General features: G+C 42.6%; 1 protein-coding gene across 5 annotated transcripts; it reads left to right on the forward strand.

Annotated features, from left to right (window-relative positions):
- Positions 1-264: 264 nt before the first annotated feature.
- On the forward strand, positions 265-107831 carry COL12A1 (collagen type XII alpha 1 chain). Of its 5 annotated transcripts, none has more exons than XM_036916189.2 (66): positions 265-293; positions 2897-3004; positions 9686-9802; positions 11546-11689; positions 12101-12160; positions 14348-14611; positions 14787-14951; positions 16075-16248; positions 18238-18528; positions 18729-19331; positions 20473-20748; positions 23856-24128; positions 25821-26093; positions 34173-34445; positions 39068-39334; positions 39785-39977; positions 40972-41093; positions 42818-42967; positions 43049-43168; positions 43268-43432; positions 44015-44161; positions 46395-46534; positions 47051-47180; positions 51711-51853; positions 52150-52279; positions 54121-54257; positions 55342-55471; positions 57588-57727; positions 57974-58106; positions 58212-58238; positions 58581-58723; positions 61082-61211; positions 61617-61756; positions 62182-62311; positions 63492-63634; positions 64703-64832; positions 65463-65605; positions 67248-67377; positions 67912-68031; positions 69112-69258; positions 71597-71713; positions 71836-71982; positions 72512-72586; positions 74245-74384; positions 75954-76077; positions 76238-76381; positions 77846-78010; positions 79324-79362; positions 79464-79602; positions 81534-81676; positions 81930-82039; positions 85477-85626; positions 86992-87069; positions 88329-88415; positions 89833-89886; positions 90875-90970; positions 92171-92224; positions 92555-92608; positions 96615-96668; positions 98090-98161; positions 101245-101280; positions 101388-101454; positions 102510-102698; positions 103576-103644; positions 104590-104760; positions 106907-107831. In XM_036916189.2, the coding sequence occupies exons 2-66, from the start codon at positions 2932-2934 to the stop codon at positions 107029-107031; spliced, it is 9315 nt and encodes a 3104-aa protein (XP_036772084.2). In that variant the 5' UTR covers positions 265-293; positions 2897-2931; the 3' UTR covers positions 107032-107831. The 5 variants fall into 5 exon arrangements, with proteins under 5 accessions (XP_036772084.2, XP_057350143.1, XP_036772083.2 ...); XM_036916188.2 differs by lacking the exon at positions 265-293 and adding an exon at positions 359-538; XM_036916191.2 differs by lacking the exons at positions 265-293; positions 106907-107831 and adding exons at positions 359-538; positions 105764-106181.
- Positions 107832-144179: the final 36348 nt, after the last annotated feature.

Raw genomic sequence — 144179 nt, forward strand, 5'->3', positions numbered from 1 at the left:
GCCATTGTTCTTAATTTAGAAAAATTAATTCGTTAAAGAAAATCGCACGCCTGGGGAAACCCGAGCTCGCGGCCCGCCCCCTGCGGGGGAACGCGCGGCTTCCCTGGGCCCGGAGCCCGGCGGCCGCCCGCCCCCGCGCCGCCCCCGCGCCCCCGCCGCCCCGAGGCCCCCGCCACCTCACGCCGCAGGAATGCTCCAAGTATGCACACGCTCCCCAAGCAGACCTCCTTCGCCGCCGCGGCGCATACATCACCCGTGGCAGCCGTCCACCTTCTCAGGCGTTTCGTAACCGGGTAAGCTGAGAGCTGGGGACGGCCCTCCGTTAAGTAGCCCGCGGCGCCCCTCTCTTCCCACTCGGCCCCGCGCGCCGCCGCCGACGAGTCCGCGCCCGCCGCCGCCCGCTCTCCGCGCGTCCCGCCGCGCCCGCCGCTCCGGACCCGGCCGCCGCGGGGCCCCGCCGCGGCGCGCCCCCCGCAGCCGCCAGGTGCTCCCGGAGCGCGGCGCCGGCTGCCGCCACGCCGGGGAGCCGCCGCCTCAGGTGGGTCCGGCTCCGGCCCCTCGCCCTGCTGCCCGGCCTCGCCGGGGGCTCCGGGGAAACCCGCGCCAGCCGGTCCCTGCTCAGCCCTCAGCCGGCCCGGCGCGGGGGCGAGGGCACGGGACCTGAAGCTTCCGAGGGGAGGCAGCTGCACGTCTCCCAAGGCGGATGCGCGGCGGCCGGCGCGCGCGGGCTCTCCGGTCAATGTTTGCAGAGTTTCATCGACTTCAGGGGGCGGCGCTCCAGTGTGAGGGGCAGCCGTCCCGCACCCCCTCGCCCGCCCGCCCCGCGCGGTGGCACCTCGGTGGCGCCCGGCGCGGACCTCTCCGGGGGCGGGCTGAGTGCTCTGCAGCTCCCGGCTGCGCCGGGCTGTGTGGCATCGAGGCAGAGCCCGGGCCCAGGGTCCTGGCCCTTCCCCTGCTCGTCAGGGCATCCGAGACGGTGGGTCGGCCCAGCGCCCGGGGACGCGGCCGGCCAACCCTCCCCCGCCAGCGGAGTACACTGCCTCTCCGGCCTTCCCCCCGGGCGCCGGCCCGAGGTTCGCTGAACCCCAGGGTAGCGCGCACCCTGCATTCTCGGAAGGGTGGTGATCGGAGAGCTTGGGGCTCTGTGAGGAGCCGGGACCGTGGGCAGGGCAAGGGGCAGGAGAGGCACCCCACACCGAGCATCTTCGGGGACCCTCGGCGACCGTTTCCGCGCCTTCCGGGACCCCCTCCCCGCCTCCCACCTCAACCGGTAGCAGGTGGCTTTCTGAAGTCCACTGGAGCTCTGGGGAGGGGTCGTCAAGGAGGGAAATAAGCGCAAAACTCGTCCTTGGCTAACCGACGTCAGGGTGGCAGCGGGTGAAAGAGGAGGTGGGGACGGGCACGGGATCTGGAGGGACGGTTTGGGGTGCGGGGAGGTGTACTGTCCTTTTTTAGCTTGACGCTGGGGGGTAGGGAATTGGTCTCCTCCCGCGGGGTGAGGGAGGGGGCGAGTGGGCGAAGACCAATCCCTTAAGACCCCGAACCCCCCTCCCCCATTCTCATTCATGGTTTGAAGGGAGGGAACCCTGGCTGGCGCGTAGGGTCGGCCGTTTTCAGGCTTTCATGGCCGAGAATGCTCAATGAAATACTGAACTAGCTAAGCATTAGCATAAATGTTTCGGCTGAAAGGAGAGAGAACTTTATTTTGAACGTATGGACGGAATGCCTGGCTCGCTGGGTCAATTGGCTGACTGCTCCGGTCCCCGGACGCGACGGGACTCCTTCTTGCTGCCGACAGGTGGCGCTCTAGACCCAGGCAGGAGCGCGTCCGCTGCTCAGGTTTCCGCGAGGAGTTCAGGGGTTTAAAAACACTCCCCGCACAGATTTTCGGCGGGTCCATTGTCAGCCTTCAGTTTTTCGGGAGCACGACTGCCAACTGAGTTGGAAATGACTGTAGCAGAGGTCAGGCCAGTTGACGGGAACAGCGGGCCAGTTTCGCCTTCTCACCGCTGTAGGAGAGGGTTAGAAGCGTCAAACAGCTGTTAATTAGGAAGAAGGAAATGGCGGGGGTCCTTGGATCCCCAAGGCAGCGCCAAAATTTTAATCTTCGCTCCATAAAAAGAGATCCGGGCAATTTGGCACCGCCTGCTCGTCCGACATTGAAACGCACTCTACACTCAGGTCTAGAAAGATGCCAGTATTGTGCCAATAATGCGGAAAGACGTGTCCGTTTCTCTTCTCCAGGGGCTTGACCTTTGGCTCACTGTCGGATGCTCACGCACGATTTCGTTTTTCCCGGGGCCCAGCCTGTCCCCTTACAGTGATGTGTGTTCCGCAGAGCCCACTCTCCTCTATACGCCGCCTCCGGCAGCCCCCCGGGTCGGCTTCTTGTCGGCAGCTTTTGTCTCTGGGTTGGAAGATTCTCTTCTGCCGACATGGGTTAGGCACCTACTGTGCGCTGGGAACGAAAGATGCGCAAAATTCTCTCTTATGTGTAGACAGAACAAAATAGAGAAAACAGAGCGTGAAAGCGCTTTGTTAGCTCTTCCGCGCGCCCGGGACCAGCAGTGCGGCCCCGCGGCGCTACGCGGCTAGGAGGGCGCGCAGGCCGCGCACGTCCCCGCGGGCAGCGGCGTCCAGTGGAGTCTGGGCCACAACGACGCCTGAAAACCCTCCCCGGGCCGGATGAGGGACGCGGGGCCCGGGAGGCCTCCGCTGGCTTGCGGGCAGGACCCGCCTTCGGGAAGGACGCCCCTCAAGCCCGACGCCCCTACTGCCGCGGGCCCTGCGGCGCCTGGCCATGCCGCGGGGGCGGGCAGACCCGGGCACGTGCAGGCCCCGGCCCGGCTCGGTTCCCGCCGGGCCGCTGCTGAGGCCTCGCCGCTTGTCTCCGCAGGTCCCTTCATGCGGCCGTGAGCTGGGAGGCCGAGCATGCGGACCCGGCTTCCCCCAGCGCTCGCCGCCCTGGGCGCGGCGCTGCTCCTCTCCTCCACCCAGGCGGAAGGTAAGCGGCCCCGGTCCGCCGCCCGCGCGGACCCCGGAGCGCCAGCGCGGTCGCCGCTCGCCTCTGTCGCTTGCTCTGTGTCGCGCTGTCTGGGCTCCTCCTGCCGAGGGCCGCCGCTCTCCTGAGCTCGTCCGCTCCGCTGTCCTGCGTCCCCGCCGCTCGGCGCTCTGTGGTCTGTGCTCCTGTCCGCGGCGTGCTGTCCACGCCGCCCTCGAACCTGTCCGCGGCGTGCTGTCCACGCCGCCCGCGCTCCTGTCCGCGGTGCGCACCTGTCCGCGGTGCGCTGTCCACGCCTCTGCCTCCCCGAGGACCGGCGCCCGCGCTCCACGCAACACTGCGGGCGCCCCGAGCGCTGGTCTGTGGCCGGACGGCGACCCCAACGAGAGGCTCCACCGCGCCGGCGCTGCGCGTCCCCAGGCTCCGTGCGGGGCCCGGCGTCCGGCGGGAGCGGAGAGGCCCAGGTCTAGCCCCGCAAAGCCGAGGGTCCAACCCTGTCCTGCACCCTCCGCCTCCCCCCCGACCACCCTCCCTCCCTGCCGCCCCTTCTGCCCCTTCCTACCCCGCCCCTCGTCTCCTTCCTCCTCCCTCAGCATCAGCTGAGCGGAGTCGGGGCGGGGCTCAGAGACGCATCCTGGGGCCCCAAGGGCGGCAAAACAGCGCTGCGTGGCCCCGCCCTCCTGAAAATGAAGGGCTTTGCTGGATTATCAGCCTCAGTTTTGTTGTGTGCACTTGACGCCTTCGTTTCTCAGTTTTTACTAAACAAGCCATTTCTATGTATTAATCCAATGGGAACTGCCGTGTCCCTTCGGTCATTGAAAACCTGACAAACTAGAGTTATTGCTCTGCAGGGTGAATGGGGTACTACCATAAACAACATCTTAAAAACAGTTTTTTTTTTTCAATAAAAAAAATGCACCTGATGGAGTTAAGGGAGAAAAGAAGCACTTCTCACTGGGACAGCTGTGGGAGCCCCGGGTTGCGCCCTCAGTCTGCGGTTGTGGGAAAGTAGAGCTGTTCCATGACAGGCTGTTTCAGAAACTTCCTATTGTGTTTGATTTTCTGCTTCAAGGTTGCAGGTACAAAAAAAAATAATAATAATAAAATTAGGAAAAGCAGAGAGTCTCCAAAATGTATGGTCTGTTTAGAAAAGTGCCAGGAATTTGGTGCTCTTGTCTGATGAATATGTTGTGAATGTAGAGGCTTTTCAGGGTGGCCTTTATGAAGTAATACTCACATGGGGTTGCCCTTAATGTTCCTTTCTATGTCGTTGGTAGGAAGGAATTTTATTTGAGGAACTTCTGGAAGTCCTACTAAAGATACTTTTAGACAATTCACTGAAGTGGCCTATTTATTGCTCATTAAGAAAACAGTTATTTGAAAATCAGAAAGACTTGAGAATTCTTTGGAAAAGAATTTGGTTGGAAATGATATAAGTGGAAAAAAATCAAATCTGAATTGGATAGTAGCTGGGTAGCAAAATGCAGTTAAAAAGACGTTTTACTGTCCACATTCTCCTATTTCTGTATTTCTCACATTTTATCTTTTCAGTTTGTATGCATTTTCACACAATGCAGGTTTCTTAAGCTGCATCTTGTCTCCCAACCCCTTAGGTCAGCATTTAATAATTATATTTTAATATGATTTTTTCCCTTATTCTGTAGTTTGGTACCGTCAAATAGAAATATATGCAACGGCAAGCCACACATGTAACTTCAAACTTTCTGGTTGCTACATTAAAAAAAGGAAGAAGAAACAGGAGAAATGAATCTTTATAATATATTTAACTTAAACTAATGTATCCACACATTATCATTTCAGCATATAATCAATGTGAAAATTATCAGTGAGATATTTTACATTTTTTGTACCAAGTCTTTGAAATTGGATGTGTAGTTTACACTTGCAGTACGTTTCACTTTGGATTGGCCGTATTTCAAGCCCTTGACAGCCACGTGTGGCTGCTGGCTCGCCTTTTGGGCAGCATAGCCTGGGTGTTAACTACCAACTAAGTGGTCCCAGGAGCCTGTAAAGGGCTAACAAAATTTGTGGCTAAGGCCTTTCTGGGGACAGTGGGCTGGAAACAGAATTTCTTTGAAATATTTCTGCTGGGGGCTTTTCAGAATTTCAACTTTTGCCCCTATTTCCTGCTATGCCATTTTGGTCTTAGTTCAAAAGTAGCCATAGTTGTTTTTCTCTCCCTTTGGCCACTCACACATGTGCTCATGTACCCATACTATTTTCCAATCAATTTCTATTTACCTAGCATCTTATATGTTGAAAGCAATAGCTTTTTTGATATTAATTAAAAGGTTTTGGCATCACCTTTTGCATCTCCTATTTTATAGTGGTACCACCTTTTTCCTGTTGTTTTTCTTCTGCCCTCATATACAAGGAACTTAATTTTGTCTTATAGAATTAAGGGTGAAAGTCATTTATTTTGCCTTTAGTATTTGTAATTTTTAGCCTCAGCATAGACTCTGTGACCTGTGTTCTGAATGTGTGAATTGCTTTTGGTTTATGGGTCACATAATACATTAATTGCCATGTAGAAAATTCAACACTTTACATTTAAAGCTTAATGACCAGTATTTCCTGAGAATTAGACACCATTCCAACTAATCTAGAATTTCAGATGAACACAAGTTTTGTGAAAGAGTTGTAATTTTGGTAAGTCTGATAGGTAGTTTATAGTATATAATGAACAATTGGATATTATCGATTCAGTGAAACGAAGCCATAAACTTTAACAGACTTATATCTAGGTTAACAGGCAATTAAAATATATTTCTATAATCCCATGTCTAACTTAGAACAGAAATTTCAAACTAGAAGGGAACTTATAGATCATTCTAATTATCTCACTTTTCAAAGGCAAAAATGAGGACCAGCAAGTTGGAATAACTCAGTCAGCTAACATGGGCACTTAGGACCAACGCACCAGCAGGATGCGGGTCTCCCAGTCCTGGTTTAGGGCTGGGTTGCCCGCTCTGTGCTTCCTATTTGCTCGAGCGCCAACCAAGCCAGTGGGTTAAACAATTGCAAAACAATGTGCACAGAACAGTCCAGGACTAGTTTGCAATACTACCTTTTCAACTGGTATCTTATAAACACACATGAAATGACTGTCAATATCACGGCAAAGATCATTGAGCTCATAACTAGCTTTGGATAGAACATGTAAATGAATGCCTATTGGATATAGTAAAACCATTCTTTGCTTACTTCTAAAGGTCACTACCATTAAGGTAGTATCCTTTTCAGTATTGTTATCACAAAATCAGATGAAAGGTCTTATTAGTTCATCAAGATGGTGTTTGAGTAGTGTGTTCTCAGTTCTGCTTTGTCTGTAACACATTTTATACAGTTACCAGATCTTATTCTGCTCTTATTCTGCTCCCACCTGTCCATCTTCCCAACTACCCATCCATCCATCCATCCATTCATCCTGCACAGTTGGTAAAACTCTTGGGCATAACTTCCTTTTAGTGTTCTCTTTTTAACATATCTCCTTTTTGGGTGCCACAATGAAAAAAATTGTCTTCTTAATTATGCATATCAAGATAGACACATTTGTTTTAAAATTGCTTGAACGAGTGTGTCAAGTTAATATACCAAATTCTACCTATAACTGAATTGGAGATAGCTGAATACCATATATTTATTATTGATCAGGTATCAAGTAAGGTTTATTTTTATAGGATAATATATGGGTATATTTAATAGGCAAGTGTGTATAAATATTACTTTCTAAAGTTAATCTTTCACTCAAATATTATTCTTTATATTTAATGCTCTAGGGTAAAAAAATTGTATGCTCTGGAGTTAGACTGTGGGGTCAAAGTTTTGCTGCTTATCAGCTGTGTTAACCTCTGACTTTCACTGGTTCACCTGTGAAATGGGAATTATAAGGCACACTGTGCTGGGTTGTTCTGAGAAGAAAAAGAAATATATCAAGTGACTAAGACTGCCTGTAACAGAGCAGACAACAAATGCTAGCAATTAACATTCCCCAAAAGTCCTAAATCCTGCCGATTTACATGACAAAAATATCATCATAATGCAACTTTCATGTCATAGATTCTTGACAACAAAGCATTGATCATAAACAGGAAATTAGACTACTAGTTATGAATACTTAATATTTTAGTTTCTTCACTATCAGTATTCAGGTTTTTGAATATATATACATATGTATATGTATATGTATATGTGTATATATATATATGATATCTTACTATTAATAATTTAAGTTCTGTTTCTCTTGGCTCAGATTCTCATTCTATGCAGCGTGGCTCTTTGCAATCACAGTCCACATGTAGACAGTTCATGTTTGAAACACTGTTTCAGGGAATGCAGATGCTGCTTGTGACAATGCAAGGGCTGTTGTTAATTATTTTTTTGTAAAAGGAAAGGTTTTCAAAGCTTGTGAAGATACATTTTGCATTGATTGAGGCTGACATGGGTCCACATTGACACCTGCCTTGTTATCTTTCTCCATGAAATGAACAAAACAATGTGTAATCGGGATGGGAAGCCTGAGGGCTTTTACGTATGAGGGAAGCAGACGGGCCCTCTGCCTCTCGTGCTGGTCAGCCTCCCTTCCCTTCTTTTGATTCCCAAGAACCACGTCTGAGTTTCTGTGAACACCCTAAACTCCTCTGAAATGTTAAAGACTTTTCCCAACAGTCAATTTTTCAGTTTTTCTGGAATCCTGGTCATTTGGAAACCAACAAGGGTGGCCGCCGCTGCCCTTCAGCGGTTTTAGCCTAATGCCCGCTGCTTCAGGTCAATTTCCTTGCAAGGTTGGTGGTACTGTTTTTCCATGTACTGGATTTTTTAAAAGCATGCTCAGGCCAGTTGTGTCTGCCTTTGCATTAAATTTGTCCTGAGCCATTGCTACTGGAACAATATTTTATAATGATATTCTTAATACCTACGGTGCTATTAACAGTCGTTGCATGCTTGTCCTACTAAGTAATGACTACATCTACACCTTGCCGTATGGTTACAGACAGCAGAATGGTGAATAATTAAACTATGCATGTAGATTAATAGTCTAATCTCACTGCCTGTGTATGGATAGTAAGAAAATAACATTCATTCCATTACTAGTGTATCCAATACAAACGAGAAGCCATCTTCTACAGTTGGAAGCAGCACTTCATTAAGACGAATGTTTGCTTAATTTAAGTTCCATTAAAATGTGCTATTAATATTACATAAGTCTTTAACCCAAGTTAAATTCTATGACGTGTATCTGAAAGCTACTACTGTATTTCAGTTGAGCTCTGTGAAAACGTAAAAGGAGATTGTAATCTCTCAAAACATGCACAAATTCTGACTCACAGGGAATACTTTGATACTTAAACACCTCAAGACGAGTATGGCTGAAAGTCATCTTTGTTGACCTGCTTCAAGAGTGATAATTTTGAATGCATTGACCATGCACTGCCAGTGAGTCAGTACGATGCTGCATGATGGAGGCGTGCACGTTGCAGGGAGAATATCATTATAAAATATTTCTGAAACGTCTTTGTGGAATGACTATTGTACATGGAGGCTTTTGTTCATTGTGGGAAACTAAAAACAAGTCAACATTTTATTGACACATGCATGATGCTGTACGGTTTTGTATGTGAACTATTTCTTTCTGTACTTTTTGATTCTGCCTGTTGTCGACTTCTCCCAGTTTTTATTCACAGTCATGTCTTCAGATTGCTGATCCTTTTCACTGTTTCCTTCAAGTTCTGTAAATAAATGTCCATAAATATACATTGATGCTGTCTTTTCATAATTAACCATTGTTTTGTAAAGGACCATACTGGCATTTTAGTTTAAAATGCCGCTTCTAGTATGGAGAACACCTACCACAAAGGAAAATAACAGTGTTGGTTTACACCTTGCAAACACACAGCAAATTGGTGTAAACAGGCCAAATATTAGCTTATAAACATCTGTACATCACTATTTATCTATCCTAATTTATTAACATCCCTTATTACTATTTTTGAATATTTATCTAATGAAGATGAATATACATTTAAATGTATATTTTCTTGTGAGATGTAACAGTGCTTAATTTCCCATTATTCCTCCTTTTCATTAAAATACACTTTTCATCTCTGCCACAGATTGAGATTTATTGAAGAGAAATTAATAACAAGTGATGCAGAGGATGAAACAAAAACATTATTGATTCTTTTCCACATTATGGGAAAAAGTATTATATCACTGTTCTAAATTAACTTCTGTGGTTGTGAGCAGGTTGTGACTCGGCATGCTTATTCAAAATGCACTCGGCATGAATTGAGATCCCCTTAATTGTTATGTGAATTGTTTGCATATGTGGTTATTACATGTGATTTCACTGTACTTGTATGTACCTATATCCAAATATGTTTCTATTTTGCTTGATTTTGCTGGCCATTCTTGGATGGTCTAGCAACTCAAGAATCCAAAGTGTTTTGTGCTGTCGTCTGTAACACGTATACTCTCTGATGTTTTGTCATATCTCGTCAGCTTTTGATTTTATTCTTATCCAACAAGATATCTTTATATTTGTTGGAAACAAATTTATGCAAAGACAATTTTAGTAAGCTTTGCTCAACATATTTCATTATTGATTAAATTGACCATTTCGTGATGTTGGAAAATGTAACTGATATTAACTTTCTTTTGCAGTTGACCCACCTTCAGACTTGAATTTTAAAATTATAGATGAAAATACTGTTCACATGTCATGGACAAGACCAGCTGATCCAATCGTGGGTTACAGAATAACAGTGGACCCTACAACAGGTAAGTTTTGAAATTCTGGGGTTTTAGGACAGAGACATCACAGATGATGTAATCTTCTCTTCTCCGCTCCTTCCATTTCATTGTGGAGAAGCCAAGGCTTAGAAGACATGAGGGTTTCAGCAAATGTCACCAGATATTTGGTGGATTCAGGTCTGCAGATTTCCAGCCTAGTACCTATTGTTACATTTTTTATAGTGTTGAGGTTTATTAACATTACTTGCTATGCTAGGCTATTGATATTAAAAATCAGAATATTACTGCTGATCTTTGATTTTGTAAAATAGAATTCTCAGTTCTTGACATTCTTCTTGAATGACTTAATCCTTTCCATCGTTTAAAGTGCCAGGTGGTGCAGTGAGCTGGGGCACCTTACTCAGTGTCCTACACTCTTCACTGCTCAGGGAACATTATTTTGGGCTAACGGTGAGCTGCCATGGGGGAAGACAAGCATTTACCCCGGCTCTGTGGATTCTGAGATTCTAGGCTAGGAGTCTTTGTGAAAATAACTTGCTTTGGTTGTTCTCAAGAGCTGTCTTCAGTGATGTTCCCCAAATGTGGAAACCAGTCTCTGTTGATAAAATTTTAGTTCTACCATGGAATGGGAAAATAACCATTTCCATGAACAATGGCCGAGTGGTAGGGAGAAGTGTTGACTGGCCGCCGATAGGGGTGGATCATGTCAGCGTGAAGTTTCACCAGAGCTTGTTTAGATATTTATGGCCTGTATAAAAACCAATGATTTTCATTGCTGATTCATCAAGAAATTGGAAGGCTTGCTCTGAGAACTTAAGAAGGGGTCAGGAATATACTCTTTCCTTTTTGAGCTTTTTTCCCGAATATGTTTGCAGTTGATTTATTCATTCCAAAGTGGAAAAGCTGTTGAAGAGGAGTCCACCCATGGTGGAAATTACTGACTCCGGTACTCTGCGCAGGGGTCCGGGGACCACACAGCCCATCAGAACCCCGGGGTCTTGTCGCCCTGGGGGCCTCCTTGGTCCTGCATCTCCACACAGAAACAAGGGACATTTCTCAGGGTTCTACACCTGTTACCTTTCTTGATTATGTTTTGATGGAAATTTAATATAAGCAAAAATATTAGCAGGCAGTTTTTAGGAACTACTGTTTCCTACTTGAATTGAAAATTGACATAATCTAGAAGGAAGTGCATAATAGTATGTAAGCAGACAGTTTGTGGTAGCTTGACATGTTTGCTATCTAGTTAAGTCACTTTGGGGGCCCGTGGTCACCTATTAATGATGCACCCATTCAGGTATGGAGGGTGCCATCATGTCCACACACATTGTTGCCCACTAGAGCTTAATTTTAGCCTATGGTGTTTGTTTTGCTTGAGCTGATTTTCATTGTTTATTTCTCTTTCTCTGCTCTCCTTCAGCGCATAATTTAAAATTAAGTTATTTTCTCCTTTATATCTCATTCATATGACAAAAATTTTGTTATTTACCATTCCTATTCAAAAAATGAGAGAATTTTTATTGATATTCTGGCATATCTTTAATCTAGAGGAATCCTTGATTATTGAATATGATTATAGCAAGTAAGGACAATACCAATCCATTTATTGAATGTCTAGAATTCAAAGTTTTGATTTTGAAAGATGGTAGAAAATAATGTATGGAGGTTCTAAAAAAATGCATCTATCGAATTTTTCATTAAGTTGTATTGCGTTATATTATTATATGAAAATTTCCTGTTGAATTAATATTTCCCTCTCTGTATTTCCAGATGGGCCCACTAAAGAATTTACCCTTGCAGCCAGTACCACTGAGACGTTGTTATCAGACCTCATTCCTGAAGTAGAGTATGTGGTGACGATTGCTTCATATGATGAAGTAGAAGAAAGCATACCAGTGATTGGCCAACTGACAAGTAAGCACACAGCTGACGTGCTTTTATACTTTTTATTTTGCAGAAGATTTGCTCCAACTTTCAGATTTAATTTGTTAAATTAAATGCAGAATTAATTTGCATCATAATTAACTTATTTTTAATGATCCTGGTTATTAATGGATGATAATAACTCATTACTGATTTATAACCTTGGTCTCTAGAAGCAGCAGGAATTTTACAAATGAAAACTATTAAAAACATTCAAGTTTTCCAGGGAGTAATGTTAATGTCTCTTTGAAATAGATCTAAAAAAAATCTCACAAAAAAAAAACTAATGTGCAAGGCAAGGCTTATTTGGCAGTATTCTTTGACCAGCTGGGCATGGACCGCATATTTGGAAAGTATTTGTATGGATTCATTTCCTTTTGTAATAATCATATTTTGACTCAGTTCAAACAGGTGGTCCAATGAAGCCCGCCGAGAAGAAACCTGGAAAGCCAGAGATACAAAGTAAGTATTTGCTTAGATTTGTGAAAGTCTTAAGTGTAATAAAGGAGATGTTCCAGCTATTTATATATATATATATATATATTTGATCTTATTCCTCTCTTCATTTCTATAAGCTTTATCTGGACTAAGTATAGACAATATAATAGAATATATGACTAAGTATACCTACGTTATGATTTTCTAGCCAATTTTCCATTCTGTTTACTAAATATTCTTTTTACTGGAAATATTTTGAATGTGTGCGCATCCAAATTGTCCCCTCAGGATTTCGGCAGTAGGTGAAACGCAAGCTCATCACTGGACTTAACCCATATCTCCAAGACAAACTGATAGAAATGGAGGGTAGCTTAGGGATATAGGACGACTGGAAGTCTGGAACACGAGAGAGATGCCCTTGAAGTGTTCGAAGAAATTCAGTTTCTGTGAAAATGTATTTCTAACTACGTGTGTATGTTTTATGCTCATCTCTGGGGTATTTACATGGCCCTAGTTCATGGCAGTTGTAACCATCTCCACAGTGTGTTTAAGACATCTCTTAAAACATTTAGGTCTTAACATACCTGAAGAATATGATGTATTTCCCAGGGCTGTTGTCAGGTGGTAGCTTCTGGGAATCAGGGGGGAGAGATTGGCGTGGAGACTGTCGCAGTTTGGGTCACTCTGATAGGTTCTTGCCCACTACAATTGCCCTTCCCCCACAAAGGATCATGGAAGCAGATTCAAAAGGAGGGCAATGAAAACGCTGCTTACAATGTTCTTTGGAATGCACAATTAGGAGCGAACCCCAAACAATGATATCCCATGATCCTTGGTGGTTCGTAATCAAACCGAAGCAGTTTTACTTAGTCTAGGTTTTATAGGTTCCAGCCTCTTTTGTCTTACACTGCTTGGTCCTACTGGGATGGACCTTTCACAAGTTTCTTGGATTTCTAATTTTTCCACCTGATAAAAGCTGGATTTATGACCCAGGATGACAATGAAAAGCTTATGAATATAAAGACCCCTTTGCCTGGAATTTGGCCCTTTGGATCACTGATTATCATTCTTTTTGATGTCTAACACTCTGCATGAAATTTATACTGTGCAGTTCTAGTGCTACCTTGAGCCATTGATATTTGTTCTAAATCAAAGCATCATGCTAAATATTGACTTCTCAATTGACTTAAATTGGTCCATTAAACAGTGTGCAAAAATTATTTAAATATGCAACTTGTATTTGGCTAGCAAATTTTGCAGAACCCTTTCCTCCTCTTCTTTTAGAAAAGGAGGAACTCAGTGTAGTCAAATAGTTCTTTTATTATCCACCAACTGACTGCAGGGACAAAGACATCCTCAGAAATTCTCTCAGTGTTGTATGAATATGGATTCTCATGAAAGCTGACCTGTGCCCCCAACCAGAGAGCAGGAAAGATATGGTGCTGGGCTATGAAAGCTATGGGCTATGATTTAAGGATACTATGTACATTTATACTTTTGAATTAGAATGTCTTCTTTCCCTCTGTTCAGTAAAAGTAGGTTTTATATGTCAAATTTAAATAGATTGTTATTTAGGATAGTAAGATATTCTGGCTACCCTGCATCATATTTATGCTAGTTTCTACTTCTGTTAGACTCCATTAACCCTTTAGACTGACCCACTGCAAACTTTAGACAATCACATTGTAAAAGGCAGGAGAATGCCCACCGATTTGCTCTTTTCTTCAGCTCAGCTGCACCTGCTTGAATAGTACAGCAATTATTTTGTACATATCACTGAATATCAAGGAATGAAGACACTTTGCTTTTATTTCTTTTGTATGTCTCTCAGATGTTTGTATGATTTTTACTCAAAGGAAAGAGTGAGAATATAGCTTATAAAAACAGAAAGGTTGGTAGGATAAATAGGTCACATGCTCTTGGAGAGCAGGTCTTATGTCTATCTCTTCTTGCATAGTGTCAGGCAGCAATTTACAGACATATAGTTCCATACAGACATCTTCATGCAGGCACTGAAAATGCTTATATGTATGCTAATAAAATTTCATATTCTTTTGTACATGTCAGTTGTGGGTGAAGAACAATGTGAATGTGTTCTAATGAACAAAATGATTTAAAAAGCCAACATTTTTTTGCACTGTTAGTTTGTATCCCTCAATGATGGACAGATTTAATAATGCATTATTTAAAAATACATCCAATGTATTTCAGAATGCTCTGTCAGTGCCTGGACTGATTTAGTGTTCCTCGTGGATGGCTCATGGAGTGTGGGAAGAAATAATTTCAAGTATATTTTAGACTTTATTGCTGCTCTTGTGTCTGCTTTTGATGTTGGGGAAGAAAAGACAAGGGTTGGAGTCATTCAGTACAGCTCTGATACCAGGACTGAATTTAACTTGAATCAGTACTACCAAAGGGATGAGCTTCTGGCTGCAATTAAAAAAATTCCGTACAAAGGTGGCAACACAATGACAGGTATGTTTTACAAACTTTGTTATTGTTTAAACTAAATGAAATACCTGTTCAGGAGAGGGATTAAGCATTGCACAATGATCGCATGTTAAATAATTTTGAAATTAATCACATGGTTTTTGACTTTGGCACAGTTGTGTGATGAGGGGTGAATGAACAGGTTTCTTTTTCATTTCAGGGGATGCCATTGATTACTTAATTAAAAATACTTTTACGGAATCTTCTGGAGCAAGACTTGGGTTTCCTAAAGTGGCAATTATTATTACGGATGGCAAATCCCAGGATGAAGTGGAAATTCCAGCCAGAGAGCTTCGAAGCATCGGGGTGGAAGTTTTCTCTTTGGGTAGGTCAGGTTTGATTAATTATTTTCACTTTAGAACTATTTCAGTACTTAATGCTTAGGAAGATGAAGGGTTGATTCCTCCAGGAAGGATGCTATGAGAAGTAGTTACTGCATTTTATAGTGTACTGTTAAGCCAGTCATCTTTGAGTAGAGAGATTCTACTTATCTATTTCTCCTGTAGAACTAACTCCCTTAGCATATGTGCTAAGTGAGGTGGTATTCACATGCTTTGCCAGCCCTCTACTTTTCAAAAATGCTGGGCCAATGATTCTAATAAAGATCCCCCTTGTATTATCATTAAGTGTTTTTATGTGTTTCCTGTATTATGTAATCCTTGAAGAATTCAGAGCCCAGCTCATTCAGGACTCTCTAATAAAAAAGGATTATCTTTACAGATGGCAGGGACAAATGATGGCATGGTCAGATGAGAGCCCACTCTGTTTTACTGACCAGTCCTTTTCCTCTTTAGCTGGCCACTCTATGTGAAGTTATAAAATGCCTTTGTCATTTGAACAGTTGCACATTCGTTATGAAGCAAAGCAGTTCTGGTTTGTGACTGAATGAGAACTTGGAAATGTCTTCAATTGTGAAAGACTGAGAAAGCAAAAAACTTTCCCAACCCAGCACATTTCCCTTTTTAATATATCCTTGTCCTTTTTTAAAATTAAAGCGTCATTGATACACAATCTTACTTTGGTTTCAAGTATGTAACACAGAGGTTCAACAGTTCCCCACATTATTAAACCCTCACCCCCCACTAGTGCAGTTGCTATATCAACATAGGAAGATGTTACAGAATCATTGGCTACATTCTCCCTGCTGTACTACCGTCCCTGTGACCAACTTATATCATGACTAAGAATTTTTGTGCCCCTTTATTCCCCTCACCCTCCCTACCCACACACTCTAGCCCCTCCCCCATGGTAACCACCAATCACTTCTCAGTGTCTGTGAGTCTACTGTTGTTTTGTTCATTCTGTTTCGCTCTTTTATATTCCACAAATAAGTGAAATCATATGGTATTTATCTCTCTGCCTGGCTTATTTCACTGAGCATAATGCCCTTTAGGTCCATCCATGTTGTTGCAAATGGCAGGATTTCTTTTTGTCCTTTTGTTTTTAAGGCATTAAAGCTGCAGATGCAAAAGAGCTCAAACAAATCGCCTCCACACCTTCGTTAAGCCATGTTTTCAATGTGGCCAACTTTGATGCAATCGTGGATATTCAGAATGAGATCATCTCTCAGGTGTGCTCAGGTGTTGATGAACAGCTTGGTGAATTGGTTAGTGGAGAAGAAGGTGAGTGAACTGTTGAGCATCCCCATGTGTCATCCGTTTCCACTTCTTTGCAGGTACCCTTAGAGTAGACACAGTCACTCAAGCATATCCCCCAGGGACTCACCATTTCATGTACCATTGGTGCTGTGTTTCAGTAACTCAGCTTGCTGGTATCACTTGTGTTTTTCTCCCCCCCCCCCCAGGAACATGAAATAAAGTATTTATGTTATTATAAAATTCTTAAAAAATCTTTTTTGAACAAGTTGGACTTGCTGTTTTTCTCTAAGACCATTTTGAGCATGTTGGTTGTCCATAATTATGCTACTCAGGTGCTTGCTTCAATGCTCTTACACTCTGATTTAGATATTGGCAGGCTAGGGAGACATTTATTTTAGCATTCTGCAACTTAAACTAAAAACAGCCTTTTTCTATTAAATGGTGAGGTGAAAGGATTTTTTCTATCATCATACTCTGCATAATGTTTTCAAAGCTTTCAAGAATATTTCAAAGATCAGTCATTTGATCCTCCCACAACTGGAAAATTTTTCCATTTTATCAGTTATTGCCTCTAAATACATGGGAGAAAGAAAAGACATTTCAGAAGACATTTCATAAGCATGCTTTTGAGCATTAAAAAGTCAAAATTTCCATGGTTGTTCTCCCAGTTGGAGAATTGACAAGTGATTAAAGATATGTTTGAAATAGCTGCATCTTCAGTCATATAAACTCTTTCATCTCCAAGCCCCAAGTATTTCGGCAGTGTTCACTGGCCCTAATTCTGGTTCAGAACTGCTGCTTGTAACTTTATGGGCTCCGAATCCTTCATTGTCAGACTGCCTAATGTCTGACTTTTTGCTCCGTATGATTACAAGATCCAGCCCCTGCCCCACTTTGCTCGGATTAATCTCTCTTTACTCAATCTTTCAAAACATTCAAATTGTTCTCTGTGTTTGCTGGGGCATGTGCAAGACAAGCCAAACTTTTGTCCTGCCGCTCCTTGAGCTCTCCCTGCGTGGGCCATGGGGACGCACTGCAGGTCCACGCTGAACAAGGCCCTTACTTTCTCCACCGCTGGCCTGTGACCTCTGCTTCCTGTGCTGTCTCTGTGTCACTTCAAAGGTTTGGCTGAACTTCCTGTTGGCACTTCCTTTGCTTCTCCCCTACACTTCTGTCTTCTTCAGATATCATTTTTATGTGGTACATCTGATAGCCTTTTTAGGAGGCCATGAATAAACTTGTGCCTGTTTTATCATCTCCTTCTTGAAGGCTGACTTGTAAAAAATTAGAACTGTATCTTCTGGGAAATAGATTCCATTAATGAATGTAAAAGTTTGAAGATTTGGTCTGAAATACCTTAAAATATTTTATGTTATCTTTTAAATACATGACTATCCTCTACTTTGAATAAGGATGGAAATGTTTAGGTTATCAATATTTACTTGCCAGTATGCAAGTTGTACAGCATTGTTCCACCTCTTTGGTGACCTTATGAACATAGTTAAACTTTTTTCTTACCTGAGTGGAAATAAAATTGCTTAAAATCAGAAGAGCCTGTCATTTAAGAACTACTGAATTCTTTATCTTTCTTTGTATACTACCAAGTCTTTTAAAGTTTACATTTTTATTATTCTGGTATGATTAAAAAAGAAAAAGAATTAAGTCATTGATTTAACAAGTATTTATCAAGTGCTTACTTTGGGACCTAGAATAAAGGCAGTGAGTGAAATACTGAAACCAGAATGGAAATCTTGGTCCCCAAGAAGAATCTGGCATCAGATGTCTTACTTGAATTTCTTCTGAGGACTTTCCTTTCCCCCTCGCCTCTCAGCTCCCTGACTAAAAGTCGGGCGCTGAGCCCCCTTGGTGTGATGGTCCAGGAGGAAGCGGAGGGTTGGGACTGTCAGCTTTGGGGATTCATTCATAATTAAGTCAAGTGACAGAGTTGAAGGTCCAAATCTGAAGGCTTGCACCCCACTGTTTTTAATTGCCGTTCTGCGTGTTACTCTTTAGTTATTGAACCTCCTTCAAATTTGATTGCCGTGGAAGTCTCATCGAAATACATGAAGCTAAGCTGGACTCCATCTCCTAGCCCAGTGACTGGCTATAAAGTCCTCTTTACCCCCATGACCACGGGGCGCCGACAGCACGCGCTGAGCGTGGGGCCTCAGACGACCACACTCAGCGTTCGCGACCTGTCAGCAGACACGGAATACCAGGTCAGCGTGGCCGCCATGAAGGGGCTGACCGCCAGTGAGCCCGTGTCAATAATGGAGAAGACTCAGCCGATGAGAGTGCAAGTGGGTGAGTTAGCAGGTGTATCACAGGATTTGGAATGTGAGGGTCCATTTGACCGTCTGCCTTAATGGCTCAGATTTAGTGTTAAAACACATTTACAATAGCTTTCTTTTAAAGAAGGATGTTTACTAAGAAAACCTAATATCTGTATTTTAATGATAAGTTCATATTTGTGGAACTTTAATGGGCTTTCTTTCTTTTTACAGAATGCTCACGTGGTGTGGATATAAAAGCCGATATTGTGTTTTTGGTTGATGGTTCCTATAGCATTGGGATTCCAAACTTCGTTAAAGTTAGAGCGTTTTTGGAAGTTCTTGTAAAAAGTTTTGAGATTTCACCCAATAGGGTACAGATAAGTCTTGTCCAGTACAGTCGGGATCCTCACACTGAGTTCACTTTGAAAAAATTCACCAAAGTTGAAGACATAATTGAAGCAATAAACACCTTCCCCTACAGAGGAGGATCTACGAACACTGGGAAAGCGATGACTTATGTCAGAGAGAAAATATTTGTGCCAAGCAAGGGTTCGAGAAGCAACGTACCGAAGGTCATGATTCTGATCACTGATGGGAAATCCTCAGATGCCTTCAGAGATCCTGCCATTAAACTAAGGAACTCAGATGTTGAAATCTTTGCAGTTGGCGTAAAGGATGCGGTACGCTCAGAACTGGAAGCAATCGCCTCTCCTCCTGCCGAGACCCATGTGTTCACGGTGGAAGATTTTGATGCTTTTCAGAGGATATCTTTTGAACTCACACAATCCATCTGCCTTAGAATAGAGCAAGAATTGGCAGCTATAAAGAAAAAAGGTTAGTACGCTTTGCCACTTTGCAGAATAAAAGTTCTCTCCAAGAACAAAGCATTTTGGTTTTAAAATTGTCAATAACATGCTTCTTTTAGTCTTTTTATATACAGAAAAAAATTTAACTTTTCTATGTAATTGAAAACTACTGAGCTTAGTTTGTTTAGCTCTGAGATACAACTTTCTCCTGGCTTAGGATCATGTATTTATTGGTGAAAAAGATGTTTACTATGAAGTCATGAGATGTTTCTGATCCTCGACCCTTAAGCAGGGCAGGGAGCCGGCCTCACCACACCTGTCTGTCACATCCAGTTCAGCAACCATGAACCGAGTGTCCCTGGGGGCTGGATGCTGAGTTAGGTCGTTTGAATTAAAGGTGACTAGGCAGTCCCAGTGCCCCGAGTTCTCTGGAAGGACCGCTTCGGGGCATCCTTCCTCACATCTGGAATTCCCTATCCTCTTCTCTTCATTTGTCCAAATTCTGTTTTTCAACTTTCAGTTACCAGTGCCGTCTTGTTTATCAAGCTTTCCGTAACTGTTCCAGTGCTGTTCTGGTTACCACCCCTTCCAGTCACTTGGCATCATGTCTGCCACTGTGTTTGTTAATGACCTCACGCTCTCTTGTCTTTCCAATGTGATTGTCCTTGAGGACAGGCAGTGTGCCTTAAACATTGTCTCTTCCTATTATTTAGTTTAATAACTATTCTGCGGGAAAGTTCCTTAATTATTACTTTGAAATACTTACCTAGCACCGGACGCCAGTCTCTGATGGCCAGGGATGAATGGGAGAGCTCTGATGGATCACTTGAAGTTCCTGTTTAAATATTCCACTTGGGGCAGGATCACTCCATTACTCCTTTGTTTTTAGAAACTCAAAACTTAGATTCAATTTTAATTAGTCACTAAAACACCATTACTTAGTGTTATGAATGGTCAAGGCACATGGTCAAGGCATCCTTGTAGGGCTTTGAGTGAGAGGCCTTCTCTCGTGCCCACGGGCAGACCGTTTGCTGAGTACAGTGGTCCCCACGGCCACCCTCCCAAATGGACAGATGCCATTTCAGAGACGTGTAGTCATTAGGCCCATTTTTTGCTTTATGGATTTAACATTTTAAAACTGCATCCTTCTTTTCTTTTTTTTTAATTAGCTTATGTGCCTCCAAAGGATATTAGGTTTTCTGAGGTGACCTCTTACAGTTTCAAAACCAACTGGTCTCCTGCTGGGGACAATGTGTTTTCCTACCACGTCACCTACAAGGAAGATGCTGGGGATGAGGAGGAGGTCACGGTGGTGGAGCCCGCGTCCAGCACCAGCGTCCTTCTCAGCAACCTGAAGCCAGAGACCCTGTACCTGGTCAACGTGACTGCGGAGTATGAGGATGGCTTCAGCGTTCCCTTGGCCGGGCAGCAGACCACCGAGGAAGGCGAGTTTCTGCCACCCCCTTCCCAGCACCAGCAGTTTACTGTAGAACAAAGTTACTGTGTGAAGTGACCATCTGCTTTATTGCACAGATGTTGTTATAGGTCAGCCTTTGTAAGTTTGGACATCTTTGAAGTATAACTATTCACATGTATTTTTAAAAAGAGAAAAAATTTCTCTGGGAAAAAACCCTAGATTTATTTTGATGAATTTGAGGTTAAGAGACATAGAAAACTATTAAGAATTATGGAATTTACTCTTAAAATACTCTCTATCCAGTTTTTTTCTGCCCTCTGTTTCAGCAGTGCTATGTCCAAATGCTTCTAAAATCGCCTGCCTTTATGGAGCTGATGGCAGATATGTATTACAACATTTTTATCTTTTTAAAAATCATGGTGAAATACACATGACATAAAATTTACCATTTAGGTGTACATTTCGGCGCATTTCGTACAGTCACTGTTTTGCTACCATCACCACCATCATCTTCAGAACTTTTTTCATCTTGCAGAACTGAAGCTCTGTACTCATTAAGCAGCAACTCTCGGCTCTGCGTACTCCCCTGCCCCTGCCCGTTTCTGCGAATCTACGCACTCTCGGTACCTCATACAGGGGGGACTGTACAGTGTGTGGTCTGTCCTTTTGTGACTGGCGTATCCCTTATGCTGTCCTCGGCACGCACCATGGGGCCACCCGTGTCAGGGTGCCTTTCCCTAGGGCTGGGCGATATTCCAGTGTGTGCATATGTCACGTCTTGTTTATCTGTTCACCCATAGGTGGGTGCTCGGGTTGTTGTATCTGTACCTAATTCTGCTAAGAACATGGGTATAAAACATCATCAAATGTCTTCAGTGCCATTTGTTTAGATGTGTGCTTTTTACTGGATAGAATGGAATACTTTCTGATCCACGTCACTACATTTGCCATTTAAAGGCATGATTAGGGTAGGAGAAGACTAAGACCAGGAAATTACTCCTTAAGGTACATATATGAATATTATAGGAGATATGTACTATGTGAATATTACAATTGTTCTCTGTTACTGGGGATAGAAGAGGTTGAAACAGCAGGAGGAGAAATTCACGATAGTTACAAAGAAGGATTTGCTGACAGGGAGGCACGTGGTGGTGAACCTTGCTGAGGAAAGCTGGAGAATCTTTTTTCTCTGAAAGCTTTTTCAAGTAAGAGTAATTTTTTTTCTTTTGTGCATGGCTTAGGTGTATTTCTACCTGAAAACTGGTAAATAAACAGGACACCTTCAAGGTGACTTCTTACCTCATGATTTTTTCAATTGTATGACCTAGAAATCCATATTTAGATATTTATGATTTTCTGATCATTTCTCTGCAAGGCCCACACTGCCGCTTGCCAAACTGGCCCTTTTTCTTCAAAACTTTGGGATGGGAATGAGAATATATCTCAAGAAGAAGTTTCAGTCTAAAGGGTTTTTGGGTACAGCCGACTACATTCATAGACACTCCAGTTCTCCATCATCGGGCTACCACAGGAGAATTTGGTGATGCCTTTCCGACTCTATTGTCTGTAGTGAAATCTGAGATTTAAACTTTCTTTAGTCTATCAGGAGGCATCTGATTCGGGACATTCACTTAGCATTCCTGAGCTCCTGCTGTGTACCAGGTACTATGATAAATGCTTTCATGGGCTCTCTTATCTAACCATGTCAATAATCCTATGAGTAGTCAGGTTTTTACTATTGGGGAATCTGACGCTCAAAATCACACGGCTGTTAAGCTTCAGATCGTCCCAGTACAGTCTCCCTTATCCACACCTGGGGACCCTTTCCCACAGGCAGCAGGAGGCCCTCCTTCCGCAGACGGTCAGAGGATGGCAGTAGCCGAAGGCTGCATCACCCTGCCTGCAGCATTCACCTCGCTTCCCCTCATCACATAGCGTTTAACCAGCTCACATTGTCAAAAGAACAGTGAGAACATTATAGTATGATATTTTGAGAGAGAGTCCACATTCACATAACTTTGATTACAGTTACTGTTTTATTCTAGTTTATTATTAGTGATTGTTGTTAGTCTCTGTGCCTAATTTATAAATTAAACTGTATCTTAAGTATGTGTGTATGTATTGGGAAAAACATAATTTATATGGGGTTCAGTGCAACCCTCAGTTTCAGGCATTCATTAGGGGTCTTGGAATATATCCCCCATGTTTTAGGGGGGGCACTGTATTTGAACTCATCAGTTTATCTGCCTCTCTGTTCTCATCTATCTGCCTTGCAAATGAACCTTGGGTGTAAGTCTGCCAGGTGGCATTTGTTTCTTTTCTTAAGAGATATACTTCCTTCCACCCAGGAGTGACCTATTGCTGGATTGGATGTTTAGGCAAACTTCTCATTGTATGTAAGGTGTGTGCAGGCACCTTTAGATCTTTCCTGAATGTGTTGTCCATATGGACAATTTGCCCCTTAAATAAATCGGTCCTTTAAGCATGTTTACTAACCAGAAAGTCAAACAAGGCTCTTACTTGGGTTTCATGAAAATTTCATTTAAGACTATGAGTCTTTGGCTGTTACCCACACTGCAGTTTAACCTCAACATTTAGATCCAGTTAGCATTTGTTAAGTGCTGATAATGTGTTAGGTCTCAACATGTATGGTCTAACTATTCTCCAAGTCAGATGACTGTATACATAAAAAAGTTAGTTGTGAGACTGACTAGAGAAGACAGTGTATTCAGGTGGGGAGATAGGGCAGGAATGGTTGTTTTTATCAGTTTTCTACCTGTCTGAGAAAAATCTAGGAAGTGTGGAAGCTTTGGTTACTTACATTTGAACAAACCAGTTGTTTTTATTCTTAAGTTTTATGTCAATACAATTTTTCCATTTAATGGACTACTAATGATTTTAAAAGTTTACTATTATATCACTCTTTATTTGATTAAAAAGTTAACTGTACATAGCCTTTTTCTGGTATTTGTTTCTGTTTCAGAATCTATTTAGTATCTGGCTAAATAAATGCAGTAACCAGGATGTTTGTCAGAAAACTGCTTGTGAATTTGTTTAGAGAAATGCTATCATTTAGCGATCAAAAGCTAGTTCTGTGTTTTTCAGATAAAATCAAAAATTTTTTTTAAATTTCAGTAAAAGGAGCACCTCGAAACCTAAAGGTGACAGACGAGACGACAGACAGCTTTAAAATTACCTGGACTCAAGCTCCAGGGCGAGTGTTAAGGTACCGAATTACCTACAGACCAGCTGCTGGTGGAGAAAGCAAAGACGTTACCACCCCAGCCAATCAGAGGAGGCGGACGCTGGAGAACCTGAGGCCAGACACCAAATATGAGGTCTCGGTGATCCCTGAATACCTCTCAGGACCTGGCTCTCCGCTGACTGGCAGCGCAGCCACTGAAGAAGGTAGAGGAAATATGCTGGCCATTTGGTAACAACCAAAATCTTAGGCCGCAGGGGAAGCCCTGGGCCACGACCCAGGTACTACAAGCCACGAGACGCTTCGTCTCACTTATCTGAGTATCTTGGGCTGCAGCCTATTTAGACTGGAGTGACTCAAATTTTACTCAATTTGAATTACTCACATTCCTGGCTTACTCATGACAGCTCTCCTTTGTGTCAGTAGGACTAGAATGCTATGACATGGAAAATAGTCTTTAAAAATAATACTATTATGTGTTCTAATATAAATTGAAGGATACTAGCAATTAAAAAGGAAAACTGCTCTGCATCATCAAAATAGATTATATATTATTTCTTTAGGAAAATTAAAAAATACTCACCTGTTTTTATTTAAAAGGGATGGTTAGGCCACCAGGGTAGAGTATGCTATTTGTGGCAGATTATTAATGTTTAATATATTATTTCATTAAGAAAAATTGGGCATTCATAATTTTCATTTTACTCCCCATCTTTAAGGTAAAAAAGAAATGTTAGTAATATGAGCAGTTATTGAGCACCTGTTTGTGTCAGGTTCTGTGCAAAGAGCTTTTCTGTGCAAATGAGATATATTATCTCATTTAATCCCTGCACAGACTACATAAATGTGGAGTTGAATCATCCTAGTTTTTTAAGGAAATCAAGGCTCAGGAGACTGAATAATAGCTCAGATCATGTTGCCACAGGCGTGGATCTGTCTGTGGGCTTCCCGCCCTTCTGCACACACCCACAGGGCAGGCCCGCTCCAGCCTGGCTGACATGGGTCGCTGCTTCCTCCGTGTGCAGCCCAGCCAAGGGGCCTTCCCTGCAGAGATGCCCCTCTTTCCCCTGCTTTCTTGTCCTGGCCCCTCTGGCAACCACGACTTCCCATTTTCCCTTTCTAGGCAGGGATCTAGGCTCTCTGTTCTAAGCACCATGAAATTACCCAGGGACCCTCCGTCATTGTTTTCTGGAGTAATGCGTCTGGGTGTTGTGTGTCCTGGAGAGTGTTGTGGGGACCATATGGCCACACTCCCAGGGAAGTCAGAACATGCCAAACATCATGGTGGCCAGGCGCTGGGCAGCCCCTGGGGTTCACCCCACGTGAGGCGTCACGTGGGCTGTGTCCTCTCTTACACTTTTTCTAGGGACAGCATCATTTTGTCACTTAGTGCTTTGATCACATCGTGTTTCTCTTGTCTGCTACATTTCGATGTTCACAGCATCACACCAGTAAATCCTTTTCACTGAAGGTTTCCTAAGCAGTTAAAACCCACACTGCGATCCTAAGCACCGTGTGCAGCTTGCAGGGCTGTGCCTCTCTTTTAGGGAACATACTGTAGTTTTTTACATGAAAGATTCCAACATGAACGATTTTAACCTGTGTGAATGCAGAGGAGGAACTGGGGGTCTTTTGCTTTATTTCCACTACAAGTAAGGCCCGGTTTGGAAATGCTTAAGTTCTCTTGGCCAGTCGGTAGTTAGAACTGCCAAACTCTTACCCAGATGGTAATACACACACACACACACCACACACACACCACACGCATACACACACACACACCACACACACACACACACACACACACACACACCACACAAAGCAATAATGCATTTTCCAAGTCATTTAATTAAATAATGAATCTCGATGCTTTTGTTTTGTTTTGTTTTTAAATGAAGTTAGAGGGAACCCAAGAGACTTAAGAGTTTCCGACCCCACAACCTCAACTCTGAAGCTGTCTTGGAGCGAGGCACCAGGAAAAGTGAGGCAGTATCTCGTCACATACAGCCCCGCGGCAGGGGGTGAGACCCAGGAGGCCACTGTGAGGGGCGACACGACCAGCGCCGTGCTGAGAGGGCTGCGGGAAGGGACACGGTACTCCCTGTCTGTGACGGCCCTGTACGCATCCGGGGCCGGAGATGTCCTCTTTGGAGAAGGAACCACGCTTGAAGGTAATTACTGTCCTGTTTTACAGAAACCCCTGAGCTTGTCTGTGATGACATTTAAGAAGCTGAAGCCTAGAAACGTACAATTCTTTCTCTTAAATGGAATGTGTACTGAACAAGCTGCCTCTTCCTCAGAGATGTAGAATGTAAGCAACTGAAAAAGTTAAGCTTGATCAGGACGAGGCGTACCGGGGAGCTGGTGCCGAATGAGGCCGCAGCCGTGTGCCTGCGCTGCCGTGGCTTGGTGACCGCCGCGCAGGTGTGCGGCGTGAGTGGGGAGGGGCCGCGGGAACCCTGTGGGTCGGGGGTGCAGACAGGGGCCTCGTCTGCCTCCTCGGTGTCTTCGCGTTCCCTGTGCATGGAAGCATCTGGAACAGCTTCAGGAGAAGCAAAACCCCAGCTTCCGTTGGTTTCCTACATGGCTTCTAAAATGCAGTTCTGGGCTCAAAGTTGATGCAATGCTTAATAGGAACCGTGGACAAGGCTGGGGCGGCTGGGGCGGCTGTCGGAGGGCTTCTCAGTTCCCAGGAGCTGCTGACACCCAGGGGCAGCTTGGTGGCCGTCACCACGTGGACGCAGGAAGTTGCGTAGGAGAGAGAAAAGGCACATTTGCGTTAGCGGCGAGGAGTTGGACTGCAGCGTGGGGAGACGCACCCATGGGTGGCAGGGTGTGGAGTCAGAACCCACGGGGTGCACCTGCTTTCTCTGGGTCACGCCGTCCTCCACGTGACTGGCTGACACTGATTACGGGAACAGAACGGGTCTGCGGCCTCCTTTGTGCTGTGAAGGCTCAGTGGTATTAAGGCAAATATCCACCGAATTTGGAAGCTCAGGAGTTTGGGGGATACATGTTGTGATCAGCAGCGGTGAGGCCCCACAAGGGCAGTTTTGATGAAAACTTCAAGACTTAGTCAAGTTAAAAGAAATTAACAGGAAAATATCTAATCAAACTTCTATCTCCGACAGTGGTCAAGAGTTTAATTCCAATGGTCCACTGAAGTTTATTTTTGGAAGTGGATTTAATGAAAGACTGGTACTGGTTGCCGAGGGCCCCGGTTTGGTTGCTCGACCAGGTGACCTTGAGGCAGGCCCTTCGCTCTCCAGGCCTCAGTTTACCCATCCATAAAAAGGGGGCGATCACGGGCCCCCTTCCTCCCAGACTTACGGTGGGGACCGAATGGGAGACTGTAAGTTAAACATTTTGAGAACTGTTAAATATTATATGTATACAAAATTCATCAAGAAGAAACAGCATTAGCTTCAGAACTGATACCAAAAATATCCAGTTTCTGTAAGTATTGCTGAGATAGTGATCAGCTATACTGAAGTTTTAAAAATAGAAGTAGAAACAGAAATTGTCTTAATTACAGAGACATAATCTAAATAATAAAAGCATGTGATCTTTATTTCTTTATAATTCCTGAGAAGTTTGCCCTTTTCTTTTCACCTTTTGAAGTTTTTTTCTCATATGCTCTCTGTAGGCTTCCAACATAGATTGTTCACAGGGTTATTTTAAGGGTAAACTTTTGAGCTTTAATTTTTTACAAAATAGCTGTTGATTATTTATATTGGTGAAAATTTCTCCCTTAGAAGGAATGTCTTGGAGATGATTTAATAGTTTACTTCTGTTAGTAACTCCTAATGTTCTGATATTCTGTATTTTCTTACTTTAAAAAAACATATTCACACTCAGTCAAATTCTTCTTGATTCTAAAAATTAAGGCATTTTTGCTAAGAATAATATATGAACAATCTTTAGAAAACAAAGTACACATTTTAATTTAGCAGCAAACACACCCTATTGGACTGAGATCTTTCTAGGCCAGTTGATAGCTAAATTTTTCATAATTCTATAGCTTTGTCCAAGGGGTACACACAGACATGTTTGATCAGAAATTGTCTCTAAGGGAGATTCACAGGTAGTAAAATAAATTTTAAAAATTATTGTCCCCCATTTCCTGAGGAGGAAAACCAGATGATTTTCAATTTTACTAAAAGTATGGTTAACTTATAACTGAAGTGTAATATAAATGTTTTTTTCCATTTACACCGAAGCTCTTTCCTACAGTGAAGGATTACATAGAATGCCCCCCGTGTGATTTTGTTGACATATTTATCCCAGTTCATTATGTGTGGTAAACTTAACAAATATGTGAAGCATAGTTGTGACTAAATTAAGATAATAGAAGACTTCTGCCCCTGGTTATTCCATTTCATTTTATTATATTAACTCAGCCAAATCCACACACCATATACAGGCACAGGATACGATGGTAAGTGCAGGGAATGGAACGCCCAGAAACAGAGCCAGCCAACGGCTTCTGAGGGCTGCTGTTTTTCTAATCTGTTTTTCTCTTGGGAGAGGAGGTGGTAAGAGCAGACTTTGAAGGAATGTTTGTTCCATCCAGACACATGGCTCAGCCTGCAAGAGCATTGTGTAGGTTGAAAACCTTATAGATTGCCTAAGTGCGTTCTATTCAATTCAAAAATAATTTTAAAAAGTAGTTCATGGGGTGTGCAACCCTCTAACTTGAATCTGTTTACTAATGCTTTTTTGAAATGTAGCCAGTGATCAGAAAATTCCCCTATTCCTGGAAGAGATTTATTAGCATTGATGCTGGGAAGTCCGTGGGTTGCACTAGTATTGTATGAAATAAAATCACAAAGGCAGAGTTTAGTGCTGTTTCCCACCCAAACTTCCAAGGAGTCCTGAGCACACACTGTTAGGCCTGGTTTACTTTGTTTCTTTTCTCCTGTTGTTACTGTTCAAGTAGATTTAATGTAATTACTAAAACACTTCTGTACATGTAAACGCACTTTCAGTCTTGATAGAAATTTTTGTGGCCACTGTTAGTGTTTAGGGAGAGGAAACCCTGCTCTTATAAACCTTGAAATGAATCATTTTAATTCAGAGATTTACCACAAATGAATGAAGATTTCAGTTTGGGAATAATATGGCTCTTTTTATTTTTGAGTGTTGTTTTTGGCTATGGAAAGAATGACTTTTCAGAATTTCCTTTGTTTTGGGGTTGCTATAGCAAACTGCCAATGTCCCAGACATGAATGGCTTCCTGTACATCAAACTAAGCTAACTCAGCTGACATTTTGGTACAATGAGGTTTTTAGCACATCCCAGGAATTCTTTATGATGTTGAGTGAGTTGGGGCTTCTCCAAGATGGACTAAATAAGGCCTCTATGTTTAACTGCATTTACTGTTGTCTCATAATTTGAAAAATCATACATTCTGAATATAAAAACTGACATTTCCAGGGAACTTTAGCAATCACCAAACAGTAATTCCTATTTCCTTTTCTGTGAATTAATGGCTCATCAGAGAAAAATCTAACTCAAATCAGGGAGGTAACAATTATGGGAGAAGTTTCACACAGGCTTTGAGGTTGAAGGGTGATTTAATTGTTAAGAGGTTTTTAGCAACTATAATGCTTGAAGTAATTAAGTTAACTTATCAATAGTGAACTTTGTCTCTTGAAATGGTGGCTTTAACTCATTGGTTGTAAATCAAGTGTGTTTCCCCAGGAACATTATCCAGAAGCAGGTCTTCTGTATTCGGTTGTGGAAAGTGAGATGACTTGTGAGTTGAGTTCTAACAGAAAAGACAAATTGATTTAGGGGAGAGTGTGCATTGCGTTTTCAATTTAGCTTCTATTTTTGAAAGTGGTATTCGAAACCCGATGAAAGCTGACTGGAACAGTCTATAAGGTGAAATACCGTTTCATTTCATCATGATTAATTTTTCAGTTATCGTCATTGGCTAATTTGTGTTATAATTATGTTTGAATTGGATGATGATTTGCTTTTCAGAAAGCAAATGGAAAAGGGGTAAGAAAAGTAGGAAAGTTACTTAAATGGGGGAATTTGTTCTTTGGCCTTGTGTGTGGAAAAAAGTAGACATCAACCCCTTGCGGATGGTCAGATCATGAGAAAGACACCTGTTTTCCCACAGCAGCAGAGAAGCGCGCAAGCAGGCGCAAGAAAAATGCCTTTCTAACATATGTGAATATATTTTATAACCAGAGCAGAAATGCTAAGTATCAAAATCTCAAAAACCAATGACTTTTATATGATCAAATTTATACGGAAAAGCACTGCTGTTCCCCACACTGGTGCTGATGCTATGCTGGACAGAACAAAGAGCATGGAAAGCTATTGAGAAGGAATCAAAGGAATACAGATGAAGGCAGATACCATCATTATAGAAGGTGACATGTTTGAAACAATTGCCAGAAATTCTATTAACCAGAGATAAAATGAATATACAAAGTATACATATAGTTCAGAATGGCAGAAAACAAGTACCATAAGATTAAGTATTATTAAAAATAGCACTCCTTGGGTAAGAAACCTAGACAAACCAAAGCTTCAGAAACAGATTTGTTAAGTCTCGGGGCAGAGGGAGATGACGGACCCAAGGAGGGCTCTGCTAGAGCAGAAGCGGCTCCTGATTTGGGATAGTCGTTGCCAAGGGGCAAAAAGAGGTCTCCTAGGAGCTTGTTTCTGTTCACGGCACCATTTCTGTGCCTTCCCCTTTTGAGGAACAGTAATATTTCCTGGAAAGAGCCTGGTTTGCTGACATTTTCCCTTTCTTATTCCTTTCTCTGTCCTCATCAGTCCCACTAAAAAGAGAGTCTCTCACAGACCCAATCTAACCAAACCAAGCTAAGTAATCTCTTCCTGTAATTACTCTTCATGTCTGACCGTCTCTAGTTTCAGGACAAAGCCTGAAATGTTAAACCAAAGCAAATGCTTGGCTAGGTAACACTTGGGTTGACCCTTGTTCTCAGGAAAATGTCATCAACTCTTGGATGAGAGGCACGTGTTGAGAACCATTTCCTTTTGAGACGGGATGGAGAGGAGAGAGATGTGGGTGTCCCATCGTTTTATGGGACGGAAAGGTGTGATGAGAAGCTTCCACTTCCCAGTTCCCTGAGGGTCAGCCTTGAGCTCATCCCACTGCCCAAAGGGTGACTTCCTGCCCACACCAGGGCCCCATACTGCACAGACCACCAGGCAGCCCTTCCCGGGGTCCCGGAGTCCGGCTAGCCTGGCCCGCGTGCTTTCGCCACACCTGTTGTTCTGTGCAGGGCCCAGTTCCAAGTGAAAGCAAGTATGAGCAACCTTCCCACACTGACCATGGACACCTTCCAAGTAAATAAAAAGAAAGAAATGAGCAAAGAATAAAGGACTGTGGAGGAATTGGCATCACAGAGGAGATTTTAAAGGGTCTGGGGACGCTTCAGTACTTAGGCAGGCCTCCAGGAAGTCCAGTTTCACTGAGGCCTGGCCTGGCCTCCGGCGCCCAGTGATCCTGTGTATCTGCTCCGGTCCAGTCCAGTGGCTTTGCTGCTGAGCACTCCAGAGCCCCAAGGGCGACGGTGCCTGCAGGCTGCCTGCTCAGCCAGTTGCGCAGCTTGTCCAAGGCCAGCATGGCCGCTGGGCAACATGCTGGTTATATCACTGGGGAAAGTCCAGTTGCTTCATTTTTTTTGTAATCCAGTATTTTGCCAAACTGAGATTCCATTTTTAAAAATGTCAAGGATTACAAGTCTGATAAAATTTACTTGTCATGAGTATATCATATTCTCAAAATTCCGGGTTGTCCTATGAAAGCTAGAATACCCAACCCTCCTCCTTTTTTGAGGAAAAAATTTATCACTATATTTGATAACAGTATAAACTTAATATTCAGGAATATTCTTATGAAACTGATGGACTGGCCTCTGCGAAGCCCATTGAAGCAGCCAATCTTTTCCATATGGGCTCCTAGTTGAGGCATCCTCTTTCTTTGGATTCCATATTTCTTGTCACTGATGCAGAGTGTCGCAATGCAGTGCCTGTAAATGATGCCCTTATGATACTGGCAGCAACTATAATTTTTTGAGGACCTTTTTTTCCTAATTAAGAAGTTTGTGTTGTCATTACTTGTGTTGTCAGGCCATTAATTAGAACTCAGAAATATTTTCTAGTTAGTAATTCATTTGTATCTTAAAAAGTGCCTTTATAGTTTCTTTTCAGGACATTAATAAACCTTGCAAAGGTCTGTATTGCAATTTTACTAGTATTGTGTTCTAGCTTTACAGCTCCTGAGAGGGTTAGAGTAGTTGATTAAAATCCACAGGAAGACATGTCTAGTAATCTGGGCTCCTTCGTGTGTAGCCCAGAAATGTCTTTATGAATGTATTTTTGCTTCAACCACAATTGCCTTCCTATTATTTTCTCGCACTGAAGTCATCAGCCTATGTTTGTGAGTTTGATGTCTGTTGTCATGGAAATAAACAATGTCACAAATCGGTGCTGAAGAAAGTAGGGAGGACAACAGGCTGAGAAGCACAACCTTGGGGGAAACTAGCAGCTGAAATTTGTTTATGAAGTACTCCAGTGCTGATCTGGAAGACAATCCCCATGTTCTAGCTAAAACTCTGTCTCATGCTTTTTAAAAATGTTACTAATGCAGTTTTTTAGCTCATTTAAGTTCAGTGTTGCTTTCAAGCACAATTCTTTCACAATAACTGTTCCTAACTGCACATTAGGAAATTTAGTAGAAGAGGCACATAGGAAATATGTGCCATACATTTAAAACTTAGAGACCAGTTGTTGGAATATAGATGATCAAAACAAAATGAGAAACACAAACAAACAAAACAACCAAATCAAAAAAACAAGCAGTTTGTTTGTATTTCTGTAAGTAGAGAAATTGTAAAGATGTGTGCCATTTAAGTAGCAAATACAGTTAAAGACCTTCAGGTGAGAATCAGCCTCAAGTACTGAGGGCAAAAAAAATGACAGTTTGTTCTTGAAAAAGTGTTTTTGATTGCAGTGAATTGTGCACCTAATTTCCCCCCGGAGACTAGATGTCCTGTCAGCAGTTAAAGTTATTTCTCATGGAGTTAGGTTTTCCATTTGGGCTTGGGATCTGGTAGGACGCTCAGCTCTTGTTTTATTTAAATTATAAATTTGATTCCCTCTAATTCTAGATTATGATATTCTAAAATATGATAGGTTTTTGTCCACCCAGATTTCTTTTTCATTATTTAATTATGTCATTGTTTAATTATGAGTATTTTTAAGATGCTCATTTTTATTCTTTGTTTCAAGTGAAATAATAGCTTTCAAAACTCTTGTAATAGCATCATGTATCATTTGTTTGAATAGACAACAATTACTGGTCAAATGTATGCTGTAGAAGCAGAGAGTTTCATATTTATGTCATCCTGTGGCATAAACCCTGGTTCAGACAGCCAATGAAAAGTGACCTGTATAATTATCTTACATTTAAATTATGGAAAGTGAGGGTTTTATTGGGAGACATCTGTGCCTCCTATTAAGTTGAGGTTTCCACATTTTTCCATTTTGGTTGTACAATTTTATTGTTTTTTTGGAATCAAAGAGCCAAAATTTAGTAGCAGACATTTTCAGTCAGCTAGAACAAGTGGTGTGTTTTATTTTGATGACTAATCGCTTTTAAGTTTTCCAGAAGGATTGGTGGTTTTTTGTTTCACTAGGGTTAAGCTATATTGAAAGTTTGCTCTTCTACTTTGTTAACTACAAGTATTTTCCACCAAAAAAATCGTTGTTGGAATTAAGATCTGTAAGTGATACAAGATGGTTGAGATCATACATTGAAACTGAGGTTATTTCTGTTGGATCAGAGAGGAAAAGATGATGGTAAAGAAGTAAAGATCTTTATGAACAATGGGCTACGTCATAAGGTGGACTGAAATATAAAATATTGTGAGTTAGATGCATTATGTTCATTTGGAAATTTTTTTTAGACATGAACTCCTTTATATTTGGATGTCCTCCTTGTCTTGTAGGACCTTACAGTCTGGCTGGCTATGTGGGTGCCAGGGTGATAGGTGATAGGCAGGAATCAGATATAATTCCAAAGTTTTATTTCATCAACCTGTTCCCCTGACAGAGCAGGACAGACAGCTAAGAAAGAGGAAACAGGCAACTTCAGACAAATCGAGTTGGAGTTCATCAGGTCAGGTTGTTTACCAGGGTGAAGGAATGTTTATGTATCCAGTAGGCATTAAACAGTGATTCCCCTTTAATGTCTCTCCTAGAACGTGGCTCACCTCAGGATTTGGTCACTAAAGATATCACCAACACATCGATTGGGGCGTATTGGACATCCGCGCCAGGAATGGTTCGAGGTTACCGGGTCTCATGGAAATCGCTTTATGACGATATTGAGGCTGGAGAGAAAAGGCTTCCTGGAGATGCAATTCACACTGTGATAGAAAATCTGCAGCCAGAGACCAAATACAGAGTCTCGGTATTTGCAACTTACAGCAGTGGAGAAGGAGAGCCCGTGCAGGGAGAGGCCACGACGGAATGTAGGTGACACGGCCAGCGTGCTTGGGTGTGCGCTGGTCCTGCCTAAGGACTAGCAGCTCAAGTGACTCACCGCTTGCCCTTGCTTTTCTTTATATGATAAATGAGGACTGAAAAATTAGGACCTTTAAAGAATGCAGTTTGAATTCAGGTTTGATTAATGCCTAGAAATCATATCAAATTTTGAAATACTGAATCTCTTCCTACTATCTGTATTTGTCTCTTTTTTGCTGGAATAATCACCAGAAAGAAAATCAACGAGTGAAAGATCAGGAACTATGGAGACAAAGCAAATTCAGGGACCTTTACAGCTCTTTGACTTTGGGCAATTTACTTAATTCTCTTTGAGCCCATTTCCTAATCTGTGGGAAGCCATCTCTTGGAGTTCTCCGGGGCGTGAGTGAGGGAACAGTGCGCAAAGCCTGAGCACCGTGCCTGGTCATAGAGATGATGGTAAATGGTGGTAGCTATTGACACTGTGATCATTTTATACCCAGAACTACTCCTAGATTCTTTACTTTATCCCTACTGTGTTTGGTAAGGTTCAATCAAAAGTCCACTCAATTTTCTGGTGGGTCAGATTTACCTTAATCTCACTAATATTCTTTCTTGTAATTTTGAATGACCTACCATCATTTATTACCAGCTGGCTGATGAAAGTTGTGTCAATGTTTCTTAATTCACTTTCCTAGAAGGTCATTTGTTAAACATGGGCATTTCTAAGAATTTAGGAGAAAAGATGATTCCTTTTGTTTTGGGAGGATGATTTTAGGGAAAGGGGAAAGAACAGGGGATTCTTGCATTTCCTTTTATTAGAAAGAAGTGGATGAATTGAGTGATTTTTCTGGCAAAGGAGGAGAGAGGGAAGTTCCATGAGCAGTTTCAGTTAAGTCCTACATCCTGATTTCAAGTTGTCCTTAAATTAAAATTTTTTGGTCTGAGTCATCTGAAGAATTCATCTTTTTTTTTAATCACTGGAAAACTCAGTTGGATATGTCTTAAGCTTAAATTTGTGTCAAAACTAAAATAATCCAACTTCTTTTAGGAAATTTAAATATATGAAAAGGCATATTTCTCAGATACTCACATGATTGGTTTCCACGGTAGTAAATGGAATAGTGTGTCTGAAACATCATCTAGTTTAAGAACCTGGCAGAAATTCATTTGTTACTAAAGAGAAGCCATGTTATAAATTTAGACCAGATCTGACACAAATAGCTAAATTTATTTCTACGAGTATAGATACAATTCATGTGACTAAGAAATTATAAAAGTATCTATATTTCGAAGGAAACTTTTCAACAATTCTCCTCCACCATGTCTTCTTCCAAAGACAGCCTTCAGATATTTACTTGGCATTGAAAATCTCCAAAACGGACATTTTTCAGTCAAAAGCAAGTATGTTAGCAGAAATCCTAAATAAACTTTTCATCTCTAAGAAGCTGAGCATCTTAGAACTTCTCAGTATTTCTTGACTAATTGATTGATTTAAAGGTGTGGAAAATTGGTCTGAGAATTTTGTATAAGAGAGAAATGTTTTGTTCCAGAGAATAAACACTTAAGAGAGAAGCAAAAGGTCAGTAAACACTTTAGCACAACCCTTTCTAAAGAAGTGTTAGAGACATCAACTTATTCAATATATGTGACATTTGGTAATAATAATAATTATTATTATTGTTATTGTTCTTTTATATACTGTTCTTAACCATAACCCAGATAGATCTTTTTCTATATAGTGTTATTTCCCATACTATTTTCACAAGCCCCACATATGGTCTTTACATTTTTTTGTTTGGAAAAAAAAATGTGTATGTTTTCTTTTAATAGCTTTCTTACCTGGATAATAGTAAAAGGCAACTGATCTGAATTAATTTAATATTTCCAGAGATTAATGGACTTGGCTAAGAATTCTCTTGGTTTCTTTAAACCCTAACGTAAAAAATTGCCACCAATTTATTCAGTTGAAATTATACTTTTGCAACTCTCAGAAACATAATTCATAACCATATATTGAATTTCTTTACCTATTTTTGCCATTCTTATCTTTGCCCTATATACATAATTGTTCTTTTGTTTATATGGTTGCTTTCAAAATTTTCTTTTTATCACTAATTTTAAGCAGTTTGCTTATGATGTCCCTTGTTACAGTTCTCTTCATTTTTCTTGTGCTTAGAGTTTATTGAGCTTCTTGGATCGTGGCTTTATAATTTTACAAAATTTGAAAATATTTGGGCCATTATTTTTTCAAATATTTTAGTTGAAATTATAGTATTTCTTACAATATTTATCACATGCTCTTCAGGTACCCCAATTATACATATATTAGTCTGCTTGAAATAATCACACAACTCACTGGTGTGCTGTTTGGTTTTTCAACTCTTTTCTTGTGCTTCATTTTGGAGAGTTTCTACTGTCATGTCATCAACATCTGATCTTCACTGATTCTTTTTCCTGCAATTTCAAATCTGCTGTTAATACCTTCCTGTGTTTTTTTCATCTTAGACATTGTGTTTTGTTTCTAGAGTTTGATTTGAGTCTTTTTTATATGTTCTATGTCTTTAACATGCTTAATATTATTCCTACCATCATTGCATAGAGTGTGGTTATCATAGCTGTTTTAGTGTCCCTTTTAAATAATTCTGTAGTATTTTCTAGTTTGTGTTTCCACTGATTGATTATTATTCTTATTATGGGTTGTCTTAGCTCCAGATATCATAACAAAATGCCATCAACTTGTGGCTTAAACAACAGAAATTTATTTTCCCATGATTCTGGAGTCTGGAAGTTCAAGACCAAGTTCTGGCAGAATGCGGTTTCCAGAGAGGGCGCTCTTCCTGGCTTGCAGATGGCCGCTTCTTGCTCGGTCTGCATGTGGCCTTTCCTCCACCTGTGTGTGTGGGGAGAGAGGGAGCTCCCCTCTTAAAAGGATCCCAGTCCCATCAGATTAGGGCCCTGCCCATTGACCTTATTTCACCCCAATTACTACCCCAAAAGTCACATCTCCAAATACTATCTCACTGGAGGTGAGGGCTTTAACAGGTGAGTTTGGGGGAGACAGAATCATGTAGTCCATTCCTAGGTCACATTGTTTCTTTCTTCACATGCCTGGAAATTTTTATTAAATGCCAGACATTGTAAAAGTTTTTTTTTTGTATTCTTACACATGTTTTTATATTCTTATAAATATCCTTAAACTTTGTTCCGGGATGCAGTTAAATTATTTGGAAACAGCTTGATATTTTTGAAGCTTTCTTCTAGGCTCTGTTAGAAGCAGATCAGAGAAAACTTCAGGGCTTATTTTGGTGCATTACTGGGACAATAACTTTCTGAGTACTCTGGGTGCTGTTATGAGAACTTGGGGGTTTTCTACTCTGGTTGGGGGGAGCATTCTGGCCTGCATGAACTTCAGGAATTGCTTCCTCTCCTCCTTCTGGATGGTTCTTTCCCTGGTGTGGGAGCAGTCTCCTCATACATATGCACTCATTAGTATTGGCTTGAAGATTCAAGGAGGACTTTCTGCAGGTTTTTGGAGCGTTTCCTCTCTAACACTATCTTCTCTAGCCACTCTGCAAGTTCTAGACGCCTGGGCTCTGCAGACTTGTGAAACCTTCTCCACAATTAAGGGAGATCTCCAGGCTCCATCTGGGTTATTCCCTCTGAATTGAGGCTGGAAACTCTCCAAACAATAAGCCTGGGCAATCATAAGGTTCGCTTTCATTTGCTTCTCATTCTCAGGGATCCCTGCCCTGTGCTGTCAATGTCCACTGTCTGGAAAATGTTGTGTTCATAGACTCTATAAATATTCTTTCCACTGTTTCCTCCAGCTTAGTCTCTTTATATAGACAATGCTTATGACCTTTGGATGCTAAGATTACTGAATTGAATGAAATGCTTATAAACTCTGTGTGTAAGAAAAGGGATGTGCTGGCTCTTTTTGGATGTTTCATGACCTATTTCTGATCTAGTTATTAATAATTGTGAAATATTAGTAAAAGGTAATTTAATAAATAATATTATCTATCAAACTTCTTTTTTACATACAGTGCTTCCTTTAAACAGTGTATATATACCAATTTATCCTTATAGCCCTTGGGACATTTTTATGTGTTAGAGTTTCCCACTTGTGTGCAGTCTTCCATGTTTGTAGCCATCAGTGAGAATGGTGTAACTCTAGTCACTCTGGCTAGTCATTTATGGATTATATCTTTTCCTGCAAAGACCCAAGTAGTATTTCTGACCCTGCATTCATGGATTTTAGTATCCTCCACAGCGTGATTGCTACAGGAATTCTTTACAGATGGAAATCTAATAAAAATTCTTAAAGTTTATCTCCGGAAATGGATGTTTTCTTTACTAAAGTCTCCAGAACGCAGATAGGAAATCCATGCAATATGAACTTTCCTCTCTTAGTGATTACCAGATAAAGAGAAAACATCTAACCGTGATCTCACTGAGATCAGGCCCGCACGCCATTGTGCATTTATGAGAGATCACAACATTCAGCAAGAGTATTGTGTACATATTTAAGAAACCACAGATGGTGTCTTTTCACATATAAGGGAAATGGACATGTATATTTTCTTTCAACGTGCTTTATACTGTAATCTTCCTTTCTATTTCACAGTATCCCAAGATTCAAAAGTCTTGAAAGTGGATGAAGAAACTGAAAACACAATGAGAGTTACCTGGAAGCCAGCCCCTGGGAAAGTGGCCAACTACCGTGTGGTGCACCGCCCACGCAGGGGGGGGAGACAGATGGTTGCAAAAGTGTCCCCCATGGTCACCTCAACAGTGTTAAAGCGACTTCAACCCCAGACCACATATGACATCACAGTTCTCCCAATTTACAAGGCAGGAGAAGGAAAGCTTCGGCAAGGATCAGGAACAACAGGTACAAAACAGTAATTTTTTTGGAAGAGTGTGGAATATCCTAAAGGAAGACTTTAAGACAGCTACTTCCTTTGGAAATGTGTAGAAGTAATTCTGTAATAAATTATAATAATTAGATAGGATGCCTAATCTGCATATTATTTTTACCAGTGTGGTTCCTGGTAGAATGATTCTATGTATTTATGTTCTGCTGGACTCATATGCTGACCTGTGGGAGTTACTTACATTTCCACTTGGGTGGCATTCCCTTATCAAGATTTTTATTGGGTGTTACATCTTGGGCTATTAGACTTAACTGTTTTTATAAATGTACATTTTGAAGCATCAGGTCTGTGATGATTCCCACTATCACTCAGATATTTCTAATTTGATGGTAATTGTAGGAGCTAATAAAAAAAAACCCAGAGCCTTGTCTTGTGGATAATATTTTAAAATCTTTGTATCTTTACAGCTTCTCGATTTAAGTCACCCAGAAACCTCAAAACATCTGACTCCACCATGTCGAGCTTCCGAGTGACCTGGGAGGCCGCCCCCGGGGAAGTGAAGGGTTATAAAGTCACATTCCACCCCACGGGAGATGAGAGAAGACTGGGGGAGTTAGTGGTCGGGCCGTATGACCACACCGTTGTCTTGGAGGAGCTGAGGTAGGGGTGAGCTGCGCTCGGTTTGTGTCAACAGGCCGAGGCGCTGTGAGTCGGTAGGTCCCGCGCGAATAACCACTCACGCGCCTGTTTGCCAACAGGATGTTTAGTCAGCAGAAGTTGGTTTCTTATTCTTGGTGCTGCCGAAGTTGAGGTTAGGATTCTGAGCCTAGCAACAGAATGTAGGCCTGAGCAGATTTTTTTGATGTTTTCATGATTTTTGCTGTTCAGTGATCAGAAATGGCACTTTTTACATGAATACCCTACTATGAAAACAGTAACTTCTGTCTTACATGATTTCACCAAAATCAGCCTTTCCTAGCCAGCCCTGTGGAAATGTGGGGGTTCCTGAGTCTTCCAGGTGACCGACACTGCGAGGCGGAGGGGGTGCCAGTCCTCTCCCGGGTCTCACTCTGGGCTGTGCAGCGGAGAGCGAGGGGGCCTGGGCTTGAGTGGGGCCCTGCATTCACGGCAGTAAAGGACGCACCGCCGTGTGTCGCCTTCCGAAAAGTCTGTTTCAACCATCCACTCAACAATGTTAATATCTATATAAATGCTCACAATAATTAATTTTATCAGAGTAGGGGGGTGACGTTTATCGAGCCTTCTGGGAGCCACGCATCATGCTCGGTCCTTTATGTGGCCTCTCGAGGTACACATTCAGATTATTTTCCGAGAGCCCACCACTGAGAGGCAGTGGGACGAGGGCGGCTGGTCCTGCGAGGCCTGCTCGGTGCGCGGTGGGGATGCGGCGTCTGCAGGAAGACGAGGCGGGGGCTGGTGCTCGGAAGCCTGGCTTGTTCATTAGTTCCCCTGATGCCTCACTCTGTACGCTCCAACTAGAGTGTGGTGGAAGTTATTTTTCTTTTCTTGTCGTGTTGTGCCTTGTAAGTTCCTCTGTGAAAGTTTGCAAATCAAGATGAGTATCTGTAACAAAGCAAAACATGCTACCGCTTGAGCGGATTGTACCTATAGACGACCTATGTTAACATTGCAGGGCAGGCACCACGTATAAAGTCAATGTCTTTGGAATGTTTGATGGAGGAGAAAGTTCCCCACTTGTTGGACAAGAAATGACAACCCTCTCAGACACGACTGTCACACCCCTTTTATCCTCTGGTAAGAAATTGGGTTACAGTCCCCTTGGGAAACCACATACTATGAAACTATTTCAGGTGTGAATCATTAGGTTAATCACACAATGAGATGTGACTATAAAAATTTTACACTACTGTGTATTTAAGTAATTTATATACTTAAAACAATTTCTTCAAACACCCAGCTAAGCATACTTTTGACAGTATTTTTTTAAGGCTTTTCTTCACGGCATTGCATGAGTTGCATGGCACTGTATTATTTAAAGATGAGTTCTTACAGTGGTAGATAATGTACATTTTCTCCCTTTTTAATGACTACAATGTAGTTTTATTTTGTTAGTGTAACTGCAGAGATGGTTTGTTTGGGTGGAGCAAGCAGAGTCGGGTTACATAAATAGGTGGGGAACCACTGCTTGGGAAAGAAAATGGTAACATCAGCCCTTTAGATTTTTCTGCTCCTGCCATGATCACATGAAGGTAGAAGTGGGGGGTGTAACTTATTTCTAAATATTTCCCATCATTTGTGAACAAAGAGAGTAGCTCTGGGCAGAGCAGGAAGAAGCTTTGCCAAGGTTCTCCGAGTGGCATTTGGAAGCCCTCAGCCCTGACGTGTACGATATGTAAATGATGCCTTTAGCCTAATGAGCAGCACTTAATTTTTCTCAGTGAGTTTTTGTTTTTTTTCTGTAACGTAAAGATCAGATGTTAACATGGCAAGAAGTTGGAAAATTCATAGCTGGTAACATAAGCTCCTGGAAGAGAGAGCATTTGAAAATAAGGATGTGGGTAAAACAAATGAAAGTGTCTATTTTTGCTATTTTGCATTAATGTTCTGTTGTTTCTCCTATGACGATATTAACTGACTCATATTTTTATTTTGTAGCTTGTGCACTGAGGATATTGGGATTGCTCTCTGCCCAAAGCTCCCTAGCTTTGATATTCATGTTTGTGCTTGTTGCCTGTACAGCTCTCAATTTGTGTTTTTGTTTGCAAACTTTTTCTAAACTGCCTTCCTTCTCTCGATTTTTTCAATGTGCACACTTCACCATCTGTATTTACCTGATCGTTTTACGTAGTAGATGATAAATAAGTAAATGTCAACTAACTAGTAGTTACTGGATTCTGAAACAATGTATATATCTTTAATTTAAGAAGGTCTCACTTAAGTCATGTGTGTAATCTGTCATAATATGTGTTATCATTACCCAGGAGCTTAATTATTTTAAAAGATATTTTTGGCTCACTAAAACATCTAGGTTACACAGTTTGTCATTCATCTCATATTCGTCTTCTAATGACCATTAAACATTAAAGAAAATTGCAATATCTATCTTTAGATCACTGTAAAATTTTATTAAAATTATTAATGTAGTTAACAGACAACTGTGCATTCTCCCTTTGTTTCAGCTCTTGGGTCTGTGAGCCCATTCAAATTTACAATGATGGTTTAATTTAAGTCTCCAGGGTCCACAGCTATGGCCAGGAAGTATAGTCATATGCGAAGGAAAGATTTGCCAGTGAAATACTTATGGGAAGAATCGATACTTTCTAGGACTGCTATTTCAGCTTAGTGAATCCAACAGACCTGTCTTCAGGGTCTCGAATTGCCAGTCACTGAGCTGAGCCTACTGAGTGGAAATAGTCAGGCAGTGTTGAGCAGCCAGAGGGTGGCAGGGGCACGGCTGGGAAGTGACCTCGCTGAGGACTTGCCCCTCACTCTGTCCTGTCTCCCAATCGCTGTGTCAGGCATGGAGTGTCTCACCAGAGCTGAGGCGGACGTGGTATTGCTGGTCGACGGATCGTGGAGCATCGGCCGGACAAATTTTAAAACCGTGAGGAGTTTCATCTCTCGTATTGTGGAAGTCTTTGAGATCGGCCCCAAAAGAGTACAGATCGGTAGGTCTGACGATCTCGGGCACATTCAGACATTCTCCCTGTACTTCTGTACATATGCTGATGCCGGCCGTGTCCTTTCAGCCTTGGCCCAGTACAGTGGGGACCCCCGGACAGAGTGGCAGTTAGATGCTCACCAAGACAAGAAGAGCTTGCTGCAAGCGGTGGCGAACCTGCCCTACAAGGGTGGCAACACGCTCACAGGCAAGTCAGGATGGGCTGGGGCACTTTCAGCTCTGGCTTCTGGTCCAAGCTGGTGGCTGAAGGGCGCTACGACTGATTCTCTTTTAAAAACCCCACTAGGCATGGCTTTGAATTTCATTCGCCAACAGAACTTCAAGGCCCAAGCTGGCATGAGGCCTCGAGCTCGAAAAATCGGCGTTCTCATCACCGACGGAAAATCACAAGATGATGTAGAGGCACCTTCAAAGAAGCTCAAGGACGAGGGTGTGGAGCTGTTTGCTATTGGTGAGCGCTCAAAAGGCTCGCGGTGCCCCGAGGGCTGTGGAGGCCGAGCGTGCTTTTGTAGCTGAAATAGTTTCTGAAGCATGAAACAAATGCACACACACATTTTCCCTGTCACAGGATTTATCAAAATGATGTGCCAGTAAGTCAATCCTTTTCTTCTTCTCTCCTTGTAAATGAGACAAAACTATAAAGCTTCTTGGGAGAAAGTAATGGATCAAGAAGACAAGTGTACTATTAATAGTATTCAGGGAAATTCCACTTTGGTTTTGCACAGCACCATGTTTATTTTTGCTGTCCATTATTTTGCTTTCCAGATAGAAACACTCAGGAGACACACTTTGGTGGGAATTGGTGCTAAAAGCATTTAGAAGAAGCTAATTCCAAACAACCTTCAGTTTATATTATTTCTTGTTTGTTTCTACTGTATAACTCTAGATAATAACTTTATTATTGAGGAGAATCATGTATCTATGCTCTAGTTTATGTAGGATATATAAGGGTTAGTCCATAAAATAGTTGCTTCATTCCATTAATGTTTTTTTGAGAAGTGTTCTGATTCTATATTTACCTATTTTTTCCAAGGTATTAAAAATGCTGATGAGGTCGAACTAAAGATGATTGCGACAGATCCGGACGACATCCACGCATACAATGTGGCAGATTTTGATTCGCTCTCCAGGATCGTGGATGACCTGACCATCAACTTGTGTAACAGTGTCAAAGGTCCAGGTAAGGTTAGCCTGGGGTTTCTCACCCTCAATACTTATATTTTGGGATAGATAATGTTTTTTGCTTGGGAGGAGGGGACTCGCATGTGCTCTGTGAGATGTTTAGCACGAGGCCAGGGCTCTGCCTGCCGGATGCGGTAGGCATTCCCTAAGCTGTGACGAGTGCAAACACCTTCAGGGGTTGGAACCGTCTCCTGGGGAGGACACTGCCTCCAGCTGGCATCAGGGCTTTGGCCTCTGATTTTTTTCCTGATGTTTGTGCTGGACCCAAACTAGAAATGACTTCTAGCTTTTCTGAGGTTCCATGTAGTTTATATGTACCTGTACAACACACACACACACACACACACACACACACACGTAAGCATAAACTGGGGAGGAAGAGAAGGAAAGGGGCTTTCTTTTCTAGTGTATATATGCTCTCTTGTAAAGTGTCTTGTTCTTTATAATTATTAAGTTGCTCTTAAATGATTCTTCCCAGACTTGTTTTCTAAAGCTCGGTACTTCTTCTTATTAGTAATGGAAGAGGGGGTCTTATATCTGATTGGCTTTGCCTCAACTATAGATGATCAGATTTGATGCTTTGTACTTATAACCCTTAAATAGAAAGAGAAATTACAATTTTAGAGTTTGGATTCTTAGAAACTACATAATCTCTTTTTACTAGTAAATAAACCGATGTTTAGAGAAGTGAAAGTATTTACTCAGGGTCAAACGGTTAAAGATGTTTTTAGAGGTCTTTGAAAAAAAAAGTAGCTATTGATGAGAAATTAAGATTCAGAAATGAAATTATAGAACTCAATTTGTAGTGATAAAGGGTGGTGCAAAAATAATTAATATCTGTATAAATTATAGAACGAAACATGATAAGCACCCAAACTGAAGGTTTTTGGAAAACTAGTGACAGAAATTATGGTCTTTATTAATGCAATAAAACTTTCTTTTCAGTGCATGTAGATTACGGTAAAGATTATCTTTCATTAATTTATTCTGATTTTGGAAACAAAGTAATGACTTTAATAATAACATGGTGGAAATGGTCCCATACTTTTGGTGCAGGAGAGACATTTTTCTGACTGTTCCTCCTTGAGTTTTTCCTCTTTAAGCTTTTGCAGATTTTTTTTTTGGATTTTGAACAACAGACTGACCTTTCCCTGGAGAAATAGAACAGCCAGGAAGCCAGAATTTGTAGGCTTCTGGCTCTGGATTAGCTGAGAGAGTTGTAGTGTTACTTAGTTGGAGAGAACTTTGGGGATGAAAACATCTTTTATCTGTTTTCACTTATTTTTTTTTTTATCAACTGTGTAATAGTTGTGTTCATTCCACTTTCCCAGACAGTAAGCTTGCTTGATAATTTTGGAGGCTTGATTATGACCCAAGTACAATAAAGGTTAGAGGACTAAGAATAGAAATGCTCTCCCAGCGTGGTTTACCCAGCGAGTAGGAAGAGTTTACATGAGATTGGGTTGCCATGCTTAGGGGTCGTGGGTCAGCTCTCCTCCGGTTATTATTTGGGACATCTTTCCAGTGGGCATACCGAGCTTAATAGTTCTTTTTTCATTGATATTTATTCCAGATATTGTCCTGTGTCGGCCAGTTTTACCTCTGCCCACTCACAGAGAGCACAGTTGCAGGCCGCAGGATGTTCCCAAATTTTAAAAGACTTGGTGGTTTTTCCTTTCTCTTGAGTAAGAAAGTGCTTAGCGTCTCTTCCACCAAACTAGGTCCTGTAGGGGAACAACACGGGAGCGAGAAACCAGTGTTGTCCTCAGGGTGTCTCCCCTCTGTTAGGGAGACAGGACGTAAATGTAAATAATCAAAGTGACAGTGAGGGCAGGGAACTCGGGCGGTGCCAGTCGTGAGAGGCGGTGGAATCGTCAGGACCCAGGTCCTCAGATGGTGATTATATGTATGAGGTTAGAAAGGAGAGAAAGTATCGAAGGCTGATTCCGGGGTTGGTGAGTCCAAGGGACTGCAGACTGGCGGTGCCACAGGAGGCGCGGGATCGAGCTGTAGCGAGAGACGAGGGGCTCAGCTGTGGCTCTCCTGAGGCCCAAGGACCCTTTGTCCAATGTTCTGGGGCGTCTCATGGACAAGGGCCCCAGGACTGGTTTATGGTTGCTATTTAGTATGTAAAAAGGTGTGTACAGTTGGAAACAGTGGAGAATCTGATTTCAAGCTTCATCACCTTGCCATAATATTGAAAAAAGTGTCTATTTGATTTCCACCCACAGGAGACTTGGAAGCACCTTCTGACCTGGTTATTTCTGAGAGAACCCACCGCTCTCTTCGGGTGAGCTGGGTGCCGCCCGCGGACAGTGTGGACAGATATAAGGTGGAATACTACCCAGCTTCTGGAGGGAAACGTCAAGAGGTGAGTGCCCAGCATCCAGAACCCACTGCTTCCTGACAGTGAGAAGGGCTCCCCTGCCGCTGGGGGTGGAGCAAGGGGGGTGCAGAGGGAGGTGGAACTGAGTCCACAGTCGTGCTTCCTGTTCCCTGTGAGGCAAGCACTTCCATTTGGGCTTAATTAAACAGAAAGGGCTTTGCCCAAATTCTTATGGCTTCTAAGAATTTCAGAATATCAATATGATTTTTAATTAAAATATAGTTAGAGGATGATTGATTTATTCAGGAGTTTGTACCAGAGTCATAGAGTTGGAGGACAACATTCAAGATGATCTAGTTTATTTTACAAATAAAGAAACAATGGCTGGGAGAATAAGTTATATGAATTGTCTAAGATCTCACTGTAGTCTGATAGTTTCCAAAAGCAAACATTGAAATATAATTTCCAAGCTTTTTGCAGTTGACTACTTTGTAATTAGAGTAGAAAAGAGGGAAGTGATTATAACATTTGTTGTTACTGTTTTTCAATTTTTCCCCCTAGTTTTATGTGAGCCGACTGGACAGTAGCACGGTATTGAAAGACCTGAAGCCTGAGACTGAGTATGTTGTTAATGTGTATTCTGTGGTGGAAGATGAATATAGTGAGCCTCTGAAGGGTACAGAGAAAACCCGTAAGTCAGATTGAACAAAAGCCTTCCCATTGTCTTTTTTTTTAAAGGTAGAGAGGTGACAGTCCACGTGGGATTTTTGTCAGCCCTCCAGACCATTCGACAGATACTGAGCTCATTCTTTGCACAGGGCCTCAGTAAATACCTAGGGGTTTTCTGCTCTTACTGGAACCCCACTGGTGGAATGGGTAGTCATGATCAGAGATAACTTAAAGGGAAAAGTACCTTTTATAGGGTAATTCACTTCTTAAGGAAAGATACCATGTCAGGAGTGGCACTAAGATCAGGAAGAGGAGCTGTGCAGAGTTCTGCAGAGGCCCATCTTCCTGCTCGCAATGACATTTCCCCTTTTCTTTGCCTTTGCGGAGAGAGGTTCCTCCCTCCTAGTCCTGGGAGGATTTCTGAATCCATTTGAAAATACTCTTTCTTTCTCTCATCTTCTCAGCTGGGCTCCAGGGGGAAGGAAGGCTACTTACACGAGGTAAGAGTGGACCACCCGATCCGAGGCAAAAACTGCCTTCACTCCCTGCTCAGTTCCTTTGTCCTTTTCTCTTCTCTCTTTTAAAAAAATTGTTTGTTTCACGGGTACAAATTATAATCTGGCATCTGCACGCACTGCACAGGTGAGCCCCACAAGAGTCTAGTCACCCTCCACCGCCATACAGTCGGCTCTCTTCACCCTTTTTGGCTACCCACCCCCCCATGGTAACCACAACCTGTTCTCTTTATCTAAGACTTTGTTTTCTTCCACTAACTTTGGACTTTGTTCTTCTTTTTCTAGTTCCTTAAGGTGTTAGGTCAGATCTCTTACTTGAGAATGTTCTTGTTTTTTGAGGTAGGCCTGTACTGCTATGACCTTCCCGCTTAGAACCACTTTTTCTGTATCCCGTAAATGTTTGGTATGTTGTATTTCTGTTTTCATTTGTCTCTAGGCATTGTTAAATTTATCCTTTGACTTATTTGATGACCCATTGGCTGTTTAGTAAATTATATTTTATCTCCATGTTTTTGTGGTTTTCCAGTTTTCATATTGTGATTTGTTTCTAGTTTTATACCATTATTGTCAGAGAAGATTCTTTGCATACTTTCTATCTTCCTGAATTTATTGAGATGTTTTGTGGCCTAACATGTAATCTATCCTGAATAAGGTTCCACGTGCACTTGAGAAGAATGTGTATTTTGCTGCTTTTGGATGGAATGTTCTATATTTATCTATTAAGCCCATCTAGTCTAATGTGTCTGTATCAGTTTTCTGCCTAGGTGACCTGTCCATTGCTGTAAGTGGGTTAAAGTCCCCTTCTGTTATTGTTTTGCCTTCAATTTCTCCCTTTAGGTCTATTGATATTTTCTTTATTTATTTTGGTGATCCTGTGTTTGGTACATGTATATTTTTAAATGTTGGATCTTCTGGCAGGATTGACCCTTTTATTATTATGTGGTAACTTTTGTCTTCTATTACAGTCTTTCTTTTGAAGTCTGTTTTGTCTGATATGAGTATGGCTCTACAAGCTTTATTTTCATTTCCATTTGCGTGGAATATTTTTTCACATTCAGTTCATGTGTATCTTTAGCTCTAAAGTAATTCTTCTATAGGCAGCATATAGATGGGTCTTGTATTTTTGTCCATTCAACTCCTCTATATCTTTTAATTGGAAAATTTAGTCCACTTACTTTTAATATAATTATTGATAGGTATGTACTCATTGCCATTTTATTAATTGTTTTCTGGTTGTTTTTAAAGTTACTCTTTCTTCCTTTCTTCTTCTCTTTCTCTTTCCCCTTGTGGTTTATTGTGACTTTCTTTAGTGTTATGTTTAGATTCCTTTCTCATTTTCTTTTGCGTATTTACTATCAGTATTTTTCTTTGTGGTTACTGTGAATTACATATAATGTACTATGTATATCACAATCTCTTTTGAGTTGATAACAAGTTAAATTTGAGCACATTCCAAAGCTTTATACTTTTAACACTTCCACACACACATTTCATATTTTCAGTAACACATTTCCCATCTTTTTATTTTATGCATCTCTTAACTAATTATTGTAATTTTAGTTAATTTTACTACTTTTGTCTTTTGACCTTCATACTTGCTTTATAAGTGATAGATCCACTACCTTTACTATATGTTCACCTTTTCCAGTGAGATTACTACTTTCATAAGTTTTCTTTTTATGAATTAGTGTCTGTTCTTCTCAGCTTAGAGAAATTCCTTTAACATTTCTTGTAAGGCCAGTTTAGGGATGATGAAGTCCCTCAGCTTTTACTTATCTGGAAAACTGTTAATCTGTCCTTCAATTCTGAATGATAACCCTGCCAAATAAGCAATTCTTGTTTGGGAATTTAATCCTTCCAGCACTTTGATCATGTCATGCCATTCCCTTCTGGTGTAAAGTTCTCCCCAAAAAAATCTCCTAGCCTTATGGAGGTTCCCTTGTATGTAATACATTGTATTTTCCTAACTGCTTCTTTTAAGATTCTTTCTTTACTTTTAACTTAACCCATTTTAATTATGTGTCTTGGTGTGGTTCTCTTTGGGTTCATCTTATTTGGAAGTTCTGGCCTTCCTGGATGTCTACTTCCTTCCCCAGGTTAGGGAAGTTTTCAGCCATTATTTCCTTGAGTAAATTTTCTGGCCCATTCTCTCTCTCTCTCTCTCTCTCTCCTGCTGAAACCCCTGTCATGTGCATGTTACTCCATTTGATGTTGTTCCAGAGGCCCTCTAATGTAGCCTCACTTTTTAAAGCTGTTTTTTCATTTTGTCGCTCTGTCTGGGAGATCCTGTGCTTCTGCTTCTTCCATTCTGCTACCGAAGTCCTCCAGTGCATTTCAGTTCGTTATGATTTCTGTTTGGTACTTTCTTGTATTTTCTCTCTCTTTATTGAAGTTTTCATTGTGTTCATCCATCTTCTCCTGAGTTTGGTAAACATCTTTATGACCATTACTTTGAACTCTTTATTGGATAGGTTGCTTATATCCATTTCGCTAAGGACTTTTTCTGGGGGTTTGTCTTGGTCTTTGGTTTGGAATGTATTCTTCTGTCTCCTCATTTTGCCTCGCTCTGTGTTTGCCCATATATTTGGTGAAACAACTACCTTGCCCAGTCTTGAAGATCTTGTGTAGGAAGATGATCTATGGAGTCCAGAAGTGCCATCTCCCCTGGCCTCCAGAGCCAGGCCCTCAGGGGCATCCCTTGTGTGGACCACATGTGCCCACCAGCTGTGCACAGCCACAGGGGCAATGTGGGATCAGCAGCGTGTGGATCGCTTGCCTGGCTGCTGCTTGGCATGGGCCAGTGCCAGGAGGCTAGGGGCTGGGCACCAAAAATGCTCTCCACCAGCTCCAGCTCTGAAAGTTACAGTGAGAGTGCAGAAGTGGTTCCTTCCAGTGTGTCCATCCCTGAAGGAAGCCCTGGAGGCTCCTGCCTCTCTGGCGGCTGGTTTAGAGGTAGTAATTGGGTCTCCTCCCCTGTCACCCAGAGTGGGTGGGTCTGCATGTGAGCCCTTTAAGAGTAGGTTCTCTGTTTTCCACGTTGTTGGAATTTAATCCTTGTTGATTTTCAAAACCAGGCATTTGGGGAGCTTATCTTTCTGGTGCCAGACCCACGGGTCAGGGGGCTGATGTGGGGCATAGTCTCTTCACTTCTTGAGGAAAATTTCTGTATTTTGGAAATTCCTTCCTGACTGTGGGTCACCATACCTGGTGTGGGTCCTGGGTGAGACGAGTCTGTGCCTCTCCTCCCTGTCTCAATGTCTCTTATCTCTGGGTGTGAAGGTTCTGTTCATCTAGTTCTTGGGGCCTTAGGAAAATTATTCTATATATAGTTGTAAATCTGTTGTGTCTATGAGAGGAGGTGATCCAGCAGCTCCCTATGCTGCCATCTTGAACCCTGTCTTCTATCTCTTCTCTTCATATTAAACCACAGAAGGTGGGAAATAATGTATTTCATAATGGACAGGATGATCTGATGATTAAAACTATAGACTCAATCTTTGGACAAAAAATGGAAAATTATATGGGTGTTAAGTGAAGGGGACACTGTAACCCTTTTACTATTTCTCATAGGCTTGTCTTTAAAAATCCCCGTAGATCCCCTTCATTTCAGTTATTTATGTATGGCACTCTCACTTGAAATTTCTTTTTAAAGAAAAATGAAATAAAATACTGTGTTAGTTACTTAGGTATGAAATTCTGTGATCAAAGAATGAAAACAGTCTCCTTAGAGATGCTCCAGAAATAGAGACTGGAATCGCAGGAGCCTGATACTGACCTTGGCCTGCATGCGGACTCACTGGAATACCCTCTGAAATTCAAGCTTTCTTCCTCTGTGCAGTATTTGTAACATGCAGTACTAGCAATCAACAAGGAGAGTTAGCTTTTGGGGAAAGGAAAAGGTTTTATTAATTCCTATTGTTCTCATAGCAACCCATTGTCTAGCATATGCAAATATTGATAATTAACTAGGAAACAACAGCTAAAAAATGAGTAGAATGACAGGGGCTGGCCTGACGTCTGCTCCTGTATTCTGACAGTGCCGGTCCCTGTCGTCAGCCTGAATATTTACGACGTCAGTCCTACCTCCATGCACGTGCAGTGGCGGCCAGTGGGCGGGGCTACTGGCTACACCTTGTCATACGAGCCCATCAATGCCACGGAACCAACGAAACCCAAAGAGGTGGGAGATGTTCGTTTCTTTATTACTGGGTCTTCCTGAGACTTTACAGTCGTAGAGTGCCCATTAAACTGTAGTTACTTAAGAACTCATTTATAACCTTACACAAAGAAGAGAAAAACAGAAAATTAGACCTGTGCCCTGTGTCACGTTTTAGAAAATAATGCCGTTCAGAGAGGCACAAAATCAAAGTCGTTTTGTCATCTAGTGGTTGCAAATAGGCCGTGACTGGCCGTCCCCAGGGAGTGGAAACGCTCAATTTGGATGTCTGACCCCCTCTGCTGTGTATCCGTGTGCAGATGCGTGTGGGGCCAGAAGTGAATGCCGTGCCGCTGCCCGACCTCTTTCCTAACACCGAGTATGCGGTCACAGTCCAGGCCGCCCTGCACGACCTCACCAGCGAGCCTGCCACTGCTCGGGGAGTCACCCGTAAGACATTGCCGTCTCCCTCCTTCCTTACTACTGTGAACCTAACGCTCATTAGGGTCTTTCTTTCACCGAGTGATGCTAACAATAATTTGATAATCTGTGGATAAGTCACAGGGTTATTACTTAGGGCAATCAAGTTTGAGAATTGAAATTGATTTTGGATTTTGGCAGCTTCTTAAAGTGATTCTAGGACATACTTTTTTTTTCACATTTAACATGCTTGATATTGAGATATGTTTTCCAATCAGTGGTGTCTTATGAGCGCGTGTGGCCAGGTGCCAGTCAGGGCATTGGACATGAGATCATGGTGTACCCTACAATTGGTGTTGCTGTAGATCCTGGAAATACGGTGTAAGCTTTGGCAAGAAGAGTGTGTTGGGTGAGTAATTTTGGAGGATGATACTAGGTTTAAGACCAAGTTCTTGTTGAAGTAGAAACTCCATGGCACATCAGAATGAGTCTGTTTCAATTAAGTGAGTTGATCAGTTGATTCAGCCTGGAAACACAGACCCCCTGCTGCCCTCTGCTGCCTGTGCCAGGTGTTGGGGGTGTGCCAGCACACCGAGTGGAGCGGCGGACAGCATGGGGGCTCCTTTGCAGTCTGCACTTCTCTCGTGTGGGTTGTTGGCCCCTTTTGTGTTTCTGGGTTGTTTTACTAGCATTTAGGTGTTTTTTCTTGAAATGTGACAATGATTGCACTTAGGACCCTTGTCTCGCCACCTGGCAGTTTTGTTGCCTGCTTGTTGAGAGGGGCATGCTGGGATAGATGACTTGGCTTAAACTCCGGGAGTCTCAGCCCGCTTTCTAAGGAAATGAAGAAATTGGAAAGAACCTTCAAAGGGGGAAGAGGACTCAGACAGAACCCACTTTGGGCAGAAAAGAGAAAGAGCTTCTGCAGGACAGGCAGTGTGACAATTGACAACAATAACAATATATTATTTTATATATTATGTAGTAGACCTTGTGTGAAGCTGGTGGTTTTGTGGAAATGAGGTTGTGGCAGATGGAAAGGCACGTGTCTTGAGAGTGCTGGGAAAGGGGACCCCAGAGCCCAGTGAAACGAGAGGCAGATGTGGCCGCTGGCCGGGGTCCGGGGCTGGGCGGCCACGGCAGAGGCAGGAGGGTGCAGGGAGCGGTGCAGACGTTGGAGGGAGGGAGGTGGGAGACGCGGAGGTGGAGGGAGATCCAGAGGACAGATGTTCAGAGTCGGAGCGAGAGACAGAGGAAGCTGGTCACACAGGCAGCTGGGAAGAGAACTGTGTCTCAGATAATGAGAAAATCTTAGTTATCCTCCACCCTCTTTTAAAGGTAAAACTTTGACTTGGTAAAAAATTATCATGTGGATTTTCTTCTCACATTTTAGGTTTCTGTGGGTTTTCCTGTAAGCTTACTGGATGCTTAATTTTGACCCATCTTCATTCTTCACCTCCATAACCATCGTTTTCTCTATCACATTCTTAAGGAAGCATAACTCTTTGGATTTTCTTTTCTGTTTTCTGTGCTACAGAAACATGAGCTGTATATTCATGGTGAATTGTGACTGGTCATAGCTGAGTGGCATGTATAAGCTTATGTAAATAGAGTGGAAGACAGTTAACAGATAAAGGAGAAGTTAGACTTGTAATAAAAATTTAAATTTATCCTATTTTTAAAAAACGTTTCTAATAAGAATTTGCCTGTACTTGATAGAATCATAGTACTTTCATCATCATAACCAGTTTTTTAGTTATTTTGCCGCATACCTTGAAGTTTTCTTCAGAGAACTGCTTGAAAGCTTGTGCGGATGCTCTAGAGCTTTGTGGGTGAGAATCACCCGGACCTGATTTCTCGTGCACCTCCAGCACCTTTACCTGGACCTCGAGGCCTGAAGCTCAGGGACGTGACTCACAGCGCCATGAATGTCTTTTGGGAACCTGCACCTGGAAAAGTGCGTAAATATATCGTTCGCTACAAAACCCCTGAGGAGGACGCCAAAGAGGTAGGTTGGCAGTCAGAATGGATTGGGAAATACCTGTTTTCCTGAAAGTTTAACAAAAGAACCGAAACTAGGACAGATGGTAGCAATGTTTTGCAAACTTGTCACTCTATTAATACAGTGTTGAAAACCTACTATATTAATAAAGTACTTATTGAATATTGATAACATTTTGTACTGTCTTGCATTTAGTTTAGAAATATTTTGCTGTGTGGTATTAATCTCGAAGACATCTTCCCTCAGTAGATACAGTTACGGAATCTAGATGGTGTTTCCTTCTCATCCAGATGCCTTATGTGGTGATCTGCTTTCTATGAATTACTAAAAAAAGGTCCTAATGATGTTTCTCAAAGTACAAGTTAATAAGGGATGCAGACCAGAAGAGCAGGGAGTGTGCCAGGTAACAGGAAGATAGCACAGCCCAGAGGAGGGAGGGATGTGTTGTCAGAACAGTGTCCCTTCGGCAGTGAGAGTTTTTTGAGATGACGTTGGGATGGAGGGCTGTTTCCATGACAACCTAATTCAAAGCAGGACAAATTGAGGGGCTTCACCAGTGAACGGATTGGAGACCTGTAATATCAGAATCTCCAAGGCATTTTTGGAAGGTAGAAATAGATTCTTATAACTCAGCTAGTGACTGTGCTGGTCTTTTGGATTATGCAAAAGCTAACCTATACATGTGCACACACTCATCTCATCCTGGACTTCAGTTTCACACGGGGCATAGTGCCCGGCGAGTGTCACAGCATTTTCCCGTGTAGCAGACGTGGTAATGCTCAGGAGGACATTTCCAAAGCAGTGAGGCGGCCGTGCGCAGGGGAACAGGCGCAAAAGGATTCGGTTGTGGGACTCCATAGGCAGTCATCAGTTACCGGGCAGTAGTGTCAGATATGGCTCTGCTGTACACATTTTGTCCACTTTGGAAGCATTTAAATGGTCTCTGGCTCCTGAATCTTATGCCAATTGGAAAACGCTGCCTTTTTTTTGTACTACAACACTTACATTCTTGTGCTGTGAGGTACAACAAACAACAGAAAGATGCCCAGATTAAATCCTCTGTAAAAACAGCCTGGCTGCTCTGTTATAGGTGGAGGTGGACAGGTCACGGACCAGCACCCCGATCAGAGACCTCTTCTCCCAAACCCTGTACACAGTCAGTGTGTCCGCTGTGTACGACGAGGGGGAGTCCCCCCCGCTGACTGCTCAGGACACTACCCGTGAGTTGTGATGGCACATCACTCACCTCTGGGGGCTGTGCATGTGCCACTGGACTTACTGGCTTCTTTTGCTTCTTAACACTATTTTGCCAGCACTGAATAATGTTTGGATTCATAGGTTGTTTTCACTTATTTTCTTCCCCTATTCTACCTTCATGTCCAATTTTTTTATGGTAGTTTCTATCCTACTATTATTCTATCAGCCACTGTCATTAATTCTTCTTCAAGAGACTTAACTGGTGTGTGTGTGTGTAAGTGGGTGGGAAGAAAGTATGGTCTTGATGTATGTTGGACATTTCCTCTGGAAAAGTGGCATTAGTTATCAAATATTTTTCAAGATCTTTCTGAATTACAGATGCTCTCAGGGGTAACAAAATATAGGCATCCTTCCCTCAATAGTTCATAATTTCATTGGGGAGATGAGAAAAGCTAAGTCACAGTTCACAGAATCACATAAGGAGGGTGGGCAGCCGGCACCCAGATTGCATGTGGTTAGATTCCGAGGAAGGGGGACACCACCGTGGAAGTGGGGCCTGCCCAGGCCCTCCTCGCCTGATATGTTCTGCTGGGTGTCCATTTCTCTCCCTCCCCTGCTGTTTCCATAGCATTTAACCCAGTCATCATTACCTTTTGGTCTTTTTCCACCTGTCCTGCCTTCCCATTGCTCCATCTTACTGAAGGCGGGGATGTTTGTCTTGCTCAGCTCTGTATCTCCAGAGCCTGGCACACTGCACAGCATGATTTCCTAATTAAATATTATCTAAGGAGTTGGGGTCTAAGGACAGCAGTGTTCCAAAGAAATATAAAGGGAGCCACATATGTATTTCAAAATTTTTTAGTAGCCACATTAAAAAAAGGTAAAAAGAGACAGATGAAATCAAATTTAACAATGTATTTTATTCAACCCAATATATCCAAAATAGTATCGTTTCAAAATGTATCAGCATATTAATTATATACTATTTTACACTTCTTTTCCATAAGAATTATTCAAAATCCAGCAGGTATTCATTTGACACATATCTCCATCTGGGCAAGCTACACGGGGCTTGGGGCTCCCATGGGGACAGCACAGGTCAAGAGAATTCAAATTACCTGCCTGACCTCTTGTGTAAGCTAGCGGTGGGGTCAGTGCGTGCTCTGGGGCACTTCTGTCCCTCTTGTCAAATGTCAGGCAGCATCAGGTGGCGTGCATTTCTTAGCAGTCTCAGGTGCTTCTTGGCTTCACTTCTTACCTGATAAGGGTCGGAGCAAGAGAAGAAAATTGATGTGTATGAGAAGGAAATGATGCTAGCCTTGCATAAATATAACAGGTGCAGTAAAGAGAAAAAGAGGCCAGGGAAAAAGACTAGTGAAAACAGGAATTTAGTATAAGAAATCAATACTTTCAACATAGGTATTCAATCCTAAAGTTCCCTACGACTTTTAGGTATACCCAAAGCGCACCCCTAACAGCAGGTGTGCAGGGGTGTGCGTGAAAGGAGTACCCTCCGTTTATCTCAGGTCATTTTCATTATAATTACTGGGAAAAGCATTTTTGGTGGCTCCAGGTTTTGTGTAATTGGCTTTGGTTAACAACGGACAGCGGGAGCTCAGGCCTGGTGGCAGATGACAAAACAGCGTGAGCTGCGAGCGAGGGGCCCTCGGCTGGGGTCCCGCGGTCCCCCCCGGAGAGAGCCAGTACAGTTCGCTTCACGTTACCTTGAGGCTAGCCGTCTCTAGGAAAAGCTCATGTGTGGATTCCTTGGGTCATAACACTGTGGAGGGCCACGTGCTCTTTGATATACATACCAACATTTGTGCATATGTGTGTCACTGTGTGAAAGTCCATGGTTTTCCTTAGATTCTCGACTTTGAGGTGCAGAACAACTAAGAGCCTCTGTTAGGAGCATATATCCTAAATGGGATCTTCAAAATAACCACCATTTCAATAGAATGTAAATGGCAACCTATTACATCCTTATAGTGAACTAAATTTATGAGATACTTGGTTCTAAGCAAAATTTTCAGCCATGTCCATTAACGTAACAGTAACATAAAACTAGGCAACTTTATTATATTGAACCGAGTTTGCAGATCACATTAAAACACTTAGCCTTGCCTTTTCTCCTAACAGGCACTGTGCCAGCCCCTGCAAACCTGAGGATCACTGAGGTGACGCCGGAGAGCTTCAGGGGGACCTGGGATCACGGAGCTTCAGATGTGTCTCTCTACAGGATCACCTGGGCCCCTGTGGGAAGCTTGGACAGGATGGAGGTAGTGCTGGCTCTGTTTCTTTCCTTTTTTTTTCTTCTTTGACATCCTATATGGGATCTTGTTTGAAATATATATTGCCTCTGTTGCCTGAAAGCATCCTCTCCTCCTAGTGACATTTGAGCTCACGGTATGCATCAGGGCAGGAAGAATGTCTGGCTAAATGGTGTCAACAGACGGCCATTGAGTGTATGAGATACATGGTAACTTAATTTTGTGTGAATTTGTTTTTTTTTCTCTTTCACTAAGACCATCTTAAATGGAGATGAAAATACTTTGGTGTTTGAGAACCTGAACCCAAACACCCACTATGAAGTCTCCGTTACTGCCATTTATCCCGATGAGTCAGAAAGCGATGATCTTATTGGCAGTGAGCGCACACGTAGGTTCAGCTTTCAAATAAGACATTGTTATTTTAAAGTAAATTTAAAGAGTAGAGCTCTCTCTATGTTACTGATATTTCCTCAAATTCTGTTTTTTTTCCTAGCACGTTTGATACCCTTAACAACACCAGGTAAGAATTTAGTTAGCTGAATTGTGTGAATGACCAAAAAATGGATGAATGAATGAATGAGTGCATGAATGAGTGAATGAATGAAAAATGCCACAAAGTCCATTGTAGACAGGCCTTCTGCTGTTTGAGTTTAAGTTATTGGTTGGGACCTCTTTATAAACCAGGCTTTCTTGAGAAACTGCTTTGCTACTACTTGTTAAGGAGTCATTTAAGGACCATCATTTATCACGCAAAGTTAGTTTAACCTAGAAGCTCTGTTGATTTCTTTGGGAACAGCGCCTGTTGCGGGGGAGGCATTGCTCTGTGTGCTTATTACTCTGTTTCTCAACAATCTTCTTTCAGCTCCAAAAAGTGGCCCACGAAACCTTCAGGTGTACAATGCAACATCTAACAGTTTGACCATTAAGTGGGACCCCGCTAGTGGTCGTGTGCAGAAATACAGAATCACTTACCAGCCCTCAACAGGGGAAGGCAGTGAGCAAACGGTAATTTGTTTTGAACAAAAACATAACTTGGACAAGTTCTACCTTTTCCTCCTCAAGTTCCTTTCCTGTCCGAGGTTTAGGGAGTCATACTGCTGTGAGAGATGCAAGCGTTACTGTATTGGCTGGAATTGTTTGATTCCATCTGTGATGGAGACTTGGTGGCTGTTTTCTGGATGATGAGGGTAACCTCTCATGGCTCTCCGTGGCTTCAGGCACGTGCCTGCTTCCATGCTTCCCTTGAAGACTCTTAGGCCGGGAGAGTCCATGAAGATATCTAGATTTTTTAGTCTGGGTAGATCTCTAGCCTGTATCTCTCTAACTTAATCAAATACCAAATAACTTTGATTATTCTGAATTTTCTGATTTTTGCATGTCTTAAGGTGTTTCCTATTCCAGACACCTGTTCATTTAATTCATACTATTTATCATTTTTATGTTTATCCACATGGAGGTCCCTGAGGAAGACTGCCAGACTGGGAGCTCAGCCTTCATCTTTAGCGCCCCAGTCTACCCTTATGAGCAGAGCCCCTGTGTGTTCCCCTGGCTGACTTCTGTTGTCTGTCTTTGAACCTTCTGCAGCTTTCCTTTAATGCCATATGTGACCGGATGTGCACCCACTCTCCCAGGTCAGGGAGCACCATGGTTTCCACACCAGCAGTGGGGTGCTTCCTGACTGATTTCAAATGCCTCTTTCAGCAGGTCCAGGGTTCCTCTGATGTTTTCTAAGGCTGTGTGTTTTCACATAGTGTTGGGGAGACATGAGTTATTCATCTTCCATCTCCTGGCTTGCTGAGCTCCAGCCAGTGGGTTGTCCCCCTTCCCAGTCAGAGATGTTAGTGCAGGTAGATGGTGGTGGTGGGTTCACTGAGCCAGAGGACCTCCCATGCCTAGTGCCACCTTTGAGTTGGTCTTCTGAGGTTTCCATGGAACTGGCGTTACATAGTATGATACCTTTGGATTGAGAATTTGTTTTAGTTAGGTTATCAAAATAATAAACTAAAAACCAACTGTGGTCAACTGGGTTTTATATACAAGGATGGAGGACACATCTGATGGACTGCTATTCACCGTAAGAAACAGGCTAGATTTAGGTAAAAGCACAAAGCAGGTGGAGCTTGTCTCTGGGGTCACTCAGCTTGGTGACACCCGCCAGCGGTTGTCCTGAGTGTCTCCCTACAGCTGTTGTGATAATTGGGCATCTTGTGATCCCTCTGGAAGGCATTAGCTGGTAACCACCTAAGATGTGTTATTCTGAAGGATTTCTGCATTTGAACAGTAGTCCCTGAGGTAAAGCCCGGCACCACTGATGCTGGAATTATTTCGGAGATTTGGATAGAGAAGTAGGTAGACACCCCTCGGCTTCCTCGTACAGCTGATTCTAAGCAGATGCTTTCAGGCTTTTTAAACACCAAAGGGCTCGTGCTGATGGTGATACTCTTCTCATGACCTCAAATACCAAATTCATTAAAATCCGCCCCGTAGTCCGATCCACTTGTGTCAGGGACACTACAGTGACTATTGAGGTTTCTCTGGATCTCAGGCACGTGAGTGGATGGGTGCTAAGATGGAAACATGTGAATCGTCCTCATGCATCCAGCCATCCACATGTGCACTCTCTGTGGGCAGTGTGCCGTTTTCATGTGATTTTAATCAGTGTGGCATAACCATCTGAATTTGGTAGACTGTTAACAAATCACACAAATCTGCTTGCAACAAGATAGCTAGGTGGCCTTAAGCAATGAATAAAAAATTTCAGACTCCATGATTGGAGGAAATTGTGAAAGCTTCATCTCGCAAGACGGGTGTCATGGAGACCACCGGGACCCTGGGCCTGAGGGCGGCCTGGCGAGGGGTTGGGCTGCGTAGTTCACAGCAAATGCTGTCAGAGGGGCTCTTTTGGGGAAACACCAAAAGCCTTAGAGCTTTTGCTGAATCATTTTAATGTGTTTCTAAAGCAAATAAAAACCATCTGTAAAGGAAGTAAGGAAAACATTGAATGGTGTGGAGCCCCTGATGTCATGCTCCTCTTCTTCTCTGTTGTAAGGTTCCTTTGTAGCTCATTTATGATTTCTGCCTTTTATTGGGAATCTAATGTACTTCAGATGAAATTTCACAAGCTGGTGATGAGTGAGTTGAAATATCTTTTTGAGGTCACCAGTTAAAGGCTTAGAACCCTTTTGTGATTTAAGGTGTGTATTTTGCATTTAAAATTACACCCTACAATATATTTTAGACCTTCACTGTGGTACACGTTTCCAGACCGTGGTGATGGTTCACATGATCCCCCAGTGGAAACAGCTTTTCCTAACAGGTCGGCGAGACGGGAAAGGAGGCTAACGCTCACCCTGTCTCCCTCAGGCCACGGTAGGAGGGCGGCAGAACAGCGTGCTTCTGCAGAAGCTGAAGCCTGACACTCCTTACACGGTCACCGTGTCCTCCCTGTATCCTGACGGCGAAGGAGGTCGGATGACAGGAAGGGGGAAGACCAGTAAGTGAGCCCAGACTCCCATAGCTTCTTTAATAACTGCCATGGGGATGGAATCACATCTTTATCTGGAAACGGTGGTGACACAGTTTTGCTCATCTTTAAATGCATTTAAAGTGATTTTGAATACCCTTGCTTGGAGTTATGTATCTCTGTGGACAAAGATGTTTATTACTTTCTGGGGTAAAAAAAAATGCTTTGGGGCCAAAATATCTTGTGGAGGGAAGAGATGTGTACCAGAGTATCACAGACATTCTTTTATTTATTCACTGCCTCAATCAGTATTTTGGGGTGCCCTCTATGGGGTGCCTGCTCTGTTTGAGGGTGCCTGGGAGATGCCAGTGCACCTGCATTTTGTGTGTGCTTGGTGTCAGGATCATGGCGTGCTGTGGTTTCTGTACATTTCAGAACCTCTGAGCACCGTGAGGAACCTAAGGGTGTATGACCCTTCTACCAGCACCTTGAATGTCCGCTGGGACCATGCAGAGGGGAATCCTCGCCAGTACAAGCTCTCCTATGTACCAACAGCAGGTGGCCCAGAGGACCTGGTAATTATTTCCTGCAGTGAGAAATGCATGTGTGTTTCAGCTGTCACTGAACGACTTAAAGAGGAGCTAAAGGCGTTGACCGATATACTTTATTGCTCAACAGGTTCATATTTATTTAACAGCACTTGACAGAGGGTGATAGGCTGGTGCCTGGGTGATGTGATGGGGGCTCTGGGGAATTGGGGCCAGTGGAAGTGATCATCCCAGGAAGTTCTAGAGGGGGAACCTATGGTGAGTGTAGGGGTCTAGAGAAGTCTTTACACCTTCTTGTAACAGTTTGTATGGAGGCTCATCTTTATATCCTAATATTACAGAACTTGCTTCTCAACTTCATCTTGAGTTAGTATTTTGAATATTATATTGTTTGGAGTAGTATTTCTTTTCTGAGTTTTTCAAACCGAGTGCTTTGTGTATGAACTCTTTAGGTACCAATCCCTGGGAATACCAATTACGCCATTCTTAGGAACCTGCGGCCGGATACCTCATACACGGTGACGGTAGTTCCTGTTTATACTGAAGGGGATGGAGGACGCACATCAGATACTGGAAGGACGTGTAAGTAAGAAGGCAGACAAAAATTCAGCTTTTTCATGATTAACTTTGCTTTTCATTATAGAGACTATATAGGACCATTAAAAAATTCGGAAGATTCACAATGATAGAATAAAATTACCCACAGTCTACCTCCAAAACATCATCAACTGTTAACATTTTGGTGTGTGGAAAGACAGGTGTATACTGGCCTTTCCCTCTGAAATTGTAACCGCAGGATTTATAGGTAGCTTTTCTTTAATGCCGTGTGTGACCGGACTCAGCTAAACCCGCTGCCAGCTCAGTCATCTTCCTCACCGAAAGAATCTCACTGGGTTTCTTTTGTGCTTTATAAATTGGTGAAGTAGTGCTTTGTAACGGGATTTTATAGTGTGAAGTGTTGAAATCTATTTGTCCCATTTCTAAATGGCACTTTTCTCTGGTTTGCTAACATGCTCTTTGGCATGAAAAATCTGTGTGCTTTCTTTTGTCTGCCCTCTTGAGAAACCAGTTTATAGTGGTTTACTGTTCTGTAGTATTGCCTAAAGGCTTTGGAAATACTTGTAAATATTTCTTTGGCTTTAAAAATATACTTGCTGATAGCTAAAAGGAAGCAAGTATGCAGGGCTTCTTTTGGTGAAAGATTAGTGGTCTAGAAAGATGATGTTATTGGCTAGAGTTTGGGGTTAATACGTGGATTTAAGTTGTATGTTTTTCTAAGTCGCTAGTGAGGCAGCCAGTTGAGAACTGGGTGTATCTTCTATTTCTCCCTCCTTTTGTGTTTTAATCACAGAAGACATTCAGGAGCTATTTGTTGAATGCAGAAGGAATAAATGAATGAAACTAGTTGGCGGAATTAGGTGGGCTCCTCCCTCCCTCCACCGTCCAGGCTGGAGAACTGAAGCTCTTTTCCAGCTTCTTGTCCCTTCTGCCTTGTCCTTTTATGGCCAACTCGGTCCTACCACTTTTCCTAGATTGTTTTTACTGGCAACAACTTTGCTTCCATATAGACAAAGGCCATCACTGGCTTCCTGTGACTGAATTTGGATTTGGAGTTTGTGCCTGCTCTTGTGTGTAGATCCTTAGACGTTTAAGGAGGATACCATTTTGCCCTATCACAGAGTGTAAGTTCTAGAGAAGCAGTAACAAAAGCTCGACACATATAAACAGACTCACAAAGCACGCGCTGGCCTTCCTTCCGCAGTGGTGAGAGGACTGGCGAGAAACGTGCACGTGTATAACCCTACTCCAAACAGCCTGGATGTGCGCTGGGACCCTGCGCCTGGACCTGTGCAGCAGTACCGTGTTGTGTACACGCCCGTGGATGGCACGAGACCCTCAGAATCTGTGAGTCATTTGTCAGCTCTGAGCTCAACAAACAGATATGGAGATTCCACTGTGCTGCGTGCCACAGCTGGTGGTCTAGAGCAGCCAGTCAGTCAGTTTGTGATACCAAGTCACATGGAAACTTGGCTTCCAGACAAGTGTTGTGTCGTGTTTGTGGTGTGTTTGGTAACCCCTAAGAATGCAAACCACAGTCGTGCTAATGCATAATATTACCGTGCTTGTTTTTGAGGGGTTAAGGCAGATGTATTAACCATGGGGTTAGTTAGTAGAAGTGAATTCTGGGGAAATGCAGCTTACTGTATGAGTTAAAAACCACAGAAGTAAATACAACTCCTTGCTGGGCCTCGTCAGTGTGCGCGTTTTGTGGTAACATACATATGTTCATTGGGAAAGTATCTGAAAGTTTGCCTTCACTGGCTCTTACAAATTGCCCAGGCTATCTTCAATTCATGGTACTACTTAGTTTTGTAAGAAGGTTAATAATGTAGGAATCAGAGATGACTAACCGAATAAGGATAGTGTCAGAACACCTAAGGGAAAGTGAATTTATGAACTAATTCACAAGTCTTTATAAAAATAAGCAATGATGCTGAGCCAAGATAAATGATGAGCAATACAGGAGTTCTGTATGAATGTTGGTCTGCACACCCTGTGTGTGTGGGACATAGTCAGACAACACTGGCCTCATCTGTTGCTGGAGTAGCTATTTTAAATACAAAATCTCCCCCACCCATGTGGGGAACCTTCTCTAATAGGTACCTGACATTCAAGATGCTCTTGGGTAACCATGGTGAGCCCTGGGTGTTATATTGAGAATCTTTACAATAAACAGAAACGGGAGATAAGTGAAGCTATAAGGACCAAGTATGAGCCTAACTTTCTTTGCAGGGCAGTTTCTGAGGATAAACTGCGTCAAACGGTGGGGCTTGGGCGTCTCCTGAGGGGGCACAGGGTTGGCTCCTGAGCGCCTGGGCTCAGCCTTTCATTATAGACGCTAGTCTGCTGATAAAGGACTTGATAAGCATTGAGGTTGTCCTCGGGCAGAATCTGGCATTTCCCCCCCTCTAGACCGTGGTGCCAGGAAACACTCAGACGGTGCGCGTGGAGCGGCTGATCCCGGGCACAGCTTACTCTGTGAACGTCGTCGCCCTCTACACGGATGCAGAGGGTGACCCCAGCCCCGGCCAGGGCCAGACACGTGAGCCCCAGATCCCCTCCCACGGCGGGCAGGGCTTCTCCCGGCGGGCGAGGAGGGGCGGGGCAGCGAGCGAAGGAGGGAGAGGTTTCTGCCTGTGCGCCCGCGAGGGGGGCCCGGGCCTGGTTCCGCCTGGGCTCTGCCCCGTCCGTGGCCCAGGCTGGCACTTCGGGCCCGGCGCCGCCCTCTGGGCTGGGGGCCTGTCCTCACCCAGGACCTAAGCTAGAGAAGCTCTTTCTCTGTCCGCCCTGCAGTGGGTCTGCTCACCGGATGGGCACCTAGGAAATGCCAGGGCTCGGCCTCCAGGCATCGTCAGACAGGAGGCGGTTAGAGCCGCGGAGTGACCCTTTCCTCTCCTGGGCTGCACATTTAGGTTCACATGTAGCTTGGGTCACTCAAAGCTTGGCATGTAACGGTAGCTCTGAAACGTAGCACTTTTTTTTTTACCGTTTCTGGTCACATTAAAACTACAGAAGGTGTGTGTCTTATACGGGAGTAAAGCTACTACTGAGCAGTGTGACCGCCTTCCTATGACCTGGGCAGAATTCTCCTCTACCCCCAGCCCTGCTCCCACCCCCGTGTCCACCATGCCCACAGACAAGCAGCTAACACTGTTGCATTTTATTTTTTTAGTACCACGAAGCGGGCCGAGAAACCTGAGGGTCTCCGGGGAGACGACCAACAGCCTCTCTGTGTCCTGGGATCATGCCGACGGGCCAGTGCATCAGTACAGGGTCATCTACTCTCCCACCGTGGGCGATCCGATTGATGAATACGTGAGTCCACTACTAGTTTTTGAGCGCTTTGTAATCTCCCCTGCGGCTGGAAGGTGGAATTGAGCTCTCGTTTGGAAGGCTGTGCCGTGATCACAGTGAAGGCCTTGTCCCCGTGTGACAGCCGCATCTCAGATGACTTTCTCCGATGTGATACCGAGCGCGCCTGACTGTGCTTGCTGCCGCCCTCCTGGCATCACTGAGGCTCGGTCTTTGTTTGCGCTCATCTCTGTTCTAAACACAGACTGAAAACCTGCCTTATTAAATGCATATTTCTAACCACCTGATTGTACCATAGGAATAAGTCTAGGGAAACACGACCCCTATTATTCTGAGCTACGAAATGAATGTTCAAATGGTGTGACTATCCAAATCCTATCCTTTCTTCAAATCTAATTCTTCTACAAGATTGTCCTCAAATATTCCAGTACTAATTGATCTCTTTTCTCTAAATTTAACATTTTCTGGTATACTTTGCTTTGGGAACATAGATGCTCTCATATTAGTTTCAAACTGTCTGAGTGGCATGTTTTGTCTCTCCAGAACCATATTCAGGTTTCACGTAGCTTCCTTACAGCCTTCACTACGTGCACCTGTTTGTTGAGGATGGAAAAACCACTTTCTTTAAAGTTTCATGGTGAACCAATGTGATGGGTCAGTACAAGACTGACAGCATGTTGACTGAAAAGTAGTCACTCAGGTTTATAGTTTGTGACCATTTTGCCGCATACATCTCTTTTGATCATTCTGCCCCACTACCCCCGAGGTATAAAATATTTCATTCCCTTGAACTTGATATATTAGGCTGTAATTAATCCCCCATTTTTATTAATAAAAAATACATGTAACTGTCATTCAGAGTTTCTGATCATAATAAGATAAGAGCAGTATTAAGCACACTTAGTCTGGCAAAGCCAAGAAGCTCAGGCTTTTGTGTTTATTCAGATTTGCTGTGGATAAATATGCAATTTCCCAAAAACATTAGAAACATAATTTCTTCCCTCAGTTCACCATCTGTAGTCATGAGATGCTATCCTGGGAATCATTAGTATAAATAATGAGCATTGTTTATAGAAGTTCAGCACAGGAGTGGGAGAGAGAGAGAGGGGTGGAGCTGGCCCACTTCCTCTTCACCGAGGTAGTTGAATGTATTTTCCATCTCCACTTAGTACCAGCCGAACGGGTATTCTTGAGGGCAGAAACCGAGTCTGGTTTGCTCACCGGTGTATTCGCGGCAGTTGTTCCGGGACTGGCCACGGTGGCGGTGTAGTATATTCGCTGGGGTGCGTGAACAGGGGATGCCTCGGTGAGAGCCGAAGGAGACAGGCGTGGAGCTGAGCCTGCAGCGCAGCGCTGAGGTGTTGAGGCTCTTCCTGCCTTTTGACCTCACAGGTTCCTTCAGAGACGCCCAATCATGGGCTGGTAAGCGGGTGATCCGGGATTTGAGCCAACATCTGTCAGACTCTAAAACCGGCCTCCCACGCAGCACAGAGAAAGTGTGCAGGGTCGCCTTGCTGTGAGCCCTTGTGTGACAAAAAGAAAACATGAAGAAACCATTACTGTTTATGGGAATACATAAAAGCATAGTGTCTTTTCATCTGGAAGTCCTCTAGCTGATAATACATTTATAATTCAATTTCTACAGACCACAGTCCCAGGCAGGAGAAATAATGTAATCCTGCAGCTCCTACAGTCCGATACTCCATATAAAATTACTGTCGTTGCTGTTTATGAAGATGGAGATGGTAGTCATCTAACAGGAAATGGAAGAACGGGTAAATGTCTTTTAAATCTTCAAATTCACCTTTACCAATGCACCTCAAATAGTACATTAATATTGCATTAACAGGTATACGAGACACTGAATTTCATCAAATTGATATGAGATTAGAACTTGTATTTTAACTTTTTAAAGGTCTCCTGAAAGAAGAAAAAGGAGACAAAAATCTCCATGTTTTGCTTTGCTTGAGACAGTTTTATGTCTCCCATGCAGAGCCACCGCACATCCTCTGAGCAGGGCTCTGGGTGGGGGGTGCTGGTGAAGGCTGTAGCAGTTCATGCCGTCCAGTTAGCCTCAGCAATTCCCGACTCCACTGGAGTTGCTGTTTGAATTTGGAAAACTGCTAAGCTTTCTGTGAGCATTTCAGTGCTTTTTAATTGTTTTCTGGATAAGGACATTATGGGTTACTATTAAGTTGCTCTCACAGGACTGCACTTATATCAAAACCCATAATCAATACTTATTAAGTTCTCTGTTCCCCTTATATGCCAATGAAAGGTCAGTAACGTGTGCCAATATTGATTTACAGTGGGACTACTTCCACCTCAAAACATACACATCTCCGATGAATGGTATACGAGATTCAGGGTGTCCTGGGACCCCTCACCCTCTCCAGTTCTTGGATACAAAGTTGTGTATAAGCCAGTGGGTAAGGAAACACCTGTCTTATCACAGAAATTCACTGTAGAGTTCTTTGTGTATGAAGGGTTCTTTATTGCACCCCTAGATTAGATTCTCTTGATAGTTCAGTTATCACATCCTCTCCCACTAGAGCTAATATTTATGCAAATTATGTTTTCTGCCAATGATCTAAAATATCACTGTTACTATGGGTGTAGATGAGACTCTCATTAATTTGCATGATGAGAACTTTGACCTGTCCATAAAATTACACAAACTGAATCTGTGTTCAGATATCCTGTTTGTTGTTACAGTTGTGGAATAATGAATATTTAATCAATAAAAACTTCTGTATGTTTCCCATTATGTTAAGGTGTTGTTCTGTCTTGGGCATATGCCTGAGTTTGTTCAGGACAGGTTTGCATTCAACTTCCCACTGAGACTTTCACAACTAAATGGATTATCGCATAAAGTATTTGCTGTCTTTTTTCCTGCATGCTTAGCAAGATGGAAGAAAAATATTCTGTACCAAATTTCTAGAGCATCTTCCATGCACCCAGGAGGGCTATGAACTAGAAAAAAAATGAAGGAGAGAGAAGGCAAGAGACAGGAAATGTGAGCCTGTGTAAGAAATGCAGACAGAACTTAAAGGATAAGGAGGTGTTGGCAACTGAGGACCTTCGGTAACCAAACTTGTGAAATGAAGTCCAAGTTAAAAATTCTTACATCATGTCCACAACAAATTTAAGTACTGTTAATTGAGCACCTACTAGGTGTAAAGCATTATGCTGGCAAAGTGGGGCTTAGAGAAGAGGCTTGATAGTCCAGGGTAGTTGATTATGTGATTGATTTATTCATTGAGGGAACACTGATTATATACCTGTTACATTCTATGTACTGTGCTGTATGCCTTGAGAAGTAGTAAAGACTTCAGTCTCTGTTTATAGCTTCACACTGTGTGGCATATGCTGCATTATATGGTGAATTCAGAGACAGAATTAACAGTGTTCATACTAGCATATCAGTATAAGTTAAGGTATTTGATTTTAAGAAAAATTTGAGACTAGTGATGGCATATTTCTGTGTCCTTTTGTGATCATTGCTGAAGGTTCCAGTGAGCCCATGGAAACCTTTGTTGGAGAAGTGACATCGTACACGTTGCACAACCTCAATCCCAGCACAAGCTATGATGTGAATGTTTATGCTCAGTATGATTCTGGACTCAGCGTCCCCCTGACGGGTCAAGGCACTACCTGTGAGTCACAGATCTTTCCATGATTGTAAGAAAAAGTTTCCAAGATTGTAAGAAGCCTCTGTCAACTTTAATTTCTTCTTAAATATAAGCATGTTGTTAAGCACATAAGCATTTCCTCAGCCCTAAGTAGGTGACCCTTTTGTATCCAGTTAACAAACATATAAGTAATGTTTGGGATACAAAAACCTATATGATGAGGTATTTTTACTTCTCATAAAATGTATTTTGAACTTTGAAAGACACAAAATTGTAAAAATTATGATTTCTATCCATGAATGAACTTTAGAATTTGAGTTGAAATGGTATGTAGTTTTTTGACATTTGATGTTAATACATATATTACCTAGATGCATTGATTTAATTGAAAGTAATCATAGAAATGCCATGATTACTGGTTCTGCCCACAGATAAATTTTGTTGTCATCAATTGCTTTTATAACAATTTAAGGATTTAGCAGGTAGCCTTTCAGAAAAGTTCTTATTGTTTTCCATGAACTGTCTTTGACAAATGTAGTATTGAGAAGTGAGTGTGGAATTTGATTTCCTTGAAAATCAGTGGTAGAAAGGGAGGTCTGCTTCCTGACCTTAAGCTATACTACAAAGCTACAGTAATCAAAACAGTATGGTACTGGCAGTAGTACCATACCAGACCAACAGATCAAAGGAACAGAATAGAGATCCCACATATAAACCCACACGTATATGGTCAATTACTACATGATAAAGGAACCATGAATATACAATAGGGAAAAGCCAGCCTTTTCAATAACTGGTGCTGGGACTGAACAGCTACATGTAAGAGAATGAAACTGGATTACTGCCTAACTCCATACACAAAAGTAAACTTGAAATGGATTAAAGACCTAAATATAAGACCTGAAACCATAAAACTCTTAGAAGAAAACATAGGCAAAAATATCTTGAGCATAAGTATGAGTAATTTTTTCTGGACACATCTCTAGAAGGAAATGACAAGGGAAACAAAATAAAAAATGAACAAGTGGGACTACATCAAGCCAAAAAACTTCTGTACAGCAAAGGACACCATCAGAATAACAAAAAGGCAACTACACTGTGGGAGAATATATTCATAAATGATTCATCTGATAAGGGAGTAACATCCAAAATATATAAAGAATTCATACAACTCAACATCAAAAAAACAAATAACCTGATTAAAAATGGGTAGAGGACCTGAACAGACATTTTTCCAAAGAAGACAGACAGATGGCCAACAGGCACATGAAAAGATGCTCCACATTGTTAATCATCATGGAAATGAAAGTTAAAACCACAATGAGATATCACCTCATACCAGTCAGAATGGCTACTATCCAAAAGATAAGAAATAACAAGTGTTGGTGAGTATGTGGAGAAAAGGAAGCCCTTCTGCATTGTAGGTGGGAATGCAAATTGGTGCAACTGCTGTGGAAAGCAGTATGGAGGTTCCTCAAAAAAACTAAAAATAGAAATACCATATAACCCAACAATTCCACTTCTAGGAATTTACCCAAAGAAAACAAAATCCATGATTTGAAAAGACATATGTACCCCTATGTTTATTGCCACATTATTTACAATAGCCAAGTCATGGTAGCAACCTAAGTGGTAGCAACCCAGTGACGGTAGCAACCGTCAATAGATGAATGGATAAAGAAGAGGTGGTACGTATACACAATGGAATATTATTCAACCATAAAAAAGAAACCCTGCCATTTGTGACAACATGGATGGACCTAAAGGGGATTATGCTAAGTGAAATAAACCAGGCGGAAAAAGACAAATACAATACAATTTCACTTATTTGTGGAATATAAAAATAAAATGAAGAATATAGCAGTAGGCTCATAGACACTGAGAAGTGACTGGTGGTTACCATGGGGGCAGGGCTGGGGTGGGTGGTTGGAAGGGTGAGGGGGATAAAGGGGCATGGAAATTCTCAATCATATTGTAAGTCGGTCACGGGGACGGTGGTACAGGATGGAGACTGTAGCCAGTGATTCTGTGTCATCTTTCTACACTGACACATGGTAACAGCACTAGTTGGGGTGAGGTGTTAGTGATGTGGGTAACCGGTGAACCACTGAGTTGTATACTTGAAACCAATATAAGATCGTGTATCAGCTACACTTCAAATATATATCTATAGCAGGGAGGGGTGTTGTGGCTGTCTCACACTTTCATGTTTGTTTCTTATGAGGAAACCTAGTAAGGTTTTAGACATTTTCTTTTTTCTCAGCCACACTGGAGGTTTTAAAATTGTGTTATGATTAAATGTGTGCTTTTATTGGCTGATATTTATGAAGTAAATCTCTTTCTCGCTTTCTTTCTTTTGTAGTGTATTTAAATGTGACAGATCTGAAAACTCACCAGGTTGGGTGGGATACTTTCTGCGTCAGATGGTCACCCCACCGGGCAGCCACATCCTACAGGCTAAAACTAAGCCCTGCAGATGGTACGTGTGCAACACCTCACGCCTCAGCAAGCAGATGCCATTTGTTTCTAAAACGATATGTAAAAATGTCTCCAACTATCACTGATGTGGGCACTGGCATTTTCCTTTGTTGTCATGATCAGGAACCAGAGGACAAGAAATCACAGTGCGTGGATCAGAAACCAGCCACTGCTTCACTGGCCTGTCACCAGACACTGATCACAGTGTCACTGTCTTTGTGCAGACACCGAACCTTGAGGGACCAGGTGTCTCCATCAGAGAACACACCAGTAAGTTTTCGAGTCATCTGGAAAGTCTCCGTGAGTCATCAGAGAAGGCTGCAGGTGTGGGGGGGCTTCGGGGGCTCTGTGTGGCTCTTCTCCCCTGGGCAGCAGTGATGATGGGATGGTGGCAGGTTCCTGAAGGTGGGTCTCTGGCAGGTTTAGGACCTGTATCTGCAGCAAATCCGTGTTGCCCCTGCTACAGAGTTAGTGTCATTCTAAGGAAAGGGCTAAAGAATGGAGGTACGGCTCCAGCTGACAGTGAGAAGCGGAAGGATCCGTGCTCCTGGCATGTACTCACTGGACCCTGTCTGAAGGCCTTCCCTCTGCCCGTGGCTCTTGGCCCTGCTCTCCGCAGCTAGAGTCAGTGGTGAATGACACCCATGACACCGAGTTTGGGTGAAGGGGAATTCCCGGCACGTCAGTGCCAGTGAGACATGATTCATTACCAAAGGCTTGAATTGCTCTTAAAATGTACTTCCTGTGGTGTGAAGTGTGCACATGCTGTGTTTTTCTAATTGCTGTTTTTCAATTCTAGCTGTAAAACCAACAGAAGCCCCCACGGAGCCACCCACACCTCCTCCCCCTCCCACAATTCCGCCTGCCCGGGAAGGTGCGTACCCCCGACCAGGCAATGCAGGCAGCTCGTGGGGTGGACAGCCTTCTTATTTATGCAGCCTGTACATTTCCAATTGATATGCAACGTTTCTGATTTATTATTTTTGCTGTAGATTTTTCAGGATAAAAGACAAGATTACCAGAATAAGCTCTTCACCCCCTCTGGGCACATTTTGGTGTGAATAAAATTAGCTAAACTAATAGGCTAATCCAGCTCTTTAGTTGCAACCACGTTTCCTCCGTTGTGCAGATTAGTGGCTGGTGACACCTTCCTTACACAGGCCGTCGTCACAGGGCCGGCATTTCTGCCCGCTGGCTGCTGGGTCAGTAGGCGCTGTGAACCTTTCTGTGTCGCTCTGCAACCTGGCCCCTGGGGCCCTTGGTTTTGGAATTCCTGGCATCTGACCTGTAAGGTGCCCTGGAATACACAGAGCTAAGAAGTTTCCATTCACCCAAGTTTGAGACATAATTGTCACTTGCTGTGAACTGGTAGAAAGACATACTGAGCTATTAAAACTGGTCTCTTAGGAATTTGGGGACAGTTCTCAGTGTTTTATCAAATTAAGTTTAAACTAACTACTGGTTTATGCTTTACCCACGTTCTCTTTCTAACATTTAATTGAAAGCATTTCAGGTTTTAAAAGTATTTTTATCTTAGAAGGCTCTACAATGCTTTATCTTTATTAAATCTATTAAGCAAGTGAAAATTGAAAGTCTCTCACTAAAGGATAAAATAATACTGTTATTATTATAGAATTAATAATGGGTTTCTTTAAATTAAACTGTTGAAAGAAATTCAGTAAATAATTTGGCTTAAAAACATGTTAAGTTTTTTTTTTCTTAATAGACTTTATTTTTTAGAGCAGTTTTAGGTTCACAGCAAAATTGAGCTGAAAGTGCAGAGTTCCCATAGGCTGCCTCCCCCTCACATGCACAGCTTCCCCCAATCAACACCCAGCACCAGAGGGGTACACTTGTCATGACCTTGGAGCCTGCAGTGACACCTCATCATCACCCATAGGCCAGAGTTTAGGGTTCACTCTTGGCACTGTATACTCTACATGTTAAATTTTTATACTCTAATGTTTTGTTAATTTTTTTTAGCCTATATGTCTGAAAATTCAAACTCAAGACATTATTTTATTCTCTGGCTTTCCTCCCTCTATATGATTCTAGTGGCCTAATTTAAATTTGAAGGACACCTTATTTGCACCAAATTTTGAATAATTGTATACGAAATCTACAGACCTATGAATGGCTCCTTTTAAGTCCTTGACGTGGTTGCTTTTCATTTGATTTCCTCCTCATTTATTGTTCGAAGCTTCCTAAAGAGTTCCACCAGGAAAGAGCATATGTTTGCATAACAGATCCAAACAGATGGAGTGATTCCAGAGCAGAAACTGAGGGCCAGTTAGACCAGCGCTTCTCAAACTCTGTTGCTCACCTGGGCATTTTGGTGTTGCTGAGCTGATTCAAGGAGTCTGGGGTAGGGCCCAGAGCTTTGTGTCTCTGCATGGCTCCCAGGCGACGCTGTTGTGCATGAACCACACTTTGAGCCCAAGGTGTTGGTTTTATAAATTACACTTCTCAGTTGCATAACTTCATCTGAATGAAAGAGTTTGTGAGGTTCAGGCTCCTTCCTTTTCCCCCCAGTGTGCAGAGGGGCCAAGGCGGACATCGTGTTCTTGACTGACGCCTCCTGGAGCATCGGGGATGACAATTTTAACAAAGTGGTCAAATTCATCTTCAATACTGTGGGAGCCTTTGATGAAATCAGTCCTGCTGGAATTCAGGTGGGTTTCATCTCACAGGTGGCTCTTCGTTTGTGGCATCTTGCTTCTTCCTTCGAACTGTCCTTCCTAAGTTTAAGAAAGACTTCTTGCTATAAAGTGTGTTTTGACTTTTGTTACATGCTATTTTCATTCCATATGTATTTTAGGTAAGGAGTTGGGTGTAAACGATAAATAAATAGAAAAATAAATATTCCTCTGGATAAAGCTGAGAATCTCCTCCACCGCTCCCAACATACACATGACCTGAACACTCAGGTGCAGTGGCTCCGAACGATTTTTGAGGATCTTGCCAGATCCCTCTGAGAATCTGATTAAAGTTATTACTAACCACTTCCTGGATTCTGCAACCTTGAACACCCACTTCAAATTCCACCCTTTCTGGAGAGGCTTCCTTGATAGCTTTACGCATTCCATCCTCCTGACCGATTTTGTCTTTACTGCTGTCATGGCAAGTGTCGCACAGTATTGTCACTATCTGTATCACTCTCTTCTATCTGGATCATTGACTCCTTAATGCAAGACACTGTATCACATTATTATTATTTTTGAATTCTTTCTTTCCCATTCCTCCTGGTGAATTAGCTTCTTAATTTTGGCAGTTCTTCACTGTGGGGTCTTAGAGACATTATGAAACGAAGAGATTTTGACATAAACCACAAATAATCTCATAAATGAATCGTGTCGTCTTTTATGGACTAGTACTTCATTCAATATTCTACATTCAGATCTCCAATAATCCTGTGGGTGTTGTTCCAGCCCACGAAGAGTAAAAAATCAGACTAATCTTATATTCTTAAAGTGTCAACAGCTAAGTCATTTTTCCCCTCCTTTTAGAAATTAGAATTTCTAATAAAGAGTAAAAAATAGCTACCGTATTTTATTAACTACCATAGCTACCATATTCTGTAAACCAGCTACTTTGTATATGTGATTATTAGTCCTTAAAACAACAGTAGAAAGTAAGCATAATTATCTCCAGTTTTACTGGTAAGGCAATCAAAGCCCAGAGATGTTGAGAGCTTGCCCAGTGTCACATAGCTATTGAGGGGCAGGGCAAGGGCGTGAGTTCGGTGGGTTCTGACCGCAATGCCTGTACTCTTCCTGCTAAGTCACACCGCCACTGAGTGTGTGATGAGTGCTAATTAGTACCACATATATGACAATTGTCTATTGCTGTGAAGAACGGAGGAGGCACTGAGAAGGAGCAGCTGGCTGAGGACCAGTTGCTTAGCCATTGTTTGAGTTCAAGGTGTTCTGTTCTCATTTCTAGTCTTGGCACCTCACTGCTTCCCGGCTGCACCCCTGCTTTCCTACCTCCCAGAGAAGGGCTCCATGTGAATACAGCATATCTACATTATGATTCTGATTATTGACAGTTTCACTGGCCATTAGAAATGAGAAGATGTAATGAGACAATAGCAGTCACTGTTACTACATCAGCTATAAAGAACTGATGTTGTCAGGCCTGAGATACTTTTTCCCATTCTGCAGCGAGAGAAATTGCTGAAAATTGAAATACCAGAAGAGACCGCCGTCTGACTCTCACCTCCAAACCACATTCCCTTTCAGGTCTCGTTTGTGCAATACAGTGACGAGGTCAAGTCTGAGTTCAAGCTGAACACGTACAATGACAAGGCCCTGGCCCTCGGGGCCCTGCAGAATATTAGGTACAGAGGCGGAAACACAAGAACAGGTCAGTCGGCCAGAGGGTGTGAAGCCCCTCTCTCTGCTGGGAGCGGTGGAGCTGGGTGTGCCGTCTCAGTGCTCAGATTCTTACTGGCTGGGTGTGACCGGCGGCATCTGGTCAGTTCTAACCGAGGCGACACTGACATGTTCCATGCCACGCTCTGCAGGCAAGGCCCTCACGTTCATCAAGGAGAAGGTGCTGACCTGGGAGAGCGGCATGAGGAAGAGCGTCCCCAAGGTGCTGGTCGTGGTCACGGACGGGCGGTCACAGGACGAGGTGAAGAGGGCCGCGCTGGTCATACAGCACTCAGGTGGGCACGGGCGTGGGCTGCACGCGGTGGTCACGTCCCCAGGAGCTGCACTCGGTGGTCTCACTCCTCCACCCCCCGCCAGGAGCTGGTATCCAGTGCCTGCACCTCCCACGAGCTGATGCCCAGTGGTCTCACTTGCCATGTTAACATTTGAAATGTTAAGTGAAGGCTCAAGAGACCAAAGTTGCTGGTTTCACTTTGTTCCTGTTTTACTCTACTCCATACTTCATAGTGGTGGTTTATATTTAATTATGGAATGATTCGGTACATGCTCAAAAATGACATGATGTAATCTTTGCATAGGATGTGACTGAGGGTCTGTCAGAGAGCAGAGCTGATTCCTCCATGTGAGTCGTGGCGTGGGCCCAGAGCAGGCTTCCTGCCCAGCAGTGCATCTTGACACTGGTTCTCTGCACAAGGAGAGACATAGGGAAGCCTCTAGTCCGAGCACATTCCTGCAGATGCAGATGCAATTCAGTTTAGAAAAGCGAGCTGCAGAGGAGGAGTGTGGAGGCCTCAGGGAGGTGCCCCAGGGCAGATCTTGGCAACCTAGCTCCCTGAGAGCATCCTGGCGAATCTGCCCTTGGGTCAGTCATTAGGATTATGAGAGAGGAACTAACTCTTACCAGCATTTGCATTAATACCCTCTCTGCTTCCCCAGGTAGGGATCCAAGGTGGACATATTTTAGAATTCTCTGCTGTGTAAGATTTGTTGTAGCAAATTGCAGAGTACTTTGTTGCATGAAATTCATCATCTGCACATACATGATCCTTTATCTGGAAGTATGAGTCATACTATCTTTCCTCAGTAGAGATCGATTTTTATAAATTATTGCCTCTGTTGTGGCACTGTGAGCAGATTCTGTATTTTGCTCTCTTTGCTGATTTAAGTTTGGGATTACGAATGCTTGCTTGAGTTACCTATTTAAATTTAATTAGTCTATTTTTTTCTACTTTGACATTAAGATTTTCGAGTGAAGACTTTATTTGCATCAGTCTAAATAAGGGAGAGGGTATTGCTGGTGAGGGTTCCACTCTGAGAGTAGCCAGAGCGCTGCCTCGGGCTGGAGTTCACTGAGGAAATCAAGAGCTCACATGTCAAAATGAGGTCATTCTTTGGCTCCTGAGGGAGTCACGCTTGAAATGTTGAGGTGCCTGGGAGAGCTGCAGAGTTCATGAGGCCAGGGAAGGAGATGTGGAGCAATATTAGTCTTTCTGTCATCTAAAAATGCTTATCTACTGTTAGGATTTTATCTTAGAAAATCCGATTAATTGAATTTTCAAAGTCAGAAAATAGGAAGGCCTGGAAAAAGTCCACCGTCATTGAAGGGAGTTTATGTTAGCCAAGAGGACCTGATGCATGCGCTGAGAACTACGGAGGCGCTTCTGAAGTTTTGCCTTCAGTCGCTGAACAGTCAGGGCGGAGCGGGGTGTGCGATGCCCTCTGTGAACGCCGCCCCGCAGGGTTCAGCATCTTCGTGGTGGGCGTGGCCGACGTGGACTACAATGAGCTCGCCAACATCGCCAGCAAGCCGAGCGAGCGGCACGTGTTCATCGTGGATGACTTTGAGTCCTTTGAGAAGATTGAGGACAATCTCATCACATTTGTCTGTGAAACTGCCACCTCAAGTAAGTCGTGGTCCAAATGGGTCCATCATCTCACTTGTTTTGAAAAATAACTTGGACAATTCCCTATCCTATATGGGATCAAGTCTGTGTGCATAAATAGGTCCTGGGAAATCACTTGAGGACCTGATGAATCATTGTTCCTATTGGGATCGTGCTAGATGTGTGCTTGTCAGAGTTTCATTTTTAGCCTTGGAGATGAAATATTCCTTGTATGGAAATACAATATATCCTTTCCCACCATCCTGATGCTTGTGACATTTGAGTGAATTAATCTTCATCTTAGAATGCATTTATAGAAGCATTTCTGAGAGATGAGGGAGTTCCCTATTAGTAATCAATTGGTATTCGTTCTGTCAACATCCATGCCTCAAAGGAGCAATGAAAAAACCCACTTGTGCATATGTGTGCCATAGAAATACACTTGGTTCCCATTTGTTTTTCTGGATATAGACTTTTCTTATACCAAGTGCTCAAGTTCAGCTTTTAAAATACAGTGAAGTACCAAAGATTGATTATTTAAGTCAGCTTATCCTCTTCCCCATCCATGGGCACTGATTCTGGGGGGTAGAGGGTATGGAGGCATGTAGGTGGCTAGTCCAGCCCCTGGATCCCAGGCTGGGCTATACTTCACAAGTGTTCTATTTCCCTCTGTTACACATTAAATCAAAAACTCAGAACTCTGTTCGAGTCTCAGCAGTACACAAATGTCAGTGGTTTATGGTGAAAGCTTACAGTAAAAACATACGATGAAAGCTTGTGTTGAAGCTCAGAACGGAGACGCGCTGGCAGCGGTGGTCAGGAGCTGCATGCCTCCCCAGTGGACCTGAAGGTCACCCTCTGGCATCTTGGGCTCTGGGTCCAGGGGGGAAACTGCTTCATGCTTGTCACTGTGCCGCACTGCTTGGTGACCAGTGAGAGGCTCTGGGGCTTGGCAGAGAAGAGGGCAAGATAGGGACAAACTCCTCCTGCCTTTGCGTACATCTCAAATTCCTGGAGAGAAAAGTTCTTTGCTCTATTGAACAACATCTGAAGTTTCCCCCCTATAACTCTACTTTACTATTCTTAACGTTGTAAAAATCCAGTGGGACTGGAGAATGTTCAGAAAACATTGTTTATGTTGGTCAGTAGACTAATTTCTCCTACACATAGGAAGTCTACACAAAATAACTTATAAAAAGTTAGATTGATGCTATTTTTTGTGAATGATCGAACAGTTTCATTATTTGATACATGTGCACATCTGCGTCCTGTGCCCATATAACGTGTGTGCATAACGTTGGTGAATCGTACTTACAGAACACTGTACATTGCAGGTTGTCCTCTCGTTTATTTGGACGGCTACACATCCCCAGGTAAGCATTTTTACCACTGGGATAATTTGTTTGAGAATTTAGGCAATAAAATAATAAAAACGGCCTCATTCCAATATTTTCTTTTCTTTCCTGATGTAAAGGTTTTAAGATGCTTGAAGCATACAACCTGACAGAAAAGCATTTTGCCTCTGTACAAGGGGTCTCTTTGGAGTCAGGGTCTTTCCCCAGCTACTCAGCCTACCGGCTTCAGAAGAACGCCTTTGTGCATCAGCCTACAGTGTAAGTGTGACAACTGCAGGCTCTCTTTCTGATAATGGGCCGGACTCTTTGTTTGAGGTTCTTGGAGTCTTTGCTGACTCCTTAGAGTCTAGGAAACATAGTCCTTACGGTGGGACCTGGTGGTCTCTGCATCTGGGTCAGGTGTGCAGGGCGCTGGGACTCGAGCCTGCTGTTCTCGGACCCCAGAACCTCATCTTGGTTCCGCAGTGTCTTGGGCCTCTAGCCTTTTTGAACGGGAGCAGCTGTTCTGGGGTGGGAGCAGGATGGGTCCCAGGGAGCAGGTGGCAGCCCGCAGTGGGCACGGTTGAAGCAGTCAGGCCGGCAGCAGTCCGTGTTTACCGGCCCGGCTCGGGCAATCCGTTGGGAGGCTCTAGATGCTGTTTTCCTTCATGAAAGTTTGCACCTGGGTCTAATAACCAAAATATGCACTTTTAATTCATTAGAATGAAAATATTTGAGTGTTGAAAAATATGTTCGGAAACTCATGGAGAGAAAAGAACAAGAAAAATAAACCTTTCAGAAATTTAGGACAGGGTCAGGGAGCGATGTCTGAAATTTGAAATGCTCTGGGAAAGCTGATAGAAAATTCAGCCCCAAACCAAAGCTAATTTCTTTTAAGGAAGCTCAGATCATAGTGTTGTAGTCTGACCACACTGTAGGTTCCTGATTCTTTTATGGTTAACCAGGCTGGTGTACAGTTTTAGGGTGTTCAGTGAACCCTAGCGGCCCATGCTCAGCTCTTACCACAAAGTGTGGCTCCTGCATTTGACTGCAGCAGCCTTCTCTCTTCTCAAGCATCACAGCTTGTGGCAGAAAGAAACATAAGTGCAATTAAATTATTTTTTCATTAGCACTCATTACTGAGGAAGGGGAAATAGGGCTAGGTGAGGGATGGATTAATATGAAGACTCTAGTTTTAACATGGAATATTATGAAGGTAGCAGTTGCTTGAACATACAAAAGGCAGCATGTTAGCTTTCCCAGAACATATGTTTTAAGAAACAAAACAGCATTAAATTCCAGAAGTACCAGTGATATGGTACAAGGACACGAAACCTCAACATACATTCTGTGCCTTCTGTCAAAATTTTTGGAGGAATAGCCTCATTTCTGTCCAAGAGCTGATTGTCAAAGCATTTCTCCTGTCTTCAGGGAGAAAGTGTTATTAAATGGTCTCACACAGGAAACCATCAATTCTTTGAAGATTCCCCCAGAACAATGATTGACTCAAGTTTGGAAGGACACATGGGTCACATTTTTTTTGTCTAACTGCCTTAGAGCTAAAAACATTTCCTTTTAATGGAATCGCATCCTTTATCATCATTAAACATTTGCACATGTACATGGCCTTAACATCTATTACAGGTTTTATTTTGGGGAACAGATGAACTTCTGGGGATTATTTGACTTACTTTATTTCAAGAGAGGAATTTGGAAGTGTAAGAACTATGAGATAGTTGCGGGGGGAGGGTGGACATGGTAAAACTTTAGGCCTGCTCACTTGTGACCTCATACTCCCGATTTTGGAAATTAAGTGTATTTAGCAAGTCATTCTCTTTAAAGTTTTTCCATTGATACAGTATTTATTACTCTAAAATTATTATATAATTTTATAACCATCTATGTATCTATAAAAAATTAGTTATTATGATAAAAGATCATTTGGCAATGTCCCAGACTTTTGTGACTGTATCAGATTATAAATAATCTATTACTATTTATGTAATGCATCTTTAGTGTTTGGTCTTTTGATGTTTTCCCCTTCTAAATTTGTCCCTCTTCTGATGTGTAGCCAGATTATCATAAATGGCTTCTAATACTACCATATTTCATGCTGAATCCATAATGGGATTCTGACCCAAAGATTTAAAATAATCTCTATGTCTGATGAGAAGCCCTTATTAATTAATTAATTGCACTTTATCCAACAGAGATCTACACCCCAATGGACTCCCTCCTTCATACACGATTATATTATTGTTCCGACTTCTTCCAGAAACACCCAGTGACCCTTTTGCAATTTGGCAGATCACAGACAGAGAATATAAACCACAAGTTGGAGTGATTGCAGATCGTAAGGATTTTTATCTTATTTTAAGAGAGATGCATATATATTTTTTATTATCTTTTTGTTTATATATTTACTTGACATAGGCATTTATGTTTAAAATTAAAAAAAAATAACATCAGGAAATATTCTAATCACATTTTATCTCAATTGAAGTTATTGAATTTTCTAGAACCCCCCAGTAAGATTTATTTGTTAATACTTTAAATATAAAGTATAGCATTCATGTGATTTAATAACAATTATGTGTTGATTACAGCTTCTAGCAAGACATTATCTTTCTTTAACAAGGATACAAGAGGTGAGGTGCAAACTGTTACATTTGACACGGATGAAGTGAAGACATTATTTTATGGAAGCTTTCATAAGGTAAAAACATCAGATTATCTGGTTATTTACAGAAAAAATATAATGCGAAGATTTAAATTCATTCATTTTATTATTTGAGTGTCATATTAAATTGATAGAAACATAGACATGTCTTTTAAAGCAATCTTATTTCTGAGAACTTGATTAATTCAAAGAAGAATATTTAAAACAAAAATAATTATACTAATCAAGAGATAACTATTTTAACATTTTGATGTATTTTCGATGCTAATATCTTTTCAAAATTTGAGTCATGTATATACAATGTTGTTTGCCTATTTTTTTCAATTTACTATTTTATTGGGAGCATTTATTGTCATTTCATTTCAAACATTTAATTATTGTGGATTGTACTTTAAATTGATAAAATTATTCTTTTATAGAGCTCAGTAAACTACTTCTACATGCTCACTTATTGAAAAGTTACAAACATTACAAACATGCCATTCCAAAAGTTATCGTTATCTACCAAAAGAATTGAAACAATGTTTATGAAATTAACTTTTACATAAAACATTAATTCTCTAAAAAAAACTTACTCAAAGTTCTAAGGTGTATTCGTTGGGGATTATCTCTCTTGTTAATCTTTATTAATTTTTTGTATGTCAACACCTGAGGATAAAGAGCCCTTATCAGGTTTCTAAAGGATGATTGACAGTAAGAGCACTGAAGTTGGAAGCGTCAGAAATGAAGAGAACAATCTCGGTTACGAGTGGACTTGTTAGTGGTGTTTCTTGGTCCCCGGGGTTAGGTTCACCGAAGGAGCAGCACTTGTTGCATGTGTGGTCCAAAATCTCTTGAGCGTGACACTCAGGAAGTTAGTCCCCATAGACAGAAGACAAATATTTCCAGTTCAATCAGATTCTCAAGTGAAAATTGAAAAGCTTTCCTGTACTTGAGTAGTCTTAGCTGGATTCCATGCCGATTACATTCCTGAGAATCTTGGTTTCTTTCCAGGATGTTTTTCTTATTCATGAATCAGATTCCTGGTGAGTTGGCAAGGGGACTCCTCATGGAGCTTGAAGAGGCTTCGGAGGCAAAACGAGGAAGGGAAAACAAAGATTTCTGAGTAGAATCGCACATTTCTCCTTAGCAGTTTGTAGACGTTCATGGTGACATGCAGTAAATAAATGTCTATTGTAAAGTAAATTCTAGTTCGACAAATACTAGTAGCATCAGCTGCTCCTTATCTAGTAAGAGCTGCTGAGCCTGGCAGAGTTCTTCTGAGCTGTATCAGTGACACCTTAATTAAGAAAAAAGGTCGTATGTGCTTTTGGCTCATTGATACACTGATTGTACTTTCATTTGAATAACTTGCTAAAGGTACTATTTTATTTTCCCTTCCATACCCACTGAAGATACTAGAAATGTAGTCTTCTACTAACCGACAGATAACCATTGAGGAGCTACTATTTTTTAATTTCCAAGTGTCACCAAATGCTTCATTTTATTTGAGCAAAAAAGTGCAGTAATTTTGCAGAAGGCTATAATGACAGTTATTATTTTTTTTACATTCCCTTCTTTATTTGCCTTTATAGAGAGATATTTATATTCTTAGGTTTTACATAATGCCTCTTCTTTCTCCTTATTAGCCCTCTCCTCAAATTCTCTACCTTCTTTTTTTCATGATATCTTTCTTTTTCCCATTCCCAGTTCCTCCACCCCATTCTTTCAACTTACTCTCATCTGTCCCATCAGCTCCAGGACTGAGCCCCATCGCTGTCGGCTGTGTGTATTTGTTACTGATGCAAGGATTTGAACACTCTTCCTTGACTGCCCATTCTGACTCAGGAACAGATGTTCTTCAGCCCCTGAGACAAGAATGAGCAGTATTCTGACAGCAGGAAATTAATGAAAATAATGTGCAGGAAGCTCCTGGGAGAGAAGAGAGAGGCTAACGAGCTTAAGTAGAGAATGGCGGATACCTGTGCTTCCTAAGGGTTTTCTTGAAAAGTTTCTTTGTGTTCCCATTCTAACAGATGACACAAATCCAAGTGAGAAATTCGTAAAAGGAGATCAAAGTAGAATCGAAGAGATAAAAACTTTTAGGGAATGGCAGAGCTTGAAAAGGGAGAAGAGTTGATAAGGGTGTTCCTATTATTTCTTCTGGTCTGTGACCAACAGCGTTTCATGGTAGAGACATTAAAATGCAACTAAACATTTAAAGTGCAATAAAATATTGTGCTACATTGAAGAGAATGTAGCACAATATGTTTTTAGCATGTGTTTCTTTAAGGCTAGCATTGAATGGACAAGTGTATTTGGAGTAATTTTGTTACAAATTAAATTTTGATTTTGAAATAATGTTTCTGGATATTATGATTTTTCAAGTATTTTGTATATGTTTGTCTCAGAGATTGTTCATACAAGAGCTCACAAATAAGTTTTAGCTCCTATTAGATAATAAATATCTTGGGAATGCTTGTATGATGTTCTTCCTTCATGTTCAATATGAGATGATGGATGGGGGTACATTTAAAGTTTGTTTTTGGTAAGCTATGTATCACTTATATACAAAGGCAATATGTGCTTCATATGTACCTCTTATAGACACTCTAAATTAGTGTTTTGGTGTTGATTCTATGTGGGAAAAATAATTTACTGTTTAAAAAAATCTTCCAAGACTGTCCTGATGCTTATTGACTCAAAGTATTCACGGGAGTTTCTGTTGCTTTGATCTCGGAGCCATCCTTCCAGAGCAATCAAGCGCTTGCTCGAGGATCGTGTTAAGCGGAAACCATGAGTATAATTGTAAACTCAGAGATGAACTGCAGCCACTCTTTACATTGTTGAAATGTCAATGTTTTATTAATTATCTCTACTAATAGATTTCTTAAGATTCCAAGTGTCTTCAATATCAGACAAAAACGAAAAACAAAAACAAGATTCTTTCCTTATAAGGAAACTGAATCTTGACTCTGAAGATGCCCAGAGCTGAATCTCTACCGAAGATATGCGCTAGTCCTTTACTATATTACACAACCATAAGGTGTGCAAGTTCTTTCTGACTGAGATTAGAGAAGAACAAATTAAAAATTGAAGTTAGCAAAATCAGTGGGAGACATTCAAGGCTCCTTAGTACTGAGCATGATATATTAATGATTTATTAACTCGCATTTGAATAGCTGGTCATCTACTGCATTATCCCTGCTCATCTCAGTGAGAGTACACAGGGGGAAAACAGAGATTGTGCATGTATATGTGGATGAAAGAAACTGAGACCCAGAGAGGTCAAGTGGCTCATTTAACTGGATTTTTTATCAAGTGACATTGACGTTATTACAATTGGGTTCTTGGCTTTTTAGTCCAAGACTGTTGATTTGGGATGAGAACAGCTTAACAAGCACAGTTTTTAACCTGTGATCTTAAATTTTGCGGAAGTCAGGCAATCTTTTTGGGGGTGGAAATTTTATAATAGAAACAAATGATCTTTTTAGGTTCATATCGTGGTGACCTCAAAAAGCATTAAGATATACATTGACTGCTATGAAATCATAGAAAAAGACATTAAAGAAGCTGGAAATATCACAACTGATGGTTATGAAATTCTTGGAAAACTACTTAAAGGGGAGAGGAAATCAGCTACAGTAAGTAACAGTCTTAGGATTCTCAGCGTCTTGGGTTAAAATTGAAATGGCTCCCTTAAAGCAATCAGTGAGCTCTTTTCCTCAGTTTTAAATTGTCAAATTTCTTGGTTATATTGAAATATTGGAAATGTTACATTGAGAAAATAAGTTCCTGACAGACCACAATAATGTACTTTACTGCAAGAAACAAAATAAGATGTCAGGGCACCAGGGAGCATCATGGAATCATCTTGAAACAGGATCCAGTGGGAGAGCTCAACACAAACAGTTGCCAGGAGAATCACTGAAATCTAAAAGAAGCCAGTTTCTGTTCTTCAGAGATAGGAATTGTTAATACAACTGTGTGCAAATGAGACATGAAGCCTTTGTGGACATGGCTGTGACCCTCTCCGGAGCCTGTGGTCTCTCACAGGAAGCTCTCATTTGTCTGCCTCTGAGGGAATGTCCGTTCAGTGGAGCAGCCAGCTGACCTCAATACTCACAAGCCTCACAGGCTCATCTTGGAGGCAGAGCATGCCAGCCCTGCTTGCAAGACCATCTAGCAATACAATTTTAAATCTAAGATTTTCACTGTATTAGGACAATTAAGTTCATATTAAATGTCAATCCATAATAATATTATTCTAGAAACAAAGTGAACATCTTTGGCTGCTATTATTTTTTTTTTAATTGCATTCATTTAGCTTTCTCCCATGGACAGGATTATCTTCTCTTAGATTCACAAATGAAATTTTTATTTAGCAATGTAGAAACAACTAGTGCAAATTTAATCTAATTATAATTAAAATCCAGGCTTTTTACTGAATATTGGATTTGATATGTAAATAGACAATTATATCAGGTTTCTAAAAAGATAGCTATCTCTAAACAATCTTTTCCTTTTCATCAAAAGAGTTTTATTTTTTAAATGTAGATAGAAAGTACATGTGAATTTTGAAGTTGTTGAGTGTAATCATAAAAGTTATTAGCACTAAGAATTCATGAAAAGAGGAACATCCGTTTTAGAATAAGTGAGGAGTGTTTCTTTAAATGTTATTTTTCTACAAGGGTGGACTCTTAGAAGTTGATTTAAATGTGTGTAGTCTTCGAGTTCTTCATTAAGTAAATTCTTAATTCTTAATTAAATGAAGAGATCAATATTCTCTTAAATAACACTCAATCAAACCTTTCATTTTAGCCAAGGAAGTAGTGAATCAGAAGTGGGCCTTTCACCCATGCATTTTGCTGTAATGTCCTTCTCTTTGGCATATGGTTTTATGTCCTTTCCTTATGCGTGAGAAGTTGGCCAAGGTCCCAGGGTGGAAACGTTAATACAAAGCGTTGTTCATGCATCTTTTCGCTGATGTTGCTCTTGGTTGTTTGCAGTTCCAAATCCAGAATTTTGATATCATCTGCAGCCCTGTGTGGACCAGCAGGGACAGGTGCTGTGATATTCCCTCTAGGGTAAGTAACCGGATTGGAATCCTGTCTCCCAGGAATATGGGATGTGATGCAGGTGGTCCGGGCAAGGAAGTAGCATCTGGCAACTGCGTCTCCAGGCTGAAGCCAAGGGACTCAGCTCCCACGGCTCAGGCCAGTGACCCTCCCTCAGAAGCCAGGAACACACCCGGTCACAGCTGGAAATTCTCCCTGACAGCCAGCGTGGTTGTGCACAGTCACAAAAGTCCTGCTGAGTCATTGTGTTTGATAAACCCACTTATCGCAGAGCCTTCCTATGGCCTGTGAACTATCAGCGTCTTGTGGAACAAGCCATCACCTGCATAGCTGAGGTTTATAGCAGAAACGAGCGCATTGCTCCTGAGGTGGTGGCTCCCCGCAGTGACTATAAGCAGCAGTGGTCACAGAGGTGGGCGCTGGCAGATCTGTGCGTTTTGGCAAGCAGGGAATTGCATATGACTACGGGACGGGGCATCATTTCCTCAACAGTGTTCCTGAGCACCCGCCACAAGCCGGGCCCTGTCCTGCGCGCTAGTGTTGCTGCGGGGCAGACAGAGTGCCCGGTGCAGGGCGGGGCAGGGGAGGAAAAAGTAGCAAGTAGACAAATACTGTTTAGAGTGAAAGCCCTAGGATGAGAAGGGAGTCCCAGGTAAGTGGTAGGCAGCTATGTGGGTGCCCGCCCTCCCTGCCAAGATGCAATGCAAGCAGAGACCTGAGTGAAGAGGGGCCAAGGTGGGCAATGGGGAGAAGCATTCCAGACGGGCAGAGGGGACCGGGAAGGCCCAGGGCCACAGAGGGCCGTGCATAATACCCAAGAGCCGTTCTGTGGATCCGTGGGGCTGGGCGGAGAGAACGGGAGGGGTGGTGGGCAGTGGCAAGTGGGGGGGTGCCGGGGTGCAGAACGTGTGGACCTTGTAGGCCACGGGGAGGATTTAGATCTAACCTGGATGAAATAGCCATCGATATCTGAGATACTCAACATTTCTCTACCACTGTATTAGAGAAAACTGGGTTAAATTACTTGGAGTCCTCAGGGTGGTTTTCTAACTATTTCTTTGGTTTGGGGATTTGCTAAAGTAAAGCCTAAAGATGTAAAGGAGCAGACCAAGAGCCAACATAGGAATATTTGTAATGATAACAAAAAATTATTCCTTCAAGTTGGGACACAGATTCCCTTGTGTATATCAGATAAGGAGATGTGTATAGGAGCTGGGAAGTCACTTTTACCCTCAATTCATACGTAAATATTCTTTTCACAATTTCAGAGAGACGAAGCAAAATGTGCTGCTCTTCCCAATGCTTGCACGTGTACACAGGACAGCGTCGGACCTCCAGGACCCCCGGGCCCCGCGGTAAGGAGACGTTTTTTCCCTGTTGGATCTTTGGAGTGATCATCCTTTGCCAGGAGGCAGTGCATGAAAGGCTCCCAACCACCCTTGTTTTCTGGGACGGAGCAAGCTACCCTGCAGACCGTTTTTGTAGTACATTTTGACATAGAGAGGACTGCATTAATACAGTTTGAACACACTTGAAGACATTTCTCCAGCCATGCAGGAGTGAGTGGTATTGGCTAGTAGTCAACAAAGAGCTTTTCCCTTAAACATGTGAATCTGGGTTTCCACCTGTAATCACATGGTTTAGAAAATCCCTTACACCTCCTAAAAACTTCTTGTATGTATGTTATGGAGCCATGGTTGAAAGACTGACCCAAGGGCAACTTGCTGGGAACCTAGGACACCTGTACCTTACGTAGCAGACGTATCGTGACAGTGGCACAGAAAAGGCTAATTTACATATGTGACAGTATCGTGAAGTCTGGATGGAAGTACTGGGGTTTCGAGTAAGCTCAGTGAGGAGACTCTGACGAGGTCTGTTCATGGAGGGGAGGAGGCCAGAAAATGCGAGGCGGCACCTTGCTGATCGGCAGCAATAAATCTCATTAGCCATTGTGGAATCTGACTTAGTTACGCCAACATCTGGCCTGAGCTATTTTTGCAGAATGTAAGTGATACCCCTAAACCCTTTTGGCATCTTTTAAGAAAGTGTTTAATTAGCATAGGAACAGCTTAGAGATTCTCAGAACATCAAATTTTACAAGGGTCATAACAAATAATATGAATTGATTTCAGGTTAATTACAAATCAGCTCCTCATAGACAAAATCAAAATGTCACTGGCATTATCACCATTTATTTTTTATTAACAGGGACTTACCTGATTTATATTTGTAATCATAACATTATATCCTGGATAGAACTTGGATGTTTTTGAGAAGCAGGGATTTTCTTCCTCTGTCTGAGATAACATTGGATACTATTATCATATTTCCTTTTTTTTCACTGGTCTCTGAATTCCTGTTACTAACCTACATGTTCTAAGATTCTGAGAGAGTCAAGATACTCTTCTTTTATTATTTATTAGTATTTATTATTTTCCCTGAAGAATGCATTCATATAATTCCAAAGTAGATTTTTCTCTTTATTTGTCATGCTTGCCTTTTCAGTAAGCCTCCTATTTTCAAAGGAACTTCAAAATTTGCTAACAAGAAAGTTCAGAATGTAAAAATGAGACACTTTGAATGTACAAAGTTTTGAGATTCTCCTTCCTCATGTATCTGTATGATATGAAATATCTGCTTGAGTATTTTGTAAGTAACTGTGGAAGTATTGATTGTCAGGAGAACGCACTGCTTCTAGAAGCAACTTGTGTGCATCGTCTTCTTCGTACTTGCCTATGTTCCCCCTAAAAATGTGCTCTCTTTGTATTTTAGGGAGGACCTGGTGCTAAAGGTCCCAGAGGTGAAAGAGGTACCAGCGGGGCAGTTGTAAGTACTTCTTAGAGCACAGTCACAGGTGCATCAACGTGTTGAAGTCTGGTTGTTCAGATTTCTACCGAGGGGTCTGTGACCTTGACTGCCTTGGTTCATTACCACCGTCTCATCGCTGGATGTCAAAGTGATGGGTTAGACTAGCCACAGAGGGAAACGTACAGGGCATCTCACTGCCCTAGAAACTCACATGGGAAATCGCAGAAGAACCTGAGGGCTCTGTTATAGCCTGAGGAAGTGGGGGGACCTGGCCACAGTCCAAAGACCCCGCAGGGCGCGGAGTCCCCGAGAGCTGGAGAGGGCTGGGCCTCAGGGAACGTGCTGAGAGGCCACGCATGTGGTCACTGGGGGTCACCGGCCCCTTCTCCCAGTTCCATACCAGTCTTCCGTAAAACATCTCCTGCTTCCTAGGGGAACGCATTGTGAAGAAAATGTGTAGTTTTGTCTTCATGATAACTAACCCAGTTAGGAAGGGAAAGCTGGGATGCTAACCCAGGTCTGACTCCAGGTTTATGTCTTTTCTATTAGACACATTCAGAGAAGCTCCAGCAGAGAGCATCTGCTCAGTGGATATCTGTTCTTTCCTTGGTTTATATGTGTTTGTCCCAGAAAGAAGCCCAAGTCTAAGCTAGCTTAAAATAAATTAAATCCAATGAAATTTGAGCTTTGATTTCATATGAATCTATGAACATAAATTTATGAGCATATTATTTTCAATGCATTTTACGTTTAAAATTTTCTAAGAGGACTTTTGGAAATTTAAATGCTCTTATGAATTTATTGCACTTCCCACTTGTCCTTTTAATGAGTAGTAGAGGGAAGAAGGGAATGATATGAATAAATACTTCTGTAGATGTAGAGCTGTCTAGAATGTTGGCAAAGATTATATGACTGGTGTTTTGGAGGGATGCAGACAAGTTTCTAACTGGATGTTAGCTCTGGAGGATCATTCTGTGACTTTGTGGTTGTTTCTTCTGTGTTTTAGGGGCCGCCTGGCCCTCGTGGAGATACAGGCCCTCCAGGCCCCCAGGGTCCACCAGGCCCCCAGGGACCCAATGGACTCTCTATTCCGGGAGAACAAGTAAGCACAAAGGCTTTTTGTATTCAGTGAGGATCGGGGATTAACACTGAGTTTAATTGGAACATTTAAAAATGTATTTTGCTAAACTCAAATGTTTTTTCAGATAATTCAACAAAGCTAGTCATTGAGATGACTTCCTATGACTATAATCTCAGATATGGAAATAGTGTATGTTAAAGTATATGACTATGTAGAAAAAATTATTGCTACTTCTTTGAACTGTAAAGAATTTTTAAAAAGTAAGTTGTGAATAGATCCTTCCACATCCTGAAAGCTTTGAATCTGCTTTAAATCTGTGGCAGCCCAGGGGCCCTTTTCTAATGTTTATGACCTCAAGACAAGCTTGCATTATTTGTCCAGGTCACCACTTCTTTAAAATGTTTTAAATAGAATGTTTACTTTTTGTTTCAAATGCTAATCTGAACTTATAAAAAGTTTTATCTTTTAAAGCTCATATTTTATTTAACCACTACCTTTTCTTCTACACGTTAAGATCAAACAAACATGGATGTGAATGAGACTATAACTGCGTAGTTTTAAGTTTAAGCCTAAACTCTGAGATGCCATTGTATTGGATAGGTAAAGTTCAGGGGGATTTAGAGGAAAACATAATCTATATCGGACGTAGTCATAAGTAAGACGTGAAGGAACAGGGCTTTCTTGCTCAAAAGGGTCAAATGCCTCTGCTTTTACCTTCTTATGTCTAAAAGGAAGTTTCAGGAACTTTGATGTTTTCTTCCTACTATTAAAGCAAGCTTATCAGTTTTAATTAATTCAGCTTTGTCTTTGTACCAAGTATCATCTGGCATGTAGTTCTGAAGACCAACGTGGTATCACATTTCATTGACTCGCTTCCTATTAAAATTAGTGCCCAAATAAACATATTAAATAAATTTTAAAAAAGCATTTCCTTCAAACTTTACCCCTATGAGAATCCCTTACGTTAAACTGTGCTCTTTGAAAGTAGGTATATAATCCCATAATTATATAAAATCATTAAGTCACATTGTAAGTGGAAATTGTACCACTGGGCGTTTCTAAGAAGTGAGCGTCCATCCAAGAAAATGATCCACCCCTCACCCTCCACCAATCCGGTGCCGTCGGGTCCGTGACGTCACGGAGCCTCCCGAAGTGACTCACGTCTCCCTTCTCCCTTAATCCCCGTGCGGCGCCGCGAACGGTCTCCGCTGCCTGCCCCAGGGCCGCCAAGGGACCAAAGGCGATGCCGGAGAGCCAGGACCGCCCGGCCGAGCCGTGAGTTGCCCCCCAGTTGCTCCTTTGGCTTGTCAAGCGCTGTTCGGAAAGCTGCCTTTGCAGCGCCCAGAAGGCGCGTGGCTGACCTGGCTGCGCGCTCCCCACTGTCTGTGCGCGGTCCGCACGTCTGTGCTGTTCAGTTCAGGCGTCTGCTGGCTGGCTGAACGTCTGCTGTGCGGCCGGCGTGCTCCCGGCCTTTTTTTCTGTCTCTTTTCAGAGCCCCTGAACTAACTTCTCTTTCTCCCCTTTTGCAAATACTTTGAAGACTAACAAGTGTCCTCCCATGCAGGAAGTCTGTCAGCGTCTCACTGTTCGTCTCCTTTTGTGTAGGGAACCCCGGGATTGCCTGGCCCACCAGGGCCCATGGGACCTCCAGGAGACAGGGTGAGTTTTCTCGAGCAGCCTTTAATGATATTGGAGATGGTACCACATTGTTGCCTGTTAATCAAGAACCCTCCCCAATTCCGGCTGCATGGCTGAAATGCAGAGTTCACGTATCCTGTGGAAAGCTGGAAAACTGTTATCAGCAGATCATCCGACACCAGATCAGTCTCAAGGTCAATAAAACAAAACCGGGGACTCTAGGAGAGACCTTGAAATTTTGATCTGGAGAAAAATTTTCTGTTGTGTCACACTAAAAAAAAGTCCATAAAAAGAATTTTAGCTGATTGCAGAGAGATTCAAGAATACTAGGAAATTGCTTTAACTCCTAAATACAGTCTTTGTTATGAGGCAGGTTGATGTAACAATGAGACTAGCCTCGGTTTCCATGGCACTTGTGGGGAAGTCAGGGTGTCTTTCCTACACGTTCAGAACCCAAACGCGAGGTTCAGGCCCTGAAGGCGGCCAGACCGCTGGGGTCTGGCAGGGACTGTGTTCATTCGTGGCAGCTTTCCAGCCTTGCCCTTCACTTACGATAAAATCAGTGCAGGAAGACCCAACCTTTTCTTCGACAAGTAAATGAGAAGCTTGGTGAACATGGCCTCTGTGCTATTTAACTTTACAGAGATGTTTGATTTCATAGGAAGCTTGGGAGGCTTTGAGAAGAGATTTTGGAGTTTCTCAGAACCCAAGACTCATGATTTTTGAGCATCTTATGGTTCAGACAGCAGTGTTCTGTGCTCTGACTTGACAGTCCAGTGAAAACATCCAATGGGTTGCAGGGTCTGGGAGGGCCAGCCCTGTCGTGGTGTCACGATGCACGTGGTTTGTTGACCTCAGTACCTCTAAGACACCACTGGGCACAGAGGCGGGTCACTGAGATGAGCAGAGATCTGCCCAGATAGTACCGAATGGTGCGTGAGAGGCCAGGGAGCTCTTTTGCCTGTAGGCCTGCCTCTCAGTTTGGGAGAAGCGTTCTCTGGGAGCCTGGTACCTGGGGTGATGATATGTAGTCTTCTGACTCCTTTAATATGGGCACTGCAGTTGTTTTGAATCCTTATTTCACACTAAAGGACAATAATGAGATTGAAAAGCTGACAAGGCATCAAGTAGAAACCAACCAACCGCTGCGGTCCTGAAGTGATGGTGGGCAGCCCACTCCGCCACTGTGGGAGCCCTGTTGGGCCCACCCTGCCTTCCTGCACACGCGGCTTCACGGGCAGGGGCTCCGGGTGGACGCGGCAGGCACCTGGCGCACATCCCATCAGCTTGCTCCTCCTGCACAGCAGCCGGAGTCCGTCTCCACCATCACTTCCCCTCTGAGAGGAGGGACTGGAAAGGACTGTGTTTTTCCCTCGCAGATTCTAATCTGTGAGCCCAGCTCTGTGGTAAGGCCCCCCAGGCCCCCCGGGTTGAGGGTGAGGCAACCAGGAAATCACCCCCTCTCCCCCTCACAGCCTTGTCCCCCTTCCCACCACTACTGCTGAAAGTGGGGCCACAGCTGATGGGACAGAACCAAATCTGGGAAGTTAGGTAGACTTTGGGTACAGGCATCTCAGCTGAAAAAAAGAAAAAGAAAGAAAGAAACTTGAGCCCTGTGGTGGAAGAGAAGAGAAGCAAGCTCAGGAGAGGAAGCCCAGCGGCCGCGGTGGGGAAGGAGGCCTGTCCCCGGGATGGAGGCCATGGGCACAGGATGCCTGGCGTGACTGCAGCACAGGCGGATCTCAGTGAGGCAGGCTGTGGGGGCTGGGAAGTGACGGAAGAACCACAGGTGCTGGTGTCCAGTAAGTGTGTGTCAGGAAACAACCACACGTCTTCGCAGCCGTCCTGACGTGGGGGAGGGAGGGAAGCAGCCCTGATGGCTACCGCTTTGCAAATGGGGAATAAAACAGGTTACAGCACAGAGTCCTGCAGATGGCTCAGGGATGGAGCACCTCTGAGGACGTCAGAACAAAATCCTCTTAACCTTGGCTTAGGTACATGCTTCTTCCGGAAAGAAATGGTTGCTCAGACTTAAGTGTCCATTGACAGATGAGCGGATATAGAAAATGCGATATGTATGTAAAATGGAATATTATTCAGGTACTTAAGTATAGTATATATATATATATATATATATAATGGATAATATATAGCATATATATATATATATGTATGTATGTATAATGAATGCATATAATGGAATACTATTCAGCATTAAAAAAAGAAGAGCTGTCATTTGTAGTGACATGGATGAGCCTTGAGCCCGGAGGGCATTATGCTGAATGAAATAAGGCAAGCACAGAAAGATAAATACTGGGTGCTCTGACTTCTGTATGGAATCTAAAAGAAGCTGAGCTGATGGAAGCGGAGAGCAGAGTGGTGGCCTGACAGTGGCCGGGCTGGGGAGAGGGGAAATCGGACATGTTGGTCGGAAGGCACAGAGTTTCAGGTATGTGGGGTGAATAAGTTCTGGAGCGTGGTGATGATAGTTAATTATGCTGTATTGTTTATCCTTGAAATTTGCTAACCGAGTAGGTCTTAAGTGTTCTCATCACACTCAAGAAAATGATAACTATAGGAGGTAATGGGTGTGTCAATCATTTTGATTTTGGTAATCATTTCACAATGTATATGCATGTCACAATACCGCATCATACAACATAAATATATACAATTTTTATTTGTCAATTATGCCTCAATGAAGCTGGGATAAAAGAGAAAATGGTTGATTAGGAAGGTTTTAGACTGACTGAAGGAGAATTATTCATAAATATGATACTTACCCAAAGAAAAAGAAGCAAAGAATGTCCTATATAGCAGTAGGAGAAATTTAATGGAAGAAATGCCAAACTGTCCAAGCCATACTCCCAGAGAGCATTTTTACTTCTCAAGTGGCTCTCAAGGGCAATGTTGATATTACATCAGATGTACTTGGAATAAATTTTTTGTTAAGCAGGCTTAGATCATCCAGAAAACAATCTGCAATCTTGATAAGCTTCTGAAAACAAACAAACAAACCTGGGGGGTGGGGTAGAATATTTCTAACACAATTCTGAAGAAATAATTTAAACTTCCTCTGTTGTAAAACCAATGAAAGTATGGATACTTAAAGCAGGCAGTGATCCAATTGTCCTTAATTTTTGCTAGAATCCAAGAATATGGATGAAATTATCACTCATATTCTCTGCAGAAAATGGGACAAAAACCTCTCTTGACAAAGGAATGCAACAACCGTAAAAAATGACTGACTCTGAAATCCTCTGCTGGGTTTCAGAGATCTGCTGCTGGGACGAAAGCTAACCTAAGCCCGGGCAGGTCAAGGGCACCGGGCGGAGATGGGTGGGGAGATGCGCTGTGCCACCCAGCCCGACACTGACACAGCTCTGGCTTTTCCAGTGCGATAAGAAGGCAGGAGCCACTAAAAAACTAACCTAGGATTCAGTTTCCTTTCTTTCAAATGGAGGGTGGCCAATATGCTTCCCTGTCTTATGGGGGTGCGGGGGGGAGAAGCCCCTGGGAATGGAGACTTCAGCAGCCCTGCCCTGGAAGTCTAGCCACTGCTTAGGAGGTGGGGAAGGGAATTTGCCCCTCAGTGGCTGGCCTTTCCTTCATGTATGATGATACCGCCGCTTTTCTCAGCCACATTCCTCTCATCCCACACCAGTTTGTAGACATTTGCTGTCAGTAGAAAGGGTTGGCCTTCTCTAACCTTTATGCTCTTATGAAAGCAAAAGCTGATATCTTCATAAAAGCAATTCACCTTCTTGGGAGAAGATGGGTTTGACTCTTAAAATGATTGCATTTATAACTGCGTAAATTAATAAGTATAGAAATTATTCAGTAGAAGTCATAAATTGGAAAGCATTTTTTTGTGTGTGTGTATTTGTTGAAAGTTCACCTGCAATTGTGTTAAATCCTCACTCTTAGCAACCAGTATAGCATCTTTCTTTTTTGCTTGGTCATAATTTCACTAATGCATAATGGTCATAATTTCACTAATGCATAATTAATTTCATTTTTACAACAGGGCTTTACTGGAAAAGATGGTGCAATGGGACCCAGGGGTCCCCCCGGGCCACCGGTAAGAATGGAGTGGGTTGCGTCGTGGACTCCCTGCCCCACGCCCCCATCCCGGTTAGCCAGGGAGAAGCCTGGTAACCTGGCCCCGGAGGCACAGTCCGTCTGTTCTGTGGGGGACACTGTCCCAGGGAGCTGTTTGTTTTTGTTTCTCTAAATTGGAATGGACTAGAGAAAACAGATGTGTTTAAATACAGTGTCTTTCTGTTTAATCAAGTTGTGTTTGAAAAATAGAAAAATATCCCCAACTCACTTGGCCACCAGCCGGTCAGCACCCCAGCTCCTTCCATCCCTGCTTTGAGTAGTGGAGTTTTATAACTTTACTGGTTACTTCCTATTCTAGAATTTTAAGATTCTGTGGCCCATGATATCTGAATTTTACAGATATTTATTACTGAGCAGCTTTCAGTCATTCTGAGGAAGTATTAGCCAAGTAGGTATAGATAATATCTTTGGGGAAAAAAATGAAGCCAATGATTTGAAAGTGGCCACCCGTGTAATCTCTGTCCAGATGAGGCCAAAGTTAAATTGTTTGAGATGATGGATGCCCTTCATGTCTCATGGCGGAATATGAAGACTCAAGAGCATATGTTAAAATAAGTTTATGATTTATGTTTAATATGTATGTTCTCAGGTAGAGTTTAAATGTACAGTAAATTTCCATTTTAAGTATTTATGACAAAGCTTAAAATTTGCACAAATAATTGAAGTAAAGGATTGCTTTAAAAAATCAGATGATTCCATTTTGAGGTAATTTTAGGCCTTAGGACATAATGTATTGACGAGCAGATACTACAAATGGTCTAATAAAAAATAAGGCTAAAATGACTCAAAGCTGTGTTAAAAGCAACAGGAAGAAAGCCTCATGGTTTTGCTGGGGGGTGGGTGCTGGTATGATGGGACAGCTTGGAGGTGTGGAGAACCATACCAAAGAAAAAGTGAATGTCCAGGCTCCACGGACACAGGAGGACTCTGCCGCCCTGGTGCCCAGGATGGCGCCAGACAGCTACCACCGTGATTTCCTCTCCAGCCAGAGTGATCTCTCCTGTCTTGATAGGTTTCTGGTTTGGTAATGGAAATAAACTAGAAAGCAGGAATTGGTAACCAATTTACTGGGGTCACAGTTTGTGAATTGTGAAATTGGTTATATATATATATATATATGTATATATATATATATATTTTTTTTTTTCTCAAATGGTCTGAAAATACATTTTAGAACTATACAGTCCATAAGGATTGAACAGGAACTTTCAAGATTTTTTTCCTTCATGTTACTTTAAAATTGGATTTTACTCTTCCTTAATATGGGAGTATCTGCTATTTCTTACAAAAGCTTTTAAACTGGCCCCTCTCTGCAAAGTGGCTCCCCATGAGATTCTTCTTGCACCATAACACACCCGTTCTTGCCCTGTGTGTTTGCAGGGGAGCCCAGGCCCACCAGGAGTCACCGGGCCGAGTGGGAAGCCAGGAAAACCCGGGGACCACGGCAGACCTGTGAGTGGACTTTGTGCGACCAGAGTCATTTCACTGTGGTCATAAATAATGAGGGGGCTTCCAGGCTTTGGCACAGTTATGTTATCTCTGCTGCAATGTGTTTTTGAAGCATTTGCTGAAATGATGCTAAAGCCCTGGATTTAACATGGTACTCATTCTAAAGTTTTCCTCTCTGAGTTATAATATTCTGGGATGAAAATTGTGGTCATAGAGTTTCTTTAAAAGGAGAATGGGATTAAGAGCCAAGGCACATATTTCTACACTGTATAAACACTCAGAGCTGGGTCAGCAGAAGGATTTTTTTCTATTTAGGAGTGGTATGCTGCTTGAGATAGAAAAAGTACATGGTGGTGGTGCATGGCCTCCGCTCTGCTCTGTGGATATTAACCCTTTTCCAGCCAGCCACGCAATTTGCTCTTTTCTCTGTCGTGAGGATGTTGGGACATGTGGTTCCAGAATTAAAAGGATTTTTCTCATCTACGATGTTACTTTTTCATATTGTCCTGCTCCAATTTATACCCGGTTTAATGGGTATAAATTTAGTCAGATATTTTGGTTAATATAATAGTTGAGATGGCATTACACATATCTGGTATTTTCAAACTAGGATCTCTAAAACTGAATTTGAAGTTCCTAAAATATCCAGCAATGTTTGTAATGATTGTTGAAGTTCATAGTTTTCTTTATAAGCTCTTCTTTATTTGTACAAAGCATGAATTTATGTTAGCAAGTTTTTATTTTGGTCTGAGTAGAATTCTGAAATATAAAAATTTATCTTAAGGATAATTAAGTCCAACTATTAGCAATGACACAAATCTATCAGGACTGTTTTTCTGTACAGAATTTCTCTAAAGTATTGTCCAAGTTACATAAAACCAATTAAAAATTTTTTTAATGTCAAACCAATTGAGAGTGGAATCTCTCTGTGCCATGGCCTGCCTTCTGTGTTTACATAAAATTAAGCAAGCAGCATAAAGGTGGAGGGACTCCTGATGTGCTTTATGACCCGTGTGTGCCCTGGCATGCGAATTTATTACTCTTTTCCTCAATCATGGTGGAGACTTCACAAGAACAGTTAAACTCTTCTACCCATTCAGAATTCTATTTTATTGGATTTTTCCATGTAAGAATATTACTGATGATCGGTGGCTACAGCCAGAAACCTGAAAGAAGCTTCTGCTTCCTTTATTTGAAATGTGATCTCTAGACACAAGCAATAAAGATGATTTCTACAAATCAGATACACCAGAACAGTCTCAGAGTGGCAGTAAATTAAAAAACCATACCAGGAGCAATCTCAAAGTAGCAGTAAATGTAAAAAAAGAATTCCCTACCATTTACAAAAGGCTATAAACTAAATAATAGCATTTCTGTTAAGAGAAGGCAGAGCCAAAGTCCTGATTTCTTAGGCGTATAAATTGGTAACGTTTCTTTGGATCTTATCTACCCCCTTTCTTCCCTCTGTCTTGTTCATCCTTCTAAGGCGGCAAGTTGCCCCTCCTGTCCTGCCCTATTCTATGCCACTGTTAATTTCCAAGTCTCATGCTAGCAGGTGGGTGTGTCAGGGTCTCTGCTGCAGAGCTCAGCTCAGTCACTGTCAGCTTAGGTCCTTAGCTCCTGCGACTAGTCGCTGCCTTGCTGCTCTGACGACTCTGATGTTACCATAAGCGCTGTACTCAGGAGCTGCCTGTGGGATATTTGCATCCATTTACTCAGTACCTCTCCATGCTAGTCAGAGACTTCAGAGGCAGCAGTGAACAAGCCCTTGCCCTCATGGAGAGGCCAGCAGGGGACGAAGACCAAGATCATACACAAACAGGGTGGTGATGAGTGACACGAGGAAAAGGCGACTGAGCACAGTGTTTGGGAGGGACTACGGTGGGGGAGAGGTGGCTGCTCCAGATGCAGTGGCCAGGGGCCTGAGGAGGTGACGCTGCAACGGAGGGGGACAGCAGGCTGTCGGAAGGGCTGCGGAAGGAGTGCAGGCGGTGGGAACATCATGAGCAAAGCCCTGAGTCAGGACTGAGTGTGGCATGTGAGAGCAGAGGGGCCTGGGGGCCAGCGGGAAGGCGGGGGGGAGGGAGGAATCAAAAGGAGGTCAGGGAGTGCGCACGGGGGCCTGTGGACCAGCCGGCCCATGAGAAGGAATTCTCACTTTATTCTATGTGTGGTGGGAAGCCCGTGGATGACATCTAATTTTCCTTCTAAAACCATCCCTCTGGCTTCTGTGTGGAGACTGGACTCTAAAGAAGCAAAACGGGCAGCAGGAAGACCAGTGAGGGCACTGACTGCAGGATTCAGGAAAAAGCCTGGGAGACTCTAAGAAGTGGCTCAGTTTGCGATGTTATCTGAACTCCACACTTGTCAAGGGTTGGATGTCCTTTTCATGATAGTAGTTGGTAGCCTGGAAACATATCACTGGAAGACAAAAACTTCTTGCACCATAAGGAAAACTTTTTCCAAGATCTGGTCCTGGCCAGTGAAAGGCCTGACAGAGAACAGACAAATATTCTGTGGTTGCATTTGGATGCGGGATCACCATTTGGACTGAGTTATTTAATAAGGGAGACACGTGGTTCCTTTTATACCCAGTGCACAAAAAATCACTAGAAGAAGTCAGAGAAACATATTTAGTTAGGAAATTGACACAAAACCCACTGGTTCTTAACTAGAACTAAACCAAGATGAACTTTATGGCCACCCAGCCGAGCTACCCAGCCATGGTCATGTGAAGGAAAGGATAATGCTACCAAGGGCAATTCTCACATGCATTTCAGTTCCAGTCCTATGTTGTGAGTGACATCAAAAAAATGTATACATAGTATTTAACTTCTAAATTTGACCATAAAATTCACATCTTAGTACTGTTTCAGAGGATGTGCTTCTGGGAGAGAGAGAGAGAGAGAGAGAGGCAGAGAGAACAGATTCATTTTAACAGACAAGCAAAATGTGAGTGACATGGACATAAATGTGAAGTGTCATTTTGCTCATTTGTTAGAAAGTTGCTCTTTCATCATGTCCATTCACAATTCATTTTAGACCACATTTGTCAATTTCTAATACATGGAATTTCTATATTTCAGGGTCCATCTGGATTGAAAGGAGAGAAAGGCGATAGAGTATGTATTTCTTAAAAATAAACATTCATTTATTTTGTGTGTTAAACATTGAAGTCCACAACTATAGTGATAATCCGCTAATGATTCTCATTGATTTACTCAACAAGGGAGACATTGCTTCCCAGAACATGATGCGGGCCGTTGCAAGACAAGTCTGTGAACAAATGATAAGTGGTAAAGTTTATTTTCTTTATAATGTGTCAGTGGTTTTTAAATTAATTGCTGGAAAATGCAGAATTTGAGTCATAAAGTTTCTAAGATTATGTTTCTATTTCATTTTGGATGGTCTCTTATTTTTATACATTGTTAGCTTTGTATCTGGTCAGATAAAGCTGCTGATGTTTTAATGATTGTCATTAAGATAAAATAATAACCCAGCGTTAAATAATAGGCTGTCATCCTTATATCCAGTCTGATGTGAAATCATATTTTAAAAGGGCTTTTCAGTTTCCACATTAGGATTTGTAGGGATCTCCATCTGGGTATATGTAGATGCAGCCAACATTGCATCTTTTAAGTCGTGACCTTTAGGTCATTCTGTGACTTGCAGGAAGGAGGCCCACTGAGATTGCTTTGCTCCCAGGAAGTCTGGGTGAGGGCCTTTTCATTGCCTCCTGATATTTCACAGGCCCTTCTTGCTCCGTGAGGCCTGCTATGTGATGAAGCTCAGTGCGGGAAGCTGAGTGTAGCCTTGAGCCCAGGGGTTCCTTTCCCAGTGGTCCTAATCGGTGCTTCTTGAAGTGTGGTCCCGCGGAGCACCCCCATCCTGATCACCTGTGGGCCACACCCGAAAGCTGGTGGGTCGCTGTCTTTGGAGGTGAGGCCCAGGGTTCTAGCTTTCAACGTGTCCCACAGGTAATTCCAATGTATGCTAACGCGTGACTATCATTGCCTTAGGTACACACAGAAATGGTACGATTTCTCAGCTTAAAAAGGCCCTCTCTTGAGTGCCACCGCCTGGCAAACCTCAGGGCAGCATTTCAGCTACATGAAACTTCTACAGCTCTCCCTGCTGCTGGGAATGTTTGTGGCCTACTGCTCAGTTCTCTGTGGAGGCGGTTGTTTATCAAGGATCATTTTGTCCGGCGTGACTGGAGTGTTTCATGTTATTTTTAGGATCCCAATTAGAATGTTTCCTTAAGGGGGGGCGAGGAGGCGGAGAGAAGGCAGCCTCACCCTCCCCTGCCCCCCTTGCTGGGTTTCTCACTGACAAGTGTTTCTATTTGTAGGTCAGATGAACAGATTCAATCAGATGCTGAATCAGATTCCAAACGATTACCACTCCAGTCGCAGCCAGCCAGGCCCCCCGGGCCCGCCGGGCCCCCCTGGCGGCGCCGGAGCCAGAGGAGAACCGGGCCCTGGGGGGCGGCCGGGCTTCCCGGGCACACCGGGCATGCAGGGACCCCCGGGCGAACGAGGTAGGCGTTTCTGGCGGCTGCAGAGGGAGCAGGGGAGTAATTTGCTGGCGTAGGAGCTGGGTCAGGGCGAGAGGCGTGCAGGAGTCCGCGCTGGCAACCCACTGCGGTCATGCTGGGGTCGGGCAGGAGAGCCGCGGCCGAGGACCGTGCCCCGCAGGCCCCCGCAGGCGCCGCAGGCCGGAGAGGCCGCGTCTTTGCAAACAGGAGGATTCTTCCAGGGGACCTCAGTCAAGATGATGCCGTTTCCATGTTGTTACTGGGAAAGCCCGCATCGGAGCAAACGGAATCAGGCCCGAAACCTTCCTGACTGTCGCGGCTGCCGGGCGTGGGGCAGCGGCTGCCCTTACATGGCCCTGCCCCTGGGCCCACGTGCCTTCGCTTCCTTTATTCAGGGCTGGCACGGGGCTTACGTGTTTCCTTGGCTTTAACATCACAGTAGATATGTGTAATTGGAGCAAAAGAAGGAAAATAAGATTCAAAGTAACAGTTATTCTGGAGGAAACGTAGGCATTTCTATGATTCAGATGGTTTAGGTGCTGTAGGAAAAGCACGAAAGATAAGACACCTTTGAGGTGTTTTTAAGTGAGTTGTAACTGTTTATTCAAGGTTTCTGTTCTTAATTACTGTTTCTAAAAATACATATTAGACATGTTTGTTTTCTTCAAATAATTTTTCCCCGGACTTGTAGCCAGATTCGTTTCTTGGCCATGAATCTGGAATTACACAAATGTCTAGAAAGAATTTGGCTTAAAGAGTAAACTTCTGTGAAAAATTAGATTCTGCTTTCACTGAGGAAAATGAGTTCGTTGAGTCAAGTGTTATCAGTTAAGACGGAAGCTCCATGTTTTCAGATAATTTTCTTCTCCTCCCCCCTCAGGTTTGCCAGGAGAGAAAGGAGAATGGGGTGTCGGCTCTCCCGGACCCCGAGGGCTGCCTGGACCCCCAGGTAGGTTCACTGCATCACGTCAGAGGTATGAATGGTGGCAGAGCATGCAGCCCCCAGGAGATTCACGACCTCCTTGCGGTAGCTTCAGGCAGGCCTGCCATCAAGGAGTGTATTTTAAGCAAGAAGCTCAACTTGTGTAACCTCTTCATTTTTATGTTTGTGCTCAAAAAACATTTGAATGTGTTCTCTTAAGCATTTACTATAACGTTAATATATGAGGGTATGAATTTCAGTGACATAGAGGTTTGCTGGTTTTTTTATGGACTTCCTATTTGGTTTGGCCTCAGAGCCTTTATAGATGGTGTCACTTGCTGTTTATTTTAATACTGTTCAAGATATACTTCGTGGACTGAAATAATGTATCCTCACTAAAAAAGCCTGACACTCTGGAATATTTCACTCACAGATTGCTTACTGATGTTGTGGAAAGAAATAATAGCCAGTTGCCTTATGCATTTCATTTACTTGGTTGAAGATGAATTTGTTTTCTTCATTGTCAGGTCCATGAGACCCTTGTAACCGAGGTCAGAGCCCTGGGGGTTAAATCTTCTAGGTTATGTTAACCATAAATATCACTTGGTCCAGAAATAACACTGCTTCAGAGTCCGGAGGTGTGGAGCAGGCACCCCACCGGGCGGTCTGACGAAGCCAGCGGGGCCATGTCCTTCTGATAGTCTTGTTTCTGAGAGTGGAACAAATTAGAGAACCCGTGGGTATTCTCAGTTTGGCTTAACTCTTGCTAAGTCAGTTTTCTTTGCACTAATTCCTAATGAACCACTGGTAAGAAAGTTCCATACTTCGGTTCATCCCAGCGATTTCTTGAGGAAATGTTTTCTTACCATATGCTAGTGAATCTAGTCCTGAGGTAGTAGGTGCCCAGTATTGCTGACCACCTCAGGACATGCAGGTGGCAAGAGGGGAAATATCTGTTTAACCCCACCCCAGGTCCGCAAGGAGAATCCAGAGCCGGTCCACCAGGGTCCACAGGGTCAAGAGGCCCACCCGGGCCCCCTGGTCGTCCCGGAAACTTAGGTATCCGAGGCCCCCCGGGCCCTCCTGGATACTGCGACTCATCCCAGTGTGCCAGCATCCCGTACAATGGGCAAGGCTACCCAGGTATGTCGTGGCTGTGGTAGGGACCCAGACTCACCTGAATTAAAGAACCTCTGTGGAAATGAAGTTCCCTAGGACTTAAGGACATTGACTGGAGGTTTTCTTGAAGATATCAGCTCTTCTAGTTGTATGTTCTGATTATGTAGTAATATTGTTCTTTCTCAAAGCATAAATCATTATTTCATTATTAGGAGTTGAATAATTTTTTTCTTCGTATAATTCTGCATCTACTTAATCACATCATAGACCCCTCCTTATTTCTCTTGGGAATTCAAAGATTGCTGCCAATTGCCTGTTTTGTTTTTTCCAACTAAAAGTTTGGGAACAGGAACTTGTCCTTGTAGAATGCCAAGACTATATACGAAAAATTGTCTTGGGGCATCTGATATAGAGGCAAACTGTTTGACAGCCTGGGACAGGTGACAGAAAATCATTCACTGTCTCACATGATCCGTGGAATTAATAACTTATAAAATCTGGGACTTAATTTTTTTTTATAAAAGTTGGTGGTGAAATTCTAGTGTTTGACGACTATAGATGGCAGAAGCCTGATGTGGGGGGGCATGTGGGGACAGGAGAGCTATGCTGATCTGGAAATAAATGGGGCCCTTTCCATCGGCACACCCTCAAACATCTTGCAAGTTTTAAAAATGATGCTGCTGTTTGATATGTTGGCTACTGGCGAATAGTGCATGAGTAGTTGAATATCCAGATATCTATATATCTATATATTTATATGCATACTTACATGACTGAAAGTCATAGTGAATATTAAGGTAAATTCTCATGCAACCCATTCATGAAATTACAATTGAACTCTTTACAAAATGCATTTCAATTATCTGTGCCTTGTGGTACATGTGAAGAACTGGAAATATATGGATATATATATATATATATATATATATATATATACTTTAACCAACAGATACTTAGATGGATGTGTATATGTATTTTTTGCATAGTAATTCAACTTTTAAAAACTATCATCTTTGACCTGTTTCAGGTTCCGGCTAACACATTTTCTAAGTCGCCAGTGCTGCTTACAGTTTGAATACATGAAAATCCTGTTTCTGAGATGTTTGCGCACGTGCTTATTAGGAAATGAGTTTGTATGGAGATCGCCCCACAGGCATGGTTAAGAACCGGGTGGACATCATAAAGGAGGGTGGAGACTCTGTACTAACTTGACTGAGACAAAAGCAGTTGTGTTCGTTTATAAGCCTGATGCATTTCAGTAATAATGTAGAAAACTCCTATTAAATAAGCGTTCAAACATACAGCCATGAGGAGCCTCAGCTGTGCAAGCGGGGCATAATGAAACTACTAACCAGTGGAGATGATGCTGTTTTGAGCAAAACAATTAACCTGGTGACAGAGAAACATCTTACGTAAATAATAAACTAATTCTGGCTTGTAAATGATTTGTATGTGATCGTCCACTAAAATCACTTACCAGCTCCGCAGTAAGCTTCTGCCTCAAGGCCTGCTTCTTGCTCTCTGCCGAGGTAACAGCGAATGGAATCTCATCTCTTGCTTCTTAGCGACGGTCTGATTCAGGGCATGTGTATGACTGTTACGATTTTTGTACATGTACTCACCTTCGGGTTTTGTAATTGCAACTTGCAAACCAAAGTTTTACAGTCACTTTCTCCCCGTTTCGCTGTAGTCCCTGGTGTTCCGCACTCACCAGCTGTACCTCAGTGTGTGGGAGGGATGCCCCCCCCAATGGCATGTACTGTATCTTACCTGGTCACAGCAATTTCACCTCCAGAGGCCACAAAGCTTCCCCTCACCTCCTCATCTCTCTAAAGTGTGCTTTGAAACGAGGAGTTTGAAATCATGAGCAGTTATCTGAGAAAAACCCTATGTAGGCCCTACGTTTACGGCTCCACGGCCCAGGCTCTGACCGTCTCCAGGTATCTGTGCAATGATTGTATTTACTGCTGGATCTTTGAAGGTTAAGCGAAGAGGTGCCATTTCTTATTTGGTCGCCCCCAAATTCCCTCTGCAAATGGAAGTATCCGAACATCGTAACTCATCTGTTTGTAGCCATGAGCTTAGGACGGGCCGCCCCCGCCCCGGTGGTGACACCCCCGCCGCGCGCGCCCCCCCACCCGCGCGCTAACTGTGCTGTTGACTCGGACAGAGCCCTTCGTGCCGGAGCGCGAGCCCTTCGTGGTGCCGGCGGAGCCCGAGCGGACGGCGGACGAGTACGAGGACTACGGCGCCGACCAGCCGGCGGCCGGGCGCGCGCAGGGCCCCGCGCAGTGACCCGAGGCCGCCCCCCGGGAGGTGCTGGGACTGCCCTTTACAGACCGGGTAGAGCGGCGCGCGTCCCAGCCGAGCGCCCTTTCCTGACTGCAGAGAGCCTGGTCCTGCAGGAAGCCTCGCTCCCTCCCGACGCACAGTCTGTAGACTCCTTGTCCTTTGCCCTTGAAATGCTTGCAAAGCACTTTGTTCACAAAAGCTGCAAGGAGAGAAGGTGCCTTGTGCCTCTAGCACCATGGGCAGCCTCAGTGAATCGCTTAGGTTAAGCAGTAAGTTCTGGAACCCAGAAGTACTGTGTGTTTTTTCCAGTGCCCTCTTGCAAGTCAGTTACACCACGATTCAAGGAATTTCCTTCCTGAAACCAAACCAGAGGGAGAAGTCAGCCCCGTTGCAGTGATTTATCTTCCTCGCCCTCTTCTGCACACGTTGGAGCATAGGATGCTCTTGCACATCTCCTTTAACAAGCACAAACCTTAAAGCCGTGTAGCTGAAACTCTTGTATCGACTGGATACAGCTCCATATTGCCTTAAATCTCCTTGTTTTAGACACACTAACATTTATGCCAAATGGCAGATTATTCTGCAGAGATGGAATTGCATGTTTGTGCTGTATATTTAGTATGAAATTTTTTTTCCCAGAACATGTTTCTTAGTTATCAAAAGCAGTTGGAAAATGTTTGCAAGACTATGAACATAGAATTGCTGCTTTTATATTTTAACTGCAGATTGTGAATTTCACTGCCTTATATTATTTATTTCTGAAACAAAAGAGGCATTTTTCAATAAAACTACTGAAAATTTGACATGGTGTTTCTTCTTGAATGGCCTTTTGGACTGTTTAGGCTGTTGATAGAACAAACAAGTTCATATCCTTGGATACAGTTACAAATCTTGGTACTACTGTTAAATGATGCTAAATAATTTTAGATTTTTAATGATATGGTGAAGTCATAGAGAGTGGTAAGAGCCTTAAAAAGCCCAAAAGATTCCAAAGTCTTTATTAGGAACATAGAGGATGTGTGGGTGGGTGGAAAACAACTAGGTATCCTAGGAGACCTCAAACATCCTTTAACCACCCACATGATTTCATATGCATTTAATCACTTTCCTATACCATACTTTACCCAATAGCATGTTTAATTGCAAAAAGAAAAACTCCTTAATGGAAAGTTTACATTTACTGATACCTTTCTTTTGTACCTTTACAAATGCAATATCATTCTAAATAGCAAAGAAAATAATGTAAATGTTATTTCAAAAGAACCAACACAAGTTGAAGAGAGAGAGGCAGTAATAGGAAAATTTCCACAGAGCAAAATTCCTGAGTTAAATACTTCATGGAGACCAAGATCGAGAGGAATAGACAATAAATGAATGTACTGTGCTCAAGGGTTCAAGCAGACTCATAGCACTCACCTGTAATTCCCAATATGTACACTTTGAAGTTAGAAGAGACCAAGGAGATCATCCCATCTCTATGTAGGAAGTAACAGATTTTGCTGATTAGTATCCAAACAAGATTAAGAATCTAGGTCTGATGGTTCTTAACCCAGTTTTGTCGCCTGATACTGTCTTCTCCTCTCCCTCTTCTTTTGTGGGGACACATGTTCTTGGGGCAGGATCCTTCCAACCTCAGAGTTCTATGAATTTATTGTGATCATTTTCTGTTTCATTTGGCTTCTGATGAGACATCTACGAGGAGCCTGAATGCCTGGGGTGCTGGCCCGCCTGGTCCCAGGCTGCAAAGGTCCCACCTGCTCCGCCGGCCAAGCGCAGGTCTGGTCCTTCAGGCTGGCGATGTGCTGACGGACACCCTCTGGTCTGTGCTGCGAGAGGAGCTGAGGGACCAGGCAGTCGTGACCAGTGATAACTAGCTGAGGTTTTATTTTCAGATTTGCTCCTGAATTGTTTGCTGAATCTTATGTTAAAATTATTCTGAGTGATCACTGATCCTGAGTGCACATGACATACGGTAGGGAAAGGACGTCAGGTAGTCTGAGTTTGAAAACTGGTGGTAAAACCCACAAAACCAAACACATAGGTGCTGGGTTTTTACTTCTTTAAACTTTCTTTGGGGAAATACAGAACAACTTGAAATACTTCCGGGTCTTTAGATTTGAAAACATAAGAAATTCATTCTTTATAATTTGTATTTGAAGCCAGGGCTCTTATTTTTAACAAACTAGCCTGAAGTAACTGTGGGAAGGGGTTAGCTTCTAATGAGGTCTATAGTGGGAAATGTTTCAAAATTTAGAAATAACACATAGACTTGAATTTCTGAGTATTTTAAATACTTTGTACAGTGGGATTAACAATTTAGCAAGTTTAACAGGTGGCTGCACATACATTTTGTCAGATTTCTGAACATTTAATTTTGAATGTGTAAAGAATTATATTGCTTATGCAGTTGCTCAGACTTAACATTTTATTTTTAATATGAATAAGGTCAGTGTAATTGCTCCTAAATATTTACTATTTATGATATCCATTACACTGTATTTGGCACATAAGATATCCCTCATTTGGTTTTAGTCATAAAGAATAGTTGTGGTATATCCTTTATTTTCAAAGACACTCTTTTAAGTAAAAATTAATATTGATACCTAAGTCATCTTACACCTGTGGTTAGAAAATGAATTTAGATGTGACTGCCTCAGTGAACATTTATTAACTTTTTCACTCTTAGATCTAGTGCTGAAGGTTACCGGGAAAATCACGCAGATTTCCTGTCAGGAAATGACCTGTAGGCTGGATACTTGCAGATCCTGTCTCCAACACACATCTCTTCCTGGCTCCGTGTCAGTATGTCCGACTACATACCCCTCCTCGAGGTTCCACAGACACCTCAAAATGAACACATCTGATATTCCTTAGGATTAGAATCAGCTGTGATTCACAAAGTCACAAAATAACAGTGACTTAAACAGGTAGAAATGTCTTTTTCTCATGTTTACCCAGACTCTTTTTATTGGCTGCTCTGCTTTCTGTGGTTCCTGTGGGCTAGTTAAACTCATGGTTCAAGATGGCTGAGAGCTGTCATAGTTCTAGCTATTCTGTCCATGTTACCCTGAAGGAAGGAGGGAGTGAAGAACCCCTCCCCCTCCCCCTTTAAGGATACTTCCTGGAGGTCACAAACACAACTCATAACAAATTTTTATTACATACCATTAGCCAGAACTTAGTCCTTTAGCTACATCTAGATGTAAGTGTGAAATGTTCTTTTAAGTGTCCATGTGCCAAACTAAAAATCAGCTACTCTATTACTATGCCAGAGGGGAAATGAATGCTGGGGGTCAGCTGAAGGCTTTAGTCTTTGACCCAGTGGGCGAGTCTGGTGTACTTTCCCATAAGTCTGATTTTCCTCCATTGTCTCCACCAACCACCAAGTTCCTCAGGCTAGAAATATGAGAGTCACTGAGCCTCATCTTCCCCTTCTCACATCTGATCAAGTCTGGCTAATTGAGCACCTACATAGATCTTAGGTCACCCTGTTGTCACTCCCCCAATCCTTAGCCTCTTCAGTGAGTGATCCCAGCACCTCCTGACTTGACCCCAAAGACCGCTGAGACTCCCTGTGCCTCCCAGAGTTGGTGGGGGGGGGTGCCCTCCTCCCTCCTCGGCACTGTTTCCAGACCGACAATCCTTCCCTCTGGGAAAAGCCTTTATCGTTCGAGTCTCATACGTAATCTCCGTCACTGCCATCTATTTACCGTATGCTCATTGCACCCCCATTCGGTCTAGGCTTTCATTCGGGGCCATCAGTGCCTTTATCCACCACAGCATCCACCATCTTCTGGGGGTCTTACCCACCCAGGTTGGATGACCAAGCCCATGTCACCCATCAGTTGACCTTCCTATCCCGCAAGAGCTTCTCTTTCACTCAGTTTCAGTTGTTCAGTCTCCCAGGCTCTTCTCCTGGACTTATGCCAAACTCCCACTACTCTGAAATCACTGATTCAGACACTCCACCCTTCCTGGCTTTTCAGCCCCCCCCAGCCCCTGCCCCTGCAGCCGCCTCCACTTCCATCATGACACTCAGCGCAGACGGCCCTTCTTGTTCTTCTCAGCCGGCGGCTCCTCCTCATCTTCACTTCCTTCCTCGCCCGGCTCAGACTCCATGTCTTGGTCACATACCCAGTTTATTGAACAGCCTGAAGTCCGAGGAGTACAGAACTAGTTTTATTTTTCCTTAGCCACTACCTTTAGCTATGTTCTGTTGGATATTCTTTTCTCTCCCTTAGCATGCCTCAGGCAGATCCCATTACTTTTAGGTCATTTCGGCGTGAATACTGTAGCCCAGTCCAGGGCGACTTCATGCACTTGAAAACTTTCGTGTCCAGGCCCATTTAATACTCATTTTCCTTACTATGTTAAAGTTAAAACTTAGAGTAGGGACTTGGACAGCAGAGATGGTATGTCAGCTATTTCCTCCAGCACGTGCCACAGAATCCTCTCTGTAGGCCGACACCCACCCTGTGGCAGGTGCCCAGGTGCTGCTCCGCATGGTGGGTCGCTGTGTGTGTGTGTTTATAGTGGGGCTCATGGGGCCACGCCCTCTGCTCAGTGATCCCCAAAATGACCCCTTCCAGCTCCCACTCGGCTTTCATCCCCGTGGGTATGTCACAGCTACTTACTGCTCAGGTCTCCTCCCCTGACCTGAAGTCCTTCTGGGAGGGATTCCGGGAAGATGGCTCAAGTCTGGCCTACTTTCTAAGTCCCATTTACCATGAGAGACTCCTGCACCCTGGTCAAGCCAAACGAAAGGAGGTCTGCCCCCTCAAGTGTCCCCTCAAGTGTCCCCTCAAGTGCGCCTCTCTTTGCCTGACCGCCTCCCATTCACTGTTCTCCATTCAAGTGCGTAGGCACGTGAGCAAGGCCAGCAAGCCGGCTGTGCAACAGATTTCACCTGTGGAAAAACGTACCCTTTGAGCGCCACGGACGGTTTTCTTAAAGCTTCTTTCATGTGGCTCGCTGGGTGATGGTTTGAAGCACTCTTGCTATAACGTATAAGGTATAAGGGAAAAGCCACAACTCTCTGTCCTACACCCATGATCACCTGCTTCGGTGGAGTCTTCTCGATTCTTCTGCAATTGCCGGCTGCTTGGGGGCGATGGAGTGAGAGTCTGGCTGGCAGGGCCAGTTCCACCAGTTCTTGGAAGTTCCGAGGAAGTGTGCTTCATGGCTCTCTTTATTTATCTATCTGTCTATCTATCTATCTATCTATCTATCTATCTATCTATCTATCTATCTATCTATCTATCTATCTATCTACCTATCTATCATCTATATTTATCTATCTATATATTAAGGTATTATTGATATACACTCTTATGAAGGTTTCACATGAAAAAACACTGTGGTTACTACATTTACCCATATTATCAAGTCCCCACCCGTACCCCATTCATGGCTCTCTTTAGAATGGGGGTGGCACTTACGGTTATTCTCATCCTTATGGCCATTTGTCCACTTCTAGTCAAAAGGAAAAGCACCTTTAATATCCTATTGTCCAAACGAGCCAAAGCCCCTTGCTCCTGCCTCCCTCTGTCACCGTGTGAAACATTAAACTGACTCCCAATTCTCCCAGCTGCTTAGAACCCCCATGACTGTACCTGGGACACTGGAGCACAGTTGGAAAAAGATCACACTTTGGGGTGATTGTTGTGTCTACACATCCATTATGACTGATCCCAAGCTCCCTGTGAACACCGCTCAGGAATTTGACCAGCCATATTCTCAACCCCAGGGGTTCTCACCCCTGAACCCCAGCCCTGCCCCTTGACCTGACGACGGGCTTTCTTGCTTCTCCTCACAGACACAATACGGAGCCAAACCGGCCCTTCTTCCCCCACCACGGCTACCAAACCACCCGCTCCTGGACGCAGCTTTTCTCCCGTCTCAGCTCAGGAGCTTCTCTGCTCCGGGAACTCTGGGTCCTTCTTCATTCCTTCCACAGTCACTGGATTGAGTGCCTGCTCGGTGTGAGGTGCTCCTAGGAGTGGTGCTGGGGCTCTCTGGGGGGGCACAGGGAGACACAGACCCAGTCCCCCTCCTGGGCTCACATGATTAGAGTGAGAAACAAGGAACAAGCAGGCAAAGCATGTGTGGTCAGAGGGCGATGAGGTGCCCTGTGTCGGGCAGACTGGTGAGGAAATGTCTGTTTGAGCAGAGACCTCAGTGAAGGGCGGCTGAGGACACGAGGCTCGAATCTGGCTGATAATTTCATCACCTGGATTCTTTCATAAGCGTATGCATTGCCAGCCGCATCCCTAAGGTGGACTTTGCCCACAGACAGGAATCACCTGGGGACTTAAAAACCGTCCTCTGAATCCTACTCTCCCAAATCCTGGTTAATTAGACTAGGGTGAGGTCTGCTGACAAGGATTTTTAAAAGCTTCTTAGGTAATTACGTACAGCTAAGGAGCCAAACGACTTTCTAGAGATTCTGATTCAGCACGTTGGAGATGGACGCCGGAGAATATGCCTATTTCAACTCTATTCCTTTGAGTCCTACCATCAGACAGGATGGGAGAATTTTATGCCTCTTTCTTTGGCTTTTGATATCACTGTTATGCTAACGCTGTGTGTCTAGCTCGGTCCCTCCTTCTGATCCCTGAGGCGTGCATATCCAGCTGCCCTGGCACAGCTCCGGCTGCACGTTGTGCAGGCATTTCAAATTCAGTAAGAACAGATTGAAATCCCTCACCCTCCTTTCCACACCGGCTTTTTTTCCCTGCAAGACAGTTTCTTGTCCCTGGGAGTGGTATCCTCTCAATTGCTCAACCCAGAAACCTGGGAATGAACGTGACTTCTCTTTCCCTCACTTCCTACATCCCATCATCACTAAACGCTTTCGATTCTGTCTCCGAAGCACCTTCCAGCAGCTCGGCCGTCTGCGCCCCTACAGCCGTTTTCTTCCTCTGGGCCCCAGTGTCTCGTCCTGGTTCCTCGGAAGTCTCGCGTCTGATCTCTTTCCAGCCACTCTCACCTCCCTCCAACCCGTTTTTCTCACACCCTAGCCGCCAAAATGCCTGTTAAGAATGCAAACCTGGTCATATCACTGTTAAGAATGCAAACCTGGTCATATCACTGTTAAGAATGCAAACCGGGTCATATCACTGTTAAGAATGCAAACCTGGTCATATCACTGCGATTAAAAAAAAAAATCTCTTAGTGGCGGTTAGTTCAGAATCCTTATCAAGACTCATGCGGCACCAGGGATTTGGGCTTTGCCCGCGGACACGTCACTCGTCTCAGCTGGTTCTCCCGGCGGCCCCGATGCAGCTCGGCTCCTTCCTCCCGCGGCCTCACAGGTGCTCATCGTTTACGGGGAACCCAACCTGCCCTCGGCCCCACCCGGCCGCCCTCTAACCTGACGCTGATGGGACCCCCGCCCTTCGCCCCCACAGCTCCTCACGGAGCGTCGCCTTCCCTGCCGGATGCCAGGTTTCCATAAGGACCAGGCACCACATTTATTTTATTCAGCCCTGTGTTCCCAGCAACCCCCTAAGTTGGTGGTGGTCAAGAAATACTTGTTGAATGAGTATTTCGGGTGAAACAAACTCTTTTCCTTGATACCCCAGACTCTCTGCGAGGCGTCGAGCCCCGGTGCGTAGGGCACGGGGCCGCGGCAGGAGCTCTGGTCCGGGGGGCACGATGCGCGCGGCCCCCTCCCCGGGCTGCCCGGCCGCCGGTCCCCCTGCTCCCCGCGCTCCGCAGCCCCGTCGGACGCCGGACCCGAGGTCTCCCGCCAGCACCTGGCCGCGGAGCCCAAGGCGGCGCCTGCCGGGAAGGCTGCAGACAGCACCCCATGCTGACTCTTCAAGGTTGGTAACCGGGAAATAAGGCCCGGAGGTGCCCCCAGGGTCCTGAGCGGCTCACGGGGAAAGCCTTGGCTGTTCCGGAAATGCCGCAGAGGAGAAAGGGGGTTTCACTGTCTTTCATTACAAAGAACTGTGGCCCAAGCCGCTCCCCCAAGAGATGCTGAACCCCGCAGGGCTGTTCAGACCAGGCAGGCTGCTGTGGAGCTGATGTTCTGTCGGGAGAGGGGCTTGTGAAAACTGTCAGTTCCTGGGGCTTTTGACTGTAGCTCAAGTTGCCCCAGATGGGATGAAACAAGCGTGCAAAATGGGAAATACCTTTAATAAGAACATTTCCCAGGGTTGCCGAGTCAAAATAGATGCGAGATATTTATCAGCTTGTTTCTGCTCTCTTAGACCCCCCACGGCAGCGCCAGCTTTTGGAACCTGTTGTTTAAGGCCGGTTGATTTGAGTGGGGCTCAACTAACAAAAACAATTTATACATTTTTTTCCTTCTCGTACACCTTTAAACTTTAGGTTTTTCTTATCTATTCTGTTTTTCTCAACCTCTCATTTCTTAGTGTCTCAATTATCACCATTAGTTTCAGAACAGAATGCTGAATGTAACTGATGCAAGGACATATGAGATATTAAAGAGGACTTCTAATGAACTTGCACAGTATTTTTTCATAGGTATTTTAAATACAGGAAAGAAAGCAGACCTGTAAGCTATTTGGTGCCTGGGGTGGTGCACAGCGTTTCCCCTTAGGCACCCTTGCCAGTATTATCATCCCCATGTACTGATGAGCAAAGTTCAAAAAAATTAAACTGTTGCCCCAGGGTGTAGAGTTGGAAAAGAGAGGAGGCTGTCAGTGTGCGCCTTTCTCCTGCACAAGGTCCCTCCGTTTGCCTGCGGTGATGCAGGCGTGAACTGGCCTGTGTGTCGTGGTGCAGCGAAGCGTGCAAGCTCTGCTCTCAGATAGACGGGGCTTTGAACCGCGGCGTGGGTGCTTTCTGCGAGCCTAAGGAATTCCTTAACCTTTCTGATTCCGAAGTTCTGAAAACTTGGGCCTCATACCTACCTCTAGAGATGCAGGGAGGTGAATGTCAGTATGTGTGGTGGTTGTGACCATATGAGAAGGGTCAGCCAGACGCACACGGCGTGGGGAGGCATTAGGGACCCCCGGCAGCTCTTCGGGCCCACGCAGAGGTTGCTCCCGCTCACGTCCCAGCGTCAGCGTCCCTCCTGCCTCTTCAGTGTTCGGCCCATCGTGCTGAGTTTTGCCGCTGTCCTCCTCTCACGCTTTGAAAGCTTAGTCCCTACTGTCTTCATTCGAATCAGCAGTGAGAGAAGGTAATTGTGGGGACACGGAGTCCCTGATGTGTCCCCGCTCGGCCCATCCAAGAGCCCCAGCGATTTGGTCCCAGCTTAGCCCCTGGGTTCTCTGTGCTTCTTGGGGATCGTGGTGAAGGCTTGGCACACGGTTTTCGCAAGGGTCTTACACCACAGGAATGTAATGTTCCTTGCCTCGACGTGACCAGGCGGAAGAACGTGGAGGAGGAAAATGGGAGAGATGTAAGAAACAGGAAAACTCTGGAAACAGTTGGATTTTTTTTTAGACCTCTGTTGGACTTTGTTAATGAGGATATAGTTTCACAGTTTTTAAAGGTATTGAAATGATGTCTTTTTTAAGTAACATTGTGTTCTTGGGTTGTGGAGTCAAGGGCACATTTTAAGAATACAGTGGTAGGGAAGGCGGTCCACAGGGTGGCTGGCAGCGCAGCTGCAGACAAAGGCTCTGCAGCCAGGGAGACCGACCGGATGTGAGTCTGGACTTCACCACTTCCTGGCCACTTCGGGGAGGTAGCTCAACCTCTTTGAACTTTTCTTTCCGTAAAATGGGTAAAATGTCTCCTTTGCAACGTGATGTTGAGATTATTAGAGATAATACATGTATAAGTACTTGCTATATAGTAATTGATTTTTAATTGAGTGGAAATTTCTAAATAGGTAGAATTGTTTTTTCTCTGTTTGATACAGGGATTATTTCCATGTGGATGTCTGTCATTCATTATAATGAGTGGATACTGGCAAGCTGTTGTAAGAGAATGTATCAGAAAAAAATGCAGCTTTTCTCAAAAGCGTTTTTCATGCTATGTCTGAATTTTGCCTAATTGGGAATTCCTCTTTAATCCTCAAGCCTAATTTAGCAGAATTATCTTAGTCATGGCATATTTCACAGAGATGTACCTCAAATTTAGAGGGCTGTCAGTGACACTAATAACATATTTAGAAATGATGTAAGGATTCAACGCATCATGTTAGTAAAGCAAGTATTTAGGAAATGATGCTACTCGTGGAAATACTTCGTAGGACCTGTCAATTCAGGTATGGCCCCAAGGTGTTGATTGCGGTTACTATCCAAACTGGATGCAATCCACTTGTTTACTATGACTGTATCTTGGGTATTTTGAGAACTTCCTCAACTTGGGCTGGCCATTAAGTGAATTATTGACTGAATTATTCCTTGGATTTCTAGCATATGCAATGTGTCAAAATTCTGATCTGCAGATGAATCATTTCAACAAATTTACAGTGTAATAATTTATTTATGAACAAAATGAATGGCTCTTGGCCATCTCCTCAACCACTGAAAGCATTTTCAGAATTGAATAAAAAATGACGTGTGAAACAGGAATCAAAACATCGTTTGATATCCTGTCATGGGGCAGGTGAGGAGGACGCTCAGCTGTCCCGGGGCCCAGGAGTGGATTTTGTGGGGTTTGGATGCTGGAAGGCAGGCAGTCACAACCACGGAGCATTTTCCATGTGCAACCCGACATCCCTCCCTGGAGCCTGTGGGTGGGGAAAAACTTCCTAAAAATTCTGGCCAACTTCTCACTAAATCTTTGGCCACTAGCGCACTGAAAATGCTGGGCATTCATATACTAATTCTTCAGTGACATCCTGTTAAAGAGATGCTGACTATTAAAGTCAAGTGTAATAATAAGAGAAAAGTCATAGAAGATATGGGAAGTACTGACACAGGTTGGCAGGGTGAGTGAGGGGGATTTAATGGAAAGGAATCTTCTTGGAGGAGGTCATGCCTGAGCAAAGTACAAGAAAGAGAAAAATACGTCTTTGATCACTGTCAAGGATGGTGTTGACTTGACTCTCTTTTGTAAAATGTGGCCTCATCATTCTTATAACACACTGGAAAACAAATATGTATGTAGAAAGATTATATTCTAAAAAGGCTAAGGTAGACTTTGTTGTGATAGAAAGTGATGGACCCTTGTTTTACTCCTAATTTTTGATGGGTAGTCACATTTAAGTTGGTTCATTAACATTATCAATAATAGCAAACATTTATTAAGTGCTTCATCATATGTCACTATTGTGCCAAACATGTGCTATGCATTGAATGAGTTAATATGTAGAAAGCACTTGGCTCAGTTCCTGCCACCTGGTGGTGCTTAAAAATATTTTTAGCAATTATTATCACAGACTTGTTATAAACAATCATTATATAATAGATGCAGGGACAGAAATTTGGAGGAAACAAGTAATTTAATCAAGATCACCAAGCTAGTAAAGAACACATTTGGGATTGGAATTCAGGAATCCCTAACTCGGAGCCCGAGCTCAGAGTCATCACGATGTACTCTCCAGTACAGTAAACCTATTCTCTGAAAACCTGCAAACTAAGTTCATATTAAGAATAGTATGGTGAACGGGAGCTTATACACATTACTTTAACCTAGACTATTGATGGTTTTTTTAAGCTCTGATAACCCGTCGTATATTGTAAAGAACAAGAATTTATTCGTTAGTGAGATTTAAAATTTCTGGAGATAAAGCAGAGAAGCATAGACAGGGGCTGCAGATGTGCCGGAGTCTGGTCGTACTGGTGATGAGCAATGACTTGACTAAGGGGGTCGTACAAAGGGAGGGGCCGGGTCAGCACAGGAGCCTGTGGGGTAGCAGCCCTGGGAGAGCCAGACAGCAGAGCTAGCGGCCCCCAGATCACAGTGGGGGTTTACCCGGCGGAGACAGCAGAGCCAGCAGGGGGCGGCCAGTGGAGCCTGACAGTTGGCGGGGTGCCCACCGGGGCCGACGGGCTCCCGGCGAGATCGGGGGACGGAGGAGCTCTGAAAAGACGAGCGCCGTTCTCGGGTGACTGTGTGTGCTCTCTGAGGAGCGAGATCCAAGGCTCCATACTTCAAGGGACCGGTCACTGAAGCAGTCCGGCCTGGCCATGGAACAAGTACATCACAGCAACATCAAGTCCTGGGGAGAAGGGAGAGTCAGGATCCAGAATCGCTGCAATATATTACCTGAAAAGTACAATTTTCAACAAAACATTACAAGGCATGAAAAGAAACAGGACAGTGTGACCCCTACATGGGCCGAAACAGGTGAGAGAGGGTGCCGGAGAGCGGAGCCCAGACCCGCTGAGGGTGGGAGCTGACAGGCTTTGGGAGAGCCTCACCAATGTGCTCAAGGAGCTGAAGGGAACCACGTGTAAAGAAGCAAAGGGAGAAATGATAACAGTGTCTCTTCAAGTGGAGAATGTCAATAAAGCAGCAAAAAGGATGAAGAGAACCAAATGGACATTCGCTGAAATGAGGAAATCACCAGCAGGGCTCACCAGGAAATCTGAACTGGGAGACAGAGTTAGTGAACTTCAAGTTACATTGATGCCATTACGCAACCCAAAGGGCAGAGCCTCAGAGAAACGGGGGCTTTAGTGCCCCGTATGTGCGATGGAGATGCCAGGAGAGGAGAGAGAGAAAGGAGCGGAAATAAATATTTAAAATAATAATGGTTAAAACTTCCAAATTTGATGAAAAGCTTTAATCTACATGTTCAAGAAACTCAATAAAACTCCATAGTAGTATAGAGATCTATACCAAAACAGACCGTAGTCAAAATGTTGGAAGTCAAAGACAAAAATAAAATTTTGAAAGAGGTGAGAATAAATGGACTCATCATAACTGGGAAGTCCAATAAGATTAACTGCTGATTTCTCCTTGGAAACCGTGGAGTCCGGATGGCCATCTAATGATTATTCAATGTACTGAACGAGTCTTACATGTAGCAAAACTTTCGTGTACCAAGAATCTTATATGTAGCAAAACTATATTTCAAATATAAAGGTGAAATACATTTTGAGATAAACAAAAACATAAAATTTGTGGCTGGCCAACCCACCTTACAGGAAGTACTACAAGTTCTTCAGGCTGAAGACAAATACTCCAAGATAGTAATTGGAATCCTCATGGAAAAAAAGCACTGGTCAAGGTGATCAAATACTTATACATATAATTTGTAATTATGTAATTATAACTGTAATTATGTAACTATAAATTATAAAACTACAAATAATTTATAATTATGTCATAAGAGATGTAAAGAAAGAAGACATATACATCTTTTTCTTTTAACTGATTTGAAAAGCAATTGTACAATATATATTCTATATGTAATGGTATTGTTGGGCCTATAACATATAGAAATGCAACGTGTTTGACAAATGCAGCCTAAAGCTTGTAGATGGGAGCAAAGCTGTACTGGAGTAAAGAAATGACATCAAATGGTAACTTGAATCCATAAGAACAAACAAAGAGAACCAAAAACGGTAAGTAATAAGGTTAGTAAAACAAACACCCTATGTATATAATTGTTCTCCTGTCTTCTCTTTCTTGAAAGGACACAAAATTATATAAAGTAATAATTTATAGCAAGGAGTGACTGTCTTCTTGCAGAAAAGGGGCAAGAGAGGACAGAGCTATATAGAAGTAATGTTTCTGTATCTCATTGTACTTAAGCTATTATATATATGAAGTAGATGCTGATAAGTGAAGTTACATGTGGTAAATGTCACAGCTGAAATCAAACTTATTAGATAGACTGAATGCTTTCTCCCTAAGATCAAGAACAAGACAAAGATGATCACTTTTACTGCTTCTTTTCACTTTATTCTGGAGAGCCTAGGCAGGACAAATTAGTCAAGAAAAAGAAATATAACTCTTTCAGATTGAAAGAAAGAAGCAAAACTATATTGACTTCAGACATTATATTATATACAGAAAATCCCAAGGAATCCACCAAAAAGCTATGAGAACTGATCAATGAGATGAACAAGTTCACAAGGTACATAATCAATATACAAAATCACTTGAGTTTCTATATCCTTGGAGTGAGCAATCCAAAAACTAAATTGAGGAAAAAAATTCCATTTACAGCAGCATCAAAAAGAATAGGAGTAAACTTAACAAAAGAAGTACAAAACTTACACTCTGAAAACAAACAAAAAAAAAAGTTGAGTGAAATTAAAGAAGTTCTAATCAAGTAGAGAGACATCCCAGATTCATGCATTTGCAAGCTTAACATTGTTAAAATGGCAATACTCCTCAGATTGATACACAGATTTAACACAAAGTTTACCAAAGTCCCAGCTTCTTTGCAGAAATTGACAAGCTGCTCCTAAAATTAATATGGAAGCTCAAGGAACCTAAAATGGCCAAAACAATCTTAAAAAAGAATTACAAATTTGGAGGATCCAAAGTTCTGATTTCAAAGCTTACATCAAAGCTGTAGGACTCAAGACAGTATGGTACAGATATAGAAAAGTAGAATGGAATTGAGAGCCCATAAATAAACTCTTACATTTATGTTGAATTGATTTTCAAAAAAGATGCCCAGATTATTCAATGCAGAAAGAATAGTCTTTTCAACAGTTGGTACTGGGACCTCTGGATATCCACACACAAAAGAATGGAACAGTATCCTTCCTCACATGATACACAAAAATTAACTCAAAATAGTTTATAGACCTAAATGTAAGAGACAAAATTATAAACCTTTTAAATATGCAAGTAAGTCTCTATGACCTTGCTTTAGGCAAAACCTTCTTAGATGTGAGTACAAGCAATAGAATTAAAAATAGAAAAATTGGGGTTCATAAAAATTTAAACATCTGTGCTTTAAAGGATAGCTATCAAGAAAGTAAAGAGTTACCCACAATTTCAGAGGAAATGTTTGCATGTCATATATCTGATAACTGATATTTATAGTTAAATGAACTCTTACAACTCAGTAATGGAAAGACATATAAGCCAATTAAAAAATGGGCATAGGATCTCAAAAGGTATCTCTCCAAAGAAGGCATAAAAATGACCAGTTAACACCTGAGGAAAATGCAAATCAAAACCACAATGGGTTACCACTTCACACCCACTAAGATGGTTAAAATAAAAAAGAGATGATGATGTTGGCAAGGATGTGGAGGAATCACGTGCTGGAGGATGAGAGCGTAGAATGGTGTGACTTCTTTGGAAACATACCGAAAAGTATACCACACCATCCATGAATATGGGATTATTAAATATAGTGCTGGATTGTGCACTTTAAATGGATGAATTACGTCTCAATCAAGCTGTTCTATTAAAAAATTTAAAAAAAAAAAGGCCAGCCTCTGGGCCTGGCAGGAACACAGCGGGTTCCTAGAATATTCTAGGGCGAGAACAAAGCTGGGTCAGACCTGAGTGGAGGTCAGAAACTCAGGGGATTTGATGTCAAAAAAGTATTTTTTGGAGACCAAATGTGTTTTCACAGGTGCTTAGCTTGCTTCTTGTATATCTGCCTGTGACTCTGGCTTCAGAATGTTCTAGGTGCACTTCCGGGCTGGCTTCATTCCATTCTCAGGCTTGGTCAGCTTCTTCCTTGCCACTCCGATGAATTCTTCTTTTAACTTACCTTTCCATTCCCAGTTCTAAGAACACCCAAAGAGGATAATTTAAAAACAACTGTTACTTTACATTTTATTAGACCATAAATGAAACCAGATTTATTCAGCTGGCTTACAGAGTTCTGCTTTCCTGGAGGCCTCTACTGTCCTATTAGAACTTTTTCAGAAGGCGAGCTACGTATGAAGATGAGTAAGGGAGGCGGACGGAGAGTAAGCAGAGGAAAACAAATGAAGAACCCGATGGAGTGAGGAAGTATATTTGGAAAGAGACACACAGAGAGATTGAGAGCTAAATTTTGCCTACAGTAGAAGAAGAATGATGGCTGCAGTATGTTAGTTCATTGACTACATGAGGACGAAAGGGAAACCATCTCAGTGATATTCAAGAACTTTTCATTGACTATTTCATTTGGAGGAAAATCTCCAAAAGAAATCCTGGAGATGATGACTCACAGAAATACGATGTTCATATAAATCCTCAGTAGAAACTCATACAGACCGCATGACACGTGTATGAGAAGGCTCAAGGACGGCTGTCTAACACACTTCAGTAAATTTTGAAAATAAGAGCAGATGGTATATTATCCACCAGTTGACCTTGTTCATTGTTTTCCACTGCCCATGAGAAAGGAAAGAGGGTCAGTTGAGAGGAGCACAGTGTTCTCATGACAAGTGAGAACTATCATTTGACTGAGGCCAGTGGCTGGAACAGCGTCTGCAGGTATAAGGATCCTTCAGCTGCCAAAGCTGAGGAACACCGTCTATCACGCCAGGGCTACATGGATTCCTTTTTGAAGTCGTCCCAGATTTGATCCCTTATGTATGATTTTATGTGGGGTATTCTTTCCAGCCAGCGTCATCGGCACATTAAGATCCCAAGGAATCCTTATTACAAGAGCATCTTGAATCAGTTCAGCTTTGGTGCATCAGAGCAAGACCCAAATGTCTCATCCTATTAGCATGTCATCTTCTGGCATGTGTACTATGATGATTCATGGCACTTAGTCCTGTGGTCATTTTCTTTTTCCTTGTTGTCTTATCCATAGCTCATGTTCCTTCTCTCCAGGAACAAGAAATCATCTTGGGAAGACCAATAGAAGGCCTTATTTTTGGTGTAGAATCCATCAAAGTCTGAGCACGTAAGGAACGAAAGGATATGGGAGAAACACAGAAGAAGAGACAGGTTCCCTAAGTTCCGATGATTATCAGTACCTTGTTATTCCCTCTTGACATTTATCATAGATAGGAACATTTACTGATTCTTTGTTTCCATAAAACACCAGAATGAATAGCTCTATTAAATTGTAGACTACAGATTTCTGCTTGTTCTGGTGCTATAGCTGTCTTTCTAGAAATGTTTTGTAATAGTCTTGAGAACTGATTTGAAATGAACTTCCTGAATAACAAAGTGCCTCAGAAGCTTGAATCATGGCTTCCAAAGACCTTGTTAGTGTTGAGGTAGAATTATTATTTTCAAATGTCTTTAAAAATTTTTCTTGATGGCACCCATTGATACCAGTAAGTCATTCAGCATTTCAGCATGAGCAAAGGTAGCCGGATAGTGGCTTCAAATACACAGTATATACAGTCCACTAGGCTGCTGGGCTGAGGGTCAGAGCATACCCATCATGTGCATGTAATGGGAGTTTTTCTCTTGGTGTTTCATTGGTGTTATTTTTGTTTCCAAAAGAATTCTAATGATTTATCAATTCAAAGTAGATGACTGAAGATAAAGTTTGGGCTTCCTGAAAAAAGACCAGAAGAAAACTTTAGAGTGAAATGTAGGCTTATTTTGTAGATGGCGAGATGCACAGATGAGGCACCACCTTGGGATTTTACTGTTTTCTCAGCTGTGAACATTGCAACATACTTTAGCCATTTCAGCTTCCTCGAGGAAAGGCACTGCCGGCCGAGGGAAGCCCTTTGGGGTGACAAGGTGGGAAGGAGCCGGAAGTGAGGAAGGGAGACCGGGTGGGCTCAGGGGTGGGGGGGGAGACCGGAAGCAGGCGTGGGGGGGGAAGGTCTGCATCCAAGCCGAGAACCTTAACATTTATCCTGAGGTGAGGGAGGGGGCGAGGCAGCTGTTTACTCCGAGTGTGACATGATCAGGGTGTCCATTTATTCCCCCAGGCTTTCCCCTGGCACAGCGGGGCCTCCCAGTCACCCTGGGAGTCTCCCCTGCAGTCACTGGCTGGGGCGCAGGGGCAGCCGCGGGGCAGAGAGGAGAGGGTGCCCCAAGCCCCCAGTTAGGCAGAGTCGCCCTCCTGTCTGGGGGTTGGGGGACGGCTGCCCCACTCAGCTCAAAGGGGAGACCAAACTTAGTCATCAAGCTTTCGACTGGGGGGCTGCCAAGACACTTATTCTGCAGCCAGTAGACCCGAGGCACAGCTCTTCCTCATCGGGCATCGCTGTGCCCTTGGCCGCATTTGAGACACATTTGCACTTCTAGCCAAATCAGAGAAAATGGAAACAAAGCATAAGCCCCAGCAGAGCTATTATGTTGTTATTAAGAGACTTTTCTCCCTTGTTCCTCATTCATGCTTTTCATGAGGTTCATGTAGATGGAGACCCGCAGCTCCGCTCACCGTTCAGAGGGGTAAGCGCCCCTTAAGCCAGTCTGATCCCCAGGGAAGATAGTCAGGAGACAGGACAAAGAGATTGAGTTCCTGCCCCAGGCACAGGGTGTTCTCCTTGAGAATGTACCGAGATTTCCTAACTGGATCACTGTCCCAGTGATTGGTATTTCTCGATGATACTGAAAAATCAGAGAAGTTATCTGAAAAATACTCTAACTAGAGCTTCTCAATCTATACTTGTGGAAACGCATATTAGGGACGTATGTTATCAAAACACATAGGCACTCAGATATTTTTTTAATAAAAGATTGAGCAAATGTGCTCTTGGGAATTGAATGACTTACAAACACATGATGTCAGCGTAAAGACGGAATGACTTGGAGGTGTCCTTGTGGGATTTTTACAGCTTTGGCCAGGTTTTTTTTTTTTATCTGCTTCTGTTTGAGAGTAAAAATGTGAAATCTGAGGCTTTCCCAGTGCCATTTGTCAATCTTAAGTCATCTATTTCGACAGAGCACACTTAAAGTATGTTGTTTATTATTAACTAATTAATTCAGAGGCACTGTGTCAGCGTCTTTTGGTAAACCGATGAGGTAAGATGCCCCCTTCCCTCCACAAGTTCTTAGTTTATAGCAAAGGATAATTTCTTAGACAATATAAAAGTAATGGCATTTGGAGCACAGCTCAAATAGCAGCCAATTAGCTATGTAACCCTTTATCGGAATGAACTTCCAGACTTCTCAAATGAGGCACGATTTATGTGTTCCTGCCTGCCTGCCTGGAAATACATTCAGGTTTCCCCCTTAAAAAATAAGTGACGCCTTTACACGTTATCTTGTTCTTTCCTTTCCCTGCCAAACTTCACGGAAAATGAGTCTTGGCCTGTTGCTTCCGTCTCCTCACTATCAGCTCAGGCCTGATGCCGAGGAAGCTCACGCTCATCCCCGTGAAGGCCACTAATGATCACTGTGTACATAAGCTTTTAAAAGAAAAAATAGTATTCTTTTTTATCTTTGCTGCATAAAACACTTCCCGCCTCCTCCCCTGTCTGAAAACTCCCTTCCCTTGTGTCCCATGATATCAGACATTGTGGTCTGTTACCTGAATGGCTGGTCTCTCTTGCCTGATGGTCCCCCTTCCCTTGCTTTCTAACCATGTGGGGCCTGGCGTGGTTTTCCTGCCTCCCCTCCCCCTCCTCCTGGTCCAGCACCTCCGCTTCCCTTCAGATGACCAACTTCATGTCCTCATCAGCCCGTGTAGCCCCTGTGGGCGTGGGAGGCTGACCCAGCTCTTTGGGCCCGGGGCTCAGCACCCACCGGGCCCAGCCTCTGCAGTCAGCAGATTCCCTCCCATCCCGCTGCCCCTGTGCACCACGTGATTGGTCAGGCATGTGGTGCCACCTGAACTGAGCCGGTCAGAGACAGCCCTAGTGGGAAGGAAATGCTTTTGTCTCTGGCAATGCTGACCTCTTACAGTATAAGTCTACAGCTGCAGGTGGCAATATTACGTCCAAAGAAAGCCCCCACCTAGGAGGGAGGGAGGCAGGAGTGGGCGTCAGAGCCTGAGCAGGGAGAAAAGGGCCTCTGTGCTGGGGGTGTGGCCATGCTGCAGGCATGTGCTCAGGGCTGCAGCGGCTTGGAGAGACGTGTTTGAGCCCAAGGGGTGAGGTTTAAGTACTTGTTAACTTTTTAAAAATGTAATTTATTTAATTTCATGCATATAACTTAAATTTTAGTAATTTTAACAACTGATTCACACAATTCCAGAAGATTTAACAATTGATCCCAGCATACCGATAGTTTGAATACCCAGGATTGTTTTTCGGCTGAATTATTACTATGATGGCTCCCAAATGGTAATTTTTTATAACTCATTTGTTGCTTCTACACTTACTAGTTGGTCTTGTAACCCTACAGAGTAGCTTATTTATTTATTATGGACTCACTGATACTTATTTTTATTCAATAGGTTATAGTCTATTAAAATGCTGCTCTATGTTAACAGTTTGGCCAGTGGGAGGCCCTTCAGGCTGGCATCTGTTACTTTTTGACATGTCATCATGATTCTTTTAGGATTTTCTTCTAGGGTTTTTAGTTGTCTTCTGGTACCAGAAGATCACTCTCCATGTGTCTCCATATTGCCCCAGTCTCCTGTGTGGGTCACCGTCCTTACTGCCATTGCTGTGGCCATGTGGATGCCCTCCGTGCTTACAGGGTCCCTAAGCCACACAGGACACTGTGGCGCTCACTCTGCCTGGGCTGCTGCCCCGGCCCCAGGCACAGAGGCCCACCCAGCCTGCTTCAGCTCTGGCACCCACCTGTGTCTTACCTACCCTTGTGTGGACTTGGTCACTTTGAATTTTATGCTTTATATATTGCTCCACTCAATTTTGTTGATATTTTGTTGAGAAATTTTGCATCTGTGTCAGGAATTGGCAAATTCTTTAAAAGACCATAGAGAAAATACTGCCGACTTGCAGACCACACATTTCCTGGCGCATCTCCACGTGTCCAGCTCTGCCTTAGCAAACGAACGAATGTGTCTGTGTTCCAATAAAGCTATATTTGTAGACAGCTGACTCACACACTGCAGTTTGCTGACCCTTGGTCCCTGAGGTCTGCAGCCTGGCCTGCTGTTTTCATGTAATGTCTCTATTTTGGTATCAGGGCAATGATGGCTTCATGAAATGAGCTGAGAAGTGTACCCTCCACTTTCATTTTCTGCAAGAGACTGTGCAGAGCTGGTGTTATTTATTCTTTGAATGGTTGGTAGACTCCAGCAGTGAGGCATTCCAGGCCTGGAGGTGTCATTAGCCCATGGGCCTTCCCAGACTGGGCTCTGGAGAAGTTCTGCCTGTGACCAGCAGTAACGGTGCTTGGTAGGACCCCAGTGATGGAACCCTGCTTTCACCTGCTTTCTTCCTTTTGACTGAGTGACTGACTGCAAAGTGAGATTGTTGTTTGGTTCTCATTTGTGTCTGGTTGGTTTTGATACAGTACAAATCTTCCTCCCAGGTTCCTGCGTAGAAGTTTGACCTGTTTAGTGTAAGCGGTGAGCCGAGTTTTATTCATGTAACTTGAAAAGAGAAGTGGGCAGTGGGATGTTGTAAACCTTAGCAAACAGACAATATGTAAGATATTCCGCCACACCTTTCCTCACAGAGGCATTCATCTATAGAACACTCTTAGGTGTCTTTACTAGGTAGGGCTGAACTTACCATGGGTTAAAATCTTGCAGTGATGTACCATTCCATGCACATGAGTCCTGGGTGTCAGCTGAGATCACTCTTGGGGGGTTCCATCAGTAGTCTCTCTCGCCATCTGGGTATGAATTGGATTTGGTCACTGGGGAGGCACCGCTCCTGGTGGATTCTCAGCTGATGGTCATAGCTCCTGTGGATGGTTTTTGCCACACAGCGGTCTCTCGGCGACCACTGCCTCCCCTCGCCCCTTCAGGCTGCCTGCTGGAGTGGTGGAGTGAGTAGCCCCAGGACCGGATCTCTTTAAATAGCCCTTTCTTAAAACTCTCATTTGCTCCTTATTTGAGCATGCCATGTGTCTCCTGCGGGGGTAGACTGATGTGCGGTGGTCATTACACCGAATCTCCTTCTAGCCCTTTCTCTGCTGCCATGTAGCATGCTTCTGCTTGACTTCCAAAGACTGAAATCAATTCATCAGACAATTCCTATGGGCAGTTAAAACAAACAAACAAACAAACAGGAAAGAATCTTGCATTTCTAGTAGGTACTTGGTTTTGCGTATCTGCCAAGTTAATTGAATACCAACGAGCTCAAGCTTGTTGCCTATAGATTCTGTCCCTTATGTTTCTGGAGCCCTCTTGGTGGCTGTGGGTACCTTATGGCCACGTTTGAACCTCACACTCTAAATAGAATGAATTTCCCTCTTAGAGGCTGTCCCCTCAGACGAATTCACAAAGGAAAAGCCCCCCAAAGTTGTTTGTGCGGGAAAACCTAGGGCAGAACGAGCTCAGTGGGGCGATGTCTCCCAAGACGGGGCGCAGGGGGCAGCTGCAAGGGAGCGCCGCTCCGCCTCCTGCGCGTCTGGTGGAAGCGCTCAGCCCACGAGGGCGCCGGCTGCTCCCCGGTCCGCGCAGAGCCGTGACACCGGTCCTCTCCTCCCCATCTGGTTGCTCTGGTGCTGCGCTGCTGTGCCTCTCACCGGGCGCATCGTCTCTGACTGTGTCTGCTCCGGCCTCGCTCTGGGGCAGTGCGGGCAGTGCCCAGGGCCGTGCTGTGCAGACTGCGGGCCACCTCCTGGTCTCCGTGTCCCATGGGAATATCACTATTTCTACACCGACAGTGCTCCTTGCTCATTTTTGCAGACCTGTGGCTAACAGACTTAAGTAAGGAAGCCAAAGTTCACTGTCCGCCCTAATGAGTGGACCCTCTACAATACTTGGTCCTGTCTGTGAGTGGATCCCTGGCTGACCAGTTTCACCTGCCTGAAGGACGTTCTGGGGGAGACCGTGTTCAAGTTGGGGGCTCTGCTGCTCCGTAGGCAGCCGAGTGGCTGGGCCAGTGCCTTGCTGTGCACCTTTGTGTAGGTTAGAGTCCCTACGCTCAGCGTCCTCATTTGTAAAAGTCTGTAGAATTTGCGTATAAGAACATCTACCTAGTGGAATTATGGTTATGAAATTAAATCTGCATTTGAAGCACCGAGGCCAGAGGACAGCTGGAGGGACATATGTGGGCCCAAGGAGGACAAATCAGGTGTCAGTCTCCTTTCCCTTTCTGATGTGCATAGTGCATATCATCTCTCCCTAGTCTTTTAGATTAATGTTAAACGTTTGGTATGTCTTGTTCCATGTTTTTTTCCACTTATCTACAAATATAACCACTCACAGAGCTTTTTATTTTGATATTATGATATCCACATTATTTGATAACTTCCTTTTTTTGTGTAAATATACAATGAATATCATTTCAGGTCAGCACATGTTAATGGAATCTTTCTTTTTCCATAGCTGTATGATAGCCCGTCGATTCTCCAGTGTGAGTCGATGGTTGTTTTCCAGTTCTCTGACTGGTGGGAATGTAGGTTAACAGCATTTACGGCTACAAACAGTGCTGTGGGAAACATTCACAAGCATTCATCTTTAAGTACTGGTCATCCTGTTTGTGTGGCTAGAAGTTCAGGCATAGAATTGCTGAATCAAAGGTTATACACATTGGTAGTTTTGATAGCTATGCCAATCCCTTTTTAGAAAGATATCAACTCACACTCCAGTGTTGGGTATTATCAAAGCCTGATTTTTGTTTTTCTGGTGAATAAAAAATGGCCTCTCATTGTTGTCATTTCTTTCTGTCTTTGCATTTTCAAGACTCCCAGTGAAGCTGAACACTTTTTATATTCTTATTAGCCACTCAGTTTTCTCTCCTGCATTCTGTCAGTCACTGTTTGCCCATTTCCTGATGACAGTTGAAGGGCTCTTTGTTTAGAGGTGATCACAAATGCTTAGTTATAAGAGTTGGAAATATTTTCTTCCAGTGAGAAAGCACAGTCTTTATTTATAGAGACATTTTACATTTTAATGAAGTCAAATTTGCCCATCTTTTATATTGGGAATTCGGGGTTTTCGGTCTTTTCTGATGAAGGTCCACACATATCCTGCACGTGTGTGGCAACATGGGTGAACCTTGGGGACGTGATGCTAAGTTCAATAAGCATCCCTAAAGGACAAACACCACCTGATCCCACTTATATGAGGAATCTAAAATAGTAGAACTCAGAGAAGCAAAGAGAATGGTGGTTGCCAGGGACCATGGGAAGGTGAAATGGGGAGATGCAAATCAACGGGTATAAAATTTCAGTTATGCAAGGTGATCTGAGGTACAACACTGTGCCTGTAGGTAACAATGCCATGCTGTACATTTAAAAATCAGTTAAGAGCTCAAGCTAAGTGTTCTTACCAAAATGAAATAAAAAATCTTAAAACACCCCCACACAATTAGATCTTTAATCCATCTGGAATGTATTTATGTAAATGGCATGACTTAATTTTTTCTAGATAGTTGACAGAATATCATTAAATAATCCATCCATTAAAAACTGAAATGCCACTACTGTCAGATATTAGCATTTCTTTGGGCTTTCCACTTAATTCCACTTATCTTTTTTCATGTCAATGAAATATTGTTCCAGTTAGAGTGATTTTGTAGTCGGTTTTCATATCTGGCAGGACAGGCTTCCCTGCCTCTTCCCCTCAACTCTCCTCTTTTATTTCAAACGCTTTTTGACGATGTTCATTCTTACAAATTTTAATTGCATGAAGTATATAGTTTAAATTAATCCAAATAAAACCCTGTTGGGATTCCTATCGGAATATCCTTGAATCTGTATTTTATTTGGAGATAAAATTATCATTTTAGTAGTAGTAAATCTTATTTAGGAACACAGTACATCCTTCTCTTCGTCACTCACTCAGATTTGTTTTAAAACCTTCAGATATTCCCTATGGAGTTAGTGTAGGATGTTGTTATGACCTGGAAATGTATATAGAAAATTCTTTTTTTTTGTTTGTTAATTTTAAATGCTAGGAAGGAGGACTAACATGTGGTTTGGAGACTGTTAGATAACCGGCGTGCCTGACTGCCATTTACTTAAGCTGTAAGCCTTTTCAAAGTACTGGAGCAGAAAGGGAAACTCATTTATGTGGGAAAAAGCTTGCATTTCTGATTCATAGCAGAATGCTAATGTTGCTTAAAGATTGCAAAATGCCAACTTTTGGTGTGCATTTGGTGGAAGAATGAGTTTCTTTCATATTAATTCCCTTTCAATAGGACTTTTTCCTGTCTGGTTGAAATAATTTTGGGATACATTTATTAAAAAACATCATGTTCTCTTTACTTATGAGTTAATATTACTTTGGATACAAGGAATATTTTCTGCAACTACTTAGTGATTTTTTTTTCTAAGTTTGCATTTAAATTCAAAAGCGATATAAATTACTTCATGTAACTTTTACACTTCACATCACATTCATTTCTTCATGAGATTCATGAGAGAGAACACAGTCGTGATATACAAAGGAGGCAGTTCTTACAGCCAGGAAAGGAAATTCTCCTGAGAGTCTTTCTTGTGCACAGATTTGTTCTTTTCTTTTCTACTTGTAAGTTGGTTGTAAGTAGTTGTAAATGCGGAGAGATATTTGAGCACTGAGGTTTGTGGGGTGGCATCCGTGATGTTTCTTTTCATCACATTTATGAGTCTTAACCTAAACTCTGCATATCTCAGGCTTTTATAAAGACTGTCTGAGGGGAATGTTCTGAGGGGGCCTTCTTTACTATCAGCAGGCATATGGACTTCTGTCACCTTTCCCCCCATTTTACTGTGAAGTAATTTGCCGCTGTATAAGGTGCACAGCATGGTGGTTTGATGATGTGTTCTGTGACGTGAGCATCACAGTAGGCTCTGCCAACAGCCATCTTCTCATATTGATAAAATAAAAAAGGAAAGAAAGGAAAAAAATCTTTTTTCCTGGTAAGGAGAACTCTTAGAATTTATTCTCTTGACAACTTTCCTGTATATCATACAGTAGTGTTACATGTAGTCTCATGTGGTCCATTACCCCTAGTACTTATTTGTCTTAAAACTAGAAGTTTCTACCTTTGGCCACCTTCCTCTAATTCCCCCTCCCCCAAACCTTACCTCTAGTAATCAGTCTTATTTCTTTTTCTATGAGGTTTTTTTCTTTTATATTTCTCATGTAAATGAGATCATACATATTTGTCTTTCTCTGTCTGACTTATTTCACTTAGCATAATGCCCTCTAGGTCCATCCATGTTGTTGCAAATGGTAGGATTTCCTCTTTTTCTTGTGGCCGAATAATTTTCCTGTGTGTGTGTGTGTGTGTGTGTGTGTGTGTGTACCACAACTTCTTTGTCCATTCATCCAGCTATGTCTTGGCTAGTGTAAATAATGCTGCTATGAACATGGCAGGGTGCAGAGGTCTTTTCCTGTTAGTGTTTTGTTTCCTTTGGATATATTCCAATAGATGGGATTACTGGATCATATAGTAGTTCTATTTTCAATTTTTTAGGATCCTCCATACTGTTTTGTGTAGTGGCTGTATCAATTTATAATCCCATAAGCAGTGCACAGGGGTTCCGTCTTCTCCACATCTATGCCAGCATTTGTTATCTTTTTTGGATGTTGGCTATTCTATCAGGCATGAAGTGATATCCTGTTGTGGGGTTGATTTGCATTTTCCCAGTAACTAGCAATGTGGAACATATTTTCATGTGCCTGTTGACTTTCATACATCTTCTTTGGAGAAATGTATGTTTGGGTCTTGGTCCAGTTTTTTGATAGGGTCATTTATTTTTTGCTATTGAGTTACATGAGCTCTTTATATATTTTGGATATTAAACTCTTATGAGACATATGAATTATAAATATTTTTTTCCTATTCCATAGGCTGTCTTTTACTTTGTTGATGGTTTCTTTTGCTATGCAAAGCTTTTTAGTTTGATGTTGTCTTGCTTGTTTATTTTTAATTTTGTTGTTTGTGCTTTAGGTATCATATCCAAATATCATTACTGAGACCTATGTCAAGGAGCTTTATTCCTATATTTTCTTCTAGGAGTTTCATGGTTTTAGGTCTTACATTTCACTTTTGAGTTAATTTTTGTGAGTGGTGCCCAGTTTCATCTTTTACCTATGAATAACCAGTTTACTGAGCATCATTTATTGAAAAGAGTGTTTTTTCTTCATTAAGATTTCTTGGTTCTCTTGTCAAATATTAGTCAACTGTATGTACTTTGGTTTACATCTGGGCTCTCAGTTCTGTTCCATTGGTCTATTTGTCTGTTTTAATGCCTGCACCATTGCTGTTTTGATGACTATAGTTTTATTAGGTACATTCGTATTTTATAAATATTAGTCATTAATTCTTAATAATAATAATAGCTTTATTAGTACAGCTTGAAATTAGGAAATAGTGAAATGTGATATCTTCTCTTTGTTCTTAGGATTTCCTTTGCTTTTTGGGGTCTTTTGTGATTTTGTATAAGTTTTAGGAGTGTTTGTTCTATTTCTGTGAAGAATGCTATTGGTGCCTTGATAGGGATTGAATTGAATTTATAGAGAGCTTTTGGTAGTATTGACATTTAACAACATTAATTTTTCCAGTCCATGAGCACAGAATATCTTTCCATTATTTGTGTCTTCTTCAATTTCTTTCAGCAATGTCTTCTAATTTGCAGAGTAGAGATCTTTAACCTCCTCAGTTAAACTTATTCCCTAGTATTTTATTGTTTCTGGTGCTATCTTTAGTAGGATTGGTATCTTTCTTTTTCAGAAAATTCATTTTTACTGTATAGAAGTGCTACTAATTTTGTATGTTAATTTTGTATCCTGCAAGTTTACTGAAATGACTGATTAGGTCCAACAGTGTTTTTTATGAAATCTAGGATTTTCTGTATGTAAAATCATGTTATCTGCAAATAGAGGCAATTTTACTTCTTCCTCTCTAATTCTGATACTTATTTTTCTTGCCTGATTGCTCTAGCTAGCACTTCTAGTACTATGTTGAATAGGAGTGGTGAGAGTGGGCCTCCTTGTCTTGTTCCTGATCTTATCTCTCAACCTTTCACCATTGAATGTGATAGCTGTTGTGTTTATCATATATGACCTTTATTATGTTGATACATGTTCTTTCTATGCCTAATTTGTTATGAGTTTTTATCATGAACAGTGTTGAATTTTACCAAAACTTTTTCTGCATTTTTTGAGATGATCATATGATTTTTTTTCTTTCCTTTCTATTAATGTGATATATCACTGTTTGGTTTGGATATATTGAAGCATCCATGCATCCCAGGGATAAATCTTACTTGATCGTGGAGTATAATCCTTTTAATGTGCTGCTGAATTCAGTTTGCTAGCATTTTATCAAATTTTTATATATATTCATCAGGGATATTGGTGGCCTGTGGTTTTCTAGTCATGTCCTTTTCTGGTTTTGGTATCAGGATAATGCTGGTCTTGTAAAATGAGTTTGGGAGTGTTTCTTTCTCTTCTATTTTTAAAAATTTGAGAAGCATTGGTGTTAATTCTCAAAATATTTGGAAGAATTCACTAGTTAATCTGGTCCTGGGATTTTCTTCATTGGGAGATTTTAGATTACTGATTCAGTGTCCTTACTAATCATTGATTTATTCAGATGTTCTATTTCTTCCTGATTCAGTCTTGGTAGTTTGTATGTTTCTAAGAATTTTTCCATTTCTTCTAGGTTGTTCAGTTTGTTGGCAAATACTTGTTCATAGTAGCCTCTTATGATCTTTTGAATTTCTATAGTATCTAATGTAATATTTTTTTTAATTTATAATTTTGTGGCTTGGGACCTTTCTCTGCTTTCCTTGGTTAGTCCAGCTAAGTATTACCAATTTTCAAAGCAAAACTTTAAATTTTTTTAAATTTTCAAAGCAAAACTCTTAGTTTGGTTAATATTTTCTATTATTTTTCTGTTCTCTATTTCATTTACTTCTGCTCTAACCTTTATCATTTTCTTTCTTCTGCTAACTTTGGACTCAGTTTCTTCTTCTTTTTCTAGTTCCTTAAGACATATAATTGGATTGTTATTTCTTGCTTATTAATGTAGGCTTTTTTTGGTATGAACTTACCTCTTAGAACTGCTTTTGCTTTATCCCACAGGTTCTGGCATATTGTGTTACTATTTTCATTTGACTGTAGAAAATTTGTTATTTTCCCTTTAATTTCTTTGATCTATTAATTGTTCATGATAGTGTTGTTTAATTTTTTTCTGTTCATGGATTTTCCAGTTTTCCTCTTGTCATTGATTTCTTGTTTCATGACATTATGGTCATAGAAGATACTTGGTAAAAGCTCAGTCTTCTTAAATTTGTTAAGATTTGTTTTGTGGCCTGACACGATCTATCCAAAAAACGTTCCATATGTATGTAACAAGGATGTGTTTTTTTCTGTTGTTGGGTAGTAGAATATTCTGTATATGTCTAGTAAGTCATTTGGTCTATAGCACTGTTCAAACTACTGCTTCCTCATTGAATCTTTGAATGATCTAGGCATTGTTGAGAGTGGGGTATTGAAGTGCCCAGCTATGGTATTACTGTTCATGTCTCCTTTTAGCTCTGTTAGTGTTTGCTTTATACATTTAGATGCTCCAATATTGGGTCATAAATATTTATAATTGTTATATCTTCTTGATGTATTGACACCTTTATCATTATATAGTGACTTCTTTGTCTCTTTTTACCATTTTTAAAGTCTATTTTGTCTGATATTAGTAGAGCTACCCTTGCTTTTTTTGGTTACCAGTTGCTTGAAATGTCTTATTACATCCCTTCACTCTCAGTTTATGTGTGTCTTTAAGGCTAAAGTGAGTCACTTGTAGGCAGCATATTGTTGGATCTTGTTTTTTTTTTTTTTAATTCAGCCATTCTATGTCATTTAAATAGAGATTTAGTCCATTTACATCAAAAGTAATTATTGAGATAAAGACTTTCTATTGCCATTTTGTTAAGTGTTTTCTGGTAATTTTGTAGATCCATTGTTCCTTGTTTCTTATCCTGCTTTTTTGGTGTGTGTGTTTTGATGTCTTTTGGTATAGTATGCTTTGACTTGTTAGCATGTTTTTGTGTGTGTGTGTGTGTAATTACTACAAGGATTATACCTCGTGGTTCCCATGAGGTTAACACAAAATAAAATTTTTATTATGGTTATTATGGTTATTTTTATTATGTTCATTTTTAAACTTTTAAACCAGATTTGTAAGTGAACTATATTGAAGAATCTATCTATGACTATATATTTACCATCACTAGTAAGATTTATACTATGTTTTCATTTTTATGTTAATTAGTGTCCTTTTACTTCCACTCAAAGAACTTTCTTTAGCATTTTTATAAGGCAGGTCCAGTGGTGAACTCTCTCAGCCTTTTTGTGTTCAGGAAAGTCTTTATCCTTCCTTTCTGAAGGGCATCTTTACTGGGTATAGATTCCTGGTTCACAGTTATTTTCTTTCAATATTTTAAATATGGCATTCCAAACTCTCCTGGCCTGAAAAGTTTCTGTTGAGAAATCTGCCCATAGTCTTATGGGGGCTCCTTTGTATGTAACTTCTCTCTTTTCTCTTGCTGCTTTAAAATTCTTTGTCTTTGACATTTAACAATTTAATTACAATGTGTCTTTGTATAGCCTTCCTCAGGTTCAACCCATCTGGGGTCCTTTCCCTCATGGGGAAATGGCCTCATGGATCCATTTCCCTCCCCAGGTTTGGGAAGTTTTCAGTCACTATTGCTTTAAATACAGTTTCTCTTCCTTCTCTTTCTCTTCTGAAATTCCCACAAGGCAAATATTGTTTTTCACAATTCCTGTAGGCTTTCTTTACTTCTTTTTTCCATCACTTTTTCTTTTTGCTCTTTTGGATTGGGTAATTTCCAATGTCCTATCCTCCAGGTCACTGATTCTTTCTTCTGCGAGGTCAAATTTACTTTCAAAACGACTGAATTCTTCAGTTTTTGTATTTTTCAACTCTAGTACTTCTGGGTTTTGTTTTTGTTTCTTGAGGGCTATTATTTCCCAGTTGGACATTTTCATTTTATTCACACATGGTTTTTCTAGTTTTGTTTGTTTGTGTTTTCTTGTAGTTCACTGAACTTCCTTACGAGGATTGTTCTGAATAGTTTGAGTGGTCATAGGTCTCCATTTCCTTATGATCAGTTATTGGAGCTTTATTGGTTTCTTTTGACAGTGTCATAGTGACCTGACTGTTTGTGGGTCTTGATTATTTACATTGGTATCTGCATATTTGAGTCATTAGGATCCTCTTCCAGACTTTACAGGTTTCCTTCGGCAGAGCAGTTCTTCACCACTCACCACAGTTTGGTTTTCTGGGTGCGTCTCCTGGTAATGTCCTTGAGTGGGGGTGGGGGCTGCTATTATTGTCTATTTTGGGGGAAGGAAGGCAACTGTTCAAGCTCTGAGGATGGGGATGGGGGTTGTGCCCCTGGCTGGTAGGACTGCTGGCTTGGTTCACTACCAGGTGGGGCTGCAGGAGAGGCTCTGCATTTGCCTGGATTCTCTGGTCAGGCTAACTAGATGGTCAGGACTGGGTACTATATTCAGCAATTGGTGGAACTATGAATTAGCTTCCCTGCCCTGGCCAGGCAGCAGGGTGTGACAGGTACAGGAGTTGTCACTGGTCCTGGACAGATGGGGCTGCAAGACAGTCTCCACAATGGGTGGGCTGTGTCTCAGCTCTCTTGTCTGGAAGGGAGGGTGTGGAGCCACTCCAAGCTACTCTGTTTCCCAGGTAGGCTTTCTGGTTGGGAGGGGCTGGGAGCTATCTGCAGCCTTGGCTGTGAATTAAGCCCCCTGCCCATGTATAGGACAGTAATACTGCACACATGGTATTGGCTTTGCTCTGGGGGCAATTAGCTCAACTTGCCCACCTCTCAGTTTGAGGGCTGCTAATCCTACTCAGTCTCTCAGTATACAAATACAAACTTGGGCAAACTTAAAAACTAATCTTAAAAGAAGACTTGGTTCCCTATCTGGGAGGAGAGTTGTTCCAGGCACGTATGCCAGCATTCCTGTCGTCTTCATGTTTCCCCTGGAGATCAGCTCACCCACCCCTCCAAGCAGGGAAAGATCACACTCTGACCTGGCCAGTGACTGAGCCAAAAGTGAACAAGTGACTTGTGTGTTCCTAGAGCAAAGAGCTGTGCCCACACACAGCTGATCTTATCTGATCAGATTTCATTTCATAGACCTAAGAAATGAGGGACAGAGAAGGAAGCAGTCAGTTGGGATTGAGGAACTCATAGGAGCTGGTGACCTTGCTGTCCCATGTCCTTGACTGGAGTACGAGGAATTGAGGGAAACAGATGACGGGAACCTTTAGAGGGGATTTGGGGGGAGGGGCCATTAGTCCCCGGACGGGGAGACAAGGGATTAGGTCCTTACTTCCGGGTTCCCACGCTGTCCAGGAAGTGCCTGCTGTTCCCTGGTCTGGTCTGTGAGATTCCTTTCAACTTGACATAGTTTCAGCAATTTCTGTTGCCTTCATCTAAAAGAGCCTCGACTAAAACAAAGATACAGACATTATTATAAATACAGAAGACTTAGAGGTGAATTGTTAAAGCATATGCTGTAGCAAAAACCCTGGTTCCATACCTGGGTTCAAGTCTTGGCTCTCATCAGTAGGTGGCCTTAGAAATAACTGCAAACTTCTGGGTCACAGTGTGCTTTTCTGCAACATAGGGGAGGGAAATTGCATCACCTACGACTTCCCCTCTAGTTTTAACATTATTGGAATCTACTGATTTTGTTGACTTTCAACTGGGTACAATAATTTCATTTCTGTAAGTTCTAAAGAGCAGAGAGAGGAAGGTAAAGGTCGGGGACTGTGGAGGCTTCTGGATTGAAGATCAAAGGATCTTCAGACAATTTTGAATATGGAATCTGAAGGACACGGTTCTCTGACAGAGCTTCCCCTTTCCCTCCGTACTGGTTCCACAATGAGCAGAGACAGCTGGAATGAGAAACCGAAGTTCCCGTATGTTGCTGTTAGCCGCTGTGGGGGCCCTTCCCTGGGACTGGAGACCCCCACTGTCCTCTGAGGATCATCTGTTCTCTGATGGTAACAGATGGTAAACTTTTTTCCTGTAAAGGATCTAGAAGGGAAGTGAAGGCCTTATCTGATCAGCTCTGGCTGAAATGGCTTTCTGGAGTTGGAGTGAGATCTAGGAATACGTACAGGCATGTTGGGGGATGCTCTTGTTTCCACCCCCTACCCTCCTGCCCCGGTCAGATTTTATACCTGAAATTCCTTCAGTACAGTAAGAACTGTCTTTTAGATACTCCCACAGTCTCAAGACTTCTAATTTACAACTCAAATTCTCCAGTTGGACTTGTAGCAAGTTTCTCCCTCCCTCCAGGGAGATTATCCTGGGTTATCCATGCAATCCAGTCACAGGAGTGGGATTAGATTTACAGCAGAGAATCTTGCCATGCGGCAGTGAGAGGGACATGTGACGGCAGAGGAAGGGTCAGAGAGATGCACTGGAACTGGGGAGGGGACCCGAGCCAAGGACTGGAGGCTGGACAAAGCAAGGAGTTCTCCCCCAGCCTCCGGAAGTGAAGTGGCCCTGCTGACACGGCTCTTAGCCCAGTGAGACCCGGTTCCGGTTGGAGTTCCAGCCTATAGAGCTACATGGTAAGAAGTTTGTGCTATAAGCCACTACATTTGCAGTAATTTCTTACAGCAGAAATAGAAATCCAATATGACTCACATGGCTATGAACACCGCTGTGTCTACCTTTCTCTAGAATTACAGTCTTCATTCCTGATGATCAAAGTTGGCAACCATTTGGGCTTCGTGGTCTGGAGCTCTTTCTACTGAACCAGAATTCAGAAGGTCAGAGTGGAAAGAAGAGCAGGCCAGACGTTGAGATATATGGGTTCAAGTTCAGGCCCTGCTCTTGGTAATAACCCGGAATGAGCCACGTGAGCTGTATCTGGCTCCCATTTCCTTAACTCTACCGTGAGGAGTTTGGCGAAAGATAGCCTCTAATTCCTTTCAGTGCTGGCCCCCCAGGGATTCCTCTGAGTGCCTGCTTCATGGGAGCTGGTGCTAATGGGGGACTCTGCAAACAAGGCCCTATCCCCCAGGAAATCGGAGTGCCCAGAAGCTTCCATGAATGAGAGTTCTATGCATCACACTTAATTTTCAAATATAGTTTGTCTGATGAAGGATGGATGTTTAAATGTATCTGTCAAAGGGAAATGCCTTATCTTGACTTTTATGATTCCAATAGGGAGTGAGATTTGAAGACTAGAATGTGAAAGAGGGTAGATTCAATTTAACTTTCAGCAGAATATTAATTGTCCATTTTTCAGTTATTGGACAGCAAAATTAGTTGTTCTCATGATTTCTTTTCATTAGGAAATACAGATTTTTTGTTAATCTACCTTTTTCTGATTTTTATCCCATCAAGAGTTTTGCCTTGGTAGTTTGCATAGTAATTCTTCTCTGCCCTTAGAACATTCTGTGTATATTTTTGACACAATATTTACTTTAAACTGCCTCAATATGTTTATTTACATTTTGACTCATTTGTTTAGTCATTAACTTTTTACTCATGGATTTTTAAAAAATCTATAAACAAAATCTAAACCTTGCTTGAGTTCTTTTTAGTTATTTTGCCAATAATAATAGCTGTTAAATGGTTGCTTGTTTATTATATGTTGGATGGGCTTGGTTACTGAGGCAGAGAAAATATCTGTTTCAGTTTTGGAGTTATTTTGATGTCAATTACAAAACCCTTACTTTGGAAATTCTTATTCTCTTTTGTTGTGAGGAAATGAACATCAGGAGACTGAGTGCATTACAGAAGAACCTTGCTTTAATTATTTTTTGATCTTAGTATCAGAAATTGGTATGAAATATACAAAACCTACCCTACCTTAGAGTCATGCAGAGATTCATGTAAACTGATATATAACACCCAGGAGCATACAACTACAGGATGTCAGAACTGAAGGGACCCTAAGCTATGGTTATGATGGTTTCATTATGGACATTTATTTCATCCATTTTGAGTAAAATGTTTATTAAACCTGTGAAAGTCCTTAGATTATAAGATTAAATTCCAAGTATAAAATAAGCTTAGAATAGACAACACATTGTGTCTAAATATACAAACTATACAGGAGTTTGTGTTTAACTTATAGGGCTTTTTAAACTTAAGATTTTGGACTGCTAGTACTTAATGATGTCCCAAGTCTAAAACTAGCAGCTGGTCTGGCCATTCAGGGATGGACGCTGCTGGGAAAGAACGCTGGTGCAGGGCTCAAAGTCGGTGAGACAGCCCCCAGGGTGAACGCTTGGTTGTGAGCGCTGTGTATGTTCTTTGTTTCTCTGATCCTTCATTTTCTCATGGTCCAAATAAGGCTATTGAAAACCTTTAGAGCCTCCTTAGTAATACACTGTTTAGATAAGAAGTGCCCCAGATATATTAGGCATTCACTAAATCATTACGTGTTTGCATATATTCTATTTGGTTCCTAAAACATGACTCTTCTGTGCTCTTCAAGAGATGTCTGAGGACTGTTCATGGCATCCATTATATTCTGTGAGGCTTATGTTGTCCCATTATGTCCTGCATTTATGCGTCTGAGCAGTGGATTATCTCACCTGTCCTGTAGGCTCAGTGCTAATAGTGACATAATCTATATAAAAGAACTAAAGATATGCTGAAATCTTAGATCCGTATTTGTTGTTCAGTAGTACCAAGTGCACAGGAATTTGTGGCATGAATTTTTGGATTTGCTATATTCCTGGGTCTATTTTTTCTTATTTGTTTCCAATTTATGTTTTCTTGCTTTGCTGTATGTAATTTGTATGGTGTTTTAGAACAAGGTGAGTCTGTACCCACACACTAATATCATCATACTGTTTTAAAAATTCACTACAGAGGGAGAAGAGGGTGAGCTCTAGAATTCTGTCTGATTTGTACATGGCATACTTCTGGTTTTCCCAACCAGCTGATATGACTTTTGGAATGAAGAATTCAATTTGAGCATCACGCTGGACTATATCCCCATGAGAAACATTGCATGCATAATTTATGAAAGGTTGAGTCTATTATATCAAAGTTTGTTTATTATGTTTATAACAATGTGTTTGAAACACATTGTACTTAAGATTAAACCCACTAGCATTTAATTACTTTGATGATGGTTTTCAACTTTCTAAGTACTTGAACGGGGAGACTTGACTCCCCAGACCTCCCTGGGGTCTCCCTAGCTTCCCAGGCAGAGCATCATTCTAAGCTCATTCTTCCTTCGCATCTAGAATATGTAACTACAGGAGGGCATGGAGATCTTTCTGAAGCCCGTGTTTCTTCAGGGCCACTGTGTAAGATATGATGTCTGCGAAAACAATATTTCAGTTTCAGTTTAATACTGGACCCACTTGTGCATTTGGCCCAGCAGTGCTTTCCAGATTCCTATTAGACGCAAGGCTTCATTGGGAGTGGCTTTTTTCTTCCTGACCATCTTTCCTGTGTGCACCCAGTTTGTGACAGCATGATGCTTGCAAAGATTGTTTTCCTACATCAGAATAATTGTCTGAGTAGTAGTACTTACACTACATTAGAATCTTAAATGTCAGGAATCAAAGAGCAGAATGGAGTCTAGAACAGAATTGCACAAGAATCATAGGGACACACAGCAAGTCCTTTGCGTCTTGGCAGACACCAGGTGTGGGTGTCCCATTTATATCTGACTAATCTCATGGTTGGCTTTGGTTTGTAAAAAAATCACTTAGTTATTGGCTTTCCCATATGTAGAATACTTTGGGTCTGAATCACTGAAAAATGCATAAGTTAAACTAAATCAATCAAAATTTATATCTGATATAGAGAGAAAAATGGAGATGACAATATTTATATTTAAATGTTTACTTGTTCTCCTTAGATATAACTAATATGCTAAATATATCTGTGATAAAGTTAATAAAATATTAATTTAGGAATAGAAAATAAGTAGAAGGAATAAAGTAGATATAGCAGAATGATTTCCCATTATGTACCAAAAGTTAATATGTGATCAAGTTGGTGTTTCAGTTCTGTGGAAAGCTGGTACTTAGTTACTGAATGGTGCCCTCTCATAATCAGCTAGGCATACGGAACAAAAGAAAATTGAGCCCTAATCTTCCAGTGCACACAAATATAAATTCCATGTAGATTAGGAAGTAAAAAATGAAGAATAAAATTAAAATTTGCAAGGGAACCTGGGAGACTAGATGTATTATCTGGAGCCAAGGTTGAGAAAATAAAATGTAGAGATAGTTTCACTCTACAAAAATCAAGACCTCTTCTAGAACTATGCTGCTATTCTTCATATTTACTCTTGAATTTAATCCAGGGTCATTTGGTGGAACTCTTTGGAAAACACACCACATTTGAAATCCAGCTCCCTATAGACCCAAATCCGTGGCTAAATGCCCAAGAAAAAT

This window comes from Manis pentadactyla, chromosome 16 (assembly GCF_030020395.1).
Source record: "Manis pentadactyla isolate mManPen7 chromosome 16, mManPen7.hap1, whole genome shotgun sequence".
Classification (NCBI taxonomy): domain Eukaryota; kingdom Metazoa; phylum Chordata; class Mammalia; order Pholidota; family Manidae; genus Manis; species Manis pentadactyla.

Bases quoted from the DNA above. Each gene is read 5' to 3' on its own strand.
- COL12A1 (XM_036916189.2), top strand. From the start codon at position 2,932: ATGCGGACCCGGCTTCCCCCAGCGCTCGCCGCCCTGGGCGCGGCGCTG. The intron at 43,169-43,267 runs GCAAGTCAGGAT...AAACCCCACTAG, and splicing joins GGGTGGCAACACGCTCACAG to GCATGGCTTTGAATTTCATT. The intron at 78,011-79,323 runs GTAAGTCGTGGT...TGTACATTGCAG, and splicing joins CTGTGAAACTGCCACCTCAA to GTTGTCCTCTCGTTTATTTG.